The 144,179-nt window shown below is 46.1% G+C and overlaps 1 protein-coding gene across 1 annotated transcript; it reads left to right on the top strand.

The window, feature by feature from the left end:
- Nucleotides 1-38,934: 38,934 nt before the first annotated feature.
- bnc2 (basonuclin 2) lies at nt 38,935-131,936 on the top strand. Its single transcript, XM_041934112.1, is given in 8 exon segments — nt 38,935-38,977; nt 38,980-39,343; nt 39,345-39,732; nt 43,279-43,341; nt 86,609-86,711; nt 88,321-88,556; nt 117,515-119,928; nt 126,866-131,936. Coding segments are annotated over 8 exon segments (4,434 nt in total). The 3' UTR covers nt 127,689-131,936.
- Nucleotides 131,937-144,179: the final 12,243 nt, after the last annotated feature.

Genomic DNA, 144,179 nt, shown 5'->3' with positions numbered 1-144,179 from the left:
ACTGCAAAGTGGAAACTCAGTCGCTGCTTTAAACATTACTTCTCACCACCAGGTCGGTCGAAACTCACTGACGCTTCAGGAAACTAAACAAATGAGGAACAAGACGCCCGCCGTTGTTCAACTTTTCTCCAAAACTGTTGACGAAAGCAACACAAAGAACAACTCGACACCACAGAGGAATAATAAGGTGAACGTCTGGAGCTGCAAACATTTGCTCCTCTCAGCTTCTGTTAGTCAAGTTTCTAACAAATGTTGCTCAAAATTTAACCGACTTCCCCGAAAGGCAGAAGAAAATTCACAATAATGCCATTAAACGACAGCAGAAGGCGTCTGTGCGACAGAATTAATTAAATGATGAACGATAGAGAAACGTGTTGAAAACGCGATGAGAACACTGAATTCACGTTCACGTCGTGTGAAAAAAACACACTCCCAGTTTCCTCATCGCCCCACAAAGACCCGCTGCCTTTCCTCCCTTCAGCTTCATGTTCTGGACGTTATAATTTATTCGTCAGATCGGTTTCTTACATCGTCACTTTCACACCTCAGCCAAGTGGAAAATGTTTGCAGCGTCTCGACTTTTTCCTCAAATTTCCTGCATTTCCACACAGGTCTTTAAGCGCGCTTCTAATCCTGTTGCTCGTATTATCATCGGAGAGAATCCGGTTGGAGGTTGTACGGGATGCTCTCGGAAGCCAGTGGGAGGTGCAGCTATGCAGTGCAGCGGCTTGTTTGGTGGGGAGACACCTGGCCTGAGTGGAGGAGCTCGAAACACTATAAGGCTGCCGCTCCTGACCCCTCTCCCCCTCGCCTCCTCCCCCTGCACTCCTCCCTCCTCTCCGATGGGCTGCTTTGCTGCTGTCCCCCCGTCTGTCCACATTCCATTCACCAGGATACCTCTCCATCCTGTCCCAGAGGAGTGTGTCTGTCTTTGTGTGTGTGTGTGTGTGTGTGTTGAAGGAGGTGGCCTACAGGCCTCGCCTCTGGTCACTTTATTAAAGTGTGTTTTAATTTACTCCTGTGCTCCTGTGAGCCCCTGCATCCTGACACACACACACACACACACACACTGCAGCCCCTCCTGAGACATGGCTTATTAACTCTGCTCCTGTCTATCAGAGAGTCAGTTGGGGGGGGGGGCAATGCTTCCGAACCACATTCCTCAGCGTGCTCTGGTCACGTTGATTTTTTAAATCCATTTAATGCAGCCGCACAGTGAGACACACACACACACACACTGTCGTATCGATGGACAACACACAACTTAAACACACATATATCCTCACAGCGTGATGTGCAGACACATAAACCATAAACCTACAGATGTGCAGATACACAGCCCTCCACGGAGCCTTTGCAGGGGTCAGACCCGGAGCTTAGCCACCAGCAGCGGGGCTACATCTGTTATCCTAACAATTAACATGGTGATAACTGGTTAAACACCACTTAGCAATAATCACTATGTTTGGCAACACAATTACTGCAAAATCAGATTAACTCAGCTTCAGAGATCTCATAAAAAGCATACGGCCACGGAGGATTTTGAAGAAACTAATCAATGTTTTTTTTAACTATTTCGTAATTGAGAAAGTTTCACCATGGCCTGCATACAGGAATCTACAGCACTGTACATCTCTATCTCCCATTTCTTCCATAATTTATGTGCCTCGCAGCCCCCCACCGTACATTATTCCCTGAGTCTCTCCTCCGTCTCAGTATTAAATATGAAGGGAGGGGCTGGGGCCTGTCTCAAAGGAAGGGAGAGGAGTCATGTTGGGCTATCCTAAGGTCCTGGTCTGTGATGCTGGGGCCTCGGGCCCTCAGCCTGGTCTCACAGCAGAGGCTGGGGGGCGCAGCCAGAGGGGATTTTCTGTGTACATTTGCAGCTGTGTGCGTGTGTGCGACACCGTTTCTGTCTGTCAGGGACTCCAGCAGACCTAAGCAGCATGAACTAGAATGTGTGTGGTGCACGGCTTTGCGTGTGTGTGTGTGTGTTTGTGTGTGTGTGTGTGCGTGTGTGCACGTGTTGGCGGCGATGTGCCCGTCCTGTACTGAACCGGTCTGCTTTACGTGTGTCACTCGTGAAAAATGTATTGAGAGTGTGGAAGAGCCAGCTGGGGTACGAAAGGACCGGAGGAGTGGGAGGGAGGGAGTCAGGGAGTAAGGGGCACAGCTGTAGGGGATTAATGCCCAGAGTGGAGGAGCCGGAGCCCAGGAATGTTCCCCAGCGCCCCCTCAAGAGGGAGGTGAAGAGGGAGGGAGTGCAAGGAAAGACAAGGGCACGGGCCTCAGATGTGTCCCGTGCTGCACAATCTTCACGTATGTCTGCTGGAGCTGAGGAGAGGGGCCGTATTTCATCCTTGTCGGTCTTATCCACTGTCTCAATCTACCCCCGCCACCTCCACTGCCGCCCCCCCCCCCCCACCCCACCTACTCCTCCTCAGGCACTTTGGCAGTGATCAGCCCTAGTTCACAAGACCTCTCTCCGTGCCGTCCCTCCCTGCCTGCTTTCTGTGTCACATTCTTTGTCTTGTGAGTGCTGTGATTTATAGACGGACACAGGAAGCAGTGTGTGCGTGTAATTGCATGGTTACGGTCAAGAGCGAGGAGAGGGGCATCTATCAGACATCCCGAGGCTGTCACTAAAATATCGATCAATTTCTTCCACTCATGATCGCTTCGCTGTGTTCGCCCCATCCTACATGGACTGTGCGGACCATATAAAATGACAGAAATTTAAAAGTGTAAGGCTTCAAGTCAGGAAGGCGTTCATTGGAGGCCTGCACTTTGTGCACGTGTTTGGACCTGCCACTCCCACCTGGAGGAGTTTGGGCTGTCGTGGTGTTGTGGTAGAATTTGTTTCCTCCTCCATAGACGTGCCCTCCACCGCCTCTTATTCCCAGCAGTCCCCTCTTTGTTTCTCTGCGGACTCTGGAGCCTTCGCCGCCTGTCACTCCATCCAAACTCCCGGTGTTGACAGTCGTCAGGGCCGACCCGCTCATTTCCCCGTGACGTGTTCAATGGGGCTGCACTGATCCCCGCTGACGACTCTGAAGAGGTGACCGCGGCGTCAGGATGGAGCGCCTGTCGTCGTGACCGTAAACCTGTCCGTCTGTCCGCCTGCTTGTTCACCCGTGCCTCTCTTCCTCCCATTTGGAAACCACTCCACCTGGTTCGGACAATTACCCCACGTCCACTCGTCTCCCCGTCACTGCCTTAACTCCTCTTCCAGCCACTTAAGTCGTGATGGGCTAAAAGGGATGCTTCAGCCACCGCCTGGCCCCAGCACTGTTATTAGATGCTCAGAGTTTTGTTGACAGCCCATAAAAAAAGCTGTACCCTCTCATTGTGTGTCTGTATGTGTAAAAGTGCGCTAAAAACCGTACTCCACCTCAGTGGAATTTACCACAACTGCTGGGTGTCCGTCCATTAATGTCTCTGCATGTGTTTAAGCCCTCTGGATCTGTCCTTTCCGACTTTCTGCTGAAATAATTTGCACAATTGAGAGAGAAGGGGAAGCCTCTCTATCCCGCCCTGTACACCTTGACATGCCACCAAGTACAAGCTCAGACACTCTTCCAAGTCTACAGCAGGGTGGGGTGAGACAGCAGGCCAGCCAGCCATCCAGGAAGGAGCATGGTCTAACAGGGATGCAGGTCTCAACACATCACCTCCCAGTCACTGACGCTAATGCTAACACTCAATCCGCTCTGCCTCCCAAGACCCTGATACACTTCAGATGCAGAACACACATTTAGATTTACACGAGCACATTTACGTCAAAGCATGTTCTTTCCAACGCAAACACATAAACACAAAGTTATGCTTCCTCTCACTGTCATTAGCCATGAGAAGGACTTCAAACGCCAGGTGATATCATAGCAGCCTGGGAACAAACAGCGCAGTTTCCTTAATCTTCACATGACTTCTCAGCACTTAGCCGATGCTTAATTGCCAGGGAAAGTTTTAACATCTGCTTTTATTCAATAGTCTTTATTGGCATGAGTCACCCTCTATGCTACTGCCAGCCGCTTTCTACACCCAGCATCATGTATAAAAAAAAAAACAGAGAGGGGAAAACAAAATTTAAAAAAATTCCTGCACACAGAATGACTGATAAATAAATAAGGTGCAAGCCAGGCTTTCATGGGCACTTAGTCCTTGGAGGAACAGGGTTTCATAATTCCACAGCTATGAAAAAATCTGAGGATAACAAGGGCTAGAATACAGTATTTATGGGTAATCATTAAGGGGAAATGCAATTTGAAGCAAGAGGATGGAACTTTGGGGTTTGCTTGTTGCTCCTGCAGGGGCAGTGCATTGTCTTCTCACGTAATTCTATTTTCTACTTGTCCCCATTTTTTTACAATTACTTTTCGGGGCATTTTGTTTTTATTAAATAGTAGACAGTTGAGAGATTACAGGAAATGAAGAGGAGAGAGACGGGGACATGCAGCAAAGGCTCCTGAAGGGGCTTGAATCAGGGGTTCTTTTGAGAAATGGATTTTTGTCATCTCCATCCTTCGAAAGTCCTGCTATAACGTACTATATTTACCAAGCTACAAGATAAAAATCCTATTCTACTTTCATATTTTGCATAAATTTGATAAAGTGTCCTCAATAACCTTATATAATCCAGCGCCACTATAAGCAATTCCCCAAAATGTCTGAGCTTCAAACTGTGCAGAAGGCAGCAGCCTGCATGGCCTGATAAACTGTTAATGGTCTGAATGGGGATCAGTAATTATTGTCCCCCATGAAGCTGAAGATAAAATTGGTCAGATTCTTTTCTTTAGACACAGCTGATGGTCCTCTGTGGACACTTTTAATGCTTCAGATACAGGACATAGTCACTAAACCACTCGAACCTGTGGTTATCTCGAGTTAGTGACGGTTTTCTCGTGCGTTCCTGCGTGTGTGTGTGTGCGTCCATGAGTGAGTGTTTGTGTGAATGTGTTGCAGCAGTGGTCAAAGCAGAGCCAGGATGTCACCGTGACCTGACTGAGGAAGGGAGGGAACACGGGGAGAGACAGAGAGATTAAGTCAGAGAGGTTTGGGCAAAGAGTTTACGTGGACACAAAAAAATGTGCAAACAGTATAGGCTACGCTTAATGTAGTATATTGCATGTAGATGCTAACAGCGAATGTGCAATCATGGCTTAGTTTGCAACCAGTAAGAGCAATGCATGGCAGTGACAGAGTTTGGAGGGTGGTCAGCTCCAACTCTTACCTACATTGCCTTTCTTCTAGGGCATGGAGCACAGCATTACCTGGCTACATTGTGTGTGACATCGCATGGTTATGTTAAAAAATAAAAAGGTAGTATCTCTCCACTCTTTGTTGGATTTACACTGCAGCAACTCGACATAGCTTCAGCTTGCCAAACACATCCTAGTTCATCTTAAAAGCCTTTTCTCTTGGAGCATTAAAACAGAAAATCCACTGTTTGAGAATATGAATATGTGTGTAAGCTAAGCAGCCAAAGAGTAACATCTTTGTTCATCACTAACACGTAATTCTGCATGACAGCATAAGAACAAGGCGGCCTTTTATTTCCACGTCATCTACATGGATCATGAAACGGTGAGGATGCTAACTTTTTGCCTGGGACATGTAGCCTTATGATGCATGATGATTTGGTCACAAAGAGGATATTTGACACCCTGTTTACATGGGTCAGCTGGGAACATGAAAAAGTCAGCCAGAGAATTATGGAGTTAATTTTAGCTTAATTAGCTAGCTAGCTGTAGCTAATAAAACCTGCCAAGTTGACAGTTTAAGCTTGCAAAGTCAGTGGTCATTGCATAGCCTGCTTCTGTGTATCTGAAATCAAAGACCTGATTCCAAACAAGTCTGGATGCTGCAGAAATGTAAAAAAATGAATGAAATCATCTGCAAACAAACTGTTCACCAACATGTTTCCTGAAGTGTTCCTGAGTCCAGGTATTAATCTCCGTTATCCAATCATGTGCTGACAAAGTGTTGAACCTTGCTCCGTCCTCGCTGTGAACCACTGAGCCTTTCAACCTGTTTACCTGTAGAATGATCCAAACAGGTGTTTTTGGAGCGTTCCACATCTTTCCCAGTCTTTAGTTGCTCCTGTCCCAACTTGTTTGTTGATTAAATTCACAATAAGCATATAGTTCATGAGGTAAAACATTAAAGCTTTTTGGAATTGGGCGTTCGAGTGTAAAACTGAAACAAAACAGCCACTGCTAGATTGGAAATCAGGACAAACTTATCTTTAAGATAACATACACTCAACCTTTATTCCATTAATTGCGGGTGAAATCCTTCTTGCCCAGAAATATCTGATGCATCTGGCGAGCCTGTGATCTGACACCAAGCCAAGGAATTTGTACAGTGAAGAGAAAACAGGGAGAAACTGATAAAAGGGAAATGATCCTCGGGGAAAGGTTAAAACAGACGGGAGGATGGGGTGTCCTGGTGATGGTGTGTTCAGAGTTCTAGAAAAAAGGCACAAAAAGAGTAAAGACGGAGAGAGAAGGAGGTTTAAATAAACTGGAGAAGAGGAAAAAAAGAAAGAATCAGAGGAGTTGGAGGCTTTGGGTGGAGTGTTTTTAGGTGTCTGGCTGTAACAGCATGGGTCTCTCCCCTGACACCTCCACAACTTATCATCCCCGCATTCCTGCACAGGGACACTCCCCTGCCCACTGACACTGTGTGTGTGTGTGTGTGGTTTTCAGTGAAAGGGCACGTTGGCCTCCCTCTCCCAGGACATCTGGCTGCAGAAAGAGGGCTTGTGTGAGACATGTTTATGTACACGTGTGTGTGTGTGTGTGTGTGTGTGTGAAAGAGAGAGGGAGAGCAAAGTGAAAGAGCGGCATCACAGAAAAGCAACAGACAATGTCGGCGAGAACGACGGCCAGGATGAAAGGTGCATTGTGAGCGTGTCACAAACACAGTTTCCCTTCGCCACCTTTGCGGGGCCTGAGGTTGTGGCAGAGAGTACAGAAAACATCTCAGGGATTTCCTGCCATTCAAAACAGCCCCCGAGTCCCCTCTCCACCCCAGCCTCACATTCTGTACACCTCCTTGAAACTCTTCAAGTGAGGGGTGTGGCTGCAGACCCTCGTTAATTCATTGAAGCATCCAGCCTGCGTGTGTGTTTGTGTGTGTGTGTGTGTGAGGGGGGGGCCAGAGGAAGCTCTCTGTGAACTTTACTGATTACAGCTGAAGTGCTGCAGCAGCTCCTGAGACAATGCCATGTTGTGCAATGACAAAGGTGGAACTCCAGCCATCTCTGACCTGCTTTTTTTTGTTTCAAGTCCAAATACTAGCTGGTTACCGTAGAAATAAAACACATCCCACTGACCAAAGAGAAAAAACTTGAGCTAAAGTTTTTAGTTGATTCATTATTTAGATTTAAATTTTACATTTTTTTAAAGAAAGTGAACAGAAACTCGACTGAATGGGAGATTCTGTTGTTAAGAAACATGTCAGAATCCCTCACACGTACTTCAGCTGTGGGCTGAGATGATTTCTCCAGCTGCTGAGCTTTTTGGGTCTTAGTATAAGTATACAGTACGCAGTCCAGCGTACGTTTGTATTGAAATTGAGAGCTGCGCTTTGAATTATAACTTGCATAACTGACATTTTCTGAACAAGCTGTAGCAAGTGAAGGTTTCAGCCTGTAACCGTGCTTTGATTTCACCGGCTGTAAAGGCCGCTGTCGCAGGCAGTTTCACTCAGCTGCAGCCACCGTTAATTCTGTGATCGGCCAAACAACAATAAAGAAATCGTTGCTGATGGGTGGGCGCTTTCTGCGTGCTGTCAGAAAGGGGCGGGCCACTTCTGATTATATCTCAATAGTTACATTTATGAGGCTATTATGTCTCAAGAAATTAGCTCATGCGCTAATGAGTTAAATTGGTTTTTCTATTGAACACAAGCTAAGCTTCCTTAGCAGCTGACTTTTCTCTAACTGAATCAAGGCAGGATCTCAACACCAAGCAAGTGAGGGAAAAGTTTTGATTGAATATGTAGAAAATGATCACAATATTTCTATTAATTGTAATGTATTTCAGAGTAATGACTCAAAAATGGTCAAAAGTTACAGGACGGGCTTCAGAGTGTGGTTGACGTGGGATTGTAATGTGAAAATATGTGTAAAGTTAAGCACCTGGATGGGAGTTAGCAGGGGGTTTTAGTGTGTCTGTGCCCCCGACAGTCTCCTCATTGGCCCTGAGTGTGGATGGCTGTGCTCTTTGAGTCATCGGCTGGCTGCTGTCAACATGTGGCTCGTACAGTCACCAGAGCCGGAGGGCACAAAAGCTCTGATGGAAGCGCTGTTGGCACAACAGAGGGCCGGGGGAGCGGGTGGCTCTGTAAAGTTATCTCTTTGAAAGGAAAGTGTGTGTGTGTGTGTGTGCGGTTGTAGCCATAGGGAGTGTGTGTTGTTTTACGAGCGCTCCTTCCCATCTCACCAGCCTCTAGCTTTGCTTGTAGACTGTGATTAATAGGAGCTTGAGTGGGCCATCAGAGAAATGCAACTTTGCACAACTGTTAAATGTTTGCTGTGCTGTGCAGGGGCGAGTGAGACACCTCCTCCACTGTAATGTGATCAGTTTGAGTAAAACGTCGCACAGCAGCGTGTGACGTAGCTTAAATTCATATATTGACATTGTTTTGTGTACTTTGCACAGGAACATCGGCCACCATGACGTCGCGTGTACTCTCGTGAGCTGTTCACTAGTTTCTGGACGTCGTCTTCTCTTACTCAACTCTGGTCTGTCCTGTGTGTCTCTAAGCATGAATTTGTATTTGCAAATGTGTATATGTCTCTGTGTATATGAGTGTGTGTGTGAGTGTGTGTGTGAGAGTGAGTGTGTGCCAAGCCCTTGTGCCCTCCCCTGTGCCCTCCCCTGTCTCCACGCCTGGATGCTAACCGCTAGTGAAGGCTAGCCAATTATCCCCAATCAAGCTACCCTCTCTGGAACTGGCGCGAGAGGAAGCTCCCACTAGAGCTTATACTAGTCATTATGGGGCACATCCTGACATTAACTTTCTTCTTTTCCTCCTTGACTTCATCTCGCCTTATTCTTTTCTTTCTTTCTCTCTTTCTCGTCCGCGTTTTCCCTCTCACTTTCTCTCCCTCCTGCCCCGAACCGAAGGCCACTGCAGCCACTGCTGAAGCGAAGCAGCAATCAAACACACAAACTAAAAGCACATGGGTGCTAATTCATGCCTTCCTAATAATGCATTAAGGAAATTTGGGGTTGATGAATGGGGGGGGGGGGCAGGCCATGCGTGACGTCATTTGTGAAAGAAGAATGTGTGTTTTCGTGTCAACTGGAGATGCAGCATTGCTTGAAAGACTGTGTGTGTGCGTGTGTGTGTGTGTGTACCTACAGGGAATAGAGCAGGGAGGCAGTGAATTCTGGGAAATGTCACCCCCTCCTCTCTCTCTCTCTCTCACACACACACACACACACACACACTTCTCCTCCCTCTAGAGACTGAGAGACAGATTGGACTGAAATCAACTCAGGTAATTTACCCACACAGAGACAGTGATTACTCCTGTCCCTCTGCCTGTATTTCTACCTTTTTTTTTCTGGTCTCTCAAACTTTCTAAAAGCTTTGCTCCGGGACCTAATTTGCAGTCCTCAGTCCTGCTCGGTCAGAGAGCTCCAGATGTTGGGCGTGAACTGTAGGGTGACATTGCCTCGTCTGCGCTCAGCCAGATCAGGAGGCAGCCGGGGAGAGACCTGGCGAGGTGTGGTGCCTGTAGGTGATCCACTTCATTCTGCTCCCGTCTTGTCGTGACAGGACCGGCATTAAATGGAAGGAGTCAGTGACGGAGCAGTGACAGGCCCAGCCCTCCTCCCTCCCCCTGGGTGTGTGTGTGTGTGTGTGTAAGAGCTTCCGTCTGCATTTTTCTGCCTCTCGCTGGGACCTGACAGCTGACTGGCACTTGAATGGCACTTTCTCCCGCTGCTCATCAAGCGGTGGCCATGTTATGTTAACGACAGCTGTAACTACGCGCAATAAAATGCACTTGCGTTTAATTTCCATATATAGTACTTGTGTGTCGAAGAGCAGGGGGCGTGTGCAGAGCCACACACTTCAGATCAGTTAATCAATCATCATGCTCACGCTCATCATTTAAATTTTCGCGTTTTTGCGCCGATCAGCTGGTGCACGTGCGATCAATGGGAAGGTGAGAGCAGATGTCAGCTGTTGTTTCGGCGTGTGCCGCTCAGGTCTTCAGATTCATTGTGATCACGCATGTTTGAAGACGAGCTTTTCTCTCAGCGCTCGCTCTCCGTCTCCATTTCAAGCCAATTAGGTGCGTCTTTTGGCCGAGATGCGGGGTATAAGTTGAACATCAGCTGCCTTCATCGTTGAAAGGCGCATCTCAAATTAGCGCGCGCCCCCTCCTCCCGCCTAGCCTATCACCATCTCTACCTCCTTTGCTCCTGTGAAGACACAGAGGCCCCCGGGGCCCTGAAATGTCTCCACACGCTGGAAATTGAATCAAACGGCATCAATCAGGACACCCTTTTTTTCCTCCCCCCTTTCACTCCTTCTTCCTCTCCCCTTTTCTTTTTTTTTTTGTCCATGTTTGGCGTCTCTAAGCAGCCTCCCAGCGAACATAAACAGCACCTCGACACTGAAGCACGACTGCATATGAAGTAAAACAGCAGAACTATGAAGGATCCTTCAAGGCTGCTGATGCTTTGAATTAGCGTCTGTTCATCTAAGTCAGATTGCAGGCGGGACTTTTTTTTATTGTAGGTATTCAATCGGCCCAATGTCTTATAAACACCATCCTGCTGACACACACACACACACACACACACACACGCACAGTGATATTATTATCCTCCTCTTCTGTGGCTCTATGCTGTAAAATGAGTTTGCCCCAACTCCATTAAAACCCGCGCCAGCCTCTCCCCTGACGCTGCCGCCCTATTTGCATGTGCTAGTGAGCCACTCCACGGAACAAAGGATCTCCTCTCTTCCTCCTCTCCTCCTTCACTCCGTCCCACCGGAATGCGCGATAAGTGGGCAGATGACATTCACGGAGAAAGACTGCAATAAAGTGACTCTCCCTCCATCTCCTCCTCTCCCCTTTGCTCTTCCTCTATCGCTCCCTCATCTCCGTGCCACCCCATCAGAGGCAGAAAGGGGATATTGCGAATGACACGGGCAAATCAGCAGTAAATGGGCGCTAATTTGATTGACATCTGGGCTGCTGTCACCGAGGCGGGCGAGGACAGGCCCCAGCCAGCAGACAGCGAGCGGCGTTTACCCAGTGCACAAAAAGCCAGCTTTCAACTAAATCACTTCTTGTCCGGTGGGCCCTGCTTCCTCGTCCCTCTCTCCCTTTCCTTCGCTCCTCCTGTACCCCCCCTCCCCACCTCCCGCCACCCACTGCCGACCGGCTTGCCAGATTCTAATTGCGTGTGTCCTTCCTCTCAGTGCAATTTTCCCATTACCGCCACAAGAGCAGCCGCGCAGCTCATCTGAAGCGAGGTTGTCTCCGAAATATGTACCTCCAGGTTAACCCTTCGCGGTTACAGCGGGTTTGTTGTGTTTATGGTTTGAGGTTTAATAAAGATACGGCATCAGGTTCTCACAGAAAAGACACATGAATTTTTCTATTTTGTTTGTTTTTGTGCAATTTGTTCTGTAGTGGTTAAGACTGGCCCGCTATCAGTGAACAAAGTAAATCAGTCGGATGCACAATGAAAGTAAAACTCTTTGTCTTCTCTTTTTTTTCCATGTGCTCCTGCCGCTGCTTCCTCATTCTAAAGGTAAGTTTCCTTCCTCTGGTTTTGTTCTCCCGGCACACACAAAGCGATCGAGCCTCGGAGCTCTCCGCCGTTAGCTCTCCTGGCTAAAAGGCGCCATCGTGCATGTTGACTCACAGGCCAATACGCACATTTCATCTCCAGTCACAATCAAAGCATGTTTAATTCAAAGCATCGAGTCTCTTTTTCTGTCTAATCCTCCTCCTCTCTTTCTCTGTGTTTCTCTCTTTTCCCTCCACTTCTTTATTTATGTCTGTGATGTTGGATTGTGCCAACAGCAATGCCCAGGGCAAACAGCACAGGCACCCATGGCAATGAAATGCTAATAAGTGCTGTGTCATTTCAACACGCGCAATTCACAAGGGTGTTTTCTGTGTGCGCGTGTGTGTGTGCAACGGCATGTGAATGCGAGTTTGAGTGTATGTGCATAAATTAAGTGTCATTGTGTAAGTAAAATAAAACATATAAAGTATAACACATATTTTATTAACTTCCATGACCCTGACACGAATCCACAGATCCCACTTTTTAAACACAGGAGGTTTGTGCAGGTGCGCTGAGCACGACTTCGCTCTGGTGAAGTGACGCTTTCATCAGACACAGTGAGGATGTTTTCTCCTCATCTGTGCCTGTTAGGTTTTTTGGTAACTTTGCATAAGTGAGAAGAGAAACGCAGCAGGAAATGTGTCACTGGAAATACAGCAAGGCATCATCTGCGTTAAATCTGACTGCAATGCAGTGCACTGTCTGGATTTCATCATGCATTCTTTAATACGGTTAATAATACAGTCTTCTGATTGTGGCAAAGCATTGGCTGTTACAGCATCTGTCACTCACAACGGCTTGTTTGTCAGTCTGTTTCTCCCTCTGTTGGTTAAGTCCTCACACAGCCGTCTGAAGGCAGCAGGTGATGTTTCCATCTAATCTGACTGACATACGTTGCTAAAGTCAGATTATGCACACCAGCCCCAAAGATTTAATCAAGCACGAGCAGTTTGATGCAAAACGACCATTCAAACTTCTGCAGAGAAGCTGCACCCCAGCTGATGCACTGCCGTGAACACTGTTTTCTCAGATACATGAAAGACCTAAAGACAATTAAAACTTCTCTCTCAGTTCTACATCAGTGAACTTCCTCCACCCGTTCCCACAAATCCTCCGTCCACATCTTCATCCAATGACACCAGGTTTAGTGGATGGAGGAGGTGAAGCTGCATGCTTCGTTGCCTTCTGTCCAGCATATCTGGCAAAAGTAGCACCTGAAGCATAGTTTTTTTTTTTTTTCACTGCAACAGAGGCACAGTAGACCTGTAGACCTGTAGCTATGATACCTGACTAGCTGTGATAGCATGGAATCACGGCTAATAAAGTTGTCTTATATTTCAGAGACAAAACTAATAAACAAATCCACTTATTTGTGGATCACTGAAAGGATGATTATGGGAATAGTCAGTTTATGTACAGGGTTATTGTTGGATGCAGACAACACCAAAGGCAATTTAATGTCACCTTAATAATCGCTTGGGTAAAACGGGAGCAACCGGGCCCTCTGTGCGTTACACCTGACTGCGTTCAAACCCCCCAAAACCTATGGTGGGTGTATGAAACGCCTCTGATTTATTAACTAAACTAGATAAAATAGTATTTGCTGTCTCTGTTCAGGTGACAGTGGCTTGAAATAAAAAAGGGACTTGTTCAGGCCTTGTGTGTGCAAGGAGAAAAAGAATGGGGGTGGCACTGGGGACTCGTTGCTCCGGGGCCAAAACTGCACTGGATAGAGGAAACAACCACACACAACCACACACACACACACACACAAATACACATCCACACATTCCATTAAAGGAATAAAACCATGTTTTCGCTTTGTAAAAACTCTGCTCAGCATACTGAATACTCTGGATTTTTTTTTTTTTTTTTTTGAGACAGCTGAGGAGATAAATCCAGGATGTGAGCGAGCGAGCGAGGAAACGAGGTTGTCCATTAGTCAGCTGCTGCGATCGTCTAAAGAAGCCACCCTTGGCCCTTAATGGCTTCTCGGCAATAATTGCTACACTACCCCCTCTGTTCCTATTCACTACTACGTGACATGCTTTCGCTGGAGCCACTGCTGTACATGCTGTACACATCCCAGTTACAGTCAAAGCATCTCCGAGGAGCATTGTGCTTTACAGGTATTGCTCGAATAAAGAGGGCCCAGGTAAAGATGGGACTCTGAAATGAAAGGTCTTTGTTGCTGCCTCCGTCTCTTTCCTGCCCTCTGCTGCATTTCTTTAGCTCTCTCCTCAACCTCTCCTTTACTCTCTTGGCTGCGAGCTGTATTAATGTAAAAAGTTAGAGGCTCTCAGCGTGTGAAGGGCCGTGTTTCTCATGACTGCTCTCACTCAGATAACACAGAAGTGCACTAATGGTTTGGATATGCTAAATGTTTTGGGGACTCTTCAGGTTTCTTGATAAAGTTCTGACCCTTTTGCCCGTCGTCGCACAATGAAATAGCCTACTTCTCTGTCAGGTTGTGTCGCTGTGAGGGTCCTTATACTTGTGTGTGTGTGTGTGTGTGTGTGTGATGGAGAAAGACAGGAAGAGAGAACAAGAACGAAAGAGAGAGACAGGGATGAATGGAGAGTCTCACAGGTCCTCCAACTCAGCCCAGGTTAATGGAAACCATTATCACACACAGCCACTCAGTCTGTACAATCAGAGCCTCTCTCTCTGAGGGAGGCACTTTGTCACACACTCACACACTCACACACACACACCCACACACACACAGCATATATTTGTGCCATATTCTTCAGCCTTCCCTACTTGTTTAGCTTCCTAATGTACAAGCTGTTCCTCAGCCTGTGCAGGAGAGGCTAATTGTTTTAGCATGTAGCTGCCACTCTTATTTTGAGCACGAAGGAACACTGGGGGTCATTTTCCTGAGATGAGTCAGAAACAGTTAGCTAGCAGGCCTGACTCAAATCTCCCCGCTTTCTGTTTTGTTCTGTTTTTTTTTTCAGCTTCCTGAACCTGAAAATGCTTTCATATCGAGCAGCAAATGTGGCCCGACAAACAGTTTTCTCTCCCTAAAAAAAGAAAAGGAACAAACGCTGCAGTGACATAGATTTGCCTGCTACGTTCGCTGCGAGGCACAAGGCAGCATCAAACATTTAACGATATGTGAGACCGGCTTAAAAGAGCCTGACAGTTGTTTGCTGTGGAAACATTTTGGACAGTTTTGTTTGTCTATATTCGTGCCACTGAGCAAAGGGTGTAAAACACGGAGCGATTCCTTTGAAAAGGAAACATGCTATCCTCCCACAGCGGTTTGATTGCTGAAGGCACAGAGAGGTGAAATGTAATATCCAATCTGTCTCTGCGTTGGCCATATCTGCATGACGCTGAACGAAGAGTTTTTCACTACATAAAGCCACAGTGAAGCCAGGAGAAAACTTCATAATCACACTTCATCATGCGTTATCTGACAGGAGGGAGGTGACAGGAAATGATACATGACGGATAACATGAAATAATAAAATCCATGGCCACTTTTCAGTTGCATGGTCCACCAGGAAACCCCCCAAAAACCCACTGACACTTACTGTAACTCAGGCTGTGGCTGTGACTGGCTGTGCCCAGAAAGACTCGGTGAATTAAGAGGAAAATTAAATAAATGCATTGTTAATTTATGCTTTTAGCAGCCTTTAATGAACCCCGTTTGCCACAAGCCCCAGACCTTTGTGGGTTAGCTGTCACCATCTTGACAGACTGAGCCCAGCCAAGAGTGACAAGCTGCGATCAAGGCTGGATTAAAGACGCCGGCAAATTGGGCCCCTGCCTAAGGGCCTCAGGACGAACCCTCGGGGCCCTGAAAGGAGAAAAAAACAATGTGTGTGTGCCGGTTTGTGGTAAACTGATTATTGGTAAAATATGGAGATTATGCAGCACAGAAGCATAATATCAGCTGACATGAGGAGGGTCTATTGGTGGGTCCTGCTTTATTAATTGTTTTTATCTTGTCTTAGCTTTGTGTGCCTTGTTTTTAGACATTCATCATAGTTGAGATTCTCTCTAATCAAACTGGCAAACCTGGAGCCAGGTGGCAACCAGCGTGGAGGGGGTTAATGGGGCCCAGGAGCTGATTTTTGCCTTAGGGGCCCCGTAGCAGGATAATCCAGCCACGGCCGTGGGAATGAACAGGAAGACATCACCGCTAAAAATTTGGAAAGATGACATTAACCGAGGCAACGGAGGTCAGCGATGATAAGAGGGAAACAGTGACGATGACGGACGGAAATTTAGCCTTTAATTATTTAGCTTCAATTCGGACAGCAAACCTCAGCTTCAGACCGTTAAACTGATGAAAGGAAACCTGAATGAGAAGCTGCATCAGCGTGTGTGTGTGTGTGTGTGTGTGTGTGTGTGTGTGTGCTGGTGAGTGCATCCTCACTGTCCAGCTCTCTAACTGTAGGCAGCATGTGTGTTTGTGTATGGACACATGCCACTGTCTCTGTGTTGATCCTGTCTTAATCAGAGAGGAGTTGACCCATCACAAAAGCCACAGCGCTGCGTTGTAAACAGACAGCGACGTGCGCACGCACACACACACACACACACGCTCGGCGGCGCTCACCCTGCGTTCCCCTGTAAACTGTTTACAGTGCCTTCTCTCTCTCTTATGCAGACACAAGCCAAAGCGTCAGTGTTGTGTTCAGCTAATCCGTCTGTTTAGGCTTTGTTGGCGGCCTCTCGCTCGGACTGCGCACGACCCGGGGGAGGGAGTGTTTCTGTGCGTTCGCGTGTTTGGTCATGTCATATACATTAAGGACCCACCCCCCCTTTAGCTCCCCACCCCGCGCTAATCTTCATCCGTATCAATCTTGTAGTTTGTTTGGCTTCTGTCTCCCCTCCGTGAATCCCGCCGCCCCCTCCCTCAACCCCATTTGTTTAGCTGAGCTTGTGCTTGTTTTCTTGTCGTTCTCCCCTTGATTGAGGTTGACCCAGCCATCTTCACACACACACACACACACACACACACACGCACAGAGCTGTGTGTATAGACACTGTGTGGTTTTGGCTCGCTTGGTGCAGCAACGGCCCAAGGTAGGAAATGCTGTTTAGATTAAGTGCGTTCTGATGTCCTCTCAAGCCTTGTTCCTGCTGGATCACGACCCATTCGCACCACAAACCTCTCTAACACTACACGCGGAAACACCAGTGGTTTAGGGTTAGGCCCAGGACAGTGGAGGTTTCTGTTTTACTAACCTCTGACCACATCCTCTGTGCGACTCTGTGACTTTGACCGAAGGGAAATGATTACCTTTGGTGGAGGATGCATTATTTTGAGAAAAGATTCTGCGTGTATTTTGTGTCTTTGCCTCTGTTCGCCTGCTGATCCCGTCCAGAAGATGCATTATTTGATCGAATGGCTTTCATTTTTCCTTTTGTCTCCAGTTTGCACAGCGAACAGCTCAAATAAAAGCCCGTCTTAAATATGTGCAGGTTTTGAACCAGATTTTTCATTTGATTTCCTTAGAGGTGCTCACAACTGCCAACGCTGAAGTCCAGCCAACTAGGGCACCTAAATAACAGCTATCAGAAATAAAGAGCTGACATCTGATGCCTGCTCAATGTTTTAATAGTGGAGAAAAGGAAAAAGTTTTGTCCATAAAGTCAGTGTGGTCTCCTTGTTTTCTCTCACCAGGCAGTCCTTAGCTGTGAGTTTTTCCACACAATCATCTCTGCTGGTAAAGGAGGAAAAAAAAAAACACAGATACACACTAATACATTGATTGAATTAATCGACTTTGTGGTTGTTTTAGCCCAAATTTAAAAAAAAAAAAAAAACTGCAAGTTTTCAGCTGGTTGCCATATTTATTCCATCTTTTTTTCATCGAAATAAATCTCTGCAAGCACCAATTTACATGATTATTGAATTTATTTCAAGATAACTTGATTTTTCCAAATAAGACATTAAATCTATTTTCCAACAAGAGCTGACAAGAAACAAGTGTGGAGAGTGGATTTCAGAGATTTTATATTCTGCCTTTTCGTCCCCCGTCTGGGTCAAGACCGTGTCTTTCACTTCCCATAATGCAACAGGCTTTCTATTGACTTAATTTTAAGTCTCAAGCACAAGCCGAAATAACCCCGATGACGTCATGATGGTTATTTTCTCCACCACAGATGACATCATACAAACATTTTCACCAGCTTTGTCTTCGTCTGCATGTGTAAAAGTGGTGGAGGGCTACTTCAAAACTATACAAGAGGAAAAAAACACCTCAATTTATTTATTTTAAATGTTATTAAAGACTAGATTAAAGTCATCGCTGTTCAAACTACATATTCTGAAGAGATGGAGTCATTTAAAATGTAGTTGGACTTGCAGATCAAAGCATTCGTATTCAGAAAATATCTTTTATTTTAGAAAATTCTTGAAACAATTAAATGAAGCCTCATTTTGAAAGGACCCAGCTGGTGTTTGAAGGACGTTTTTATTTATTTAATTTCATCATGTGACAAAAATGATAACGTTTCAAGAACCTTTTGTTCACTGCTTTACAGTTTCTCATTGAGCCAAACAGCATTAACCATACAGGATATTGTTGTGTCAATGTTCACGTTCATCTATATTAGAAAATTATAATAATGTGCATTCACAGACATAAAACAGAAGATTGGAACAGTGTCAAAAATAAATAGATTAAAAATAGAAAGAAACATGTTCAAAATAAAGTAATTAAATACGAATTGACAAAGAAAAAATATTCAGTACCAGTCTGATATTTTCCAAGCTCCTCTCGTAGTTGTGCTGATTAACATTTTTTTTGAAAAAGCAGTTTCATTGACTGCTCTGTTTTATTCTGCCACTGGCTGCAGACTCCTCACTGAACTCACCCTGAGACACATCTGGCCGAGACCTGCACTCTACTGAGTGAACTCGTCTAGTTTTCTCTTTGTTTCGGCAGATTTCTTTACGTGACAGAATATTTTGCTCGTTTCTAAATGAGGATTTTCTGCAGCGAAGTGACGATGCAAACGATGGCAGCAACAGAAACAGGAAAAGAGAAATGAAAAGTTCTTTTGATGGTGCACTGGGTTTTTTTGTGTGTGTGTGAAACATGATGTGATGAGATCAGCAAGAAGCTGCAGAGACGCCCCCCCCCCTCCACTTGTCTCAGTGGTCCCAGCATCATTACAGCACCAGCGCGGTACACTGCCTTATCTGCTGTGGCAACTGATACAGTGACAGCCACTCCTCCAGGAAACACACACACACACACAATGCTCGGTGCCATACTCACAAATCTACAGCAGTTTTCCTCGTGGGTCCCCTTCACCGAGGCTGCAGTCTGCAGCGTGTGTGTGGTGGCAGAGGGATGATGGGAAGCACGCTTATTTTATATATCTGTAATGTTTAATGTTTATGCTCAGATAATGAAATATTATGTGACATCTGAGCTTCCCCAAAGATCCGATAAAGTCAGGAGAGGGCAGTCAAGTCTTTCTGTGTTGTTTTGTAATTTACACACATGCACAGACGCACAGACGCACACACCTGCAAAGCACACACACACACACACACACACACACACACACACACACACACACGTGTTCCACCACTTCATTGGAAATCTTCAACTAACCCCACGTGCCTTTGATTTGTGAGCTCAGTCGATTCAGTCACACAGGCTCACAGTCATTTAAAATTACTGCTCAGGTGGGAACCATGGATGTGTGGCTGAGTGTGTGTGTGTGTGTGTGTGTGAGGCAGACTCAGTGACTTCATTCATTTTAGTGGCTGAAAACACAGCCCACACCTGTTCAACTTGCCATGCTAACGTCCTCGAGTGGTCTTAGTCACATTAACGCTTTGAACCTCAAACACACACACACACACACACACACACACACACACACACACACACACACACACACACACACAGTCCATCTGCTATTTAAACTCCAGTAGAACCCAGTAAAGTTAAGATTCATTTTTATGTAGTTGGCTCTCTGGCGGTCCAGGTTCAAGGCTCTGTGCTGCTTTGTGCTTTTGCACCTGGTAAAGTGGATGTAACTGGTTTAAATGGCGAAACTGATTTCCTCTTTCAATTACTCAGACTCAAAATGTCTCCCCCTCTGCTAACCTGCTCCTCCCGTCTCAGCCGTCCTGCTAAGTTAGCTTGTTGTTTCCGTCTTCTTTCTTTCTCCTTCTTCCGGCCTGTCTCATTCGTTCCCTCTCTCCTCTGTTTGTGTATGAAATGATGTAAGTCGATTTATGATATGTATGGGGAACTGGGAAAAGGGGATTTTTTTCTTTGTTGTTGACATGAGAGGTAGTGCATGACAGTCTAATGTAGCCACAACCACATGTGGTTACATATGCCTAATACTGCATGTTTGCTTTTGGCAGCGGAGCAGAGGATGACTATTGTTGCCCCTTTAGACCCACTCCTATTAATCATGAGTGTGCATGTCTGTGGCTGTGTATGTGTTGCTGGGAAAGAGCGCACGTGAGCCTCTTAATACATCAAATTAGAGCTATGAACTAGAACTATGTACGTACTCAGATATACAGCCTCACAGTGACAGAAGAGGACAGGGAGTAAGAAGACATAGATCTGTAACGCAGCTGCTGCACTGCTTAGGCTGCAAAACATTTCACATTAAATTTGACTTGAATTTGAGTGCATGACGGGTTAATACATGTGGACATGAATGACTCAGCACTACCTTTTAAAAGTCCACTCGTCAGTGCTGGAGTCACTCGTAGCTATAACATTATGAAGCTCTGCGACACACTGTTCTTTATTTTGTGATGATCGTATTAAAATCACTGAACTACTGAAACCATCGTTTGGCTACACACAGAATGATGCTTTTAATTCTGCTTTTAAAACCTGGAGAATATTTTTTATATCCTATTAAGTGACCAATTTTTCACAGCAAATTTATTACTTCACACCTGCTGATGAGGGCCGTTGCCTAGCAACAGCAGATGCAAGCAACAGAAGACGTATAAGCACCGGAAAGACAGATGCTGGAAAGAATATAAGACTTTGATCGCTGAAAGTGCAGCTTCTGTCATCAGTCTGAGTTAATTCGCACCTGTGAGATGCTTTTCATTTTGATCTGCAGCTTGATTTGTATCAGGATTAGAAAACAAGTTTGACAAATGAGTTAATTGACAGCTGATTCTGAGATGTTATCACATTTATCGAAGGCTGTTAACAACAACAGCAACTTTAAATTCAGTTTTGTTTTTATCATCCTGACGGAAAATTAGCTTGACGTCATGAAACACGCAGGACCGAAGAACACAGTGACAGCGAGCAGCAACATAAAGCTGGATACAGAAAACGAATAAGCGTTAACTTGCTGTGTGTTAGGAGCGTTTCGTCCTCTCATGCCGCGACCTGTTGCTGCGCCTCATCGCCTCGTGCGGTCGCTCTGCGGCCCCCGCTTCGCTTCGTGACACATCTCGTGAAAACGTGATCTGCTGGTTAAACAAATGCAGAAGTTTAGCGTGCTTTCATGTGTCATAAATTGCTGTTTTCTTAATTTTTTTGAACGGCGGATTTTTACGGATAAGTGTCTGTTTTTACATTTTGAACTGTGTGTGTGTGTGTGTGTGTGTGTCTGTGTGTGTGTGTGACCATGGATAGGTCCTATATGGAAGCAATTACTGGCAGCGAGGGCCCACAGTGCCTCTCACTCTGGGCCAAACGGAATGTATCTCCCTCCCCCTCTCCCCTTTCTCTTTCTGTCTCTTTCTGTACCTCTCTCTCTCTCTCTCTCTCTCTCTCTCTCTCTCTCTCTCTCTCTGTGGACTAAATTACTTTCGTATGAGACCCCACAAAGGGGCAAGGTGAAACCCCTTTCTATTTTTTTATTGGGAACAAAAACCCCGGACATATTTTAATTCACATCACACATTTCCAATTTGCGCAAGCAAGCCCTGAAAATACCAGCGCTAATTAGGCTAAACCTAATGTGTGTGTGTGTGTGTGTGTGTGTGTATGTGTGTGTGTGTGTGCTTACATGTGTGCATGCTCCATGAAAAGAGAGGCCATCTCCAGTTGCATTACTGTACCCCCTTTGGGTGCCGCGCCGGCTCGTTAGTATGCACAGCCAGAGCCATGTAGGATATGAGTTTTTGGGGGGTCCCTGCATCACGCGGTTTACGTGGAGGCGAGCTGCTACGGCGGCCGCTGTCCTCCACGTCCGCTGTGCGTGCTGTTTATGAAGCTTGCTTTTTCAGGACGTCCTAATTTAGAATTTAATGCTTGAAACACCAGAAGAAATTGAATTAGCGGTAAAGCATCCACTGAAAAAAATAAAAAATAAAAACCACAGATAAACTGGCAGCGAGCAGTGACAGGATTGCAGTTGTCAGGGTTTGGCAAACCGTTGTCATCCCCTCTCTTGTTACAATAAAGAAAAGCTCAATGGAGGAACACTGTCAGCCCTGCCAGCACTCTCTCTTCCTCTGTCTGTGGGAACTGAGAAGTTGGTATTTGCCATGTGTATATCCCTCCAAACTGACTCTAAATGAGATAAATAAGTTCAGACTAAATTGGCAGCTTGCGTCCGAAGTGATTATTCTTCCCTTAATGTCTGCTCATTGGAATGGGGGAAGACTTGGCCTAAACGGGAATACCTCGGGGTGTGGCGAGGCCGCCTTTTCCAACACAAAGAAGTGACGAGTGATGGCAGCCAGAGTTTACTTGTCAAGGTTTTTAAACACACGCACATGCGGCGTTCTCATGTGCTAACCCCGTCCTCTTCAAACAGTTCGTCTCTCACTCCGCACTCCTCCAAACTTGGCCCGTGACGGGGCCTCGCATTCCCTTCCCATGAGTCCTAGCGTGGCTAGTCAGCAGAAGGACCCCAGATTGTGCTGGCTGCATCGCCGCCTGCCTCATTTGGGAGCGTGCCTGGACCCTCCGTCTCAGTAACCTTGGTTTGCCCCCCTCTGTTTGTGAATTCCTGCCGCTCCAACAGGACCGCACTGTCCCCAGCAAAATGCTTTCTGGCAGTGGGCAGCTGGACAGGCCGGTGGGAAAGTGAAGCGAAGGCTCAGATTGTCTTTCAGGCAAATAAATAAGGCATGACTGCAGTGTTTCACCTTAAAGTAATTTATGGAGAAATATTGGGGGGGGAGCTGAGAGCTGGAGTGTGTTTGTTATTTATATCATGCTGCCAGGTCAAGAGTCACAAGGAAAATCTGTCGCACTTCCAGATACACATAATTACCAATAATTAAGAAAAAGACAGCTTATCTTATCAGATAACCGGCACTTATCGCTTTGCTCTGATGTGACCCTGGTTGTGATTGGTGCTTTAGGCCGAGCTGAGGGTCGGGATTGGTGGGCGCTAGCAGAGGTTGCGATAGGTGCTAAGTGTCAGATTTCGTGCTGTGGCGGTGTTTTGTGTCTGCCAACACCCAGACTCTGCAGTGTTTAGCCTTCGCCGCTCGTTCTGCTGTCTAAGGAATTCACCGGCTTGAGTAATTTTTAGTTATGTCTCTCCTTCCCTCTGTTTCTTCATGCTCTTTCTCTCTCTTTCACTCAGTTTTGTTTAAAATCATAGTTATTTGCAGCGCGACGCTGGATAGTTTGTGGTTTTCGGACTGGCTGTATTATTCCAGTATCAGGTATCTCCACCATAATGTTATGAGAGGCTTCCTTGGCTTAAATATCAGATAACTTAAAATGGTATAAACATTAGCATCCTCGCAGTGTTTTTCAAGGTCCCATTTCAACAGAGTTACAGTTTGGAGAGGGACGGCACTGATTTAACTCATCAGACTCTGTTTCAGGACCACATGTGAGAGACGTCGTCTAAAGCAGTGGTCCCCAACCTTTTCTGTACCATGGCCCAGTTTAATGTCTGACAATATTTTCACGGCCCAGTCTAAAGGTGTAGCAGATAAAAACAAAATAAAATGATAAGATCGGCATTAAAAACTGTGGTATTTTCTCTTTAATAATAATAATAATAACAATAATAATGAACGTAAATCCACTTTTTAATCATGTCAAGAGGACCTGGCTGCAGACTGGCACTGTCAGGCACCTCCACTGTCAGTGCGGGAAATCACGTGATACATTTCAAAATAAAATTGCAAAAAAATAAAAAAAAACAAATTATGCGAAAAAACAAAATAATGGAAATTATTTATATATATATTATATTATTTTTTCTTTCTGTGCGGTCCAGTACCAAATGACGCCCACGGGTTGGGGATCAATGGTCTAAAGCTGTGGCTCCAGAGGAAGCTGTCTTAGAAACATCAAGTGTGAAGACGCTACTGACAGTTTGCATTGTGGGTAATGTAGGCGGCAGGTTTTAACGAGGAAGAACAACTATAAAAAATACAAAATAAAATAATAAATAATAAAAAATAAAAAAGACAACATCTCTAATTCTGCCGTGCTGATTCAAAAAATAATATCCATGTGAGTGCGACAGTGTGAGAGTGCAAAGCTAAACGCTGGAGTTCATTCAAAACCTTTTCATTTGCTCGTTTTAACTGTTTATATCTGTTCATTTTAGGGCTGATTAGTCAATTAGTGTATAGCAAGAAAATGAATCATCAGTTTTGGTAATAGATTAATCTTTGAAGTCATTTATCAAAGTAAGAAAAGGTTAACATTTGCCTTTTTTTGCTTTTTGCTCTTGGTTGGGCAAAACAACACATTGAAGGACATTATTTTACTCAGTGATGAGTCAAAATGAAACAAATGAAAACAATCGCTCGTTTATTTCCAACCTGCTGATCTTTCACCGGTTCGTCTGTTCTCCTGCCTGCCTGTCTGCCTGCCTGCCTGCCTGTCTGCCTGCCTGTCTGCCTGCCTGTCTGCCCGCCTGTCTGCCCGCCTGTCTGCCCGCCTGTCTGCCTGCCTGTCTGCCCGCCTGTCTGCCTGCCTGTCTGCCCGCCTGTCTTTCTGTTTGCTTGTCGGTCCACTGTGTCACAGCGCTACTAATGGCCATTGCTGAGCCAGCCACTTTCTAAATGACACCCTCCTCCGCTCGATACGGCCGCCCTGCAGTTACACACCCCCCCCCCCACCAGGTCCTCTGATGCGCGACACAGTCACTCCCCTCCCTCGTGTGAAAGAAAAGCAGTTTCTTGTCAATTTTCCTTCAATATCTCCCACTCAGCGTGCCTCTTGATGAAAGACCCTCGCCTTGTCTGACACACACACACACACACACACACACACACACACACACACACACACTCTCATGCATCACGTATCACCGGCTGAATGACTGACTGACAGTGAACGACTGGAGCATCGTCTCCCCGCTGATAGCAGCGCCCTCACCAACAGGACGATTCGTTCATTCATCATTCATTCCTCTCCCACTTCTCCATCTCTTTCTCCCTCCCCACATCGCATCCCTTTCTCTCCTTTTAATCATCTTTATCTGGTTGTGTGTGTGTGTGTGTGTGTGTGTGTGTGTGTTAGCAGCGGAGGGTGGCGTAGCACGTTTCCTCCATTGTAAGCTGTAATAAAGACATATGGAAGCCAAATTGAGTTTGGCCTTAGTTTGACTACAGCGACCCTGCCAGACTAAATCCTGGATCAAAACACGCTCATGATCGCTCTCGTTCTCGGCGCACACCGGCTCAGCTCTGCAGCCTCTGCACACCCCAGGTGCCACTTGTGTTTAATCTTCTTCAAATGACGTTATTAATTCTCAAAGGAGAAACGTCGTGCCGTCCCTCCTCTGCAGTTCCTTCCTCGGACCACACACCCTCAAAGGCTTGCCCCTCCGAGTTCATTGGTTCCAGCATCCTAAAACATGGTGGTGGCAACATTTTGGCAGCGGCAGCTCATAACCGGATTGCTGTAATTATTCATTGGGAGAGTGATGCCTTCCAGCGGCTGAAGATTGATTAGGTTTGATATGCAACTCAGTGTAATCTGTCTTTGACCGGGGCTCCTGTCCAAATTGGCAGGAATAATAAAAAGAGGAGGAAGTTATTTTTAAAGCGAGTGAGCAAATGAAGACGGAGGTGGGTGGACAAAGGGAAGAGAGGAAGATTGAGGCGTATCCTGTGTCGTGTCTCTCGCGGCGCCCTTCGCCGTACACAAACCATCAATCTGCGAACAACAACAGCGGGGCAAGCGTTTTGTTTACAGCTGAGCAAGGCTCTCGAGCTAAAGACGCCGTTACGACCTTAAAACACGGCACCTCTTATCGTCAGCGTTGTTGTGTATTCAGTTCAAAGTGTTAGTTTTCGAAGCACATTCGGGGTATTTTTTTTTATGCCTTGCTTGTTTTGTCAGCCAGACCAACGCGATCCTCGGTTGTCTCATTTTCCACGACTAAAGTGTGTCTTCGGTTAATCCTCCAGTGTAAGCATGGCAGAACTTAAAAGGCTCTGATTAGGCTGTTGTGTCCCACAGGTTGGCTGGATATAAACTCGTGACACACTCACAGTGCCCATACGTCCCCCGGAGACCTCTCTTTGTGTTAATTAAAGGAGTCTCAACTGCAATTAGCAGGCTTTACAATGAGCGTACCAGCAGATAGACACACACACACACACACTGAAACAGACACATCCAAACTGTGAGCACATTTATGGGCCCACAAACACTCTTCACAGTTGCTTAAGTATCACTATGCCATTAGGCCAACGATTCCAGACTGTCTGCGCCGTCTGCCGATGGTCACTTTAAGTCATTTTAACCGGCTTCAATGAAGGCTGAATGCAGCAACAACAACAACAACAAATCTTGATTTGCTCTTTTGTTAAGACCTAAATTCTTATTTTCTTAAAAAATAGATTTCAAAACTTTCCAAAATTGCCACAAAACCAGAACAGTCTGGATGCAAAAACCAGAAAAAGCATAGAAATTAAACTTAATGAGGGTCAGAGACATAAAAATCTGACAGTGAGTGAGACGGTTTCGCTTGCTGTCAATGCAAATACGCTTTGTTTCGACAGTTTTCCAGGGTTGAGGAAAAGTGCTGCTCCTGGCCAGAAGTCAAAGCATCTCACTCGTTAAAGGATAAGTTCACCCAAATTACAAAATAAAAGAACATTTTTCTGATTTAACCTCTAATGAATATTACCACGTGGAGAGTTTCAGTGATATTCATCCAGTTTTAGATCACTGACAGAACGATGTGCAATACTTTTACTACTGTTTACTATTTGGCTATTTTATTATTTTATTATTTTATTTTATTTTTATTATTGTTATGTATATAATCTTTTTACTGCCTGCTATTTTTATATATTATTATGTATAGTTTGTTCTTTATAGTCTTATTTTCACTTATTTCACTTTGTGTAATGCTGCTGCTGCACTGCAATTTCCCACTTGGGATAAATAAAGTATTTCTATCTATCTATCTATCTATCTATCTATCTATGAAGGCTGGTGGGATTTTGTTTGAGGTCTTCAAAGCATTAAAATAATTTCTTAAAAATTGCACAAATGGTTGCTATGAAAATTGTCACAAAGTGAACTTACGCTCCAAACGATGTGTCTCGTATCCTAATTATTCTAGAAGGGCTATTAATACCTAGAGAACTGTGTCTCCTCCTCACGGCAGCCGCTGTGCCCCCCTCCCTGGTCCATGCGCCTGGTCCTTGGTGACCAAATGGCCCATCAGTCCGTCTCCTTATGTACCAAATTAGACCAGAGCTGTCCCAGTGTGCTCCAGCCTTGTGCACAGGAAATCAAGTCCAGGTGGAACTTAAGTGAACGAAACCCCACTTTGGCACATTCTAGCTGGGGAGATGGTGGCAAGAGCCAGGCCCCCCCTGGAGCTCGTCAGAGGTCGGGAGAAGACAAACACACACAGAAACACACACAGGTGCGGATACATATTTTCTGATGCTCACACAAACTCACAGTGGATCGGTGCTGTCGAGTCTGCGGCAACGGCGCTTAGCCACTCCATCCCCATGTTTACTTATTTATTGGCAGCGATGGCGGCGATGACAGGGCCACTCACTCTCAGAAAGCCTCCCAGGCTCCACGACGTCCCTTCAAGCGATAGCGTAAAAATTTTAAGAGCCCCGGGCCCGGCTTGATGATTTTGACGCGAGTTAGCGTGTAGTCGAGTTGTCGGGTGCATTCAGGGGGCTAACTGTTCTAATGCGTTCACCCGCTCGCCTCGCGAGTGTGTGTGTGTGTGTGTGTCTCAAAGCGAAGCGAAGTGTCACTTAATAATTTAGTCGTTGGTTTCGTCCCCCTCGCCATCCATCCATCCATTCACAGCCCTTTATGTCTCGCCTCTGGGAACGCGTCGGCCATGCCCCCGCCTCCCCGGGAGTGATAGAACGAGCAGAGACAGGTGACAGAATCTGGTGCGGTGCCGCGTGAGGACAAAGTGAGAAAGATTGACTGCGAGAGGAAGAGGGGCAGACAGCAGAGCGAACATAAACGCTCAGAATTAAAGAGGTGATTTACGACGAACTGGAAGATAATGAACAGCAGCCACTTTTTCGAATCTGAGTTTTCACAATGCGGCTTCATTACGCAGAGCCTCACGTCCATTCTGTCATTAAAGCTGTCGCGCATGTCTTCTGCATTAAGGCAATGCAACGCAGACACGCAAACTGGAATATATGCCCATGCCTTCCACACACACACACACACACACACACACAGCTGGGTTTCTGGCGTCTGTGCATGCCAGATGTAGACAGGAGATCTTTCTCTCTCTCATCACTGTTTTCAGACTAATAGGTTCTTGTTCTGCGTGGAAGTGGTTCTAAGGCGAGAGCGGGAACTCAAAGCCCGCACGCCAAACCTGTGGCTACGGTTGTAATAATCAAATAATGTAACTTGGCCACACGCAAGAATGTGTGTTAATACACGAGAGCTTTCAACAGAGTCTCCCAATGCCAGTGGCCTCCTATATACTTTAATACGACTTGATGTTCACTTAACCCCCCCTTCATCGTAATTGAAACCTGATGGTGGAATAATAATCGTTTCTTCATATTTTTTTCTGCATTCGGCATCCACTAAGCTGATTTTTGCTCGGGCTGGAGTTTGGTGGAGGGAGGACATTGTGACACTTACGACCCCTCCACAGGCTCACTGGAGGGGTCCCTTTACTGCACCGACCGTTCGGTTGGAGCAGAAAATACACACAACTTTAAAAAATAAAAAATATTCCTTGTGCAACTTGTTGTTTTACTTCTCTCCTCTTCACTCAGATGAAGGAAGAGCGAGGAAGGATGTGTTTTCTTTCTGATTGAAACTCGTCTTCCTCTGAAGTGAAGCAAACCAAACTGTGTTACTTGTTTGCTAAGTGGTTTCACTACCACAGGATGATTTGTGTGACATTTATTTGGGAGTTTTTTTTGGCCGGGGAGAGTCACAAGTGTTTGTGTGTTTGTCGTGTTGTTAGCGGTTATGTTCCTTGTCATGTGTGCGCCATAAATAAAGGCTCCCCTGGCTAATGCAACCCACATGTTTTTTTGTTCCCACCTCCCTCCCGGCTCAGCATTTGTTTTTCGAGGAGGACTCAGATGGTACGCAGCTCTTTTTGGACCGCCTCGCCACTTTTGTGAGGTCATCGAATTTTTATTTTTTTGTATCAAAAGCAGCCGTGGACTTCCCTGTTACTCACAAAGGCTAACCGGTATAACGTGTGATTCCCATTACTTCACTGCCTCGCCACTTAGCAGACGCACAGCTGGTTACTGATGACCTCTCTCCAAACAGTCAGACCCAGACGCTGCACTGACAAATCCCCGTTTGGTCAGAGAAATAATTAACTTCACATGAAGAATAGATGACTTTAAAGTGACACCTGGGTTTGGAGGAGGACTCAGGAAACTCTGCTGTCCCGCTCTCGTCTTCTTGAGCTCATCATTTAAGTCTGTGACTCCAGTAATTCTTGGCTGTCTGACAGATGATTCTGTCCCCGTTCGTTTTTTCCAGGAAAGCTTTTGACCAGTTTTCGTTCATCGGGAATTCATTTCCTACGTGGCAACGCAACAAGTTACACAAGCCATCACAACCCCCGTCTCCTGGAAATGACAATACAGCCACAGCAAAATACATTTTCTGCTAACATAATGAGGACGCGTTCAGTGAAATGTTCACCGGCAACATGTTTCATTTGTTTTTCTCCAAAATGTCCCGTCATGCAATGTAATGACTATCACATCATTACCGTCTCCATGGCTCCGTTTAGGCGCTCGATTAATGTTGGAGATGTGTCACGTCCTGGTTTGATACAGCAAAAAAGTCTGCAATGACTTGAAGCATGAGACATGATGTATTTATTAACAGTTAATGGAAACCACAAGCTTTCCTAACTTTAACCAAAGTGTTTTCATCGCTTGAACCAAACAGACCGGACTCAGGATGCAGGGACCTGGACCACCTCCCTGCAAGTCGAGTACAGCACATGAATATCACGTTTCATTCACTCCTCTGAACGTAATCCAGGCCAGCTACCAAAACGCATCTGGTAACAGCAATTTAGGAATATGTCATTTTAAGTTTGTCCATCACGAGCTCGTGTAGGTTGAAACAGGCCTGCATAAACACCTGGAGTGATGACTAACTCTAAAAGACACATGGTTAGAGGACTAGCTTAGCAATATTAGGACTACAAACAACCCACAATGCAACACTCTCTGTAGGAGCCATGACAAACAGAATACCTGATGTTGGGAAAACAAAACTGCCAAGTCGTCAGCTACAATACGACCACCACCTTTTCAAACGTCACGTCGTCTGTCACTCTTTCTGTCGCCGTATTTCCTCTCAGTATTCTGTCCCACCACAACAAACAGAAACCCTCAAGCGAACAGTTATGAAGGTCGCCGTAACAACCGCGCTGTCTTTCATGTGGTCTTCGGCGAGCAGGGAAAGTGTGTTCGGCGAGCGTCAAAGGGAGCAGGAAGCCAAACGAGGTAAAGATATATTAGCGAGGTCAAAAGTGAGAGAGGAAGAGCAAAAAGTGCATAATGAGGGACGGGAAGTTTGCAAAGAGAAGGACTTTGTCAAACTCTCACTGCTGGTTTCAGCGGAGATCGGGTTGGTGGTGGTGGTGGTGGGGGGCGCTGTACAATGGGGGCGCTGGCAGGGTTGCCACGGCAGCGTTCCGGATGGGCAGGCGGTCTCCTCTCAGGGGGTGAGGGGGGACGTGGGGCTGTCAGGGAGCCTGGCAGGTAGAGACACGACGCCCTGTGACTGGGGGGGAGCACGGGTCAGTGAGAGAGGACAGGAGCGGTGGGGATGGAGGCAGCGGAGGGGTGAGGTGGAGGCCTGTCTGATGAGGTGAGGAGAGGGAGAGTCGAAGGGGAGGGAGACGCGCGGGAAGTAAATGAGGGAGGATGAGGAGAAGAGCCGGAGATGATTAGAGGAGAATTATCCAAGTGTGAGTGTGGAGGGAAAACGAGGGAGAAAGAGAGCAGGAGGGTGAGCTCACACACCTGTCTGAGAAATGTGATGAAGACACCTCAGTCAACAGGCAGCCTCTTCCTCACCTGCTCCTTCTTCTTCTCCTCTTTTTTCCCCACACACCTCCTGGTTCAAACAGTATGCAACCCTTTCCCTGAGACGCCACAGATCAAGTTAGGACGAGGCAGAGCGGAGGACGAAGAGGCACATAATTGTGCAAAGAGGCTAACGAAGACGCTGCACACAACATTTATTTTTTCTGCCATGTTGCAGATTTTCCACTCAAGTCCGTGTACGATTGGCAAGTAGAGCAATTCAGAGATGCACAAATTCACCTTTCCACCACTTTCTCCACATTGGCCCTGGATGCATTGTGGACGCATCATCATGGATCCACTCAAAGTTGTGGCGATTCCAGATCAGTTTGTGGAGTCCGTGTTGGATCGAGGGCCACATACAGACAGAAAAGGCACAAAGTCCAAAACATCATTGGCGACGTCTTTGTTTGCTTCCTAGTGTAAATGCTGCCAATAGAAGTAAATTACTAAAAGGCACAATGTTGTATTAATTAAAAGACTGACTTCTTACAACAGGCTGCAGAAATATTTTTGGTTTCTTGCAGGCTGTAAATGGAAAAGCTGCTTTCTTTTAGGTAAATCAATTAGTTTATTGACAGAAACCAATTAGCCACAATTTTAATATGTGGATAAATTGTTAAGCATTTTTTAAAGCCAAAATGCCAGAAATTCCCTGTTTCCAGCTTCTAAATGTGAATATTTTACTGGTCTGCTCCTTCTCTTAGTCGGTCGCGTGTGTTTGGGTTTTGGGCTGACAGTTTGAGGACATCAGCTTGAACTCTGAGATCTTTCATCATTTTCTGACATTTATAAATCAAATGATTGCTCCAATAATCGTGAAAATAGTGAGCTGCAGCCATAGGAATGTCTCCAGAAGATGCACCATGACCAGGACAGAGTTTATTTGTATAGTTCATTTTGGGAGAGCCTGTTGTGTTATGTTGTGCTCGGCGTGTGTGTGAGTGTGTGTGTGTGTGTTGGGGTCAAAGCGTGGTGCAGGAAAGTGAGCGAGGCCGACAGTTTGCTGCAGGAAGAACAGCGATCTGGTCTGCTTGGTGCCAGCAGAGTTAGAGGTGCTTATGTGTGCTGGATATGAGTGAGTGTGTGTGTGTGTGTGTGTGTGTGTGTGTGTGTGTGTGTGTGGCTCCACACGTGCACGAGTCGCTTCGTCGGCGCTGATAAAATTGTAGTTTTGTGTCCTGACCTCATGAGTGGAGTCTTCCCTTCTTGGAAAAACGAAACTAACACGTGGAGCACTTGATACGCAACGTGTCATTAGGTCACGGATCGCCAAATAGGCATTAGCAGCTCGCGCCGTCAGCCGTTAACCTTTCACCATTATATGTTACCGCCGACACAGTTAAAAGTCGCGTATAACTCATAAGACTCGAAGACGATGCTCCGCCGGCGTTTCTTTCTCCCCCCCCCCTCTGGTTTTTTCACAAAGGTGCTCTTATTGGTGGAGGCCGGGTTGCGGCGATCAGTGACACAGACAATCATGTGGCTCTTCCTCGTTTCTCTCAGACCTTTCGCTGCCCTCATCTGTGTCTCGCTACGTCTTTCTCCCCGTCTCCGTCCCTCCAGTCATCACAAGTGAGCGGCTGTTCCTGTCGGTGTCATATGATGTCTTGTGGTCCTGTAGCGGTTGCAGAACAGTGACAGTCCTATCCCTGTGCCATCTGATCGACACGCCATTCCTTGTCACATGTGCGCACACGCCGCCTGCCTGAGTGTGTGTGTGAGCGTCCTCGTACGACCATGAATCAGGTCAGCGACGGGAGCAGCCCGCGGCCATGTGCTCCCGCTTATGTGTCCAGTGTACTGTACAAAGGCTGCACTAACTGTTTTGGAAGTGCCACTTCCCAACAGCGTCAAACCGTGAAAATCATTGTTTTGGTCATTTAATTTGAAAAAAATCTCTCTCAATCTGGAAAAAAGTTTGGATTATCAAAGAAGTGAGCGTAAAGAAGTCCTGAAGCTCCCTGAAGTGAACCGGTGTTCTGTCTCTGCGCTCGGCAAACAGACACTCATCAACCTTTTTCCTGCTGGCCGTAACCATTTATTTCTACGGCAGATAATCGCCGTCACTGCGCAAATTATGTTGTTCCACTTTCCCCTCTCTCTGCCCTCTGCTTCCATCCTTCCATTTGCCCTTATTTTAGTGTGTAAAAGGCCAATTTGAGTTTTGCTCAGTTGAGATTTCGTTCCATGAAAAAATAAAAAATAAAAAAAACAGAAAAATAACACTAAAGACAAGCATCTTAATTATGACTCGCTAATTCAGACGCAGGGGTCTTCAAACCTTCTGCTTGGACAGGTTTTCTCACTTTGCATAAAAAATGAAAGGAAGGTACTTTGCCTCTCAAGACTTAACAGTATAGAAAGGGGAATTGGTTCTCTTGAGACCGTTCTAACAACCCAGTGCTGTCGCACCCAATTTCGGGGCTATTTGACCCATTAGACGTCGATGTTTGGGAAACAAACAGGCCGCGCTGAGAGGCTTGAAGGGTGTAATAATGTGGGCTTAGTGATGGAGAGTGCCTTCTAAAACACACTTGTAGCTTGTGGTCAAAGGACAAAAAGTTCAGCAAGAGGTCAAAAATATTTCAAGTCTCACTTTTACTCTGTGCTCTTATTTTACTCTTTTACCTGACATGCTTCATAGGCAAAAAATACCTCTTTAAAACGATTCATCTGTATTTCTAATGATAACTTGTGACTGCTTGGAATCATGTTTGTACTTTACTTAAAGCATATGACTTCCATCCAAACCGGTTACAGAGAAAATGATGTATGACAGATTGATAGATACGTTATTCATCTCCGAAGAGAAATTTGCAGTTCCAGCAGCTCAAAAGGTGGACACACAAGGGCGTGCAAAAAAGAACAAGAACTACTTTCAAGTAATGAACCTTTTCAAGTAGGAGGTAAAAATACAATACGAAATACAAAATAACAATATAAGAAAAAATAGTGAAGTAAAAATAAAGAACTAAGCTATCCAGGATAAATGTCTTAACATCTGGCTATCCAGGATAAACATCTGTAATACCGGATAAACATTCAAGCAGTTAAATATGTGCACAGTAATGCAGTTGTGCAAAATAACAGTGTGCAACAGTCGGTTTGTCCACACTTGGGTCCAGCCTATAGATGTGTGTGTGATAAAGTCCAGCATTTAGATGTGTGTGTGATGGAGTCCAGCATATGGATGTGTGTGTGATAAAGTGCGTGTGTCCATGCTGTGTGGTGTAAGTGTGTAGTGGGTTTGGAGTTGTGTTGATTATTGTTTTTGTCGCCCTCCCCAAGAGGTGTTGAAGAGCCGTACGGCGTGGGGGAGGACATTACTATTTGCCGCCGTACAATCAGAATCAAAATTAAAGGTTTTATAGTCAAACAGCACACAGAGCTAATCGTTTTGTAAAATTCAATTCTAAACCTGCTGCTGTTCTGTCTGTTTACTGTCTAAAAAACTGTCTAAAAAACAATACTATACTTCAAACTAAAAAAAAACTCAGAACAGGAGAAACAAAAATAATAATAAATCCATTGATTGATTTTATATTTACTCAAGGCGATGTGGTGTCAAGGAGAGACACTACATGAGGAAAGAAGACTCAAAATCTCGCAGTTTTTAAAATCACTGAGCCTCCGTTTCCCTGAATGCTTCATAAAAATGTATTTACTTCATTCTTTCACACAGAAATCACTGAAAGTCATTTCATAAGAGCTTCAGATTCTTTCAATAACATCAATTTAAAAGCATTAGAATGACTTTAAAAAACAGGAAACGACCTGTAGCAGGTGCGTGGGATGAGCTGTCGGCATTTTCCAAAGGTGTGTAAGTTTGCGTTGCATCGAGCAGAGGACTGGACGCCTGAGAGCTGGATCATTCTGCATGTCTGCTGTGAATTACGTTCCACAGACAGATTACAGATTTGTAGTTCAACTCAACAAACTGAGTTCTCTTCAGCTGTTAAATAACACGTACTCTGTGTTTTATACGTCACAGCACAACACAAAAGCTCGTATTCTTTCCTCGTTGCCGTGTTGGACTTTATTTTTCCTTTTCGTCTCTTTTGTCTTGTGAATATTTGGTTGGACAGAATCAAATCAACTCAGTTCTAAAAAGCTGTCTCTTTTAAAATCTCGGCATGGACTAATGACGTCGTTCATTAGCGTCTCAGGGATGCTGGATGACGTTTTGGAGGAACCGTTTGTGTACTGTGGACTGTGAAGTGTGGGCTTTGCTGTGTAACCCTTGACGATCCCTCCCCGCCTGCTCGGCTTGTGGGATTGAACCCAGGCCGAGCGTGTGAGTCGCTGGGGAATAAGGATGCTGTGGCAGAGCTTTAACCTCATGCACATGCTCGTATTGATCCATACAAGCCTCAGCGACTGTTGCCACAGAGCCGGCTGCACTCTGTCATACAGCCCCCCCCCCTCACTGGTCGGTGGCAGCTGAGGAGGTCTGCAGCATCACGCAGCAGTATCCAACACACACCCACCAGCCTCTGGGCTTACACGCTGCCACCAACCCTGCCCTCTCCCCCTGCCTCCCCCGACCACCCTCGCTCCCCCATCCTTTTTTCTTCCCCTCTTTCTCTACCTCACTTTTCCTCTAATGAGTTGCAACACTGATAACGAGCCTGATGATCTTCCATTGATTCGGCTATCACTTGCTTGTCTGGTAATTGATCCGTAGCTGAGCCTCTAGTTAATTATATGGGCTTCGACATGGACCCCTGCCCCGGGGGGAATTCTCAAGTCCTGCACAATAATAGTTTTAATAAAGGAGCCTGAGGATCTCCTGCATCCTTTTGTCTTCCCTGTCCTGTTCCCCCAGCATTTCTCATCTCTTCATTTCCTTCTTCCTCCCCGTTTCCCTCCTAAATCTTTCCATCTCTGTGTTTTCACTCCTGTGTCTCCTCTTCGTCCCCTCTGTCATCACGGCCGTTAGCATCTGCAGAGCCGAGGGGGAAGGCAGGGAAAGGGGGATGAAAGTGGGAGAGATGTGGAGGGAGAGTGAGCAATATTGGCAGAGTCCATTCCTCCCTCCCACAAATAACAGCCATTAACTGGCCAGGTCAGAAGCTGAGCCACCAGCTTGACTCGAAACGCTGAGTGCCACTCGACAAACCCACAGACTTGCACATTTACGGCCGAGAGGGAGGGAGGGAGAGAGGAAGAGGAGCGTGAGCTGGGAGGCAAAAAGGAAGCTCGGCCGCTAAATTGTCACTTATTATAATTAGCCCGAGCCTCGCGCATTACCTTTTCGGTAAGTTGTTAAGAGCGCGGCGTGCTGCACGCGGGCAGGCGGCGACACATTACCGCCGGTGGCTTCTGACGAGGCGCAGGCCGCCGTGCAAAAGACGAATGAAGGAAAGAAGAGGAGAGGAAAGGGAGGGCGAAAGTGGGAGAGAAGACGCAGGAGAAAGGAGTGAAGATGTAAATTGAGCTCCAGACAAAAGACACAATTGTACATTTTCAAAGTGGCGAGAGAGACACTGTACACTTCCCTCTCTGCAGCAGGAACGACCGGCGTGATAATCGCAGCAAAGGTTAACGGTATACTGCCATTAGTCCACCGTACAAAAGGCTTTTAACAGACCGGCCGAGCACCTGTCTTCAGCAATTTACCGCCAAATCTGAAGTGACTTTATATATCAGAGGCCATTTAATGTGGCCACGCAGAGAAGTTCTCTCTCTGTCCCTTTCTCTTTTGTTCCTCGCCGGCGGAAAGATCACAGTGACATCTCCCTCTCGCCGCCGCCTGAAGCTCCTGCTCTGTCATTTCTCTAATGACGGTGGGGCGAAAAGACGGGGTGGAGAAGAGGAGATGGGAGATTTAAAGGGAGGAGGAGGAGGAGGAGGAGGTGGGAAGGGGGGGGGGATGTCTTCATTGTTTGAGATGTGTCCTATGCTGTGTCAAAGGAAGCATAGATCTCCTTCCTCTTTTTTTTTTTTTTGGTTTTATCCTCCTGTGTGTCTTTTTCTCCGTGTCTGCCTCCCTTCACTCCTCCATCCCTCATTTTATTCCCTTACCTTTGCTGCTGTGGGGACCAATTTGGCTAAAATGGAACCTCTTTCTCATTTTTTTCTTAATTAAAATCTGAGAGCCTCCGCGGGTGGGGGGGGGGGGTCGTGTGTGTGTGTGTGCCTGCGAGTGTGTGTTCTCATACACATGCTGGTGGCAGATTGCCTGCGTTCCATTAGTCTTTCATTAGAGTGGCTGAAAATCAAACAAAGGCACCAGATTTTTTACAGCTATAACGAGTCTACTGACATTTTTTTTTGTATTTTATTTTATTTTTTTGCTTTTTTGGTTGTTTTGTTTGTTTTATCGCTGCCCTGCGAATCAGAAGTGGAACAACTTTCTGCTGCGATCAAAGGCGCTTCCTGTTCAACACAATCCTGCATCTGAAATGTTTTAAAACAAATACTTGATAACAGTCTGCTTCTCTTCAAGATGATATTTTTTCAAGCTAAAACTGAGCTGTTTTGCTCAGCACTGTGTGTGTGTGTGTGTGTGTGTGTGTGTGTGTGTGTGTAGTGGGATGGTCCCTCAGGAGAACTAAGTTGCTCTGAGACGTGCCGGCCACAAACAGCACAAATGCTAATATGGCAGGGGGACAAACGCTCCCTCCCCTTCTCCTGCTCTGCGCCTCCCTCCCCCTCGCAGAGGAGGGGTGTGTGTGTGTGTGTGTGTGTGAGGAAGCGTGCAGCGCGATGTCATTGAACATCTCAGAGTGAAGCGGCACAGTTGACTCAGTTGAGTCTGCACCGGCCGGACACACACACACACACACACACACTTACTCAGAGAGCCACCGTCTCTCTCTCTCACTCTCGCTCTGGCTCGCTCGCCCCCACTCTCTCTCTCTCACACACACACACACACACAGAGGCTCAGGCGCTCGGCTCAGTTCCTCAGCGGCTGCAGCCGAGTACAGAGGAGTCAGAGAGAGAGAGAGAGAGAGAAGGAAAGAGAGAGGACAGGCGGCACAGACGTCGAGCGAGGGACACAATCACAGAGAGAGAGAGAGGAGAGAGAGAGGAGAGAGAGAGGAGAGAGAGAGGAGCGGGAGGCAGGGAGAGCTGGATAGCTGGTGGCTCACTCCCACACCTCATCTTCACTTTGCTGGGACAGGCACAGAATTGATGGTAAGAGACATTCATGCGTTTTATTGGCTCGACTCTTTACCGTCTTTGGTGATTTTCATGGGACTTTTTTTTGTATTTAGAATTTTTTTTTTTTTTACTTTTTTCCCACATTTTGAACACAGGTTGTGTTTGCTTGACGTTCATGTTTTAGCTGTTTGTTTGCTGTTTTTCATTAGCGGTGTTAATTGTTTTTTTATTCTGTTAAGACTTACTTATTGCATCTGAAAAGAATGTGAATTACAGAGATCACACAGAATTACACACATTAGTATTAAACCTTATGTCTGCATGTGTCCAGTGTTCAGTGTGCTGATGGCAGCTCTCAGGTTGCTCCAACTTTTTCTTTCCTACTTTGTGGAATTTTTATTTTTTGTCAGAGATGCTGTGTATCCGTGTCTGAGTGTGTGCACGCATGCATGGGTCAACATGTGTTTCATTGTGTGTGTTTGCGTTGAGTCCATGTCCAAGTACAAAATGACTGACAGATGGATTAAAGCGAAAACTGAGGCCACGGGCAACATCATGCGCCCCTCCTCGCTAATTCCCATAACCCCCCCTCTTTTGTCTTTTACTCCATTCTTGCTCACCTTCTCATCGGCCCCCTCCTCACCTTCATCCTTCCTCACCTCCAGTGCTCTGCTCATCTTGCCCTGTCCAAGACGAGGCCCCCGAGGAAATTCACTGCAAGCCCTCGTTTCTCTCTCTTCTTGAGATTTAGCTCCACACACACTCCTCCGCCACCAGGGCTGCCAAGAAACCTCACACACATCTACTCCCTCAACTCCCCTCTCACTGTTATCCTCCTGCTCGAGAAGCAGGACCCGCACGAGACGGAAAAAAAAAGCAGCAGGACCCCAAAAGAACCCACCTTCACTGACTTTTTTTTCTCCCTTCTCTCCTCCTTCGCACTCCCACATCCCTCCTGCCCTCCCTCTCTGTCTCTCCCTCTCTCTGTGTAAGTCCACGGAGGCAGAGTTGGATGTGAGAGGCAGTGAGTGCGACACAGTCCCACAAGAGCCCAGCACAGACCCGGAGCCGCCCAGGCCACCTCCAGCTAAGGCTAACGGACCCACAGGCACCGCTGGCGTTTGCACGAGCATCCCCTCCAGTAGCCACAGTAGCAGCACCACCAGCAGCAGCAGCAGCAGCAGCAGAAGTGGTCTGGGTGGCATTAGCATCGTTAGCAGCAGCGCTGAGGGAGCAGGCGAAAGCTCCATGCAGTTCAGCACCAGACCGCCTAGTGCTGAGCAGCCGGGCTTCATGGGGACATGGCAGCAGCAGAGCACTGACAGCAACCTCCTCTACAGAATGTCCCAGCAGGTACGTCAGCTCAGCCTCACACCTTCATCCTCTGCCTCTCAGCCTCTGCTCTCCTTCCCCTCGCTCCACATTTTCAGCCTGCGTTCCAGGACCAAACTTTTATTTTCCCTCTCTTGGTGTTTGTTCACACATTTGCTATTGTGACTCTTACTACCTCTTGGTGTGTGTGTGTGTGTGTGTGTGTGAAAAAGAGAGTGCTTGTATGTGTGTCAGTAAATGTGTGCATGCATTTCGTGGGGTAAGGGGTTGGTTGTGGGCAGTATTTTCTTTGTCATATTTCAAATCAAGATTCCTTACTTGCAACTGCATTTTTGCAACTTTTCCCCACTTCCGTGTGTGTGTCACATTTGATGTTGTTGTGTGTATCTCTTTGTGCTGTTGTTGTACACACCCCACGCCTCACAGTGTTTTCACCCATGCAGCTTCTGTGTGTGTGTTCATTTTAATTTGACTAATTTGATCATTTTATGCTCCATAAAAAAACTAGAAATAGCATATTTTGCGTGTTTGTAAAGCAATACATTTTAGTGCAAAAATTGCAGAGCATCAGATAATTCCTTTATTTCACCATTTGATGGATTATCCCTTGTCCGGGTTCGTTACATACATGCTTAAGTCTCCATAATTGGTCTGTGAGCGGTGTGGAGTTTAAAAGCAAGCAATAGCAGTGTTTTGGTAACCTCAGTGCCGATAAAGACTCGGGAAGGGGCACCCCTCTGGGACCGGCTAATTGACTTCATGTGGCCGAGGCAGGAAGCCCCTTGCGCGGCTACAGAACAGCAGAGGAGCCGTGAATGAACACAGGCTCGCCTGGAGAGTGATGATGATAACGGATAGCCTGCACCGGCTGAGGAAAGTCCACATTTCCTGCCGACATTTCTCGCGTGTTGTCGTGGATGTTGCACTGAATTTCTCTCTTGTTTAGCAGCTTTAAAAAAATATATTTTCAAGTAGCCACCAAGTTAGAAGCAGAGAGTGATTTTTAAGGGCCGGTGGATTCGGTGCTTTCGCCGGGTAAATGTCAGGTAAGGAGTGGGAAGAGGAGTGAGAGACGGCTTTCGTGTGTGTGTTTGTGTGTGTGTTTGTGTGTGTGTGTGCGCGTCCGTTCGCGCGCACGTGTGTGTGGGGGAGACAGTGAGGACAGAGGCTGCAGTTAATCATAGCGGGACCTGCGGCTCTGTACCATGCGCACGCTGTTACGCGCTCAGGCCACAGCGGCTCTTGCGCAACAGCTTCGCGGCGTCTCCGAGTTGTGAACGATGAGAAACTTCTCCTGCCGCCTGGACGGTGTTTCCAGCCGGCAGACTGCGGTGTGCTTCTCAGCCCCACCGTGGAGAACAGACTGATGCGTTGAGACTAACCCCGGTGTAACTTTTGGGAACTTTCCTGTATTTCACTCTAGTCTTTAGTAAAGATTTCATGTTGTGAGCGACATGAATCGCATCCCTGCCCCTCTCAGTCACATCATGCACCAGTAAATATTTTTTACAAGCCCCCTGCCCTTAAATTTTCCTGAAGAAACGATCATACAACCTCTTGATAAGTGAAGTGGAGGAGCCGGGTGCCATGGATTCCGAGAGGAGCGCGCTCATGCTCTCTCCTCCTCTCCCCGGTATGAAGCAGGTGGATGGGCCCCTGCGCTCAGCATCTGCTGGGACCCCACGTTTGCATCCCCAATCCTTTTTACAAATGCGCACCGTTGTTTCAATATAATCAGCTGTGGGACTCGCTGTTATTTATCCTTCCTCGCACCACTTAGAAGACATCTTCCCATGTTTAGTAGGCATGACATAAATTCTCCGAAGGAAGCCTGTTCCTTGACAGACTCGCCTTCTTGGAATCTAACCGATAATGACTTTGTGTTTGCCGAGGCTGGCGCACCCTGGGGTGTTGGAGGAGAGAAATGTTCTGGGCTTGTGTTTCAAAATCTCCCCTCTCTCCCTTAAAGATCAACCGGGCGACACGAGGGATGCGGTATCTTATTTTATCGTTGTTAGGCCAAATTATATTTCCATGTGATCGATAGAGACGCGGAGCAGCTCTGCGCACTGCGTTTAGGACAGATGCGGCTGCGGTGAGGCGCAGGGCATCACCAAGCCAGAGCATTAGGCAATACCTTTGACATCCCCTGTAAACCACACACACGAGGCAGGACTGTAGAATTGAGGGGAAACGCGCTCTTTAACACGGATGCAGGTGTTTTCTTTGCCACAGCTGAAATGATAAAACGATCTCATGTCTGACAGCAGGTGTCTGATCAACTCGGTGCATAAACATCAGTGAGCGATGAAAGTAAAGATTTTAATGATCAAATTAAGAATCTGATGTTGAATCTTTTTTTTCTTCTCTTCGTGGTGTTTTATTGCACAATAAAACCATAAAAATCCAAACGTGCCTCGTTCAGCGTAAAGAAAATTACTGAAAGAAAACAGACGTCAACGTGAGAACGAAGTCACCTCAGAATTGATTGATTTCTCTTTTGATCGACTCCTGCATTCAAGACATTTTCATGTATTTTATATTCGGCTGTAATTATGATTTTTTTTTCCAGAATTAATGAATGAATTAATTTCTATTTTCACTGAGTTGTTTGCAAGACCCTGAAACATTTCCTCCAAAAATATTTGGCTAGAGGTGATGCTGCTACAAATTAGAGAAATACATGAAAAATAAAGGTGAATTAAATGATTTTTCTTATGTTTTATTAAGTTTGTGGCGCTAAGATTGCACACTGATAATGTAATCGTTTTTCATTATTGCGCGTTTCTCTAAACGAACGAAATTAACAACTGAGGCGATTAAAGCACGACTGCAAGCGAATAATTCACACCTTTCATAACAGGCCTGAACAGGCTTTTAATCTGTGAGGAAACTTGTTTTTTTTTTTTTATTCTTCTAAGACACAGCAGCAGATTCACAACCTTCATAATCCACGCAAGTGTCAACAGGAAACAACACGAGCAGCATGCAATTTAAATGAAATCGATGAAATGGATTCGATAAATGCTGCCTGTTTTCTCTGCTTCCTAACGTTCAGAAATCGGTGCACAATTTACAAAACACTGCAAGAGGGAACTTTCGTAATTGTTTTTATGGAGGAAAAAAGTGCAAACATTAATTAGGAGCTGAATTATTTCCCAGGCATTACGGAGTGATAATATTTGGAGCCTTAATTGAGCCGCTGCTGTACATGCGTGGCTATGAATATCGACCCTTGCAAGTTAAAAACCCCGGAGTTAAGTGATACTGCGAGCCTAATTGGTTCATCAGGGATAATTCCTCCACAATGCAGCAGCCTTAGGCCGCGTCCGTTTTGTTTTTTTTTTTAAATATATATATAAATATATATTTTCTCCTCCGCTTCAAGTCGGAGGCATGTGGAGCAGCTCAAGGTTAGAAAAGCTCGTAAAAATGTGCCTTAACCTCCACCTGAGGATCTGATGGTGCCACCCAGGCTTCCAGCAGACCTCGGAGAAAAAAGAAATCAGTGTGTGTCTTCGATCTAAAACCATCTCTAAAACAGCCTCTTCCTTCTCTTCCTGCAAGGGTGCTGTAACGCGGCTTCCTTTGAAGTGCGACAGGTCGACTATGGGCCGAGACCTGGAAGAGGTACAGTGGCACTACAGCTTCTGTCTGCAACACCTCACACGGAGCCTGTGCACACATAGCAGGACTACAAACAGACATCAGGAATACACGCAGAATTTTAGATAATAATATTAATAATAGCAACAATAATTCAGATTTCCTTAAAATGGAAAGTTTTTGGATTCTTTCTGCATTGTGCCACTTCGTATTTTTTCTTCACCCACGAGCCTGCAGCAATTTCTCTTTCCTCATATCAAGCCATTGCAAATTTCAGATCCCCCCAAAAAATCTATCAAAATTAAACTAAAAAGCAGTGAAGGCTTGTAATAAAATCAATATATATTTTGAGCAGTAATGTAATATTTTCCCCTCCACCTTATTACAAAGAAACACCATGATCTTGTGATCAGTTCAGAATGCTGCTTTTAACACAGTGTCAAATTGTTAAACAGCATTGAGGCATTTTGGTGTTTAGCTTATTTAAAAAAAAAAAAAATCCACCCTAAATATCTACTCTAAATTTCTAAAGTCTGGCTTCTGTTCTTCCATTTCCATCTTTCTTCAATATCCTCTTCTGTTTACATGTTTTATGTCATATTTCAATGTTTGGTTAGATCAATTCTGGTTGATTTTCCCAAATTTCCATATATTTCGTTAATGCAGTGCAGCCTATAATATTGTATATGTGTGTGTGTGTGTTGAAGCGTTTGAAAGTGCATGCTGTTCGCTCTCGGGACACCATGACAGACATATTTGTGCTCTGCTTTGTTTTGTCTGACTGAAGAAACGAGGTTGATATTATCCTCCTCAGTGCAGATCACAGAACGCGCTAATCTGCCCATTAACACACTGATACACTTCCAGTGGTGAGTGAGTGTGTGTGTGTGTGTGTGCACGTTGTTTTACACAGTGGGGTACAGGCGTGTTGCATGTTGCATATGTGGTGCATATGCATTGCTTCGTACCATTGAGTGGGACTGGGAGGCGGTGATTTGATGCATATGTGTGGAATTAACCACAGTCAGTGAATGTGTGTGTGCCGTTACACTCGGCTGTTATTATTTCCATGTCTGTCTTTGATGGGTCGTTGCACACAGAGCGTATGGATGCCTATACGTACATGTATCTGGTGTCGAGTGTGTAAGTGCGTGTGCACTCTGACACTGAAGTTTATGCATGCGTATGTGCGTTTGTGTCTGTGCTTTTGTCATTTATTTTTCTGAGTGGGTGGCTAAATTCTGCTGCGCCGGTTGTGTGTGTGCGTGTGTGCGGCTCTGTGGGTGTGTGTCCTCTCCCTGTGAGTGTGTGGGTTTCTGTGTGTTGGCTCTGGCTCCATGTGTGTGTGGGTGCGAGGTGAAGTGTCTCTTGGCTGGCCTTGGCTGGAGAGCTGGAGGAGAGCAGAGGTGAAAGAGGAGATTTGCAGAAAAGACACGCACCACTTCCCCCATTACTACTTTTTCTTTTTCTTCTTCTACTACGTCTCTGTCTCTCGCTGCTTCTTCTTCTCTCACTCGTTTTTTTCCTCCCTCCTCTTATTCCCCACACTTCGACCCCCACTTTTCTCTCTCTTCTTCTCGACTTAGCTTTCCCACCTAAAACTCTACCTCCACCACCAGTCCTCCACATGCTAAATCAGATGTTTTATTCTGCAGCTACTGTTGTTAAGGCCCCTCGAGATTGAACCTGTGCAACAGAGGACCACTTTGGGCATTGCACGTGTTCAATGCATTTGCAGGATTACCACTTCTAATAAGACAGAAGGACATGTGTCAGAAGGAGCATAATGAGGGAATTGATGGGCTGGTGGGTCTTGCACCTGATTGGAGAAGGTGTGAAGCTTCTTCTTCACCAGAGCAGATTCCACCAATAGCACCTGTCTCTGACTGAAGTTGTGGCTGGCTCTTTCACTCTTTAATGCAATTATTGCGATGCTGCCGGCCAGTTCAGAGGGAGCCAGATAACATGAGCGGCGCTGAGAAAGGCCACTGTGGCATTCAGTCGGCGAGCATCTCTCTCGGTCTTTGTGCATATGCAACAATGATGATGTGAGTGTGTCCTGAAGGCAGCGTTATTTCTGCAAGAGCACAGAAATGGGAGAGTGAGATTGAGTGGGAAGGTGGCTGCAGCTCCTTGTATATTTACTGTATGTGTGTGTGTGCACTATTAAGAACCCATCTAGTTTCACGGAGTAGGAGGATGTACAAGGTCCCATTCATGCTGTGGTCCCCACTATATTTACCCAGGCACCAACCAGGGAGATATGACGTCCACAACATTTTCACTGGCTTTCTTTTACCTGTTTTTTTTTTTTGCTTGCATCACCGAGCATGTCCTTTCATTTTTATTGAAATCTGATACATGATGCATTAATATAATTTGCTTCCCCGTTAAGGCGTTTAATAAACATTCTTCCGCTGTATTGACAGTTTAAGTCTACAGTATACGTTTAAGTGGATAAAATCCATATCCGTGATTTAAATTTCATCATTTTTCTTTTGCTTTTGTGGAGGAAATCCATCAGTGTGAATACTCATGCAGCAGACACCTCCATTCTCCTTTCTTTGCCTCACCATCTCTTATTTTATCAGCCTTTGAAAAAAAAATCAAATTTTACTCTCATCCTTAGATTATATGCGTGATCTTGCCCCCTCCCCAAAACAATTCCGCCCTCACACGGCCACGATCATGTGTGTCCCGGGTCATACAGTAACCTCTGCAGCCGCGCAGTAATGCCCTGCAGGACCAGCGTTATGGTTAAGCTCCGACCCCGAGACCCGGGGCAACCGGCGATCAATAAGCATCATGTGAGCATCACTCACGGGTTCCATGTCAGCTGTTTTGCTGCGTTTCCTGAGGAGACAGCCGCCTCAACGCCATAGTGAATGCCCGAATAATGGGGAGGATACAGAACGTAGAGACACCATCATGGAAGTCAAAAGGTTTTCTTTATCATGCGTCTGGCAGGGCGGTGTGCTGTGTGCTGTGTGTGTGTGTGTGTGTGTGTGTTAGGGAATGATAGAAAAGTCTTTTCTACAGGCTTCTGTCCTCTTGCTGTTCTTTATTTACTATTATTATGCGAGTTGCTTTCGACAAAATAATCAATAAATGCGGCGGCAATCTGAATAGGAATGTCAACATGTAACATTTAGGAGATTCATGTGGTGTTTTAGGCTGTTGTTTGTCATAAACGAAGGTAGTGTGGCAGTTAAATACGTGATATGTGACGTCATTAAATACGTAATGAATAATATTACAAATAGGAGAACTACATGTGAAATTGCATGTATTTAAATATTTGTACACATTTTTGTGTTTTTTTTTATTATTGTAGATTCATTGGATGTATTTTAGTTTTTCTCCCCCCCCGCTACTGTTTTTCCCTAATTTCTGTTGGTGGCTGTTTAAACAACTTTTCACTGTTTTTCCTTCTTTTATTTTCTACGTTTCTTTCAAAATAGGGCTGTTAGTTATTTGTCTTTGGGTAGTTTCCTGCAGTGGGGAGAAGTCGCCGGTGTGCAGAGGAAGTGTGTGTTTGAAGGGCCAGTCACTCAGGATGTCACCACCCCGCCACTGGCTAACGAGGGGGACATAAGTGCACACACACACACACACACACACACACACACACTGACACGGCAGGAATGCAGCAGCTGTCACCAAGGTCCAGGCGGTTATGAAAGGGTTGAAATATAATTGTGCGTGTGTGTGTGTGTGGTGGCAGTACCAGGGTCATGGGGGTGTTGAGAGCTGGGAGGGGCCCATGTTGGCTTCACTGACCCAGGGATTGCCACCGGCGGAGAGGATCACCACATGTAACCGACTGGAGCGAAAAGAGCGAGTGAGAGGAATCACAGGGCCTTTGCGGTGGCCTGCAGTATTTTAAGACGTGGCCATATGGCAGAGACATTGTTGTGAGAGGCAGTTCTTTCCCGTTGTGTATCCAGAGGAAGGTGACATTAGGTGTGACCTGCGCTAAGTGACAGGAACTTGGGCATACTTTCACCGCGGCTTCTCCCTTTTCCTGTTATTCCTCAACTCCTGTTATTTTGTTTTCCTTGGAGCCGCGCCAGCGCAACGGGCAAAATCGACAGCCTACTATTTTTACATCCGTCTTGAGGACCCCTGTCTGCCTCGCTCTGCCTGCCAATTTGCCCCATCAGCAGTGGCAGCGAAGAAGAGCTCTCAAGGCACCGAGCCTTTCATTTTTCTGTTGGCGATGTGGCTAATGCTGTCACTGTTATTTGAAAAAGCACTCAGGGTGAATTGCTATTATTATTGTTAAAACCATCATCATCATCAGGCTTATTTATGGTTATAGATAATTATGGTAATTTTGTTCAGGGCTCACAGTTGACTCCATCTCTTTCCCCCTGCTAATCCAGCGTGCTGAGTGTGTGCGTGTTTGTTTGTGTTGTACGTTTTCGATGGGCTGGTAAATTACCGCAGTTGTTGTTGTGCGAAGAAAATGGTTTTCCAGCAGGTAGCGGTGATTTCACATGTGAGGTGAGGAGAACTTGTTACATCTCTTAATGCAGGCGCTGAACTCTGTGGCTCCTGCTCATGTACGTGAGGGAGAGGAGGCGGAGGAGGAGTCACGGGCTTTTCCCCCCTCACTATTTTCTGTTTCTTTTCTTTCTCTCGGTCTTTTTCGCTCCCATGTTTTACTCTCCGTCTATCTCTAGCTCTGTTCTGTCTCCATCTTACAGTGGAGATTTGATTGCTAGAGGCCCAGGGAGGATTTTAGGGAGGTTCTGGAGAAGGGAGGCTAGTGGTACAGGCTGTGGTAGGCTCGTAGCCAACGTACACACACACACGCACACACACACACACACACACACACACACACACACACACACACACAAAGATATTCAGTCCTACAGGCACAGATACCAGCTTTCATACACTCCTATTGTGTATTTTCTCTGTACAGACTGTGTAAACTGCTTCCTAACAATCATTTTAACCCTTGAAAAAGTCTAAACTCATTAGCTACTTTTTCTTGTGAGCAAAGTGTTAAAGCAACATGTGTAAGCATTTGTTTGTGCTCTCTGCTGACTTTGTAAAGATGTTTGCGCTGTTGGATTAATAACGTTTAATGGCCACTGTTAAATGCAGCTGCCTTGGCATCCCACAGCTCGTGTTTTTCTGGCGAGCTGAGACTCTGGGTGGCTTTTGTTTTTGTGGGTGTGTGTTGCGTGCATATATACGCAGTGCAATGAAACAGCACAGTGTGTGTGTGTGGGCTGGACGGGAGAGGCTCGGTGTGTGTTGTCACCGAGCATACCTGCTCATTTGAATGTGACCCCTGCCCATGCTGCTGAACTGGACCTGTCAGCACGCCAGCCGATCACGTATTGAACCGCATTTCATTCCACTTTCTAACAATCTATAATGTCAATTAACTCACAAATGATCTAATTAGCCTACTGTGATACACATCAATTGGTCTGACCCTGTATCCGCGGCAACCAGACAGGGGTGGGAGGTCGCCGTGCGTGACCTCTGGCAGCACACATTGTTGTCCGTCCACCTCTCGTGACATTCATTGTGCGATTGAAGCGACGGGTTCAGTCTTTTAAAACGGGGCAAAGTGAGAACTCTTGTAAAGAAAAAGCTCCGTTTTTCAGCGTGTTGTTGACACACATGCGCGCAGGCACACAAACACACACTCGCACACACACACTCGCACATGTGTACGCTCGCTTTCTCCATGTTGATGTTTTCTCTGTAAGTGGCCTGAGCTGCCTCCTCCATTGTCGGGAAACACACTCAGCGATAAGTGCTTTGTTGGAGCACCGTTCGCTGCATGATGACTGTGACTCTGACTGGCATTTAATATTTCATGGCATTTAATCCATTTGCTATGTTTCCTCCAAATACAAAAAAAAAAAAAAAAAAAAATCTGCAGCTTTTGTTTCCTTTATCCAGGCCATTACTTCACAGCTTGTTGATCAGTTTGGATTTGTAAAAAGAGGCAACGAGGGATTTATCACCTAGATTAACTGCTATTTTTCTGAACGACCATCAAGATGATAAATTTAGCACCTCCTTCGTGACATAAACAGGGCCTCCCGAGGGCAAAGGTCATCCTTTGGGTGACCACATATAACTCATAGCACGAATAATAACAAAATATCACAAGCAAACGGCTGTGAGATTTATCGCCGGAAAAAAGAAAGTGGAATGAGAGCACTTAAAGAGCAGTCAGGTTTACAGGATGCAGCAGCAAAGAGAGATAGCGCATTATGACAAAGAGGAGGAAAAGGATCCGACAGCTTGTGCATCAGTCAGAAGGTGAGGACGAGGCTCTCTTTGAGATCAATTGGTAATAGGCTGAAGTCGCAGAGGCGATTAGAGGCGTCGACTTGCCTGTGTTGTAAATGCTGTCAGATCTGTTAAAGGAAGCCTAATACCTCTCAGGTTGAAAGCTGTAATAACATCAACTGTAACTGGATCTGCGGGGAAGTGCAAGTGAGACTGCGTGTGTGTGCGTGAGTGGAAAAGGAACGGGAGGAAGGCGAAAGTGTTTCATTGTGTGTGTGTGTGCAGCGTCTAGGTGTGTGTGTTTATATGTGTGTATATGGCGTGGTAGAAAGCAGCAGCAGCATGCATAAAGGCGAGAGCCGCGGGGTTGCTCCTGGCATTTTTTTGGCCACCAGATGCCTGTCACTGCTTTAAGAAAAAAAAAAAAAAGGCCAGGGGATGAGGAGGGGGGGGAGGACAAAGAGGGAGGGAGGGGGCGCCGCTGTTCAAATCATGTCACGTAGCGCTAATTCATCCAGCCTCATTAGAGAGAGGGAAGGGACCAGAGGGCCTCTCTCAGGACAGGGCCCCGGCTCACACACACACACACACTGCAACACACACATGCATGCACACATTGTCTCAGTTTTTCTCTTGCACATACTTACACACACATCTTTCTGTCTTCCTCACACACACACACACACGCAGACATACATACACAGATGACACCGGCACATGGCGCAGTGCGGGGGCAGTTTGGGGAATAGAAAATTGCCTTCTCAGGAAGGCCCCGGCCAATTAAGGACCTGACCGTATTGAATGTCAAGTGTTAATTTGGGCTCCCCCTCCTTCCCTCCCTCAAACCCCCCACCCTCACCCTTCAATTTCCCAGCAGTGGTGGGCTGGGGTGGGGTAGGGGGGGGCGTCCCAGAGATGAGCAAATACATGTCAAGCCAAAGTTGATTGCCTGCTCCGTATTATGTGTCGCAGGCAAGTGGCAAATGTGCTCCCTCCTTTTAGCCTTTTGCGCACCCCCCTGAGGGACGCCGCCACGGAAGGAGGAGGAGAGAGGGAGGATTAACTGTACCGCAGTGATAAGAATGGGGGGTTTTACACTGGGGAAGACGGGAAGCGGCGGAGGGGGAGGGGGGGGGGGTGTGACGGGGACAGACAGGGAGAGAAGCAGAAAGAGGGCACAGGGTTTGTTTGATCTCACAGGACTGGGCGGTGACTTTGATAGTCTTTTAATTGCCTTCATTTTCGCAGAGGTGATGTGGCTGGCAGACACGCTCAGGGTAAACACTCTGAAACAGGGAATGAGCAAATTTCCTAAAGTTTAGAGAGTTTTTTTTCTTTTTTTTAAGGCTCTATTAACTTTATGAGAAAGTTTGAATGATGTCAACGTGATGGCTGTGTGTTGGCACGGTCCAGGGGCAGACATGCTTGTTTGTGAGTCGGACTGATGGTAAATGCCCACCTCCTTACCTCCGTGATCTAATAGACATCCACTTAGTCTTAATGGGCAGATTCGCTTTCTCCTCTCGTGATGACTGTTGCACTCTTTAAAGGTGGAATGGCCTGCTTGTCTTTCCTATCAACCCCCCCGCCACCCCGCCCGTCCTTTAGCCTCCGTATCTCATGTTCGCTACCTCTCTCTTTGCATAGACGGGAGTATTTCTAACAAAATAAATATTAATGCATCGCTCGCATTCACACCAAAGCCAATTCTCCCGCCTTAGCCAGCCCTCTGGCTACATCTGTTAGCGAGGGGCCCTTTGTTTTTCATTCATGTCGCTGTATTTTACGGGAGTGTGTGCGCCCGGGTTTACGCGTGTGTGTCCTGTGATAGCGGTGATGTTGTGAAATTGAATAGAGAGGGTGAGTATCGATCATTTCCCCCTGTGTGTTATTAGTGCCTGCTGCTGCTGACAAAGAGAGCATGAGCCACCCGCACAAACACAAACTGACAAACACACACAACACACGCGCAGAGCCATGTTTACTCCACAAATACTGCGCTCTGTTTGCATGTTCTGACAACTGTAACACGCTGCGTCCACGGGAAAGAACGCCTGCATTCCTGCTGCATAATATTTTATGGAAATATCAACATTATTGCCCAGAATCTGTGGTGCAAACCTGTAAAATTACAGCTCCTGTAGCGTTATGACAAACCGGGTTATGTGTCATTGACTTATACGCGTCGAGGGTCTCTTCAAATTGAGGCAATTTTTGCGGCTCACACACACATTTACGGTCTTTATTATTACAATCTGTTTTGTCAATCTGCTGTAAGTGATAACACGTTTCGAGTTCACGAAGGTCACGGTGAAGTGTAATTCAATCACTGATCACTGATATCCAAGCAGCCGTCCGTACAGGCCTCCAGGGCCAGGGGAGCAGGAGGGTGTTAAAGCCCGGCCTAAGCGCTGCATCGCTGGGTGGATAGCGATGTCTGCGGGGCCTCTGGAGCTCCGGTGGTCAGCCAGGGCTGAGAGGTCTGTCAAGCCCTAATTGATCACAGTGACCTGCGGAGCTGAGGGCAAAGGGAAAGGATGCAATAGATAAGGCTAAAGGGAAAAGAAAGACGGGGGGGGGGGAAGAAATTGTGCGACCGGTGGCTTAATCTCACTGGACTGAACATTTTCCCCTCTGGATGATAGATACAGTCGGCCTAGCGCGTGACACAGATGGATAATGCAGGCGTCTGGGGTGATAGAGTTATAAATTAACACATTACAGGAGCGTAATGTGGACTACTGTGGACGACCACACACCAACATCATCAACCCTCCAGGCGCACACACACACACACACACACACACACAGAAAACACGCCTACAGTCTCGGTGATGCGTCTAGCTGAGCTCAGGGTGCGGATTGTACTCCTCAAGTGGCATTGATTTGTTAAAGTGCTGAATTAGCAGGAGAAGTCCAGCTGCTGGCGCTTCTCTGCTTTGTTTCTTTTTTTTTTCCCTGTATTTTACAATTTCGCTCTCTTCGCTTCTCCTTCGCTTTCACTCCACTTCTTCAAACGCCGACTCCTCCTCCCTCACATGAACTTTCTTGTCTCCGCTCGCGGTCATGTGATTGGCTCACGCCACTTCACCCGGCACACCTTTTTCCTCGGTCACCAGTGATCCTTCTAGCAACTCTGCTCGCCTCGGCTGTCCTGGCAAACGCCTGTTTCCACGCCCCCACCACTCCCCCCACCCTCTTCTGTCTCCAGCTGGAAGGTTTCACCTAAAAGAACAGTTGGTTTTTCTCTCCTTCTTCTTGTGGCCCACACAATATTGCCAGCCAAAACTGTTATGTCCCTGACTTTGAGACTGAAAGGGAAGTAGTCTGTGTGTGTGTGTGTGTGTGTGTGTGTGTGTGTGTGTGTGTGTGTGTGTGAGTGGCTGGGGATTGGTATTTAATAGCCAGACATACAGAAGAGCTAATATCCAGAGCAGCAGTAATCTGCACATTGTAAGGCCACACACAGTGACAAGGTCCTGCTCAGCTCGCTGTATTTAAAACTCGCCCAACTCCTACGGTGCAAAGCATCTCCGAGCTAACCGCAGCGAATTCCACTGGTGTAAATGTCATTTAACAACAAATGAGTGCCTCTGGAAACTGAGCGGTGTACAGTAAGGGTCACTGGTCCCTCTGTCTGCTGAGCATGTAGTGGTGTGTTGTACTTGGGCTTACGAGTTGGACGGACTGTCTGCTTTCTGAGTCCCAGTCAAGGCCCCGAGCCAAGAGGTGCAGATTTGTTAGTGTCTGCTCCATTATCACCCATCACTCTCATGGTTTGTTGTATGTGTGTGAGTGCAAGAGGAAGAATGAGAGAGAGAGAGAGAGGGGAGTAAGGAGACTGTCCCCCTCTCTCTTGCTTACTGTGGTCCAGCCCAAACAGTTACCATCTGGTGACCAGTGACTGACCCTTTTCTTGTCTCACACACACACACACATACACACAATGAGTGCCGGACTGCATCCAAGTGATGAGTGAGTGACCGCCCCCCCGCCCCCTCCTCCCCTGCCGAGTGTCCGTCTCTGCCAGACCTCCCAGGTCCCTCCCCTCGCTGCACATGATTGGTCGATGAAAGGTTGATGGGCGACTGGTCTGTCCACGGCTCCAATAAAATGCTCGATAAAGCAGCGATCCCGGCTCTGACGGGGCAAATAGAAAAACACCTCCGAGGAAAAAGCACCCGAACACACATTCAGGACACACGAGTGCACAAACACGCACGTCAGTGTGGCCCAAAATAAGCACATGTCTCCCTGCTAGTTAAACCACATTGCTGTTTTTGCTTTTCTTGTGTTTGCTTGAGTTAGTTACCCCCCCGTCAGAGTGACATATGGCAATTTGTATCATATTAATAGATGTATGTCTATACAGATATATGTGTTTTGTTCTGTTTGGAGTCCACATTAGAGCTAAATCAATTAGTTAAAAGAATATTAACCTGCAACTATTTTGTTAATTGATTGTTTAACGAGTTTTAACTGTATACAGGTGCTGTTATGTGAATTTAATTAAGAAATGGTTTAAATCAACCTTAACGTGCTGTCCACATGACAGACGTCGCACCTTTTAAGTAACAAGCTCTTCTCCCTCATCTTGGGTTGGTTCAGATGCCTCCAGCTTTGTATTTACAATTTCACTCTCTTCTTCTGTGGTGGGCGTAGAGGTTACTGCGTTACTGTCGCTCTAACGTCGTGTGAGAACGTGGTAAGCTGTCCTGCTGCCCAAATGACGTCAGTTCTCGGGGCAGCTGGATTCACGAGATCACGCGAGAATCCAGCGCGGCCTGTCCTGAATACATCGCAGAGACACGAGGTAACTCGGTATATAACGTCGTCCGACCCCACCTTTGGATTTTGGATTTGAGCAGGTTAACTTGGGTTAACATGAAATAGGGAGTATCTTTGATGACAGGAAAGACCAGTCATGTGTTTTTTTGTGTGTGTTGAGGCGCAACAAGAGAAAAGGAGTGTGTGTGTGTGTGTGTGTGTGTGTGTGAGGCGTGAGCAGCGAGGTCAGAGACAGAGAAGAAGTGACACATGCATCACAGAGTTGTGACATGCCGGGGTCACAACAGAGGTCACGCTGGCTGCCCAGAGAACACACACTCCTTTAGCTCGTCTTCTCGGTGTGTGTGCGTCAAAGAGCGACCGTCCCCTCAAAGGAAACGGGAAGCAGAGGCCAGCTCACCCTCCGCCCGTCCTGGCCGGTGTGGCCCGGGGAACAAGGACTGAGTGGAGAGCAGGTCACGGGCTGGGTCTAATGGCAGTGTGGTGTTGTGACGACAGCTCTCCCTGCAGCTTAAAGGGACGGACAAGAGAGAGAGAGAGCGAACGAGGGAGGAAGTGGAGTGGGTCAGGAAAAAAGAGACAGAGCGACGGAGAGAAACGGAGTGAAAGCACAAGTGGAGCATCTCAGCAAGAAAAACACTTAAAGTGAGGGATAGTGAGCAGGGATGGGGGGGGGACTGGAGGAGGGAGGAGGGAGGCGTGCATCCCTCGCCTGAGGCTGATGCATTGTGACAGTCACTTAGAAGGATTTCACTTCCCCTAAACTGTGGCTTGCAGGAAGAAACACCATAAGTTGGGACAATTATGGGCTGAAGGAGATATGACGGGACACATGCAGAGTGAGTCGCTGAGGGAGGAAGGAAGTGAAGCAAGGGGGGGGGGGTGTGAAGCAAAGACCGAGCATGTGTGTGCGTCTCCTCGTATCATCTGCTTGCTTTTGGCAGATTGTTCTGTGTATGTACAGTACGTATGCTGTCCAAATACTGTGTGTGTGTGTGTATGTGTGTGTGTGTGTGCGCGTGCCTGTGGGGGCGAGGGAGGGTTCTTGGTCGGTGCACGCCATGTCAGGGAGGGCCGGCGTCTCGCTCCTCGTGGTACCGTATGTTACCACTCTGCCTCCCTCATTCCTCCGCCTTATGTGTGTAACTTAACCTGGTGATGGAGGGCAGGAGGGAGAGAAAGAAAGGGGGGTGGGGGGGGTGAAGTTGGCTTAAATGCTGCCAAGAAAACAAGCCTTTTTTTTTCTGTCCTTTGCTTGATTCGATTCCTTCCTGTGATTTTTCTTTTTGCATGCTAATAGTCTGGTCTTTCGTGTCACGGCCCTAATAAGTGTCCAGAAAGTTCTTTGAGCTGCAGCGTGTTGTACTACCCCCGTGCTGCGAGCGCTGCCAAGAATGTCACTGTAATTTGAGCGTAAGTGGATTCCAAGAAATACACTTTTCCTGTTTCATTGAGTCGTTTTGCTTTCAGCGCTATTATGTCCTTCGTGCGAGTGAGGTGCTGGTGAAACTGTCTGTTTTTCCTCTGGTTTGTGTCTTTCCACATGCCACCTAAAGCTGCAGTTCACCCACAGTTCTCTTAATTCTGTGTGTTCGTGCCCACAGCGACAAATAAATAACGACAACGACAAAGAGAGCTTTCGTTTTGAAAGCACACCTCCCTCCATGGGCCTGTGCTATCATCTACTGAAACACAAACAGATAGATGTGCCCCCCCCCCCTCTGTCTTCCTCTGTCTTTCCTCTGTCTGTGCTGTCTCTGCTACATGCAGAGCTCATGTGCCACTCAAAGTTCGGCTGGTTTAGATGTTTCTTTATGCATTATTGCTGCCGTTTTAGGTATTTAGGATGCAGTTGCATCTTTGGGTTGTTTCCACTTCGTTAGCAGGAACAAAAGCTGCAGATCCGACTGATTCACAGCTCAAACGCAGGTTTAGATGATTTGATTTCACCACTTGCATCTGTGATCCGTTTGGTTTTGAAGATGCATTTGAAGATAATGATTCTGGAGCCACGAAGTCGCGATGCACGAACTACGCTGGAGTCTCGCGTCCTCGCCCCTCCCTCCTTCTGCTCCGCTCGCTCCTCATCAGCATGGCAGATGCGTTTGCTGAGCTGGCTTATGACGGACTTTCGTTCGGTTTGGTCATCTGAGATTTGGTATTAGCTCCCCCTCTCTTCTTCTTCCTCTTCCTCTCTCTCTCTCTCCTTCCTTCCCTCCCCACCTCTCTCCTGTGGGTATTATTCACATGCACCTTCAGACTGGCTGTGTGAGGGAGTGATGGAGGGATGGATGGAGGGGGGGCAGACTGGGACAGAGGTTGAGGGGTATTAGACCCCTGAACACAGCTGGGAGCACAACTATCAAAGAGATGGTAATGACCGTCTGCTAGCATTAGAGGAGCGGGGATGAAAGAATGGCCGACAAACCCACTGAGACGGGAGTTTGGCTCTGGGTCGAGCCTCAGCACACAACCAGCACTGCCACCTCTGCTGTCCCGTCCACAGGACTAATGAGTCCGACTAAATGTTGACAGATTTCACTTTGCAGACAGTTTAATAATGAAAGGTCCAGAATTAAAGGTTAAGAGGAGTCATAATTAACAAAAACAATGGAGCGTGCCTTCATATTTCATCTTCAATCGTCAGCAGATAGAAAACTGTGATGGCGTCTGGCCTTCAGTGTCAAACTGGACTTCCTGGACTGCATTTCATTTTCCCTCCCATAGAAACACACGGTGCCTCGCCCTTTTTTTTTTTTTAAACACAGGTCTGAAGAGCATCCTTAAGCAAACAGACAGCAGATGATCCCAGAAGTTATGCAAGCAGTTCTGTCTCTGTTTAATCAGGGGAGGGTTGACCTGCCGCGGCTCAAGTCCTGACAGTTATTAGCCTATAGGTAAAAACACTCCTTAGTGCCTATTACCCATACCCACTTGCAGCAGTCATTACCCGTGACAGGGGTCAGGAAAGGTTGTGGGCTGAGCAGTCCATCGTCCGTGGAGTCAATAAAGGACTCGTGTCTGTCCACAGTAACCTTTACGGTGATCTATTTGAGTGGGAGAGCACGTTGAACGTTGGTGCTGTTTGAGAGGGGATTACTCGTCAGCAGATTATGATCCATGTTGTGACTTGCTGAAGCTTCTCCCAAAGCGGTTGAAGCGGAGTGAGATCTCTTCACGGCGTGTCTCCGCTGAAAAAAGTTATTTGTTCGCGAAGGTGCGGCTTGACGCTGCAGACGACACACTTCTCTGGCCTTAAGTCCGTTTTTACCGCCGGTAGCTGCAGCTCTCCACACGGTCCACGCCGGCTTAAATAATTTATCTCCTCCTGCTCTCCCTCGATCTTGAGCTCTCTCTTCATGTCGCTCTCTGTTGCTCCCTCCCTCCTCCCCCCTCGTTCCTCTTAGCACTTGCTTCATTTGTTTGCTTTGAGGAGCTAAATCTTGTTTGCGCGTATTAATAAGTCAAGGCGGATTATCCCCCCCCCCTCCCACCCCTCTACCACAGCCCCTGTGGCGTCCTAGCCCCTCTCTGCTTACACTGTATTTGCGGCCGGGTGGCTCTGTTTGCAGAATGCCCCCCCCACCCTCGCTCCCCTCCAAACCAGAGAGGCCTAGTGTGCTAGGCTAATTAGATTAATTCCGATGCCTGTAATGATTGCTCGCCATCTATTTTTAATGACTGGTGCATATCAAAGAGTAGTAAAGCATGCTACCAGCAAAGCTCGCTCCCAGTCCCCCAGTGAGTCAGGCACTGTTGGGGGGCACTGGCTTAGTGTTAGAGTGTTAGCATATTGCCATTGTGTGTGTGTACGTTTGTGTCACTGCGGGCTAAGAAGGAACATGTGTTCAGCTTGGCCTCTGCCTGGCCTCCAAAACACACACACACACACACACACACACACAAATAAATAAATGAGCATCCCTTCCATGACATGACTTTGTGTTTTTTTGTTTCGTGGTTGTGATATACGTACTTCCAGCTGTTGTTGTTTCCGAGTGCTGCTCATACAGATTTTTTTTTCATTATTTCGTAGGGACTGGAAAATATAATGAAACGACTGAGGTTAGTTTTTGCTGCAAAACAGATGCAGAACTAATTTAAAATCTGCATAAAGTAAACAGTGTTAGTATTACCTTTTTTTTTGCTCTATTACTCCCATCTGATGTTTTATTCTCTTTCAAAACATATCCTGTTTTCCCAGCTCCCTCTCACTTGTAGTAAATCAGAAAGTAAACCTTCTTCGTAGTATGTCATCAAGCATTAGGCCATGGCTTACACCTTTCCAACCCTGAACATGTGTGTTCATCACCCCGCTTTATGCATTTGAGATGTTGCTCATCTTTAATAGATAGATCTACGTCTCTTCCCTTTTTCCTCACCCCTCTGTCTCTTGGCCCTGTAAAAGGGAGTATAAATATTTGAAAGGAGAGCAGTTCAGAAGTGGGGGGAAAAAGGGGACGTTTAGCGTCGCCATTTGGAAACACAAATCTGAAACGAGAGACTGAAGAGTGAAGGAGGAAGGAAAGGAAGGACACGAGGATCCATTCAGAACAATCCCTCCACGTCTCTCTCTCACGATTTTCTTCTGTCTCTCATGCTGAATAAATACGTGCAACTTACAACTCTCTCTCTCACACACAAACACACACACACACACACACACACACACACACACACAGGGTAGATTTCCATAAAATATTAAAGGAGGTGTTTCCTGTAATTATAGCACTGTTTGCCTCTGCCTCAAAGCCTGATCTGTAATTAAACAGGATTGCACACGCATATGCCAAAGTAAAGCACGCACAAACACACCTCCACGCCCCCAGACGCACACACACACACACACACACACTGAGCGAGGTGCAGATTTGTGAGTGGATCGCTGTAATTCATACTCTCTCATAACACATGCTCAAATTTGTATACACACACACTCAATAGACTCATTCATAGAAAAGTGCTCACACACATCAAGGCTTGAACAAACACACACCTTCCACCCCCTCACACACACACACACACAAACACCCATCTTTACCTCATTCCCACAAGGAAAAACAAAATCAGGAGTCTGTAATATGCTATCTTTCCTAGACACCCTATTGTGATGTTATCTCCATAACTATCCATATATTGATCCACCTCCCTCCTTCCTCCTCTTTAATTCTCTCTCCATCTGCCCCGCTCCCTCCCACCCCTCACCCACCCAGCCCTTATCTAATCTGGCTATGCCACTAATGGCAGCCATTCCCAGCCATGAACAAGTGCCATAATGTGCTCTGGTAAGCCGTTATGATGTGAAATGACCCTATTGATTGGCTCGCATCCCCACTGACAAAAAGAAGTGGCGGCAGTCACTTATTACTGTTAATGAGCTGTGGGATGGGCCCTAAGTGGCACGGCACACATGCACACTCGCGCTCACACACACCTGCACGTGCGTACAAATGCAGACTCGCGCACTTTGCATAATTGTGTGGGCATTACTCCTACCTGTCTGTGTCCCGCCACATTTCGGCTCGTTAGCGACGGGAGGCCCCACCGTGTGGGCGAGTGACGAGCTTTTAATGGCTGCCACTTGGCATTGTCACGTCGCGTTTTCGATGACTGTTGCATCTGTTTCTTTCTTTGCGTCTGTTGTTCACACCTGGTGTGTCTGTAATGAACAAAGCAAAAAAAGCCTGCCACTTAGTCTGACGAATGATACAAGCGCTCGCTCTCAGAGTAAAGCTTGTTTTAGCGCCGGAGCCCAGATGTGAGCAGCTTAACAGGAGCTGTAGCAGCGCGAACTGCAACGATGGCCAACGCAAAAATGGGAGGTTTGGTTAGACACCAGTGTGTGGAGGCCACAGGCGTAGATCTGACTTCGACACCGTGCCGTGTAGACAGAGGCAGGCTGCGAATGCCAAGCTGCCATATGAACGAGGGGATTCCTGTTCTTGCTTACAGCATGTGTGTGCGTGAGTGCGCGTACGCGGCCGCCGCGTGTTTTCCGAGCTGGCGTTCCCTCCTGGGGATAATCCATGGGACACATCCAATCAGCCGCAGTGCATGTGCGACACATGTTATTTTATTCAATCTTCTTGTCTTTTCATCTTCCGCCACCACCAGAACGCTTCCTGCTATTTTCTTCCCAGCTCGGGACAAACGAATAACAGATGTGAGAGTTTGGAACGCACCCTCCCCTCCACCTCTCCCCTTCCCCTCCTCCTGTGCTGTGACTGGTCTGTGACAACCTTTGCACTCTCTCCTCTCTCCCTCTTTCCCGCTCTTTCGTTTCCCTGAAGCCTGCCCATCCCTCGTCCGCTATGCGGGGACACGAAGCTGCGCCCGTCCCCCGCCCGCTCCCGCCGGACGACTCCGCGGCTTATTCTGAGACCGTTTGCCTCTTTTGTGTCTCTGTGCGCGACCTGGATCATTTTTGGTGTGCATGTGCAGACGGGCCTCGGTCCTCAGGGTCCCCCCGTCGACTCAGTGAATCAGAGCTTTATTTAATTTACGGGAATGACAAGTCAGTGTGCATTGGAAGAATAACTGTGTCATACAATTGTTTTTGCATTTCACTGAGACACATCATTTATTTCAGTGAAACTCAGAAGGGGAGCAGCGACAGGAAGTGCTGTGGAAAGCAAAGCACTTTGGAGGAGAAGTGGAGAAACCTGGAAATTAAATGTCATTTGTATTTTTTTAAGCGATAGTCCAGAAATAGAAACACTTCAAAATCTGGTTTTATCGCTGAAGTTTTAGCAAATCTTATAGCTTATGGAGGGATTTTCTGCTACGTGGCACATACAGCGCTCAGATGTTCCCATTCAAATCAATCAAAAACTTTAGTAATTAAACTATAATTCAATACATTTGGTTATTTATTAGGTCCTCAAACGAATAAATCAATGGCGTATCAATGTTGCATACTTGAAGAGATTTATTTATGCAAGGCTGCGGCTGGAACAGAGGATATATTGGGGTGTCTGGGAAGAGTCAATATTTTCATATGTAAGCCTGTGAAATTAATGACCTAATATCTGCAATGAGAAAGCTTGTTTTAAAGGCATAATCCTCTCGCTGTTTCTTGGGAAGACAAGAGCAACTGAATCAATGAAGGTTTAGGCTCTGGGAAATTATAACTGCATACACACGCACACGCACACGCATGGACTCGCACACGCAAACACACGTGCTTATATCCAAGACTACACGCACGCACGCACGCACACACAGATTTTCATTCTATCTGGTATGCCGCTGCAAGAGAGACTGTACTTTTATTCCAGCACACAGAGCAGTGACAATAAGTACTATTAAATTGGTATTAATGTTCTTTTATTTAAGGTGATTACGGCTGATTAAATACAATTTTACCTACAGTCTTATTTCTGTGTGGAACAAAAAGCAGTGCATGACATTTGGCAGTTCTTGAAAGTAGCAATCAGTTACTGTATTAAATCCAAGGGCCAAATACGAGGGGAAACTGTACCTGCACTTTACATAGTGAAAACACATGTTGAAGGAGTGATTTGTAATTTTACTGTAATACGCTCCAGTTCACAAACTGTACACTTTGAGAATTCATTCTCAGATTGTGTAGCAGACCCGTACCAAGCTGATCGGTTACAATGCCAGGAGAGACAAAGGCTCTTATGCATTCATAAAAGAGCGGTAGTTTCCTGCACGCACACACACACACACACACATAGGCACACACATAGACACACACGTAGAATTAAAATGCCATTACTTAGCAGGAATGGAGGAGCTCAACAAGAGAGAGGAGACAGGGAAAGGGAGAAAAAGAGAGACCAAAATGGTATTTAATTCTTTCATTATCCAAATGAATGAAAATCACATCAATGCACGAAGACAAGGCCGTGCATCTGTCTCAAAATTAGCTCACGGATTTTGTGAGGAAGCTAATGAAGGCAGGGGCTCAGTGTGGCGATCGCTCGCAGCCGTCGAGAAGGCTTTTGATTCCATTTGGAGGAAAGACCTCTGAGGGCAGCCTGGTCCGGTGCCAGCTGACCTTCTTTATCTGACCTCTGACCCCCGTAGTGCCTCGGGAACTGAGCTGATAGCTGATTTGTTGGCTAGCCCGTAGCCCAGAGGAAGAGTGTGTGCTCTTGGAAATGTTTTCACTGAACTTCTCAGTACTTGGTATAGATATTCATAACAATTACAGTACATGCTGGTCGGATGACTTGTTAACAGAGTTGCAGCCTTGCAGCACACTGACCCTTCACTCACGCGATGTGACTGCCAACATCGTGTCTCTACACCATGTTTTAGTATCCATAGGCGGCCACAGAGGCTGAGGAAAACAGAAAGAACAGGATGGTAGGGGGCATGTAGAGGACAATCATTAGACTGCACAGAAGGAGGGATGAGGAGAGGCTGCTGGGTGTTAGAGGAAGAGAGCAGGAAGCTCAGCGGTCCCCGAGCATCTGGCAACGCGTTGCGGGGAGCCACGGTCCCTGTCATTAATAGTGATGAAATCATTTAAGCCATCAGGACTAAACGAGCCAGTTAAGAGACACTCAACGCTACACTTGTGTCTGGAGACGGAGAGGCATCGCTTGCGTGCGCTGCTGGCATTGACACACAGAGAGGGAAAATAGATGTGTGCGTGTGTGGAGGCTGACAGGGTGTAGAAACTACATTATCTATGTACATTCCTGTGTGGGTTTTTTTCACGCAGAGGGTGGTTCACGCTGCTTTTTGCAGGATAAAAGTTGTGCCACTTTCAAAATAACTTTGAATAGCGTGCTTTGTGTTCTCAGTTTGAGTCGTGCATTATGGAAACTAAATGAAGTGGCTTGTGTCTGCATGTTGGAAAAATATTTTTTAAGTGTGAAATTCAAGTTTTTTTAAATGCAACCTCTAAGTTTCAAGTTTTTTGCCATATGTTGCAGTAACAGAAATTCAGGTGCTACACAAGCGATGGTGCAGAGCGATTAGTTTTAGGCAACATCTGGCCACCATCAATGGCAGCACACAGTAAGCAATGGACAGATACAGACATCGTAAAAGCAGAAGAAGATGAAGAAAAACGTACACGATGAGCAGCGATAATAACTTGAAATCATTAAGAATAACACAAACTCAACAATCGCTAAAGTCCAAATTCAGAACACGCTGTTTACATTTATTCGGTTTATGCCACAACTCTTAAACCTTGTGGTGTTTTTTTGCTAAAAACTGTGTATCTTGGTTAAATGGAGACCCACTGTGTTGACATGAGGACCACAGGGCTGAAAAGCATTATACGCTCACCACTAAATGAGCAGAACAGTAAATGTGGTCCTTTTTATATCAAGTCCCAGCTTCAGCAGCAGCTCTGCTGAAACAGTCTGAACAACAAACAGGTCAATTATCTAGTCCAGGCACTATCTTTACAATAACTCAATGTTCTCTACTGTATGTGCATTATGTCAGACCTTTTTTTTTTTTGTCAGTGAGAGGAACATAAACTGTGTCCGTCTCCGTATGATAAAACTTGGTGGAGTCGAGCGACTGCATTGCTGGTGTGCCACAATTTACAAGAGATGTGCCATCATTAGAGCTGCAGCGACTGAAGAACCAAACCACTGGCTAAATCTGCCATGAAATACTAGACTGCTGCAATAAAATCTGAGCATCTGCACCAAACTGGAAACAGATGAACCCCGTCAAGGATACATTGTGCTTCTCTCCCCTCCTCGTTTCCTACGAGGCTGCGGGTCTTCTCTGGATGAGTGTTGAGAATTGTGATTTTGTGCATAATTACACGTGTACATGTGCGTGCACGGTGCACGGCATATGCCGACTGTGTGTGCGAGAGAGAGTGAAAGCGGACTCTCGTCGGCCTTTGTGTGTATCATGTTATGGCCTACACAAGTACTGAGGCCACAAAGGAAATCCATTGCCAACAACAGCACAGCTACTGGCAAGGAGCCATACCACCCCAGAGGCTTATGGGATAGGGTTTATAACCAGAGATGAAGTGTGGGAGGGTGAAATCTGTAAGGGTCACCCTGTTTTATACTGTATATAGTGTCCAGTTATTCCTCAGAAAACTGTCAAATGCTTTCCTAGAATTCTATACTTCTCACATTTCTCAATAACGACTGTTTTCATCTCACGTATGTGGAGATAAAAAGCAACGCTGGGCCTGTAGGCCGCTGCGCACTCCATGTTCAAATCAGGCTATTAATACCAAGTATTACACTGATGTAGAGCAGAGTAGCAGAGATTTATAGACTACGTCAGGAGTCAGACGAGAACATTATGGCGCTCATTGTGAATTAGGGCACGGGCGCTCTGCCTTGTTTGCTCCTGGGGAGAGGTCGTGATATCCCGTTACTTCCTCAAACCCCTCACTCAGAGGGGACAAGTGTGCTTTTTCCATCTCAGTCCCAGACAACTTATTTCCAGTGTGTTGGCTTTTCGTTATATGATGATATTTGATCGTTGGACGGCCACGCTGGATGGCTGGTTACACTGTACAGATGTACAGTGGTGATTGGTTTATTAGCCTTGTAAACATAATGATGCGGTGTGTTTGCCTCGTTGGAAAAGCGGACTAAAGTAACTGTAAGATTGCTGGGTTGCGCCTCTTTCGCATTCTCCCGGTGGCTTACTTAGATGATGTGTTATGTTTGTGGTAATTCATCTGAGTCGGTGTTAATAGTCGACTTTTTCTAACGGCGTAATGCAGGATTTGAACCCGGAGCCAGAAACCACCGCGCTCGCCACGAAGCAAGCCTCCCTCCCTCTCCTTTGTCTTGTCATCCTCTTCTTCGCCCTCTCTCCAGTGAGCATCAGCGCTGCCTTTTCGTCAGTGCCGTCTATTGACAGAGCAGTACATTCTAGACATATCTGGGGGATTAAGTTGCAAATTTAAGCAATGGGAAAATCAATGGGTTCCTCTTTTAATTCATGAGAAAGGCCGTCACTGTGAAAAAACAGCAGGGAGATGTGGCTGTTTAGATCACATTCATCCAGGGAGCAGCAGAGGAGGAGGAGGAGGAGAGTGAGGACAGCATCCTTTAAATCTCTCCATCAAATGGTGGCAAGGCTGATGGTGGCTTCCCAGAGATAAAACCACCAGAGGAAAAAAATAAACCCTGTTTCCACCTTTATCAGCGCTGCCATTTGTTTGACTGGTTTTCCATAGACTAACTGCTGAATATTTGAAGGTGATAGAACGTCCATTTTTCTTCATCAGAAAGCACTGAGCGAGAGTGTGTTTCTTGTATTTTCAGTCCATGTAGAAACACTAGCAGGGAGAGGCTGCTGCAGAGGGTTTAAGTACTACCTGCACTCGCAGCCAAGACAAACAGATATCTGCCTGCACAGATGTATATTTTCACTCTTGGATTTTTTGTTTTCATCTGCAGGGATTCCAATCGCAGCTCTTTCTGTTGTTTAAACTTTTGCCACCAGAAAGTAAGAGTACAACAAGCTATTTGTGTGAGAGGTGATAGAAGAAAACCTTGCCGCGGCTGCAGAAAAATAAACTGTGTTTTCTCAAACACGAGTCCCTCTAATTCCTGAACGTTGGACGTTTCTGGCGAACGTTCAGTAAAGTCATCACATCGCCGTGTTTTATGACTCCGCTACACGAGTCACGTTCATCCCCAGGTTACACTCTGGTACTGTGTATCCCCTGCTGACTTCAGGGAATTTGATTTTTTTTTAATGAACAGCTCAATATCTAATTCATTAAAGTGGCTGTTTTATTTGATGCATTTTCCTTACTCCAGCTGAACCGCGGGAGCTGGCCGGAGGATGAGGCGAGATGGCCCCGCTGATGGACGTCCAGTCGCACACATAAAGTGCTCCGAGCGCGCGCCTGCATGTGTCCCTCGGAGAGACTCGGGGGCTCCGGTCGATTGTGGCTCCTTCCCCACAGGGGCCGAGAGGGGGACTTTTACTTGGTTTGACTGCTGAAGGACAGGAGCTATAATTGGCCTTGCACACACTCTCTCTTGTCATTAGAGGCAGGCCAAGGGGGGGGCTTAACAATCGGTGTGGGGTGCACATCCAGTGCTTTCTCTTTTCTCCAGGCGTCTATCTGGCAGTGAAGAAGCATAAGGAGGCGTGTTCGGCTTTAGTAGCTGCGTTAAAAATGTCGCCCATGGCTCAGCTTTGTGTGCGTATGTGATGGAGCAACATGCACATTTTCCATTAACACCCGTTCTCACAGTTTATAGGCCCCGGCTCACACTTTCGTCAGGTGCTTTTCAGCCATTGGATGAGAGGGGGTTGGCTCTGTGGATCAGGAGAACTGAAAACACCTGTGGCATGAGAGTCAATTGATGGACGCTTCTGATTTTCTGACGTCCGCCTTGTTATCGGCGCGTGGCTTTCACCTATTCTGCCGAAACAGCTTCCTCCATGCATCTTCACCACCCTGGCAAGCCCACGTACCCGCTCCTCTATGTGGGCCAGCCAAATACCGACGCACTACTCTCACCACCATCTCGTATCTGTATGTTCACGGAACAGTTAATATCCTGTGCTGCTCTGCAGCAATTAGAGCGTTTCTCCTTCAGCAGCCCCTCTGTGCTCCCCTCTGATCAGCTGTGTTATCTCTTCATAGGTCGCACTCTCTGCACACTTATCCCACATCTACGCATGCACAGTAGCAACAGACACAAGAGGCGCAGTTCATCCAGACATATAATAAAAACACGCATGCATAATATAAAAAAACAGGGAATCTGATGTGCTGTAGGTTGCAGGGCCTGAAGAGAAACAAGTATAGAGAGAAGAGGTGTATTAAAGTGAAACAGAGGGCCTTGGTGGAAATATGAAGGGGTCAGAATGAGAGTGGAAGGGGCTCCCTGGCGAGGGCCTGAGGGGGCGGCTGGGGATGTGTCAGGTGCATGAGCCGCGCTCTGCGCCGGGCAGTGTTGTTGTTACACCGAGGGCAGCGCCACAAGTCCGAAAGTATTGATTTCCCGCCTTGTCGAGAGGCAGAGAACTGTCATGTGGAGAGCACTGACCTTGGTGCACACACTAAGACAACTATTCCCGCCGGCCCCCCACGGCACAGAGAGGAGCAGATGCAAGACACAACAGCGGCGAGCAACAAACAACAATGAGCTACCGAGTCTCCTGTGCAGGGCGGGGGGGCTGTGGAGGAGGAAGAGGAAGAAGAGAGAGGAGGTGAGCTTCAGAGGAAGAGAGGAAAGAGGGAGAGAGAGAGCTTTCAAAAAAAAGAAGGAGCAGGAAGCAAGAGAGAGAGAGAGAGAGGGGGGGGGGGGGGGGGGGGGGGCTAACAGTCAAAGCCAGGGCCAGTTCCCCTGAGTTGTCAGTGGGCAGCACAGTGTCTGGTTATCACGCTGTTTGAAATGACAATGGCTTGACTTGTATTTTCCTCCTGAGACCCAACTCAGATCTATAAGCCAGAGGGAGGGAGGGGGGGGCTAGAAGAGCAGAGAAAAGAAAAGGCTGGTCATAAAAGGAGACGATAGAGGAGCGAGAGGGAGGTAGGAAATAGTATGAGAGAAAGCATGACAAAAAGAAAAGTGGGGGGGTGGGGGGGGGGGGGGGGGTGGAGGAGTAAAGGATTGACTCCTTCTGTCTCTGTATCGCTGCTGTAGTTGTAGCCTTTGACATCCAGAGAGAGAGACGGAGAGGAAGGAAGAGAGAGGAGGAGGAGGAGGCAGCAGCAGCTCAAGTGAAATGTTTTTCATGTGGAAGCTCCGTCAGGATTTGACAACAAAAAGGGCCCCCCCTGTCACCTGCAGCTACACGGCGGGGCTCATCCCCAGCCGCGGCGCAGCGCAGCGAGACAGGCGGAGGAAACGCAGCCTACAAAGAGCCCTCCCCGGGTCGGATCAGGGTGACAGACACTTGAGAGACCCGGCTTTAGTCGCACATCTCTCGCCTCAGATCAGGGTGTTTTGCTAACAAGCGCAGCAGCGAGTTTCCCCGCGCCCCCACGCCCGAGCTTATGAATAAAGGCCACTTCTTCATGATGAAGAGTTCTGTGTGGAGTTGTGAGGGAATCTATTCACAAAGTCTCTTTTTTTGGGGGGGATCTCAAAGAAGTGGAGCCCTAATTGAATTAGCTGGCTTATTAGTGTTTGACATTGTAAGCTTGGCTGTAAGTAAGGAAGTGGGGACTTGGGAAGTGGATTTAAAGAGCAGTGTTGGTTTTGGTTCTAATTTTACACTCTCCTGACACACATTATTCCCCTCAGCTGCAGTTAGGCCCAGATATGGTAATGCTAATAATATGTGTGCGCGGGGGTTTAAGTGGCTCTCTCACCTCAATTGCCGAGCCTGTGGAAAGAGCGTGGACGATGCACCTGGTGGCTAAAGCTTCGTCAGAGGCGCAGACTCGTCATTTAAAGCGCAAACACTGAAATGCATGTGAGTAAAAGGATATTTATGCAAGAATAGAGATACTGAGTTGTCGTTTCATTCAAAGATAAGAACAAGCAGCCTCCCTCGTCCTCCGCCCATCTTTGTCTGCTCGCAATCCTCTTATTTCAACATGCCTTCAAGGGGGGTAAAAAAAAATAAAACACACAAAGCACACCTTTGGCCATAACACTGTTTGGTGGCCTTGATGCTGCCTTAATTTGGTCAAATCTAACTGCTAATTACACTCGCTTTCATTATCTCAGTGTGTTGAATCCAAGGGCTTTACCAGCATTATCTTTACTCAACGAAAGAAAGACAGAAGCTTTGATCAAGATAAACCACATATACTCTGCTTTGGTCTGTGCGCACACACACACACACACACACACACACAAATGCATGCACATGCTGCAAAAACTTAATGAATCTGTTTCATCTGTCTTCTTGATTTTCTCTCTGTTGTCGATATTCACCTCCCCGTGCCCTGAGAACACAATTTCTGAAAAGTACAACTTCATGCTTTCAGATAATAACGTTCACTGGCTCTGAATCCGTATGAATCTTTTTTTCTCTCGGTCAGTTGCAGCCCGCTCTCGATGCACCCGGTCAGCAGAGTGTTAAAAACGGCCGGGGCGCCGATTAGCATCTTAATCTTGTGCCCCATGCTGATTGTCAGCTTCCTTTGGGAGCGCAGAAGGAACCTTGCGGCTTTCACCACATCACCACGAGCGCCCTGAGCGTTTAAAAACACAGAAACATAAACACTGGCGTTTATTGCACCTCCCCAAAAATACAGCGGGGCAACTGGCGGCAAACAAATGAATAAACGTAAGCCTCCACAATTAGCCCGTGCTCTCAGCGGATGCATAATGGGTCTCGCTACACAAAACGATTACATGCCACTTGAGATAATGACAGATTGTGCTAAAAGGAGCTGCTTTACCCACTCATTCAGCTCTCTTTGGGGGTATCACGCCATGTGTGTCTGACATGCCAGCGAGGCCTGTGGGCCCCCTCAGCCTCCCCGGGTGCCAGAGGGCGCAATGCCAAGCGAATGCCCTGCCTGACACATGATCAACTTGGGGACAGGTGACCAAAGTGAAGCAGGCATTCCACACGTGCCAGCAAAGAGCCCACACGACACTTTTGCCCCCCCCCCCGTAAATCCAGCAGGAAAAAAGGGGTCAAGGCTCCGACTGGTGTCAACAGGTACGACGAAACGAGGGAGCATCAAGGTTAGATGTTTTGACGATATAATGGCATCTCTTTTTATGTCCGTGCCTGGCTCGGGGGGGGGGGGGGGGGGGGGGGGGGGGGGCTTCATTGTGCTCATTCCAACATCGAATCTGGCGCGTTCTCAGCAGCTATCAAATACAGTGTTGAGTGCAAATGCCAGCGGCCTCCACGCCAGAGGGTGGAGTTTGTAACGCGTGTGGAAATACATCCTGATGGTGAAACCCAGAACAGTGACAGCACCGGGTCCAGATGAAGTTACAGATAATAATCCAGGATGAAGATTATTACAGATCAGGCAGGACACTGTTTCTATAGCAAGAACAAATAGCTACATGAGTCCGGATGGGGAGGTGAACGTGGTATTAGCAGCACATGAACAGGACATCATGCCTGAAACGTCTGATTATAGTGTAACCTGTCATTTTTGTTGTTGTTGATCTCGTCAGAGGCAGCAGACGCTTTAAAATAGAGAGCGAGGAACATGATCATCTCAGCACACAACTGCATTTCTTTTCATATTTTGTTTTTTTTTCCTGTTTTGTATCTATCCCACGTATTCCCCACTGCCCATGACATACTGGAAATGCCTGGTTAAGTGCTGTTCTGACATTAGCTGAGTGTAGTCACAGCATTTGGCCTGGGGACAAATGCTAGAAAGGTCCTATAAATATGGATGCCGCCCACCCCTCCTCTTTCCTCCCGCTCTCCCTCGGCTCCCTGACGGGTTTGCATGTGTCTGTGTGGCACGCCGTTTGCTCTGTCACACCATGTCCCCGCTGTTTGTTTACTCGCGCTGACAGAGATACGCTCGCTTGCCGTCGGTGCTCACCACCTACGCCTGCTAACCGAGTGCCAACGCGCTCGCTAATGCTCCAGCTCCTCCTGTAAATAATGCATCCGCCAGTGCCAGGCAGCTACCATAGCGCCGCGGCCCCAGCTGTCTGAACTATTTCATAGGCTGATGGGTCTGTTAGCCCGCGCGTCACTCTCAGTTTGTGCATGTGCGCGTTAGCGAGTGTCACTGTCACCTGCCGTTACAGCACGAAGCGTCACCAAAGAGAGCTCGGCGCCGCGTTAAACAACCGAGCCAGGCGTCTTCCTGCGTGCCCACCTCTGCCCTCGGCGCTGTGGCGGCCCTGTGGGTGCCCCGTGGCTGCACTGATGCCAGCACGTGTGGAGCTGCAGGGAGGGTCCCCATGGGGAGGAAGTGGGCGATTAGTACAGACCTTGCCCTGGCGTTTTACTCCACTTCAGTACACATCACAGAGGGCCGCCCTCTCACTAACTAGCTAACACATGCTAATTAGTCTGGCGACAGAGCCAGTTCCTCCTTGCTTTGGGAGCATATGTGTAGCTCCAGAGCAAAGCTGGTGGAGAGGACCTGGCCAGGGACTGATGCTGCTTCATTAAGTTTTCTTTAATGCGCTTCAAATAAATGTGGAGCAGTAGCTTAGTGCTTTAGCCTGGAAAATATGAATGATGGAGCCAGAGTTCAGCCTTATCTCGGGTAACTAGCAGCTCACTGCTTCAAACAGGCATCTCACATAATCTGTCGCGCTCTCTGACTTTTCCTACCTTCCAGATTAGTGCGGCGTGCCGTCTGCTCTCCAACCAACTCGCCTTTCCTGCAACGTCTTCATTTTCTGGAAACGAGAACGACCACAGCCTTAATGAAACTTAATGATGATAGTCATAACACAACAATAATCCAGTGGTCTGGAAAACTAATCAATGCGTCTTCTCTCTTCCCCTAATGACCTGTGAAAACAAAGCAATAAAAAGGCGGCGTGTGTTTATTTTGGCCAAAGCAACAGGCTGATAAGAGCGGCGGGCTGATTAGCGGCGAGCAAAGCCAAGACGGACGCAAAGATTAGGACGCCACACAAAGCGAATGTCACCGTAGGAGGTGAAGGTGCGTGCCTGTGCATTTCTGCAACTCTCCTCTCAGTGGAAAGTTTGCTGGCCCATTTACCAAATATTCATTCTACCACAGCAGGCTTGTTATCTACGTGTTAAACAGACGAGGATTTCCTGTTTCATGTCCGTACACTGTGATTTTCCTGAAACTCCGACTGCAGTCAGTGGTGGTAGTTTGTCATCCCAGTAATGCGACGATAAACACATGTTGTTTCCCTTGTCTTGTGTGTGAAGTGGCTGACCGGCGTAGCTCTCGTTTTAGCATGCCTCTTGTCTTCGGGTCTCTGGTTGATTCCTCCCAGACTCTGGCCCTTCACCACAAATCACTGTGGTGTGCTGTGTGCAGCTCTGGGACACAAATGTGCCCCCAAAGTTGTGCAAAAGCACCATTCCTCAGATTTATCTTTTCCCTCCAACCAGGGGCTGAGAGTTGCACAGCATGATGGAAGGTGTTGGTTTGAGTGAGCGCTTTTAATTAGTTAAGTACAAATAGAAGGACGGAAAAGTAATATTTTGCTTTCATGGTGTAGCGGGAATTACAAAAAAGCAAAAAAAAGATCCAGGAAGGAAAATCTAGAGATGATCACATGTGTCGGCACACTCCTCCATCAGCAGCAGGAAGCACATACTACAACACGTTATCTGCATTTCACCACTCGTACAAATAAACACCAGTCAGCACACAATTTACATCAGTGGAAATCATGATCGTACATGTGCTGCACAAACACACAGAGGAAAGACACCTTAACTCTGTCCTCCAGAGTCCAAGCCAAATATAAGCCATGCATACTGTATCAGGACACACAGAGCGTCTGAAATACTCTAAATTAAAATGATTTAACAAGCCCTGTAATAAATGTATTTCTTATTCCCTGGTCAGATCATATGAATTCCTAAACACACAACACATTTCACATGACAACATGGGAGATCTGTGTCAGGTGGATTACATGGAATGATGGGGTTATGTGTCTTTTTTTTCCTGCTTGCCGGAGAGCCTGGTGTCCTGATTAAAAATTTCAGCTCCACTGCCTTTCTAATTAATTAGCGAGGCCACTCAGAGGAGCGCTGTGGACCAATTAGTCTCTAGCAAGCCGATGATGCCTATCGCTACGGCATCACCGTACAGCTGTCGCTCCCCGCTCCGAGGACGGCTGGGGATGGACCCTCAGGTGCTCGCGCAGGTTCAAACAGAAGCGTGCGTGCGTGCCGCTGCAGATGCATGCATGCTCACAGCAGAATAATGATAATGGTAATAATAATAATCGAAAAAGAAGAGATATACAAAATATTAATGTATGGACACACTGGGCACAGGAAGACAGGATCAGAGCTCATCTTTCATAAAACAAAAATCATCATAAGCAACAATATGTCTTTGAAGCTTAATGAAACATGAGTGTTTTTAGGCTGCTTTACATAGAAACATCTCTGATAATGAGCCTAAAGGAATCTGTCATGGGAGTTAATGGAAAAAAGTAATTGATTACAAATTTGTCAATTATCAGGAAATTCATCCATGAATAATTTTCACAATTCCATCATCATTTAGTTAATTTACAAAGTGAAAAATCTAACAATTTCCTCCTTAAAATATGTCGAATCTTTTCGAATCTGTTAATTTCTCAAACATCACTTTCAGTTCCGGGAATCTGACACTATTTCATTTAGAAATTTAAAACTTATTGGAGAAAAATACTAATTCTCTCTACCAGAGGTGAAAAAAAAGTCGGTCATAATTTGAGACAATAACAACACTGCCAGCAGCAAATGTTTTGTGCAAACTAAAGATGGCACCTCTGTTGTAATGCAATGCAGCTGGAAAACATGAATATGCATCTAAAAGAAACAAAGATATCGACGAGAGCAACAGTTCAAGTAAACACTGGGTAAACGCTTGTATATTGTAATGCCGTGAATCTGCTCTTCCTGTCCACCGACGTCCAGCAGCTGACATTTTGAGCTGCACGGCCACCTAAAGACCCTGGAGCTGAACTTCTTTCATCCCCTCCAGAGGAAATAAGATGGACCTGCTTCAGTTTCTCAGGTCTTGATGGTGAATTCATCCTGCGTGCTGACCACAGGGCTGGGTGGGGAGGTTGGAGGGTGGGGGGAGGTGTCTGCATTTCTTCGGAGGGTTGGCAGAGTTTGCTGACTTTGTGAGAACGGACTAGTTATAAGACCGAGGAAGCTCATTTCCACTTCAAGGGGTCGTCTGAAACATGGCATCAGCAGGCCTCTCTGTTCGCTCTCGCTCGCTGTACACTCGCGCATGTGTGTGTGTATGTGTGTGTGTGCGCTAATGCGTGTGCGCACACACACACACCATCCGATCGCCTCACATTCACAGATATTAATAATGTCTCCCCGTTGCCTCCTCTCCCAAAGTCTTATGTTTATTCGTACTTGAAGAAAATGCGCTGATACAGTTTTTCTTCGAGACTGAAAAACAGCCAAAAGCTAACAAAAATGTGGAACTTCAAAGCCCCCTGTGGTGGTGGGCACACATTAATGAACTCATCACACACAACACACACACGTAGCGTCATGCAAATAATTCACTTTCTCTTACAAGTTTAATTATGAAGTGCAGAGTGGATCGGCACGTTTGAGCGTGAAAAGATGTGTGTGTGTGTGTGTTTGAGCAGCACACACACACACACACACACACACAGACACACACACACACACGAGTCCCTTTGCAGGCACAAACAGTCAATACTGTAGTGGCTGATTAGTATGAGAAGAGGGGATGAATATTGGAGAAGGACTCTCAAGAGCCACCCATGAAACATGGAGAGGATGTCAAAGCATTTTGTTCCCATCTCGTTCATTAGATCTCACCCAAGCTAGTGGACGCTCAGAGTGTTTTTAAGTTCATTCACACACACAAACACACACAAACACACACTCGCGCAAAGACAAAAAAAGGCACACGCAGAAAACAACACTGTTGGAAGCAGTTGTAGTTATTAGATCGGCGTGTCTGACATTTTGTCGACATAAGTAATTAATTTAGCCTTTCTATTGGGAAAGTCCAAAGAGCCCAATTAACATGGCTAATATTGCTGCATCGTGTAAAAACATCATTTTTTTTTAATACAGAGGGAATATTCAAATGACTTGCCTTCATTATTCAAATGTATAAGCAAAGTCATCACTGGGGGAAAGAGACAAGATGGGATTCACACTCGCAGGAACAAGAAAATGATAATCAATCTTTTATTTCTGCAAAGCAATCAAATATTCAGCATATGTGCTCTTCCTTTATCCGCTCTCCTTTATTTGTGTCATCTGAAATTTGAGGGCTTCTTACATTTGTCCTCATCTTTCATGAGAAATTCACGCTTATTTTTTTTGTGTGTATTGACTAAGTGCCATGTTGCAGTGATAACCGTTCATTATTTAATGTAGCACATTTGGAAATCTTGGCAGCAATTTTGCATGAGCCTACAAGCAGTTTGGTGCTTAATTGAAATTATACAGTAAGTCGAGGCTTCGGAGGAAGAGGATTTTTGACTTTTACAGTTGGTCCGGTACATATGCTCAGACTGGAATCCGGGCCAAGACTCGCCCAGTTGCCAAATCCCACGGCTTTAAAAGCACCACGCTGCAGAAGTGAAATCAGACAAATAATATTCTTAATTTAGAGAGTGAAAATGTAAAGGTCAAAGACAGCAGTGAGGGACGTTTATGGTTTATTTGAATCTGTTTTTATAGATTGCTGTTGTGGTGCCGTGTTTTCTATTTTCACGGCTCGTTCGTGTGTGTGTGTGTGTGTGTGTGTGTTTTTTTTTGTAGCGAACTCAGGGGCCCCACTACTGCAAGGCCCGGGCTCTTGGCTCTACTCTCCCACTCGTATAGCTATAACAAAGTCAATATTACAAAGAGGTAACACATGTCGAGGTATGCTTCGGGCCTGCCCTGGTGCTGTGATCCTGGATTGGGACACACACATGCACACACACGCACACACACACACACACACAGTGTGTAAAGGAATGCATGCCTTCAATAGCAGGCTGCCGACCTCCATGAAGAAAAACGAATCTGTCCTCTGGTTGAAGCTTTAACTATGACTGTCACGTATGTGAAATTGTTCATGTATGTGCACGTGTGAACTTCCGTGCCTACTGTGTTATGTGCGAGCGCAAAGTACTTGTTGGTGTCTGTGCGTTCACATAAATTTTGAGTGTGTGTGTGTGTGTGTGAGGGCCAGTTTGTTTTGTTTTTCCCTTACTTCAGCACATCTGAGAGAGCTTTTCTGGAACTCCTGAGCCCTGTCCAAACAAAGATGGCCGAATGTGAGGGATGGAGGGGAGGTGGATCAGGGCGTGCGTGCGTGTGTGTCTATGTGTGTGTGTATGTGTGTGTGTGTTTGTGATTTTTCAAGTGAGCTGGGACCAGAAGGGCCTTGCGAAAAAAAAAACCAAGAGGAGGGAGAGAAAACCGAGCCCCTGAGAAAGGCAGCTGGAAACACGGAGACTTGCGGTCTTTCTCTCCATCCCCCAACGTCTCCTCCTCATCCCCCACCTCTCTCACCCCTGGTCCAGCTGCAGTCAGATGTGTCTGCCTGGTCCCCCCCCCCGCCCCACCCCACGCCTCACCCCTGCGCTCCCAAACTCAATGCCACTGCCAAGGAGAGAGAGAGAAAGCGGGAGAGCGAGGGAGAGTGTCGCAGCTGGTAATACTTACTGGCCTTTTTACCGCGGTAAAGGCATGAGATTCATTAGGCCAGGGCCCGCGTGTTTTGTGCTGAGTACCGGCCGTGTTATTGTTAGGATGTGGTAAAATTATAAATATGGAGGGGCGAGGGGGATTCGGGGGGCTGCACGGATCTAAGTGGAAGGGCTGGAGAGGAGGCGAGAGCGAGGTGGCAGGGGGAGGAGGAAGAGGAGAAACATGCCACTCATTAACTCCTCTGCCACAGTCTTGTTTCTCATGATTGGGTGGCAATAAAAAAGTCTGTCACAATTTGTCAAAGTTAATGACTCAGTGGCACACGAGCTCTCAGGGGCTGGAAGACACGCTAACATATGTCGAATTAGTCAATAGCTTTATAATTGCGGGAATAAGGATTCCGGCTTTAGCCAAATGAAGCGGACTTAGAGGGTCCTGAGAGGGAATTTGCAATTTGGTCAGGTCGATTGCAGAATGGCAATCACGAAGGCTCGGCGCTGTTTTCCTCACGCAACTGTGGAGTTTCTTTTTTTTTTTTCCCTCCCTCCCTCCCACCTGTTTGAGCTGCTGTCTTCTTTGTGACCTGTGACTCTGCAACAGCGTCTAGCCTCCACTTCAGCCCCTCTATCTGTGAACTTTGTAAGACAGATAAAGACTAAAACACCCAGATGGACTTTCCTTTGGTCTACCGTCTCCCTCCCGCCTCCCGCTGTCCCACCACACACACACACACACACACACACACAGAGTCATCGACTTCTCCCCCTCACTGTGTGGCTTTGGGAGTGACACACTTGTCATTGCAGTAATGTAGCCATTGGTTGACTCCGTCTCCCTCCCCTCTCTGTCTGTATCTCTGTCTTGTGTCCTATTTTTCTGTCATTTGCCGACTGTAAATACTAATAAAAGGCACAGCTTTTTTCTTGGAGTGTCGTGTCTAAAGAGGGAACTACGAAACTGAATCAGGAGCAGTCTTCTCACTATGCTGGCTAAGGTAAACGATTGCACAAATCTGTACATGACAACAATGCGGGCCACTTTTTCATGATGTGGTGTTTTATAGATGCAACAAATCAGTAAGATGCAAGCAGATGTAGCACTTGCTTGCAAATAATCTGAGCAATTATCCCCAGTTCAGCATAGCTTATACATAGTTTTGTATTTCCACAGCTGTCGGGTGTGCAGGCCCAGGTGTTTACAAGTAAACCACCATGCTGACACACTGTTTGAACAAAACTCTGAGGAAAGAAACAAATATTATTGCCCGGTCGTGTGTCTTGAAAACCAGCCAACCCGTCCACGGTAGTGTTCGGTTTGGTTAAAAAAAACACACATACATAATTTGGAGATTGCTTACACACAATTAGTGCAGGCTTTTTTACATTAAAAATGGTCAAAGAAAATAAAGAGCTATTGGCGAGATTAAATCTAGGAACTCGTCCAAGACTTCTCTGGCTGGGAGCTAGTTTGAGTAGGGGAATTCACCAAGTGTGGGTGTGTGTGTGTGTGTGTGTGTGTGTGCACGCATGTTTGCATGAGAGGGAATGTGGGAGAGTGTGTGGGCGCTCTTATGTGTGGAGGTACAGTCCCACCCTGCAGACTAGCGTGATGACTAAATGTCAATTTGGGGGAGTCTCAGCAGCGCTGGCCTCCTGTCGTCACGCTGCTGTCAAGCCTGCACTGTGTGTGTGTGTGTGTGTGTGTGTCCCGTCGCCCACGCCGACCAGTGATCGCCATGGAGATGTCCCCTCGCAGAGAGGGGTCGGCAATATGTCTGGGCTCTGACTAATACTTTCTGTTTGTGTTAGGGTGTAGATGGGGAGGGAAGCAAAAGAGCAGACGGTGTCGGTCGTCTCTCCCCTTTCTCTATTTCCACCGACCGCGACCCCCCCACCCCACCCTCCACCTCTCCTGCCATTTTTTTCGACCACCTTTCCCTCCCACTCCCCCTCTCCTTGCACTTCTCTCTTCTTTCCACTCCCTCGGTCGCACTGTGTGGTCATGTCACTCCCTCGTCTCCAGGCGAGAGCGCAGCGTGTTGTTGCAGCGCCGGCCGTCACTGTGATATTTGCATTCGGCGGAGGCGATCGGTGAGCCAGCGAGTGCAGGTGTCAAGTCTGACAGGGAGTTGTCCTTATCTGGCGCAGGTCGCTCCCTCTGATAGGCTGAAGGTCAGAGCAGATCTCGTATATATTGACGAAAACATTCTTATTTCCTTTCCTTTCCTCTCGGCGCGATGGCGAGTTACACTGTGACAGAGCAGCACAAAGCCCGACGACCTGCACGCTCGTTCAGCTCATCAACAAACTAACTGACAATCTGAATTCCTGATTAATCTTTTAAGTCATTTATTAAGCAAACATTTGCTGCTTTCAGCTTCTCAGATATGAGGATTTCCTGCTTTGCTTTTTATATCCCTGTGACTTTAATATGTTTCAGTTTTAGACATTCGGGTGGACAAAAAGCTGAATTAAAGATGTCACCTTGGACTTTGTAGACTAACTGATGAATCTATCTGAGTTAAAACCAGACTGACGTATTCCAAAGGAACGTTTCTAATAAAGAGCCCTCAGATCTGTCTGATAAAGACTAAAGATACAGTAAGTGATGGAAGAAGAATATTTACTATAAAGATTCTTCAAAAACAAAGATCTGTTAAATTTAATTTAAAAATATTAAAGACTAATCACCTCAGCGGGACAGTTTGTAGTTGAAAATAAACCTTTAAGTCCTTCGTGGTGAAGCATCACCAACATATTTTGGAAGTTCTGTGCAGTAATTTGTTATTTATCATCTGTACATAACGTTGCGTCACACGGGAGAGAAATGTAGCCTGACATGTTTCGCACAGCACTTTCTCAACCTTCCCACCTCCCCTCATCAGCTTTCCTCTGCCAGCTTGCCTGACTCCCCCCCTCAAACCCACCCCCTCACTTCCTCGCTATCTCACTTCTCTTCCTTTTTTCGCCAGCGTTCCCTGCGCTCTCTCTCTCTTTCTCCCCCTGCATTCCCTCCCTGCCTCCCCGAGCACCCTGCTTTGAACCTGGCCTTGAATCTGTGCACCCAGAGGTCTGTCGCTGGGCAGATGGTTTGATCTCTGGTTGGGGAAATGCTTTGAGGAGAGCTGAGAGGGGCCAGGGGCCTGGACTGGGGTCCTCTGCCTGGACCTGCTGTCTACACAAAAGATGGGAGAAACCGGCACTCCCTTGATGCTCAGGTATTTGAACTGACAGTGAAGTCCAGCGTGGTACAGCTCTCTGCACCGACTGAGAGCATGGCATATGATAGTGAGATCACAAGGTCGGGTTTCTGGTCCAGTATTGTGATATTATACTCCCTCTCCCTCTGTTTCACAATATGAAAGCCAGCTGGGTCCTTTAGCCGTCCACTCCATAAACAACAACACGCACCGCCATTTATCATCCCAGTGAGTCAGAGCGAAAGTTTCCTCATTGATCTGAAATTTCTCGGGGTGGTGTTCATCATGGGAAAATGTACTTTCTGTGACTGTGTCAAACCACACGTCGGAAGCAGGAATGTTGGAAGCAGAAACTCGGCTGAATTGGGTGCTTGTTTGATTCTGGTTCTGGAGTAATAACACGGGTGTTGTGTCTGTGTGTGTGAGGGAGTGCAGAGCGTGAGTCACATCTGACAGCTGACAAACACAGAAAGACAGGCCTGGACCGGGCCTGGACCTGGAGTCAGAGCTGAGAGCGGATGTCATGTGGAATGACAGCAGATGACAGATATCATCACTCACATTTCAGTTGTTTAGATTGTCCAGTTATGAGCTCCAGATTTATGTTCCTGATTATTGATTGTAGTTGTAGCACACAGCAGAAACACACATCTGTGTATATGCAGCATATAGAGATTTTATTTTTGTCCTGTTTTAATCTTGAGCTGCTGGACAGAATAAAGGATCTGATAGGACAGATGGCATGACGAAGACCTGGAAACTGCAGAGACGGCGAGCCGCGCCGAGCTGCGGCTTTATCTCTCAGCAGTTATCTGATAACAGTTCAGCCAGACTTGACATTTTGTACACTACATCTGTCACTTCTGGCCCACTGACTCCTGCAGCCTTGACGCTATGACCCCCCCCCTTTGGGTCAGCAGGACCCAACGTTGCTGCATCGAGACAAAGTTGTGTTTCAGCAACAGCAGGTGAAAGCAGAGAGACGCTGCCAAACATCTGAAACTTGTGTGTCAGATTTTCACAGACACAATAAGCTCACAGATGAATCTTATTGTTCGCCAGCCTCCGTTAAAATGTTTATTTACCTCGTTCACTTCATTTCCAAACTTCATTTTCAAATTCTGGCCGTTTTCAAGTTTAGTCTAAGGAGTTTACAGAACGTTACTTTAAAAAGGGCCACATCTAAACACTGGAATGGCTTCTTGTATACATTTTATCAGATTGGAGATTCACTTTCTGATCAACAATGAATCTCAAAATCTGTCAAGTCACAAACAGCATTAATTAAGGGTGCGTGCAAACAACAGACATGGCTGCTTCCATTTGTTTGACTTAAAGAAAGGAGAGGGAAGAAAGGGAGGAAAGAGAGGGGGTCCCAGGTCTCCATATGAATACATGAAAACACATGCTTCTCTTCTCCTTCTGTAATCCACCGGGGACTCACGCCCCATTTGGTTCCCATTAGCATAGCTCTGGTCGCTCTGCCCCGTGTCAAAGCCCAGATGCACAGCTGCACAAAGGACAGGGACCTCTGGCTCCGTGACTGCCAGCCGCTGGCCTCCAAACCAGAGCTGACATGGAGGACAGGCCTGACACTGTGGGGATTTCAGAGGGGGAGACGCTTTTCTTTCCCGTCGAGTGCAGTTTCCCCCCCGTACGGTATAGCGGTTTCACACTGAAGTCAGTGCACGAGTGATTAATCGTTGTTTAGTTTGTACCACTTTGTAAGGCAAAAAAAAACTCTGTTTCAAGTCACATCCAATGTACAAAATCAAACAAGCAAAAATTAGCCCCGGCATGAGGTATTTGCTCCCCTGTATTTTGTGGCGTGCTGTGTCGGACTACAAAGACTTTCTTTATTCGCCGTGTTTTATTTGTCACCTGTTTCCAATATGGACACTGTGAAGTCCTGATCTATCTGACGCAGCCAGGGCCCGTTTTATGACACGCAAAGCTGCTGTGCCTCTTTTCCTACACACGTTGGCTGCACATTTCTGGCAGGAAATTGACAGCATTTCAGCGGCTAACTCATGGATGAGATAATATCTTGTGGGTGGAAGAGAGGACAAGATGCTCCCAGTGTTTTACAGTGACCCTAAGCAGAGACAAATTTAAATCCGAAGCCGCTGCTGCTGCAAAGATGAGGCGCACACATGCACACATGTGCGCACGTACACACGGGGTTTTCATTTAAAGCTCGGCTTTGCTTAACTCACCAAACAAGAAATGTGGTCTGTGGCTGTGTGTCGAACATGGTAAAGGTTTCAATTAAAGTAGGAGGAACAATACCCACCCAGCATCCAGCAGCTGTCTGGGTTGGCTTTCCATTGTGCGCTGTCAGGGGAGGATACAGAGAGGCTGAAAGGGACTAGTGGTGTTTTAGTGGTGTTTTCAATGGCATATGGTTACAACGTCAACCTTGAAAAATGACAGGGCAGTAATACAGTTGTACAGGATATTAGTTTAGGATCACCCTCAGTTCTATGGTTTCATAGGACTTGTAGTGGCCAAAGCACTGTCTTAGTTGATCTCTACATATGCTGCTTGGTTTGGGGTTGGCCTCATTTGCATGCATCGGCATTGATCCTGAGCCACGCATCCTGTCTTTCCCAGTCTGTTTCAAATCCTTTTGGACCCGGCTGCAAGAGTCCAGGCCGAAGCCATCTTGTTCTGCAGCTCCTCTTTCGTGCATTTCTTCAGTCCATCTGTCCCGCTAACAGTCTTTTAATTGAGAGTCCTCCCCGGTCTGATGCTGGCCATCGCTGACTGTCAGTGTTTATACAATTGGGCTGGGACAGGGACTGTGAGCCAAGCAAAACATCCATGAAACATCAAGCCTCCAGCTAAACAAAACCCAGCAGTGAGACACACACACTTGAGCCAGATAAGGGCTGAAAATGATGCTTTCTGAACGCAGCTAGGTTAAGTTGTTGACCGTGGCGGTAACACGGCAGCTGCGAGAGAGTGTCGGCTGTTGTCTGGGTCTAATTGCTACAGCATTGTGGGATTTTCTTCACTTGCTAACAGCTTTCACTTCCTAGCCGCTCAGTTTTCTAGTGATTTACAAAGTCCCGCACACACTCGCTCACACACACGCACCCCTCTGTCCTGTTCCTCACCGTCGTCCTCTTTAGATGTGAGCCAAAGAGGAAACCCTGGCGAGACGCTAGCACAGTGACTAATGCTGCGTATCTGGCCGGGCCTCAGATAACGCAGCCTCCTCCCCCCGCCTGCTGTGACAAATATGTGCGAGTGTAGCGGTGGGATCCGGGCCCAGGCTTGTCCCTGACCCAGCCCAGGCCAGACGCAGGTTAAACCGCGGCCAAATGCAACCCAGATCCACGCCGGTCACAGAAGCAGGAGAGCTCTGAGTACATGAGAGAATCAGAATAAATCTCACACACAACCGAACTCACATCTGCAACCGTGTTGTGTTTGATGGCCATCGATGACACATCCGTCTTCTGCCGCTCTTGAAAATCAGTTTGTTCTCTTTCATCTTATTGCGTATGATCAACTCGGATGCCGTCATATCACAAACATCTCCCGTGTTACTCCTCTCTTACATGTTCCTCACTGACGGTGGAACAATGCACAAATTAATCCCGAGAAATAACAGGCAGAGTACGTCCCCTCCCTTCCCTTTTCTCCCGTCAGTGCCTCCTCAGTTGAGGGGGCTTGCTGCTTTAATGCTTCTTAATGCTGCTGTCTGCTTAATGGGCCAGATATGAGAGGTGCTGCTAGCCAGCGTAATAAGTCAGTGATTAGAGGGCGCCTTGTCACAGCAGCAGCCTCGCAGACAGTGGCACGCTCTAATTGCCGTATTAGACGCCCCTTAACTATCTTGTCAGCTGTCAGACCCCAGCTCGTAAACAGAAGAGGTGCATTTGATATTTGCAATTGTTTATTTCCGTCTGCTGCTGTTAGCGCTGCGGCGTGGAGAGGTAATTAGGGAAGGGTTGTGTTGAGTGACATCACTGGGCTAAATTTGGGTACTCTGAATGAGAGTCTGCAAAATCTTTATGCAAGTAGAGTTATATAAAGTTAAATCTCCCGTGGCAAAACTTCTGAATTTAAGAAGGGGGACGGACAAAGAGGTGGATAAAAGTGGCCAATGTGCAACATGATTAGGGATTATTTAAGATTATTTTACTGTAAATTCATAACATTTTTTGGGATAAATAGATTGAATGTTTCTGGTCTTTAAAACGACCGTAAGTGAAGTCTTCACAAGGCCAAGTCTTGCATATTTCTAATATTTCTATTCACACATGTGAACCTGTGAAATGTTTGCATTTGTGTTTAGAAAATAACTTAAACAATGACTAAATCATCAAAATTGCATCGATTGATGAATAAATTAACTAATTGTCAGATCTGAACATTGTTGAAGGTTTGGATTTTTATTTTTTTTTTGGAGTTTTCGTTAGTAATAAGTTAATAATAAGACGCATCCTCAACATTAAATTGAGGCCTGCTGATAAGATAGTAGGTTGTTGTGGGAAAGTGCGCGTGAATGTGAAGCGCAGCATTATGAAAGAGCTTTCTGAACACAGATCCAGCGACAGGGCAGCAGGGTGGACTTCCTGACTCTGTCCTGTATCTGAAAGACCACGGCTTTGACCTCAGCCGTGGCCGATGAATGTCCACGAACGGCCGCGTCTGCTGCATTAAGTGTCCTTGAGGGGAACGCTGAACTCGCTTATTGCACGTTGCTCCACATAAGAACACCGGCTCTGAGCGCATAATGTACGTACGCTCCGGCTGACACGCGGCGTATAATCCTCGTACAGGGCGAGGATTGCCGTGCCTGCACCTGGAGAGCTTAAAAATGGTGTAAAGTCAAATAATCTCCGTCTCCTGTCTGATTCGGTGTCAAACAGTGAGGTGACACGGTTGGAAGTGGTGTAATTTTGTGTTTAATCTTGGATTAGCCCGTGCTCACTTTGACATCTCCAGTCACTAATCTGGTTTACAACACCTTAGAGCGAGCAAGGGGGGATTCTGATAGATTTTATGGTCCCTTAGTAGATTATGAGCGAGCTGAGTTTTATATCCTGAATTACAGGATATCGGTCTAATCCACTGACTCGGTTATGTTGTTTGCTGCTGTGCACATTAGTAAAAAGCAGGAATATTCTGACATCACTGATCGTTCATTGACCTCGGCTGAGTGACATAAAACCTCAGCTGAGGCCGATCTGTGCTGCTGATCTTCTATCTGCTGAGCGCTGATTGACTGTGTCACATTGTGAAATATCGGCTGCTGGACTCCAACCTACGATCCTCTGTGTGCATGTCTGCGTCACATTATTGTCACAGCATTGCGTTATGAGAATAACACTGGGACAATGTGAGATAACATTTAGTGGGGACAGTAAAGTCATAAAGTGTCAGGCTGTGATATTTGAGCTCTGGTGCGAGGACGGGCAGTTTCTTTGTCGCTCTCAGACACATGTTCCTCCTCAGATGGTGCCTTCACATTCTGATCTGACACGTTTCCTCAGAACTGGATCTGCTGAGTGATGAATTTAGGATTTCCCTGTTGTTAAAAAAACAAAAAAGAAAAAGGCAGCTACTCACAGCAGTCACCTGCACACTTCACCCAATTTCCTGCCTGAAGCATTCCTGAAATTTTTTGCTCTGTAATTTTAGTGATTACAGATTTTTTTTAACACATAGGGAAAACCTTCAGTCACTCAGCACTGACTCGACACCATATGTGCCAAATGTAAAATACATTATCCTCATCATGTGGATTCGCTGTTTATTATGCTGAGTTATTAACTTGCAGGTTGTTTGTTTTTCACTCCAACATCAGCAGCCAGCAGACTGAGATTACATGCTAATGTTAAAGAAATCCAATATTTCATTAAGTATGTGTTTTAAAAGTCTCTCTCTCTCTCTCTCACACACACACACACACACACACACACACACACACACACACACACACACACACACACACACACACACACACACACACACACACACACACACACACACACACACACCAGTCCTCCTACAGCTGCAGATTCCCTTCAGGCAGTTTGGGTTGCAGAAGTGTTACTATCTTTATTCACCAATTCATCTTGATAATGTAAAAAATGTCTGATAAACAAAGACCTGCCAATGCTTATTAAGATCCATGTTTCTCATTTCTTTTTTCTCCTTCCACTCCTTTTATTCTGTCTTCTTGTTTCTCCGTGTTGGTGGGAAATTTACGGCTCCCAGCTGCTGCGCTCATTTGGATGATGAAGCTGTATTCATTTGCGTGGATTTCTGCGTAAACCATACGTTTTCTCCGTGCTGCGCGGTCTCTTTATTGTGTGAGGAATGTGAAACATCTTACGGGATCAAATGACCGCCTGCAGAACGTGCCTGAGTTTTTGTTAGTTTTTAGCAGGCCTCGGTGAAGGCTTAAGCCTCTGCAGACGGCGCATTGTGTTGTACTGAGTTGCCCTCGTCAAGTCTGGACACTTAACCTCTCCCTACTAAAAGCTTTCCGGGGTCAGACTAAGTGCAGCTCCAGTGTTGAGTAATGGAGCCTCAGTCAAAACAAGTTACATTTCTGTGTTTTCAGGAAGGGAAACCCTTTGTTGCTTCACATGAACTCTGCAAAATGAGCGTATAGAGAGGCAGATTCACATGTGGAATTGGGACATTTGGTGTCAGACAGTTATTCTGTGTGGCTGCAACTGCTGATGTGTTCTGTGTCACACTTTTAAAGTTTCAAATGTTGTGTTCCGGACTGCTTTTTCTCAGCCTTTGCTTTGTAATCTCTCCTCTGGACTCCAGCTGTGACTGACGTGGGTTCGTCTCTGTTTCTGTCCTGTGTCTCTGCAGGCCATTCGCTGCACTCTGGTGAACTGCACATGTGAGTGTTTCCAGCCAGGGAAGATTCACCTACGAACATGTGACCAGTGCAAGCACGGCTGGGTAGCTCACGGTAAGTGAATTCATTGTTAGGGAGGTGGATGCATCTGAATTTGGTGTAAATAAATCTAAACTTAGTTGCTGATCCTTATAAAACGATCTCCTCTTACAGTGGAGGGAAAAGAGGTCCTGACCTACATATCCACGCTCTCTACTGTGTATAGAAGATTAACTCAGACGCCAGCAGCATGAATTCATCTCACATATCTCACTATTTTAATTTGCGTTATTTCTCATTTAGCGCAGATGGTAGCTTCTTCCTATCTGAGGGGGTGAATGTGCTAGAATTTTTTCCTCATTTCTCCTAGCAAAAGCAACTTTGCTGTTTTTGTTTGCTTCTGTATTTTTTGGTTGCTTTCAAAGTCTTGTTTTTGCACCTTAGATCAAAAAAAAAGAAAGAAAAAACGACCACAAGAGATATAGCGAAGCGAGAGACCACACGTTATGAGTTTTCACGTGGGTATAAAAAAAAAAAAGGGAGAGGAGACAAGAAAGTACAAAGAGAAGGCGGAGGGGAAAAAAGAAAAAAGAAAACACCTGTTTGGCTTGCGTCCGCACAAGAGCGGGCCACGGGCCCTTCAGCAGATCGCACAGGACTCCATTGACTATTTTTTAATCTCTCCCTCTGAACTGTCAGGCACCCATCTCTCCTCTCCCCCGCTTTTCATTTCATGTCGGCATTGGCAGGGACTCTGACAAGTAGTTCTTCATTTTTTATTATGTTCGTGTCTGGCTGTGCTGTGTTGTCAGGCAAAGCCCTCGTCAGCAGGAAAAAGCCGTCCCAGGATCAGAGAGAGACCCGAGCAGGTGTCACCCAGACAGGCAGGGAAAGGGGGGGGGGTATGAGGTAAGGGAAGAGAGAGGGATTGAGACGGGGAGGAAGAAAGAGAGAGTGGACCAGGTGTCCCCCAGACAGCCGGAGAGGAGAGAGAGGTGACTGAGGCTGCGATAGAAGCTCCAGGAACAAATCCACCTTTCAGATTTGGGACTTTTTGCCCCGAGTTTTGCCACTCAGGCAGCACGCAGACTGCTCTATCCTACACGCTGCCGATATTACTGAGAGAAGTACCTCCACCTCCTCTACATGAAAAAAAAACTACAATGCCATGTTCTCCTAAAAACATGCGACTGGACATCAATCAAAAATAATACAAAAAAAAAGAGTGACGTTTCTAATGGATGGATGAAAATACAACGTCATCAATACTTATCATGCACTAATTATCATATAATCGTGTTTTAAATTACAAAGCATTTCTAAGTTTTAGGTTGTTATACTAATATTATATTTAAAATCATTGAAAAATGGTGAACTAAGATTTGAGACAGAGCAGGGTGGATGTACAGCAGGTTTCCTTCCAGATGGAGACAGAAGAGGCAAATAAAAACGGAGTTGCAAGGGCAGCGTAAACGTGAAAGAGCAGGAGATTAGATTAAATGGAAATAATGGCAGATAATTACATTAATGTCATTGCTTTTATCTGATTAATATGTTATTATCAGCGAGTGCTGAGTGTGCAGCAGCCTCCTGAGGAAGATTTGAGATGAGAAACCTGATAGTCGTTAACCGCGTGTGTGCATTTTCTATCCTCTCTGCCTCTGTCGCCCGGCCATCCACGCAGCTCTGGACAAGCTCAGCACCCAGCACCTGTACCACCCGACCCAGGTGGAGATCGTTCAGTCCAATGTGGTGTTCGACATCAGCAGCCTGATGCTGTACGGCACCCAGGCCGTTCCCGTCAGGCTCAAGATCCTTCTGGACCGCCTCTTCTCCGTGCTGAAGCAGGAAGAGGTGCTGCACATCCTGCACGGCCTGGGCTGGACCCTCCGAGACTACGTCAGGGGCTACATACTGCAGGTCAGTGACCAAACACATGTAAAGCACCATATGGGCTTAGTGTAAATGTCAAGAGCAGGTATTAACCGTACTTACTCTCTGCTGACACACAAATGCATCCCTACACACGCTTTTATACATGCCTGCAATTTTTGTTGACTTCTGAAAGTGGGTCCACAGCGATCACCGCCTTTACCTTCTCGCCAAGTGTGTCTACAAATTTCTCCAGCATTGCAGTTATTTTCAGAGGTACTGATCAAAAGCAGAATAGTGACAATCTAGGCCACTTCAGTCCCATCGCCCGTCCATTTTCCTCACAATTTCCCTGCTGTTACTTCTACTCCAGTCTGCCCCCTTTTCCTGCCCGTTCAACACCGTGCCCCTCCACTGGAAAAAAGGAAAGGAATAAAAAAAAAAAAAGAAAGTGGAGAAAAATGTCACGCCAGCAAACTATAAAACCACTGTAGTGTGTTTCCTCTCTCCATCCATCCTTCCCCCCCCCCCCCATATAATTGCAGTCAGACACATTTCTCAATCAAAGGTGCAGAGGTTTTGGTGTTGAAACCCAAACCAAAGTGTTCCTGAATGAATTAGTTAAGAGCAAGTGAACATGTGCATGTGGTTAGCTCCGTGTGTGCGTTTGTGTGTGTGTGTGTGTGTGTATACGTGTGTGTGTATGTTGTGTGCACATGTGCTTATCTGTATGCGTATGGGTTAGTGTTCCAAGAGTGTAAGTGGAACAGCATGGTGAGGAGAGGGTGGTTTGTATGTGGAATCAGCTTCTGTGAGCAAAGCGCTCACAGATCCAGTCCCTTTCTCTCGTTCTCTTACAGACACACACACACACACACACACACACACACACACACACACACACACACACACACACACACACACACACACACACACAGAGTTACATGGTAAACACAAGTTCACAATTTAAAGTGAAAGATTTTTGTGTGAAATGTAGTGAAAAAGTAAAAATACTTGCATTTTGAAGTATAAATATTTGTAAATCTGGGAAGTGAAAGAAATATAATATTATTGTCTCCAGCCATTATATTATATTCTTACTTCAGTAATATTAACGTAGTTTGCACGATTCTATCACTGACAGTATTTTCTTAATTGTTCTAACTGAAATAAAATACAAATCAATATCAATTAAAATGCTCTCATGGTTCAGATAAGTAGCAAAAAACACCCATTAAAAGCTCCTGGAACCCAAGATGACATTTTAAATGTCTTGTTTTGGTCCAAACAAGAGTGCAAAACCCCCAAAATATTGATTTTAAAGTAATTATGGAACACAGACAAGCAGCAAATCTTCAGAGGATATCTGAGGATTGGTTGCTTTAATTTTTGACTAATTGATTAATTGATCTAATGTTCCAGCTCAAAAAAAAAAAAAAAAAACCTTCTCACTATTTAATTTGAGTGTTTTCCCTGAGAAACCGGAGCACAGCGCTGCAGCTCTGCGGTGTGAGAACGCCTTGTTTTGAGTAACAGTTGGAGCACTGTGGTTCCCAGAGTCGTTGTAGCCTCTGTGTTTATATCAGCTGGTTCTAATAGTCAGCTGGAGGGAGGACCGTTGCTCAACTGCTCAGCCTCATGTCACGCTACTGGCTAAATCCTCTAGATCTCCACAGAAGGGCTTCAAAGAGGCCGCGGCCGCGGAGAAGCAGCCAGTCACTTAAGGACAGTAAGTAGTCATTGTACGGCCCTATTAGCCCGTAAGTAGCTATGAAATTCAATCATCTTCCCCGAGCCTCCGGGCAACGCTTTGTGTCAGGGGTGTGTTCCCCACCACTATGCCGCGCTAAATGAGAGATAAAATGAGGAGAACAGTATTGCAGATGATAGGTAATAAGTTGTCTTTTTGATATTGATGTCAGGGGACGTTATTTAATGATAAATTACTTTACCGTGATCCTGGCAGTCAGGCTTTCAAACGCTTGCTTTAGGATTTGAATAAAAGTGTTTAGGCCACTGGAGTAATCATGTTAATTCCTATTTTAATGAGATATGCTATAAATCACTATAATTATCCAGCAAATAAATTCCTCTATTTCTGAATTATGTCCTAATGAAGCCTCTCTTCACCGTATATTCCACATGTTCTGTGAGAGCACTGGTTAGCACACACGCGTCCTTTAGAACATATGGCTCTGCTTGTTGTTCTGCCTTCGATTCATCCACCTCTCACTGTTTCTCTGCTAATATGTCAGAATGTGTCATGATAGCATCATTGAGTGAATGTTTGTGTGTGTGTGTTTGCTGGGTGTCAGTGATGCGTCAGAGAAGCTGACAGAGTATACCTGCAGCTCCTCTGATGCCTGACCACTGAATGTATGCAGCGCGGGAGGAAGGAAAACACACACTTATATTCCACCAAACACACACAGGATCCTGCCTTCGCCTACACGTTCCCTCTCTGCTGGTGACGCTAATCTAAAGGAGGCTAAATGGCAGGCCATCATGTTAGAAACAGCAGGTATTCATTGGTCACGATCACGCCTTGTGCCCGCCCCCCCGTGACACCTCTGTGTTGTCGGTGCTGTGATTTAGTGAAGTGAAGGCCGGTGTTTGCAGCACCCGCTGACCTTCCTCCCATCTGAGGCGACCGTCGGCTCATCTGGTGCGACTCTTTCCGATATCTCGCCTGATCACAGTCTCGCACGTTTGGTCAGAAGCATCAGCGTTGTCTCATCGCCACATTAGCGCCAATGAATTCAGACTAACTGTCGTCATCATCGCCACTGTAATCCAGTTCAGACTCTCCTGCAGAATAAACTCATTTTCGGTGCAAATACGCCACTGTAGCCTTTTCAGCCCTAATTCAGAGAGGGAGTTAATTTATGTCAACACCCGTGATAAGCTTTGCCCTCCTCTGTCCTCTCTGCCATTCACTGCATAACAAAGTGAATACATGGTGGAGGTGTGACTAAATATGCGTACGCTCTGCAATTTACCTTTGTAATAGGCTCCTTAAACTGCAGAAATTAATCAATATTATTAAAAGCTCAATGGCTTATCTGGTGGTTGGAATTCTGATTTGTAAAGGAGAGGAATTATACATGACATCAATAACCATTAAAATGAACGATCTCTCTCTCTCGCTCTTCTTTCAGCCTTCTCGAAACAATCTGTAGCCTGACCTTCAGTCCACAAACTGCTCCCTCGCACAGCTTTAACACACTTCTGCACCGGCAGGCCCGCACGGGTCCTGCAGGACGTCCGCAGGCGCATGCATGCAGGTTTATGTGTTAACGTGAACATAACGAGTCTGAGTCACATTTTCAAGAGTTTAAAAGTTATTTAACGACCTTTGCAGTGCCCCTTGCCACCAGCTGGCTCGTGTTCTGTCAGATATTCCATAAGCAGATTATCCTGAAAACTCCCACAGCCCGCTTTACTTTAGAAACCTACTTTGGTTGGATCACTTTTGTTAGCAAAGCGGGATCTTCTGCTCCTTCCTGCTCCTTAAAATGTACTTTTTAGCTTCATTATATGAGTTATATGTAATCTGTACGCATGGTGTGGCGAAAAAGAAGCAGGAAGTAGCGTTTGGATATCGGCACCTTGTCAAATGTGCACACAGTAAAGCAGCCTTAACATTTAAACGACAGGTTTCAAAAGAGTTGTGCAAGTCCGAGAGGTCGCTTTTTGTAGTGTGCAACCTGAAAACATGGAAATCCCTCAAATTAAAGCTATAAGGTTTCCTCCTGATAGTGGTGACCGGGGGTTATGTGTGTATCTATGTCATTTCTCCTCTTTCTCAGAGACTTTAAGTTCAATCCGAAGCAAAACAACACAGACGCGTTTATTCCTCGCCCTTCACCCTGGTAGGACTTCTGCCTTCTCCACTCCTCAGCCCCCCCTCTCCTCTCCCGTGGTTGTTTCCAGACAGACCCACGGCCGATGTGCACCAGATGCCCCCCCCCCCAGCTCCACCCCATCCCAGCAGCCTGTCACTGCTCACTCCTCTGTTCGATACAGACACATGGAATTGCTATGAGTGCTGGCTTCTGTCTCCCTGTCTCAGCCTCTGTCTCCCACACTCCACGCTGTCTATTTTGTCTTCCTCTTTCTTATTCCTCACCGAGTGAAAAATAAGTAGAGCGAGAGAGAGAATGAGTGGAAAGAGAAGGAGAGAGAGAGAGACGCAGCCTTTGCAGCCAACATGTGGGCCGAAGCCCAGGGTTTTCCTGAGCGACATTCTCAGTAATGTTCTGTCCTTGTAGAACATTGGGCTGCCTCCACTTTTATGAGATGTGGTTTTCCTGACTCCACACGGCTTCCAGGAGACCCAGATGGAACCGCTAACAACCCCCACCACCACCACGCAACCACACACACACACACACACACACATACTGTACACACACAAACAGTCTTAACCCTAATTGCGCACACACTCGGAGGAATGCTTATTCAAACTATCAGGCGCACACGCAGCCACAAAATCACACTCCCCCCCCCCCCCCCCCCCCCCCCCCCCCCCCCCCGATGGTCCAACGCAGGCTTTGTTTCAGTGGCAGAGGCCTCAGCGTGAGCTGTGTTTTAGGTTATTAATGCAGTAAAATAATCTCCTTACATTTCTGCCTATTTATCGACTTATTTGGTAAATATGTTGTTTCTCTAATGAGCATGAACGTTGGATGGAGTCTTTTTCCTCCCCCAAGTATTTGAAGGGCTGCAGGAGGGCTGTGCTCTCATTTAAAAAAAAAAAAAACCTGTGACTGTAATGTCGTACATGTGTACTTACACATGTGGAATATGAGATGTAATTACATGGATTAGGGTGCAACAGCGTTTGTGTAAGACAGGAAACCATTTCCAGTCGCAGGTGGGTCCCGAGGCCTTCGCGAAGGCACCACTCAGCTTCTCGACGGTGGTTTAGAAAGGTATTTATTGAGTTAGAGTCACATTTCAAAATTTCTTTCTCTTTTCTTCGCCTTCCCTCCCCCTCGCTGCACCCCCCACCACCCACCTCTCCGTTCTCTGTCTCTCACTCTGTCAACTGTGAAGGGCACCGTATCTCTTGATCCTCGCCTGAGAAACTTCCATTTTAGGTAGTCGGGCTCCGTGCAACAACATTTTTTGGACACAATCCCCTTCTCCAATCTCCTCCATACGGCACACTTGTAACCCCTATTTTCCTCCTGTCCTCCTCTCCACCCTCCATCACCTCCCAGCGCCTCCCCTTCTCTCAGAACCTGTTTTCTGTTATCACTACTTAATGCCTCACCCTGGGAGATGGACGGGGGAGAGAGCATTCTCCTAAGGTGGAAATTCTTACGTTCATATGGTTATGATTTGGTGGGGAGGTCAGGCTCGATTTTTGCTGGAAGGCTCACGGTTGGCTCTGTGCTGGCCGTGCTGGGCTCCAAGCACTTCAAAGAGGGCCGGTGTACTGAATCAAGGTGATTCTCACCCCTCCCCTGCCTAGTGCTCTTAAGGGTGTCTTCTCCGTTCTTATTCTCAATCGCTCACTTCGAAGTTATCTGGAGATAAAAGGATGTGATTTCAGATTAGAGGATCAGCCGGAGAGAGGTAGAGGAGCGTTATCGGCCAGGCGTTAAAACTTAACCAGTTGATAACAATTTCATATTCTTTAGGAAAAACACAGCTTCATCAGCGAGGAATCTGCCACCCGGCCTGCGTGTCAGCACAGTAAACAATCCAAGCATCACGTTACGTTTGCAGGAGTCGTACGCCTCTTCGCCGTCACTTTTCTCGCAGCTTCCACAGCTCACAGCCAGCTCCCAAGTCCTGCCCATGCCAAATCCTCCGTCCCTCGCTTTTCAATCCTGAACCCGAGCCTCAAATGAATTCAAGCTGGAGGAGCGAGGTTACGAGCAGGTTACATTGTATGCAGGAATTTGGGAAATAATTCCCCTTATATTGGATTTGGAAGGTAGTCTGAATTTTACCATAGATTCTGCAAGGCCCCACAAGCTGCTGCAAGTTCAAAACTGAGGAAGGAATAATAGTGATAAATAACGGTATGAAACCAGTTTGTCTCGTCGGTTTTAAATTCTTATAACACATACTATCAAGCGGAGGTTGAGAAGAAAATATCTCCCAAAGAGAGACGCTAAAATTATTATTTTAGGGCTCATCTTTTCGTTGCTCTAAATCTCCGTGTGTTGAACTGTATATACTGTTTTTCTGTGTGTGTATTTCTGTTTCTTTGGCTCCACAGAGGACTGAGGCAGAGTTTGGCTCGCTGAATGTTACTGATCCTTTTTGTCAGATAGCTTTCAAGATGTTTGGGTAACGTCAGGACTGCAGAGAGCAGACAGAAGTGTGTGCCGTGACTGTCGGCGCACGGTCGTAATCTTTGCGTGTCATGCGTCTGCGTAGTTTTTAATGTCATCAGCTCTTTGTATTTTCGGTTGCATCCACGCGCGGCCACGTCCACCATCGTCTTCCACCGCCTCCGCTGTCACCTCTTCACTCCTGTGTCCTCAGCAGAGGATTAAGGAAGTTTGCTCTCTGATCTTAGCTGTTATGAAACACAGCGTTGTGTTCCTTATCTTTATCTTGCTGTTTTAAAGTGAGACCGCTGCTACAGCAACAACATCCAGCACTGAGATGTGCTCCTCTCCTTCTCCTTCAAATGTTTAGTGTCACCTGGCTTTTTACTAACTGCACACACACACACAGTATACAGTGACAGACAGGTATGATTTTTCCTGCTAATATAAACACTGTCATGTTCTATTTAAGGATTAAAAATGTAATTCCTGACTGAATATTATTACATGCAGAGCAGTTCATATTGTGCGGTCTAGGATCATGGACGCTGCATCAAAGAACGTGATAAAGTGCCAATACACACGGCGATTTCTTCTCAAGAGACACTTAAGTAATTGCACCACATTTGGAAATCCCTTTAATGCATCCATTACATGCTCGGTGGCCACATGTATGTTTGAAAATGATATTTTAACTGACGATGAGTGACCCCGTGTTTGGTCAAATTTAAAGATCATGAATATTCCATGCGATAACATATGGAAGTGAGAGGCGCGCGTGTGTGTGTGTGTGTGTGTGTGTGTGCAGGGGGTGTTCTAATAAAATCTGATTGGGGAGTTAACATGCTGTGCAGGGCAAACATGGGAAGTGAAAATGATATGTTTAACATACATGGTCAGGTCTTTGGGCTCCCTTGGGGTCCTCGTAGGGGTTTGATCAAACTGCACTCCACTAGGCTACACACACACACACACACACACACACACACACACACACACACACACACACACAGAAGCTATGAGTGCCACCTTCTCACCCATTTCCCTCTTAAATCCCCATGATAAGGCTGACTTCAAAGCCTCGCAGCCAATCCTACAGCTTTAACCCGAGATGCTGGCTTGATTCACCGGCTGCATCTCTTCCCATGGCCCCCACCACACCCCGTCACACACAGAAAACCGTACTCTTGTTCAGAGTATATCTGAGAAAAGCAGCTAACCCCCGTCCAGCTCACAGTGCCTCCAAATCTAAGCGAAGAAAAGGAGCCACCAGTGCTTTTCTTCCACCGGCATGTCATAATTAGGATAAAAAGGAATATTCTGCCTGTATTAATGGGGTGCCCTCTTCCTCCTCATCCCCTATGAACACCCTGTTCCTCCCTCCTCCTCGCCTGCTCCATGTGATATGCATTACACTGATCAGTGTAATGGGATCTCTGGTTCTCTCACTGCACATTTGCCTTTCTCTTTTTACCCGGTGTCCGTGCCCCGGGAGATTTCCCTCAACAGGTCCTCGCCGCCGCCTCGGTGCTGCTGAGGTTCCCCATGAGATGCTCTCATAGTCAGCCGCGCACCCTAATTGAAACTGGAAATCTGCCAGCCTGCTTATCAGGAATTTTTATTTACCTCTGCCAGACTCTGCCCTCTTTACTTTTCAAAGAGGGCCATGTTATAATTGCCTCCTCAAACAGAATCCCTCTCTTTCTGTCGGCATCCCTCGCTCCATATATCCTTTTTCATAAGTTATAATATCCTGTCTCGCCTGCGCTGGAAGGAGGAAATGGCTTCTGAATTCTGAAGTGGCTTTTCAGGGGCTACGGGGGGATTGCTGCTGCAGAGGGAAATTGAATTTTACTTCAAGGTCAGCGACACTAATGACGGTGTTGGAAGGTGTTGATCTCGTGGAGCACCGGTTTGTCTAGCAGCACCCCGTCGTATCGATCGGCACGGGAGATTCTAGTCCTGCATTGATTGTCGCACCGAATTGTTTGGGAGCGTGGTGGAAATCACTAGTGTGGTATAAGTGGTTATGTGGGGCTGTGGTCACTCTCGGGGTCACGACTTATAGACAGACAAAAAAATAAACGACCGACAAATGTATAAAGACTCAAAAAACAAGCAAATATCAGGTGCAGATAATGAACAGTACCGGTAGATAGAGTACATAAATGTCCTGCGCTGCTCCACCACATTATGACTGATGCTTAATATAGCAGCTGAAGTATGCACACACACACTAAACACCACCTGAGATTTGTGCACACACACACTCACACATAGGATGCCTTCCCAGGCTCAAAAAATACATCCACATACACATACGAGGATTTTAACCAATCGCTTTCATGATTCACTGCTGCTTGTATGCAAGATGGTTAGCTATGGGTAGGTGCCCTGCGGTGTGAGCGAATGTGTGTCACTTCCCCCACAAATGGAAACATTTAGACACTGAAGTGTGTCCTGAGGTGAGAGCTGTAGAAGCTCTCACTCATAAAGTAGCGGGGAGGCAGCTTGTGGAGGAAATGAGCTCGGCAGACTGGTGGAGGGAGAGGAGCGTGACACACACTGAAGGACCTCACACACACACACACAAACACACACACACACACGCTGGTGACTGCTGTGGTTGTGCTTTGCACCGTGTCGACCACCGTCTCGTTTTTCACCAGTGGCTCCAGCTGTGTTTGACTTCCTGTGTTTCTGCGTGATATTGTGGTGTCATTGGCAGAAAGGACACAGCCTGTACTGTACCTCCATGTTGTGTGGCAGTGGTTAAAAGCTTCACTGACCCCGCCGTGAACCAACACCGGTGCTGAGACACCTGTGGAGGTTCGCCACAGAACCAGAAATAATGTGGGATGGTTGCTGAAACATAATGGAGCTTCTCAGTAAATTCCACTTTTTAAGCAATTTCTAAGCACGTCAACACTTTAGCAGCTCACTAGCTTGTTGTAAAACCCCCATCTCTTTCGCTTCTACTCAGTTTTTTTCTCTTCCACCTCTTTCATCCCCCCACCCCCCCTTTCTGATGGGTTGTGCATGAGCGCCTTTATTAAGCAGGATGACCTGTCATGCAGGTGTGAGGATAAGGTGATGACTTCCCCTGCCCCTCCACGCATCCCGCTCTCTTCCTCTGTCTGTGCTCTAAAGAAAGACACTGCCTCTCCTCCACCAATTGGTCTGGCTTCACTTCACCTCAGACAGCAGAGGGGAGGTGGACAGAGGGGCAGAGGGGAGAAGGAGGAGGTGCTGGCAGGGGGAGCAGAGTGAAGCCTCAGACTTCTCCGAGAAGAACCCAGGAACCTTCAAAGTCAGCTGAATTCCGTCGTAGGTCAGCCCGTTTTTAATGGTGATTAGCATTAGCGCGCGCAGCAAGCTTAAAGACATATTTTGTTTGTTTGTTTGTTTTTATCCCCGGCCATGCCAATAAACAATCAGTGCATTAAGTGGCGAGCAAATGGAATCAATTCATCCAGTTTTGCGCAGATGAGTGCAGAAAACGAGGCGTGAAGCAGCCGCTCTCTGTGTTTGGAGTGGCTAATTAGGAGCCCATTACAGGGCATCTCAGCATGGTGCTACCCTGATTGTTTATTAGAATTTCACTAAGGTGAAGGAGAGCGAGAGAGAGAGAGAAAGAAAAGGGGACTAATAGTAGTAATAAATGGATAATAAATGGATACCTAACAGAGACACACACACACACACACACGCAGACTTGGTGAATGCCAGCCCCTGGGCCTCCTACAAAAAGGGCTCTTGTAAAAGTGGGGGGAAAAAAAAAGAAAAATCTTAGCAGCACCGTGCATACGCTTGGCTCCGTCCTCTTAAAGACTGTCTTATTAAATGGGTAAGTGGCTGAGTGCTGGGACCACCAAGTGCGCCGTGCTGTCACTGGCACACTGCTCTCTGTGGGCTGAGTGCTGCAGGCGTAGACAGGATATGATATAGGGTCACCAGAAATGATGGTTTAACACTTGATGATACATCAGTTCCCAGCACTCGCTGCTCAGCCTGCAAGTGGCAAGACTTTTCTAGTCCTGGATTTAGTTGTAGAAGACACAGAGCCGAGTTATAGTCTCCCGCAACTGTACATTGAAAGTGTGCGTGCCGGTTTCTGTGTTTGTTGCAAGGCAACGGCAGTAATCAACAAAGACAACAGGGCCTTCTGCAGAGGGAAGATCAATAGACTGCTACAGGTGACTGACCTCAGTGAGCACACACACATGCATGCTGGATAGCTACACACAAATATACACATTCAGGCGTAGGCACATGCACCAGGAAGTACTTGTGGCATGCTCTCCACCTCACCTCTGCTTTACACTGTATGTGTGTGTCTGCGTGTGTGTACGCTCACACACAACCAAGTATTACTCTCTCATCTTCAGGATCTAAGGCTCAGTGCCAACTGGTGCTTTGGTGCCAGGCACTGCCTTATCACCTCCTCGGCACACAGATGCATGCACACGCACATACTTGCATTCTTACTCACATGTGCACTTTAAACAACCTCGTTGCGAGTGTTTGTGCACAGGCACGCAGTCGTACACGATGATCTACCCTCCACATAAACAGAGATAAGAGCAGGAACGGTCAGCGCAAGGCCCCAAGAGGTACAGAGCTATTACTGGGAGACCACAGTCGCGTGGCTGTGTACATGTGTGTGCAGTCACGTTTGTGTTTGTGCAGGGCAGAGCTCTTGGAAAAGCAGCTCAGAGTTTTGCGTGTCCCCACCGTTTGCCAGCGTTGCAGCACTAACCGCTGCTAACTGCTTAACGGGAGACTGCCGCTGGCAGCGCGAGGTGTTAAACTCCTCGCTGACTTCCTGTCAAAGTCTTTGCCACCAGCCGTCACTGCGTTAAGACTCAAAGGTGATCTGGCAATATAATCACAGCAAGTCACTGAACAATGTGCCAAAGGGCGCTGACAATTTGACAATGACTCTGTCAGCCGCGGTGTCTCACACTAAGCACCGAATCACACCTTTGTCAAGCGGTGCGGCCTGCTTGGGTACGGGGGTGTGCTGTCTCCGTCTTGATCCCTGACAAAAATCCAGCCCACTGAGGTGACACAGTACAAAGCGTTTTCCCACTTTGCCAAGCTGACAGACCTAATTACTGTGGTAAAATTCCCGGGATCAGTCCTAGATCAAGTCTCCTTAGTAGTGTGAGCTGCACACCCAGTGTCCCCCAGGAAAGGAATTCAATTGACTTCCCAGATTCTTCAGTTTGAACACAGAACATTTCTCAAAGCTTTGTGATCACTCACTGAAATTCCTATAGTGTTACCTTCAGGGTTATAGCAATTACAGGGTAGAAATACATACAGCGAGGTGAAAATCTCATGACCCATTTATTAGCTTTAAAAACCTCGAGGCAGCAGTACAAACTGTTGTAAAACTTTGCCAGTGGTGACATCTATGACTCAACTTGCCATTTATTAACGTTTCAAGAGGTTTTTTACAGGTCCACATTCTACAAAAAATCAACCTCTTTTCAACGCAGCATGATTTGAAAGCTAAAAATAGACAGTTTCAGGCGCTTTTCTCTGGCGGAGTGACAGAAGTTCGCCTTCGTGTAGCGGTGGAATGAATTCCTCAGCATTATGACCACATCACTTCCCTCAGCTCTTTGAAATAAATGCAGGACAGAGTCTGTTGTTATCAGAGCGTAGGCCCAGCCACCTTCTCCCTTTATGGGCATGTTTTGCTAATCTTGCTACTGGCCTCTGCTTTTTAAGTCAAAACAGGTGTTGCACTTATAACACAATCTCGTATTAGTGCGAGCACCTCGGCTCATACTCCTCCGAGGGCCGTGTTTTCTTTGCGGATTCCTTTCTTGGCTATGAAGCCTACACCTTGTTTCATATGAGTTAGAGACTTGAGGACGAGAGTCATTAAAGCTATTTTGATACGGGCGTAATTTTAAGATGGACTCGCTCGAGGTCAGATGTACTTGTTACAAGCCCTGCCGATGCTTCAAAAAGCAATGAAGGATTCATGTGCTGGCACTAAACCGCTCCAGATAAAAGTCACGTCCGTTGTGAGTCACAACTCATCATTTCTGTTTTTGCCATCCGCTGCGTGCGTGTTAGCAGGGAGGTGAGTTTTATTGTCTTCCTTAAAATAAAAGCGATATAAAGTAAAAATCAATCTGGCACAAGACCCAGCAAAGGTTTCTGCTTTGGTCCCCTCAGCCACCCTCCTCTCCGCCTTTTTCTTCCATTTTCATGTCTAAGGATAGAGAGATTAAAGGGAGGCCATGTCTCAACCCTGAAGAACTGCCATCACTCAAAGATGAGCAGTGCCAAGCTCTTCTCTCTCTCTCTCTGTCTCTCTCTCCTGCTCGCTTTCTCTGTCTCTCTGTCCGCTGGATACACAACATCCCCTGGTGCTCTTTGGCCCTTCTCTTCATCCTCAACCCACTCTCACACACATCACACCCATGATTTACTGTCAAACACTCCTGTGTGTGTGTGTGTGCATGCGTGTGAGCAAATGTGTGTCCACACATGTGCTCTGTCTGCATGGCAGCGGCCACATCAAATGCACTGCAGCAGCACTCCTCTGAGACATTACCCCATCCATTCTCATTCCCCCGTAGCGATTCCAATACAAAAAAAAAAGTCAACATTTCAAAACCTGAAAAAATTAATAAATAAAAGTAAAGGCAGACTACATCTGGCACAATGTCTGTACTTAAGGTTTCCAAGTATGTGTCTGGGGAGGAGATCTGGTGGGACGGAGCCCGAGTCGGCTTGGAAGCAGTAGAAACGGATGTCACACTGGAAATTTATATGGTGCGGTTCAGGGAGCAACGGCTGTAAATTGACAAGTGATGCTTGTGAGCAGCGTTACCCGTCTGTTTCCCTTACTCTCATCTTCTATCTTTTTCCGCTCATCTTTTCTTCTCTTAGCGTAGCTGTTACTTCTTACATCTGTGCTCGCCCCGAGCGTTATTGTTAACGGGTGAGAGATACAAAAACAGGCCAGAAGACGGAAAGGGGAAAAGGTAGCTGTGTGCAGAGACGTGGGAGAAAATTACTTATGTTCGCTTTGTAACATGAAATAGTGAAAGACAAAAAAAAATGTACTCCATCTGAAGCCAATATCTTTAATCTTTAAGCAATGTTTTGCTTGGATGAATGTGACCCTTAAGTCCTGGTTTGGCAGTGATGGGAGAGTATGAAATGAAGGGGAACTGTACTACAACACACATAAATACAGCATCACCAGAAAAACCTGAAAATGTTGTGTTTTTTTAACCTGTATGCCCTTTTACCAGCATTAACTATAATCCCTTTCATTTCTTCCTGGAAAAATGTTCAGTATAGGCGAGGCTATTAGCTGCAGGGAGTGTGTGAACCTGCCTGCATGTGTGTGTGTATCTGTGCCACAGTTTGATCGGGTCATTCTACTGTATAAATGTCTCTAATGGCAGCACTCTTTTTAATAATGCAGGATCCTCTTTTCTCTGTCCCCCCCTCCCCATCACGTCATGTTTGGAGTGACAGCCACATGAGCCACCACCCCCCCCCCATCCCACTCTGAGCACAGTAGGTCCCCTCGACACAGAGCGAGAGAGGAGCATGTGACCGCGGGGCTGCAATACGAAGCCGAAAGAGATGCACACAAAGACGAGAGACAGTTGGCTACTTGCAGTCATTTAGCATTTGAAGATTTTTGGCAGGAGAGTGTCCACTCGAAAGGATCCGTTGCAGCCGATTGGTTAGTCCTGGATGTGACTTAGGTTCAATTCTAATTTGGTTTTAAATTTTTTACAGGGAGTGACACGACTGTTATCATCAGTCTTGATTTACAAAAGCACATTTCTAAATAGAAGAAGTTCAATTTTCAAGACCTTTACAAAAGAAAGCCTTTGATCTGATAATATGTGTTATAATTATGAAAAAAAGTGTCTCACAAATCAATTATTTTATGGGACGTCCTGGTGGAGCAGTGGTTAACAGGCACTCAACTGCAACCCCCCCCATCTTTGGTGCATCTCATACACCTCTCCCCGTGTTTCCTGCCTTTGTCTCCACTTTTAACTTTCCCAAACAGTTAAAGAAAACACATTTTCTAAAAGTCTGTGGTAAAACATGCTCCTGTGTTGAATAAATACAAATATAACCATGAAAACAATACAGATTGGGCTGTCCTCTAAACGGCACATAACACCCCAGTGCGATGGCTCTCCATGTGCAGAGCATGTGTTGCAGGACCACAGAACTGCAGTCGGCCAGCGATGCCACAATCTGACAAAGAAATTGCAGCTCCGGTGGATCTTTTTAATAATTGAAAACCATTTCAGTCTTTCGATCTGAACGTCAACATCATCACCCTCTAATGTGAATCCCTCCATGAGGATGATTCGTCTGGTGATGCCACTCGCATTGCCTGGGCAATGTTCAGCAACGACATCTGCTAGACTCCTCTCCCACCAGCGCCGCCGTCGCACGCCAATTGAGAACAGACAGATGCCAAGACCACTGTGGCAGCCCCCGTCTTGCTCCCTCTCTCACTCTTTTTTCCTCCCAGTGTACTCGACTCTCTGATATGGGAAACATGCTGTCACATCTGGGCCTTACGGAGAGAAAGAGACGTGAAGGGAGAGATAATACGAGACAAAGATGGGTAGAAGAATCATCAGGGCGCAGAGAGAGGAACGCTCACACAGCTGCACACACACACTAACACACACACACACACGTGATATGTCACAGGCCTGAACATCAATGTGGTGCCGTGAGGATGATGCCCCTTCAGGGTGACAGCGTGATAAGAAGGGTGTATTATACTGTAGCACCAGTGCAGCATGGTGCACCCCTACCTCGCCACCCCTACCTCGCCCCCCCCCCCCCCTCATTAACCCCGGCTCTGATTGCCCCCAGGACTCCCTTGTGCTAATTAGGGGGGGAAATATGTCTACGATGCATGCACCCCTGTACAAACACACACACACACACAGACAGTTTTGCGCAGCTGACAGGAAGGCTTCTGTGACTGCAGGTGTGAGAATGAAAGGCTCGTCTGCTATTGTGTTTCATCTACCTTCTAAATGTGTTGGCAACCGCAGGGTTAACCCCAGCAGGCGATGGTTAGCAGCGCTGTTGATTCCCTTCACAAAGACGCCTTCATCTGCGCAGCGCTCACTTCTCGATTTAGCCGCGTTGAATCCAGAAGTGAGCATTTTGTCTCAACGTGACACAATTAGGGCTGAACGGGATAAAAAAAAAAAAAAAACGGGAACTGATCGTTTCAGTCTTCAATTCAAATTCAAATCAGCTGATGATAAAACATGCAGGGAAAATAATAAATGTAAATCCTCCATATTTTAATGAGGATTGACCTCTTGTGGTGAGATGCTGAGGAGGATGCAGATAAACTGATTGCCAAGCTGAATCGTTTCACACACACACACACACACACACACACACACACACACACACACACACACACACACACACAATGACTGTTCTCAGCTCCTTGGCGAATTAAAGCCTATTGATAGAGAAGCTGTGCGACCTCTTCCTGCACAGACATTGCTAGTAGCACTTTGACATCTCCATTCAGGAGGCTTTTGTGTTCTGAGGAGCAATTTGTGAATAAAGAAAAGGTCCATTTTCTTTTTTCTTTTTTTTTTGTTTTACATGCTGTTAGGGACGAGCACGAGCAGACGCAAACATGCTAAGGGAGTTGTACAGCAAATAGCTATTTGTACCTGGACTGGACCTGGGGAGAGCAGGGGGAGAAGGAAGGAGAGAGGGACGAAGAGAAGGGGGTATAGATGGAGGGAGGCAGTGGGGGGAGATGGAGAGCGAAAGAGAGAGTATTTAAGAGCACTTGAGTGCCAGCATAGATGTAGTCACTTCTCCCAGCGGACAAAACCAGGCCCCTCTGCACCATGGCATGATTTTTCACTTTAGCAGGCACCACTCAGTAGCCCTCCTTCAGCCTCCCTCCTCTTCTCTCAGTCACTGTGTGCTTCAATGATTCCATCATTCCCTTTCATTCACTCTGACTAAGGGGCACAAGTGTGCACACTCACACACACACACACACACACACAATTTGACCCATTTGCCCCCCTGCCACGGGTAGTAAATAATTCCATTGTGAGGGCCATTAGCGAGTATCTCAAGGGTTAAGAGGGGAAACACACAGGCAGTCAGATGGCCGATTAGACAATAAGAAGATGAAATGTCTACTATTGTTTTGTTGCTTGTTGTTTCACAGAGCTCACATTAGACCTGTGTCTAATCCACATGCTTAATGTCCTTTTATTTGCCCTGTTTTTCTCTCAAGAGGCCACATTCTGCAGAGATGAAGACATTTACACACGCATGCACAGACATATACACACGCGTTATTTGTGTTGCTACCTCTCTCACATGTGGCAGCGGGTCACTCTGCCAAAGTCTAATGATCAACAGACCCGGCTCCCATCGCTGTGTAGGATTCAACATCCCTTCAGACTAAAGGAAATGTAAGATGCAATTATGCAAAGTATAGAGAGGGCAGAGCCAAAAGTCTTCGCCTGTCCTCCTGCATTCCAACAGCAGACCCAAACTGTTTGTATTAATGTGCCGGCCTGTGTGTGTGTGTGTGTGCATGGGTTTCTGTATGAGTAGGACCTAAAGCAATGCAGCTTGCCATCTTAGTTGAGGACTGCACCTTACATGGCCACACCGCAGTCTTGCCAGTGACATAGCCTTTTAAGAATTACTGTCACCAAGCCAGGACCTCGCTAAGAAGACTGACTCTGAGCACTGCAATGCATCTTAATTGTGTGTGTAGACGTGTGTCAGTGCATGACTTGTATGTGTGGTGACTTGTGCACAGCCTGCAGTCAGTCCTGCACACATGAACCTGTGGACACACTAACGGCTCCTCTGAGCCTTTAGTTCAGCTACTGTCAGAGGGATCCTTGTATTTTTCCACAGGCATGTCAGAGGATTACACAGTCCCTCTGCTGTTTCACTGACCACCCCCCCCCCCCCCCCCCCCCCACACACACACACACACACACACACACACCCCTACAGTACAGAGCACACAGACACACAGACACACACACACATCAAAGCAGCCCAGCGTTGTGCCTTGCACTGAGCTGGGGGCACACTGGCCCACTCACTCAGCAGGCCGCTGGCACACACCCCACATCTGCCTGCAGGGATTGCCAATGGCAATCATGGCCTCTGTGTGTGCTTGTGTGTGCACGAGTGTGTTTGTTTATTAGAAAAAAACAACATATGCTTTTGGTTGTGTGTGTATGTCTGAAAAAGTGTTAACAACTACTTATGTGACACATTTTGTGGGACCACCAGCAAAAAAAAATGCTCCAATTTCTGTTTTTTATAAGGTCCAAACTGCTTCCATTTCATCTGAAATATCAAAGATATTCCTTCTTTTGAGTCAGCCCAGAGTCTAGCACGAACAACATCAATTTTAATCACAAATCAGCTAGACACCAAGACCACTTCCAATAATTTTTGCTGAGCATTTAGGCAAAACAGAACTACACAAAACACACACTTATTTTTCATATTTTTATGAAGGATGATGCAAGCAGGATACTGATTTGGATTATGTTATTACCCAGCGTTCCCAGTTACTATCAATCAAACTTTTGTTTTCAATACCAGTACACACAGAACTGAATGATTAAAAGTGGTGCGTGTAAATAATTGCTGGGTAGCAATGTACAAGAGTTATAATGCAGCATGAATGATTAAAGCACCTAGGCACACTGGCCGAGGGGAAGATAAGGTGTGTGTGAATTATCCCTGATCAATATATAGAGTTTAGTGGTAACATGGTTCCTAATTACGCCCCCGTTTGACCACACGCTCACCTCTTCTCCCACCTTTTTGTTTTCTTCTCTTTCCAAGCCCTGCTCCCATCCCACTCTTCCTCTGTCAGGCACTTTGGCCAACACACAGGGCAGCTATACGAGTACAATACAAATCAATGGGTTCGCACGTAAACACACGGACACATAGCAGACAAGGTAAGGGCTTCGAGACCTCTAACCCAAACAACTACAGCCCTCCAGGTTGATCAATAGTCAGAAAAATAGCATTAACAGCCCATCGCACTCTTTCCATCGCTTTCATTCTTCGCTAATCATTCGTTCAATGTTATCTCTCTCAGCCCTTCTCCGTTTCTCCTGCGGCAGACAGGAAAGTTTATTTCCCAGAGCTCCATAGAAATCCCAGAAGCCTGTATGCCCCCATCTCACCTCCAGGCCACAGCCAGACACCCTGTTAGAGGCTATTACTATCGTTATCCCCCCCATCCAATACAAGACTCAGACAGAACCTGGACATTAGCTAATCCATACTTATTGCATCTGGGTTCCTCTCACAGGCTTGTAATTCATATGGAGAGACATATTAGCGCGACATATTAGGTTGGCAACAGGTCTACAAGGTGAGATGCTACACTGACACTAAATTGACTTAGCTGGAGCCTCGCGGGATGTTGCAGGGCACTGCTGCTCGCTGACGACTAGGGTCCAGTCTGCCTGTATTGAGTTTCTGTGATGGCTGTTTAGCTCGTAGTGCTACGCGGGGCATGGGGGGAATGGAAGGTGCTCCGGCTCATTGCGTTTACTGACAGGAACCCTGCAGACCACAAGGCTACAGGGATCAATAGCACTGCACTGCACAGCAATGCCAGACCCGGCCAGACCCAAACACGGGAAGATTGCATTACACATGGGCTTAAAGCAGGACAGGCCTACTGTGTTATTAGCACAGCACAAACACATTCAATTTGCACTCAAATCCAGGGAATCACTTAATTTTTCTATGCATTATCACATGGACGTTTGAGATCGATTCTGCACAAGCACTATCGTGCATTCGTGCAAACACAAACATGCAATCTGTCCTCACATCTCATAGACACGCACACACACACACACACCCACACAGGTTATGTTTTTGTCTGGTGATCCTGGACCTGAGCCTCCAGGTGGCCCTGCATCCCTTCTCTGAACAAACAGAACAGCGGTTCACTCCACTTCCCCAGTGTCACCGGGGCCAAGCCCAGACATTGTGTGGCCCGCCGGCCTGCTGACACGGCCACCCAGCCTGCCAGGGACTTGCCGCTGGGTCAGAGTTAACATTTATTAAAGGAAGCTGCATGGAGAGTTAGAGGGAGTTGACAGTCCTCTTGTCACGTCGCACTCCAGAATACAGAAACCCGTGCAGTACACACCCCTCTCTGTTTCCAACAATAAAAGAAACAATGAAGTTGTTAAGCACTGTATGACCCTCCCAGGGCCCACTACTAGAATGACAGCTTTCATATCCCTGCCTAGTGCCACTGGACTTGCAGTTCCTCGCTGTGAATTACAACTTATGGCCCATTTGAAGAAGTTATCTCCTAGTTGGTATAAAATACAGATGGAAGATAAGGGACGGATATTCAAATCTTAAAAAAAAAAAAACAGTATATCGCATTCAACAAGAAAAGCCTATATGTTAAAGTGACTCAAAGTGGGCAGTATGAATGATTGTGAATGGATATTTGTGGGCCGCAAGGGGGAACGCAGAGTTTAGCGGTCCGTGAGGAACAATGAAAATCTAAAAAAGAGAAGTCGAGTGAAATGGATCGAGTGTGTTGAGCACCAGATGTGCCGTGGATGGATCAAACATCTGCTGGCTCTGCAAGGCCTCAACGGTCTTGAATGACCCCCATCATCCAACCTTTCTCGCCATGCGTCCCAGTAAACCTTTTGTTCTTCCCTATCTGCCCCCTCGTATAGATCAAGAGCTGTTTTTTTAACCGTGTTTGAAAAATTACTTTGACTTCATTAAATGCATTCACCTGAGTTATTATACGGCATTTGCTCGCAAACATGTACAGGAATATAAAAAAAACTTACGGTGCAGATTGTAATTTTTTTTCTGTTATTGTTCTCGATCTTGTGTGTTTTGATGGTCTAGAGCTTTTCTTGGTGTATAAGTTACAGTACAAAGAGGCAGCACCAGATGGTAATGGTGTTTATTTTTGCAGTAAGTAATCACCATTCTGGAACTTATGACAGTAGACAGGCCCAGGGACCTGGAACCGTGCCCCGAGAGACCCGAGCACCACTTCCTGTTGTACCCGCATGATCGCAGACACAAGCGTACGCACTCTCGCACACACATCCACGCGCGTGCACACGCAAACACGAACATCCTCTGGGCTGCTGGCGGTGTGAGCCCCTGGGCCACAGGGATAGATGTGTTCTGGCACATAGGTCGGGGTAGTGTAAATTACGCCGCAGCCACACTGGCACCCTCCACCTCCAAGATGAATGAGCCAGCTTACATGCCAGGCAACAATTCCAGTGAGTCTGGACTTTAAAAACAGGGATACTGCACTGTTTGTAATTTGGGACCATTTTACCTGCACTGCACCTTTTCACTGTGATAAAACAACAGTATTCTGAACACACGCCACTGCACACGTCTTTCAGGAATGATCTGGCCTCGGGTGTCACTTACGGGTGTTCACAATAAGACAACACAAAGACACAATTAAAGCCTAAACACAATTTAAAATGTCTCATTCATTCAGCTGATTATTTAGTTACAACCATTGCTGATAAACACACTTTTGACCAAACCATTATATGAACGCACTCCAGTAAAGAAAGATATTACTGGATAACTGCTATCATATTATGTATGGACATTTATTTTTATAACTTTTTTGGAAACTGGAAATTTAAAGTGACTAAAACTGCTGAAACGAATGTACTAATTTGGGGGCTTGGTTGTTTTTTTTAAGATCTATAACACATTTTATTTTGTACCGTGATTAAATTATATATATCTTTGAACCTCAGATTTTATTTTATGTCTTTCTGGGGTGTCGGAAATGTCAGCACACATTTTATATTGTATGAGTAACGGCATGTAACAGAGTAATAAAGGCTGATTTAAAACCCGACATGTTGAATTTGCATGGTAGGCTGCCAAGCCAACAACACCATCAGGACATACTGCACAAAAATGGGAGCACTTGTCAAGCATTCACTGTTACACTCTGAGAAATTTTGAGATAAATGTCTTCTATATTTATATATATAACATAATAAACATTTCTATCATGACACACTGGAATAATGAATGATTTACAACTACAGTCCTGAGCAACACATTTTTACCAATTGGCCAAACAATCTGTATCATAGATTCCTAGTTAACATGACACAGACTCCTTAGGGGAGCCCAGACCCCCTAGTGGCCCTTCCTCTGTATGAGAGTCAGGCCGGCAGTGAAATACTGTCAGGGAGAGGAGCGGGGTGGAGGGAAGGCACCGGAGAGAGAGGCTCGAGTTAATGGTCTTGCATCTTCCTGGCAGCATGTCAATAATGGCTCTGATCACATTAAGTAAAGAGTCCATTAGCTTATTCTCTTTCCTCCTGCATGCTCCACAGCAAACGCGCGGCTGAAAAGCTCCTCTAATGCAGTGTGGCTGCATGTTACAGACACCTCTATCTGTTCCCAGCTAGACCAAAACAAAATGACTCGGGAGGTTTACCTACAATACAATCTATTATCCGTTCACATCAATTTCCTTTTGCGCAGTAACAGGGTGTGTGGACTATTTTGATCGTGTGGAGAGCAACACGAGATTACAGGTAGCACAAAATGACAACTATAGCTAATTTTTGAAATCTGGGTTGCAACAACTTTAAGCACAGTACAGTCAGAAACCACTTGTCAAATACTGGCTTTATGAGCTGGAGCCCTCGTGTAAAGTTTTCATTGGCAATAAATACACGTGTCTGCTTTTATCATGTTTAAGTTTCATTTCTTTTAAGCCTGTTTGCCTACCAAAGACTGCGTTTTGAGACCCAATTCCAGCCTGGGGGTGCAATGTGACAAGAGACGGTATTACAGGAAAGATGACCAGAAATGACAGATACATGAAGACACGGTAGAAACATGGAACTACGCGGCCAAAGAGCAAATTGTGAGCATATGTTAATGCACCTTCTCTGCACCGGCCTCCTGCCAAAATAGTAATCAAGACAAAGGAGATGTGATATAAGAGGGAAAGAAAAGCAGATTGTCAGCTCCACCCCCCCTCATCTCTACCAACACACACACACACACACAAGACAGACAGACCATTTCTCAGCCGCCTCACTGCTCTCCATCGGCCCTGGAGGGGGCACAGCGGCCCCCACATCTGTCTCCCAGGCCCGCGACAGACCTGGCTGCTGCATCCAGACCCAGCAGATCACACGAATCATCCTCAATTAATGTGAACCATCAGGCGTTCCCTCGCTGCTTCTATCACTCCACCCCTCTTCTCTGAGGCATCCCCTCGAGCTCGGTGCTGGGCCCGCTGACTTTTACACACTGTCTACGGCTACGGTTCCTTAGCACAGTTGGGCGAAGCCAGCCAACGTTATTGTGCACGCTTTGTGAAAACTGACAGGGAATCAATAGATCAGTCCAGACCCAGACGCTGCTCATGTGTGAGTGCTGCGAGGCGGTTCTTCAGAGGTTCTGAACTCAGAGAACAGCGCGCCGGGGCCTGAAATGGCTTCCATGTGCCGCCCCATCTGCACCTCTGCTGGGCTGTGGCCAAAGGACTGTCCTTTCCACTTTTTAAAGACGTAGAGGGACAGCTTTAAAACAAAAGGGGTGGTGATGGTGGGGGTGGAGGTCAGGGGGTCGGATGAATCAGAGGTTGGGAGACCTTCTTTTAAAATGACAGGTTTGTTTTCAAAAATAGATAATGAAAAAAGACACGTCAGTGGGAGAAGAAATGGAAAGTGTTTACTAAAGGCCACCTGGAACACGAGATGTGCCAGATTGTGACTCACCCGTCTGTGGTAAAGTCCTCTGTAATAACCCCCCCGACCCCCCTCCCTATCCTCGCAGTCTGCAACTGCACTATAAATCTCACTCCAGTCGATTAGTGTGCCCTTAGCAACAACTAACACACAGTCATGAAATTTTAACCAAAGCCACGAGTTAAATCAGGTTGAGAGGTGAAAGCAGGGTATCTCACGGCCTGCTGGTTGATCAGTGTGTCTGGCCCGGAGAAATAAGCCCTGTGGCCTCTTCACATCTACTCACACCAGAACCAAGCAAGCTGTCCTCTCTGCCAGTATTGAGCATGATGTTGACCAGGGCGACGCCCGTTGCATGGCTGTTAATTGACTGACTGATTAATTGGAATAATTCTAATCAGCAATATGAGACTCCACTGAATCACCTGTAATTCCAAGCCTGCCGTCTTTTAAAGGCTTTTGGCAAGTCCACTCTGTGTGTATGGAGCCACATGTGCTCTTGAACCAGACTTTACTCCATCAGTGCTTGAATTAGCGTACCTCACCATACAGTATTTATTGAAGCTGATATACTGTAACATGACTTTGAGCAGCTGTTTTATTGTACCTCGTTGCTCTCTTAAGTGTAACTGCAAATTGTCACTTATTAAAACCATACCACTCTCAGAAAGGCATCGAGGCTGTCTGCTGACATACAAGGTGGCAGCAGTACAGCATGAGCCTCCCACAGAGACAAAGTTCTGAATACTGTTTGGCTGCCGTTGTTTTTTTTAAATCCGACGTATTGGAAGACAGCTGTGAACCAGGCAACGCGAATAAGCTTCTACACATTTCTGCTTTTTCCTGTACGTATTTGAAAAAGGTGCATTTCACTGAGTGATGGCTTTATTTGTGAGATGCCCGTCCCTGTAATAAGCAACCACAAGGTGACATGATTGTGGCTGATTGGTCCACACGGATGCTGCCGTGTCTGTCTTTGATGTTAGGGTGACATGTTTCCACGGCTGCCTTGTTAATTGTTAATTATATGGTGTCACCTTGTACGTCGGCAGACAGCCCGTGTACAGTAGATTGTCATCATGCTATAACGATACAAGTTAATGTTTGTGCAGTTTGGAAAACATCTAAGGCGGATACACTAAGGTCATGTCAAAAAAGTAAGAAATTCTTTTGATGTGCAGAGCATAAAGGAGGAATTTACCACGATCACAGAGTGCAAATTTCAACCTCTATGATTCTTACAAATGTCCTCCACCCACATCTGGATGTAGCTACTGATTTCCCTGTGGTCCATCACAGGGGAAGAAGGAGAGAGCTGGTTGTTCACACATGACCTCTGACCTGCCACTGGGGAGCCAATGGGGGAGCAGCCTGTGTCTTGGGAGCTGTTGCCCTCTGATGTGATGGCTCCAGGCAGTGGGCTTTGCGTGAACCCATCCCCCATGGCACCCCTCGCCACTAGATCCTCTGCATTATTCATACAGCCTGAGATGGGGTGGGGAGAGAAACAGAATATGGAAAAGGAAGCACCAAGGTTCAAGACCTTCTCAGATCACAAGGAACTTCTGCTTAACCTCCCTTGAAGTGGCGAACACAGGGATAGAGCAGTTTTTTCAAGGAAGTGGATCTGAAAGCAGGACTGGAGATCAATGGCGTTTCCCTCGAGGCTCGCTGGAGATCGCATTCACTGCAAGGTGATTGGTGGATCAATGTGGTTCCCATGGTTCACTTTGCCATTGTGAGAACTGATCCTCCCTATTGCGAGTGATACTGTCTTACTCTCGGTTGAGTTTGTATGTTAATGTCGAACAAGTGCACCGTCATCCTACACAGATTTTACATCGAACGTTGCGCCAATTTATATGTTAACATGAAATGCAAATATCAGAGAAGCTATATGACACAAGCTCTACGAGGGTCAGAGAGCTCCCGTTTGATCTACTGCATACAGGCACAGGTCAACACGATGTATTTATAGTTATTTTTTGGTGTGTGCCTATATGGCATCTCTCTCCACTGCTTTCTAAATACACTCGGTCATTGAATATGATAGGTGATTATTAGTGAAAAGCATATACATGTTAAGCTCTTAATCCCTAATGGACACCTTGCAACCTAACAATGCTGCACACGCCGCCTCTTAATACAGCCCAGCACATAACCTGCTAATTGCATAATTGCCTGATTTGTTTTAACTGACAGTGGTGCCCTGGCCCGTGACAAGGCCATCATTTGCTCATCCTCATTGTCAGCAATTTGCAAGGTGGATACCCCACTACACACCCACTACACCACATCCAGCGCCACAGTATTAGAGACAGCCATGAATTAAGAATGCATTGCAGAGGCAGAGAGATGAATAAATACAGCCGTTGCTAGGTTAATTCTGAGAGACATGGAGGCAGGCAGATAAAATAAACTAACAGCAGCAGGCTGTCCACCAGATAAAGTGGGTACTCCATCGTCTCTCTGCTGTAATTATTGGCTAATAGTCATTAACCTGGCAAACAGAGGTTTAGCTGTATTGTTTAAAGGACTCTGGGATGCATAATGACAGACTAATATGTCATAGCACTGGGGGAGATGGGGGAGGGTTGGATTAATGAGATTTTACTGGAGGGAGTGTACAAGAAGAGGTGGGGCACGCCTGGAAAATATAGGGGAAAGAGGGCCACATTAAGCTAATTGGAAGATGAGTGCCTACTTGTAAAAGTGCTTCTAATGGCATATTTGTTTCTCTCACAGCATCACAAGGCTAATGCAGGGGTGTGGAATTGTGAGACTTACTGTAGTAAGGACTACAGAGGCCTGTGTTTGTGTGTCAGCTCATACTTTACTCATTCTAATACAATACATGCTTTTTTCTCATCTTTGATTGTTTATTAATTAGTTTGGGGGTTATCTCCATTGAACATTAGTGTGTGGAATTCAGCATTCTTACTTTAAAGTGATGCATGGCTAAATGTAGTGTTATAAATGAGCTACTGCAGTTTCAAAACCAGCAATGTATCGAAAGGCCTCCCCCAGCACAGACGCTCGTTGACTGGCCTCCAAAACTCAACTGACCAATGAAGGAGGAGCGCTTGGATAGCCTCCTCTCCGACAGGGTCCAGTGCATAGCAGATCTGCTGACCTGTTCTGACAGCTGGCTGGCCATTCCTAACACTAATGAGTTGCAGTTTGGCTTGTGTCATTGTGTTTTGGCTTTTATTTGGCTTCATGAGTGGGGAAGTGGAGGCACAGGGTAGAACTAGTAGAGGATAAAATAAATGTCGAAACAATGTTTTGAATCCTGGAGCTGGATAACTGCATGTGAGTCAGGAGAACAACTTAGATCAAGTGATCTTAAACCTGCAAAGCTTCTGCAGTTTTAATTAATGATATTACGTATAGTGTGAGACTAACCCTTAGAATTTTATTAATGGAACTGGCATTAAAATGACGTCATTTTTAGGAAGCTTGTGGTTCTTATTTATGTGTTTTCAATTACAATATGACAAGCAAACATCAAAGTAGGGCAGATTGGAAATTGATATTAATCTGTCTTAATCTGTCTTAAACTGGATTAAATGTGTTTTACCAATGATCCCAGAAATGCAAATACTCTCTATTGCTATGTATTACATACGACATATACTACATGTAGAAAACAAAGACATTAATCATTTGAATAAACTATATTAATTGCATTTAGAATTTTTCATGCCTCTCATGAAGTTGTAATTGTGAGCGTCACAAATAAGTCTTTTTTTGTCTTGAGAAAATATTTAAAGACTGATCCACTTCTCAGAACTACAATTTCTTAAGAAATGTGATTGTGGAACTATTTAAAGATTCACTTTCTAATTTGTTTCATTTTTTTGTTTCAATTAAATCAAATGGAAGTACTAATGCCCAGATGGCCGTGCAGTGTGAAATAATAGTGCCCAGGCTAGAATTTAAAGTCATACCTCCGGGCAAAAACTCCAGAGCGCACACAGAATGAAAGTGTAAAATGTTTTTTAATGTATATTTAACAACAAATACCCCAGTGACTATTGATGTTTCGTCTCAGAAGAATCTATTTCTCCAGTATATCTGAGGGCATGATATGAAACCACTCGCGCTTTTATTTTTCTGTTTTTCTGCTCTTCTTCCTCTGTGTCTCTCCCGTACTCTCTCTCTCTCTTTCGCTGTCTCTCTTTAAACATTTATCTTCTGTTTTCTCCTTACAGGCCCTTTGTGCTTTGTGATGTTGGTTTTTACAGCTTTTTACTCGCCAGAGTTGCCATTTATCTTTTATAGATGCCAGCAGCTAGGAGCACATATGAAATGTTACCATTTCACTGTGACTAATTGTCATCGCCTGCGTTACTCCCTTGATGTCACTTGCACCTGGTCCCTCGGGAACCTGTGTGTGAAATGAAGTATTCACACTATGTCTCTCTGTTTCTTCTCTCCTCTATTTCCATCTTGTTCACGCAAACACTCGCACCACACCGTCTTATATAACAACAGCAGTATGAGGAGTACTATATGAGGATAATTTTGTAAAGACTTCTGTCATCAGTGCTATGAAGCGGGAAGCGATGTGGGTTCATACGAGAGGACAAGAGCACAGGGTCAAATGTTCATTGCCTCTTACTCAGCTCAACCACAAAGTCAATTCTCAGGGTTTTGCCAAAATTCTTTCCCTGAATCCATTGCCATCTCTTGATGTTTGACAATATCCACATTTGCAAGGAGTCTAAGCTTTTTATTTTCTATCCATTAATAGCACATCTCCGAAAGACACTAGCCAAGTAAAGTGTTCTATTTGGAATAACGCCCAAGTCCCATCGGAGTAGTTCTGGTCTCTTAGGATGGAAACTTGTTTCTCACCATTTCCAAGCCTCCAAAAATACAGAACTGGAATTGCCAATGGTTATTATAAATTATTAACTGTTAATATTTGTTATTTTACATTTCTGCCCCTTTTCATAGGAAGCCACCGTCAACTAAAAATGCATCTTCAGTGGGCAGTGTCCTAAACAACATGGTTGTTTATTGCAAAGTATCTCACATCAATGTTTAAGGTGATACAGGTTGTGCATCCTTTAAACCGTACTAACGTATTGATGTGATTAATATTTAAGGTACTACTGGGTATGTATCCTTTGGACCTCACTAACACAGACGCATGATAAACATGCAGCCTGTCAAATAAAAGGAACACAAGCTCAATGGCTCTGTCAAGGCACTCAAACACAACCTTAAATAAACATGAGTTTTTCTCTTAGAATGAACAAAGCCATTCCCTGATACACAGAGCAGCAGTCCCATCCTCCCTCGTGCATTTTACTGCCTTAGAGACTGAAAACACACTGAGAAAAATGCCTGCTGACCAACGTGCAATTAGTGGCTTGCATTAATTATTCTATTATTTCTGCTAGTCGTTTTTCTCTGACTCACACAACTTTGTAAATATCCCCAGGTACAGTTTGTGTACAGAGGGAGTCCCAGCAAGAGTTCACATGTTTTACAAAGCTGTTTTTGTCAACTCAGATTAACATCCCAACAATGCTGGAAGTCGCAGAGACCTGCTAATCACCCCACCTCAGTGCGTTTGATTCGTCTGCTTTAGACTTAACTAAACTTGCCAACTCTCATCACCGTGTGATTAATAATCACATTCACAGGGCTGATTTATAGAAAAAATAAATGATTGAAAAATGGATGGCAAAGGGGGAGAGCGGAGGGAGGGACTTTCAACAAAGCTCTATTAGTTACTTGTCGCTCCAGGAGCCTCTGAATTTCATGAGCAGAAAAGCTTGCCCTTACAAACTAACCCTTGCTCTATGTTCTCCTTTGACCACAGTGATTATGCACAATCAATAACGGTTTGTATTTTTGTCTTCTCTCTTATCTCTTCTGGGGCATCTAGGATGCTGCAGGCAAGGTGCTGGACCGCTGGACCATCATGTCCCGAGAAGAGGAAATCATCACCCTGCAGCAGTTCCTGCGCTTTGGTGAGACAAAGTCCATTGTGGAGCTGATGGCCATTCAGGAGAAGGAAGGTCAGGCAGTTACAGTTCCCTCCTCCAAGACAGACTCCGGGATTAGGACATTCATTGAAAGCAACAATAGAACCCGCAGCCCGGGGCTCCTGACACATCTGGAAAATAGTAGCCCATCCAGCATTCACCATTTCGAAAATATCCCCAACAGTTTAGCCTTCCTCCTGCCCTTCCAGTACATCAACCCAGTCTCTGCCCCCATGCTCGGCTTGCCTCCCAATGGCCTGCCTATGGAGCAGTCTGCTCTCCGCCTCCGGGAGCCCAGTCTGCCAAACCAAGGTGAACAGGTGGAGACCAGTGAGTCAGAAGTGTCTCTGTCACCCTTCCGTACAGGCCAGAGCCCCAGCCGTGGAACCCTGGGAGGAATGAGCAACAACATTGAACCCAAGACAGAACCCAACAACAGGGCATCCCCCATCTCACCCACACCTTCCACTCAGCAGGCTCAGCAACAACAGCAACAGCAGACACAGCTCCAGCAGCAACAGCAGCAGGGCCAACAGCAGTCCCAAAATCAACCTCAGCAGCCCAACAGCTTGAGCGACCACCAGGTCCACCACCACTTTGTAAAGGACGAGCCCTCTAAAACCATCACTCATGCTTCCTTTTCCTCCAAAATGCATCGCATGCGCCGCATGGGAGCCACCTCTCGCAAGGGTCGTGTGTGCTGCAACTCTTGTGGCAAAACCTTTTATGACAAAGGCACACTTAAGATACATTATAATGCTGTACACTTGAAGATAAAACACCGTTGCACCATTGAGGGCTGCAATATGGTCTTCAGCTCACTACGCAGCCGCAACCGCCACAGTGCCAATCCAAATCCACGGTTGCATATGCCTATGCTGCGCAATAACCGTGACAAGGACCTCATCCGTGCCAATTCAACCCCCGGTACACCTGTCATCTCAAGCACCAAGAATGGTGGCTTTACACTCACCAGCCCAGGAAGGCCTCCACTGGGCTTCACGACTCCACCAGTAGACCCTATGCTTCAGTCACCCCTGCAAAGCCCATTGGTGTTCCCCACCCTGAAGTCAGTGCAGCCAGTCCAACCAGTTCCCCCATTCTACCGTACACTTCTGTCCCCTGCGGACCTTGTCAGCCCTCCAGTGTCACTGCCCACCAGCCCCATCCTGCCCACAACCACCAACAGCACCACACTGATGGACCAACAACAACAGCTCCTGGCTGCTGCAGCTGTGGCTTCACACAATAATGTTCACATGTCAGAGGCGGGACCCATGTCCCACCGCGTACATACACAGAGTGCCAATCACGACCTCAACACTGGCAGCATAGACCCCACGCCTAAAAAGAAGCCACGTAAATCTAGCATGCCAGTGAAGATTGAAAAGGAAGTAATTGATGTGGCGGATGAATATGACGACAAAGATGATGATGACGATGATAACCTCCACCACAATCACCACCATCACCAGTCATCCCTTCTTCACAATAATATCAAAATGAATGGTAACTGTAACAGCAACAACAATAGCGGCAGTGGTACCGGGAATCACAGTGGCGGTAGTGGGCAGCAATCCCCTTCCCAGGATGAGATGAGCCCTGGCCTAGCTCTGAGAGGCATGATGAGACAGAGTGAAGATGAATGCCGGGAAGGGACTGGTAGTGACAGCAGGGGTGGAAATGATCTTCAAGGCTCTGGTGAACTACGTTGTATGGACAGCTTCACCTCTGAGGAGCAGGACCATGAGAGAGACTTTGAGAATGAGTCTGAAACCTCCGACTCCAAGATGTTCTACCGCGATGAGCTGATAGATGTGGAAGAACAGCAAAAACACATCAGGAGTGGAAGGGGTCTGGACAAGGAACAGGATGATGAGGGTGGTGAGGAAGCCCATTTGAAAAAGGAGATGGAAGGCAAGGGGCATTCCTCGCCCTCCCCTCATCAGCCCCCTATCAAAATCAAGGAGGAACTCAACGATCCTACTTACGACATGTTCTGCATGGGCCAGTATGGCCTCTACAACGGAGGCATGGCCGCCGCCGCCGCCGCCGCAAGTATGGCTGCTCTGCACGAGAGCTTCATCTCCTCGATGGGCTATGGTTCCAGCCCACCCAAATTCCCTTCTTCTCATTCACCAGAGGGTGACCCGTGCTCAAGTCCCGACCCCAAGATCTGCTACGTATGTAAGAAGAGCTTCAAGAGCTCCTATAGCATGAAACTGCACTACAAGAATGTGCACCTCAAAGAGATGCATGTGTGTACTGTGGCTGGCTGCAACGCTGCCTTCCCTTCCCGGAGGAGCCGAGACAGGTTAGTGAACTTGGTACCGTAACCATTTTATTTCAATGTAATTGCGACAGTCGCAGGTAGGTTTGATGGAACTGTTCGATTCAATCTTTAACATCTATTATAATCTGAACTGTGGCACAACATAAACGTACAGAATAGTTTTTTGTGGGGCGATAGCAGTCTTATAAAAGCCATGTTAATTAAAACATAGTTTAATAGATATCAGCATTTTTGTGAGAGATATGCCTTTTCCTTTTCACGTTAAAAAAACAAGATTTAGCTGCAGTACATCATTACTATATGACATTTACCTGGATAGGCTATCACCTAACATCTGTTAGCTAATTCAACACTAAATTCATTCAGGGACATCTGCTCCTTGTCAAGTCAAAGTTCAGAAGAGTATGGTGTCAGGATGAGAAACACACACACACATTCAAACAAGCACCAGGCCATACCCATCAACCCTGCAGCTCAAGTGTGTTGTTTACTTGCCCTCAGTACCTCACCTTGTCACAGGGAGGTGAAGGCGCATATATTAACATAGACAGCGGTTTGTCAAACCACTGCATTTATTAGCGCATTAGGAGGTGAGGTTAGCCATACTCACCTGGGCTTGTTAGCACATATCAGTCCTACACACTCACGCCTCAGAATATATATACTGTAGCAGCAGTGGCAGCAGGTTGATGCCGTAACACATGCCGGAGGTTCATAAGATCACTACTGCCCTGGGCTAGCAAAGGCTCCATACGGGATTACGAACAACTGTTTTTTGCATCATGGAGTACTTTTAAGTGTTGAATCGGCCAGAATCAGTCAAACTAAACAGGCTGAATTTCTCTTTCACAGTCCTCTACATACATTTAGCTAGTAGTAAAATTGACAGCTGTATGTGAAGTTACATATTCGTTTGGTAACTCAGAAAGTCATATTCCCTTGGCAGTCATGTAAACAACAATGGTCACTTGCTCAAGTCACTCAACACAGCAGGGACAAAGTGTAAAATGGTCCTTGACACAAATTGTAAATTTCCTCTCTAAAACAAACAGCATTCAAGTGTAACAAATATCTCACATGCTCAGACTCTCCATCTCTTTAATAGAACTCAGCTGCTCTACATAACAGCCTTACTCCTAAGTTTTCTTTAAGAGGTATATATATATATATATATATGTATATTATTACATTTGTTGTTTCGACTGCATGTTCCTACAGCTGCATATAAATAGAGCAGGTGATTCCGGTTCTCCATCAAAAAGGATGTAGGAGAGGAACAGGGGGAGCAGATCAGGAGACAAGGTAGCATTAGTGAAGGTGCAACACTGCTGCTCACCTGACGCAGCTGTGCCGACAGCAGCAGGATGACAGGAAGTGTTATAATAGCGTGCATTGCCTCGGTGTGGTGTACTGACACCGGTGAGTTTGTTAGTTCCCCTCTTTTGACAAGGCTTCAGGAATAGAGACTGCCTAAGGCATGACCGGCCTGCTGCGTAACGTCAGCACGCACACACACACAAAACACACACACAGGGATGTATACAAATAGATAACACAGAAAACGATTTGTATACAGCTTATCTCTTTGTAATTAGTCTCCCAATGCTGTACAGTTGTTGGGTATAAACAATTAACTGTCTTATCTGAACTTTTAAATAGCATGAAGAGAGCTCCACTGTATATTAATAGGGGAATTTAACATGATAAAAGATTTCAATGCTAGATAGGAATTACACCTAAGAGTGAGGTGCCATTAGTAATCAGCAGATATTGCTCAGAGTTTTATTGGTGCTAAGGTGGATACTGTGAAACAGAGAGTTCAACTCCTACAGCCGCCACGCTTTTTTTGTCAGTTATGTAATTTATTGCCCTCATACTGGTATCTGTTGTCATGACCCCATGATGAATCACGGAAAACGTAATGAGGCGACAACAGTGAGAAGAAAAAGGATCGTTAGAATAGAAGAAGGGGAGCGCATGGTGTGGGGAAGCTGCGTTGTCACAAACATGCAGCCAGGCGTTCGGTGTCACAGCCGGGGGTCAAACGTTAGACCGTACTGCATAGAGAAAAGGCATCAACCTCAACCTGAACTCTTCCTGTGCTCGCTCTGTTCCTGTGTAAGCTTGGACGTGTGCGTGTTTGTATGTGTGACGCTTTGACTCCATGACGAGAAAAACACCAGCATTTAAATGCTATTCAAACACGTCAAGTGGCAGAACATATGTGAGATGGAGATAAGTTTGCAGTGAGGAGGGACAATTGCTGGGGGGGGGTGAGACCTAAGCCCGCTATTGTTTCCATACTTTTTCTGTGGGGGATAAATTCCTGATAACATATGGGACATATTACTCTGCCGCTGGTTCAAACAAGGAACAAAACAACAGAAAGAAGGGCATTGCATAGCGAGAGGAATCCTGGGGCTTTGAGGCGAGTCAATACACGAGCCGGGCTCTCATCAAATCTGTCCCTGGATAATCCTCTAATGACATAATGTATGTTTGAGTGTAATTGCAGCAATAAAATGGGAATATAATTTAGTTGTTTTCATAAGAGCATTTGCTCTGATAAGATTAAGAAACTGCACGTACTTAGATATTTGCACGAAATAATGTTTAGAATGTTTATTACTAGTAAATTAGATAAGCCAAGCTCCATTCCTTCTCCGAATTTGATTCTTCTATATGTTAAATAAGCAGCTCTTTCCTCAGACGTAAAGCATCATCACTTAATGCTTCACACAAGATAATTATCTGTAAAAAAAGAACAAAAACAAAATGTAATGACCCTTAGAATAATAATCACATTGAATTTTAATAAGAGGAAGGTAAACCAGTGGTTATTTGTTGTGTTTTTTACAGCTGAATAATATATGCTAAAGCAGCTTTATAATATGCAGCCCTGCCTGGCTTCCTCTTCTCAGTGCCGACATCCACCGATAGGGAAGTCCAAAGTACCTCTGCATATCTGATTAGTCCACTGACTGAGTGAAAAGCCAAAGGCACGTAAACACACCATCAGACACGAGCATCAAAAGCTCCGGTATCAAAGCGAAGAAGAAGACGGAGGAGAGGTCATTTGATCTACTGAGAAAATCAACCAAGAGCCAATGACATTGTCAGAGCAGGACGCGGCGTGAACGTGCTGCCACGGAAAACAAGTACGACTGCTGTTTACTCAGGTTGGATCTCTGCCCTGCTTACAAGACTTCGCACATCCGCACGCACCAACATTAGTGCACATGAGTACTGCGCATAAACACGCTCGGGAATACAGGAAGGGATAATTTAATGTGCCCTTGAGCAAGCATGTAATGTGTGAGCGTAAAACAGAGACCAACATAAGAGTGTGTGTCTGTGTGGTTTTACAGTGGGATGTTTTCTCCCAGCCTCCCGCTGCACTGAGGTAAATGATTGCATATTTATTGTGGGGAGCGAGCAGCGTCGGCAGAAGTGCTGAAGAAGCTGCATGATTAACTGCTGGAAAGTCGCGCGTACCAGTAATCATCACCATTATTGGCCTCGTTAATCATATTCTTTAAACCGTTGACAAGACTTGCCTTACTTATCTCATTTTTATCAGCCTGCACTGCTTCTCTTTTTTAGCGTTCACTCCAGTATTTTAACCTGCTCCAATGTCGCTACAGCAAGTACAGTAGGTGTCCTCCCGCTTCCACATTCCCATGGTGCAGCAGTGCGCAGCCCGTGGTCCCTGCACGGGCCACTGCAAATGGAGAGAGTGAAGGTTAATTATGCTGGAGAGTCTCTTTCCTCCCCTCTCCTTCCTCTCTCTGTCTTCCTCGCTTTCCCTCGGTCCCCTCACGGCATGTGGTCTCGGCTCCGCTGCTTCACAATCAGCTCTCTGTTTGTCTCTTATAAACAAAGGGCACGCGGCTCACAGAGAGAATATGTTAGCATAAGCCACTCACCCCGGTTCAAAATGTCTGCTGATTAAAACACGGAAATATTACATCCCTTTGGTTCATCGTTGCCAGCTTCCTTGTGATGTATTTTGCAAAGAATAAAAGGAATTATTTTATTCTAAGATAAATAACATTTAGACAGTGTGCCATGGAAGCACGCTGTGCAATAATTCACTGTGCAGAATTCAACTTGTAAAAGAAATGCTGTAACTAACTGTTTTTCATGCGATATTTAACATCCATGCACTCATTTATTTGAGGCTCCTCATATCTTTGTAGCCGTTGCACAGGCTGTAGCAATGCAAAGTAGATACAACAGCGACGAAGAGTGATAAATGCTACCAACACTCTTGTCCTCCCACTTACACCTAAAACCTCATAACACACCCCGAATGACAGGAAAGACAAAGAACCACTCGTGTCAGTTTAATACCACTCAGCCCTCCATCTCATTTACACGTTATGAGTCATTTAGACAACACACACTCACACACACAAAAAACGAGGGCAAGGGCCATCAGACGAACCTAAAGATGATTAACGCCGGTTGGGACAGGCACACTCTCGCTCTGCCTCCTCTGCACAGTCAAAAATGGGCTCTCTGGAGGCCTCCCCCATCTTTTGGGCAAAGATGAGACTGTCAAATTGGTTTGCCAGCCACATTACTGGCCAACAGGGAGGTAGAGATGGAGGAAGGGGTGGGGGTGGGGGGGCGCTAAGGACTTGGGTTTGGGGGAGGAAAGACAGAGCGTACTGAAGTGGAGTGATGGGGGTGGAGGGATGGAGGGGGAAATGGGGCAGAAAGTCTAAATTTGATAAATGAAGGGATAAGTGCATTATGCCCAGTGTGTGTGTGCGTGCGTGCGTACGTGTGTGTGTGTGTGTGTGTGGACTCAGCTGACTTATTTTGATTCTTTAGGGCAGGGAGGCATTGCCAGCACAGGAGTTAAATAATAATGCAAATGATCATGGACTTGGCTCTTTTTCTCCTCTTAACTCTTGAGATTCGATCATTTCCAACTGGTTAGAAATGATACATCATGACCTTACTTTTTTCTTCCCATATTTTATTTTCATATATCTGTAGAATATTTAAAACGACTGCAGTAGTAAATGTGAATTTGATGTTGTTATAATATTCTAACAATGTGGTGTGCATTTTGAGTATTTACAATGGCTACTGTAGCTATAGCACAGACTACTTACTGCATGATATTTAGCATGTTTGACTTTAATATCTAAAACTGAGATAGCCATGGTTAACTTAGAGCTTATTAGCAGTGAGAAGGTGTTGTTATAGAGATGGAGACATGTTGCAAAGGACCTGCCTACCTGAGCATCATCAACAGCATCCTGAACTTCAGGCTTAATTGAGCAAATGTGGCCCCTCTTCACGTCAAAGCCTGTTGGTCGGTGTCCCTGCAGAAATTGTGCCCATTTCCTTATGTATCGATCACTGATAGAGGCACAGAGTTCAGACTGTCTTAAAACACTCTGGTCTCTCACAGCCAAGCGTCCACACATGTATTTGACTAGACAGGGATACAGCGCCACAGACATTGACTCATGACTCCCATATTTTAGCCATAAGCTAACGCCATATGGGTGCAACTGTACTATCAAAGGATAAAAAAGAACAAAGGATTTATATAGTCCTTTTGATCGAAGTCCCACTATATGGAAGTAGTATATTTTCTGTTTTTCACACACACACGCACGCACACACACACACACACACCCAAACAGACTAAAGCATGTACAAACACACACACACACACATACGCAGTGACAGCCACGGCCAATCGATTTGCCACGCTCTCTCTCCCCAATGCTGACGATGCTTGAGTGGACGGGCTCCTGGTTTCCTGGTTCACAGAAAAGGGTCCCTCAAATGAATGTATTTTTACCTCTTGCAGGACAATGTCGGATAGGGAAGTAAATAATTAAAGGAAAGGGACCCTTTTTGACTGCATCAACCCTGCCACTGCTGGTAAGCTCTACTATCCATTGTGACTCCATTTTTGCCCGTCCTGCTAAGGATGACCGTTTTCTTTTCTTTTCTTTTTTTTTTTATTTAATTTACACACATGTGCCCTCCCTGCATGGAAACCCTTCACATTAAAGGCACTGAGTGTTTGCACATTATTCTTATTTGATGTAAGTGCTGACCTGACATGAGAGGAATGGGCCATGTATATGTCGTATCTGACATCGCTTATTAGTTGCTTAAGTTTCCTTTGTGTGTTTTGCAGTTTTGTTGTGACATGTGTGCAGTGGGTCCCCTTGTTCTTAGTCCGACTTGGCAACTGTGAAATTGGAGCGAAAAAGCGTTGAATTAGATTTTTCAAGCCCATTTCATCTTGCATTCTTTAGCATGGCTTTGTATGCTAACTGAAATCCTCACTAATCCTATCCTGGCTTAAGCATGGCACTTGTTACTTGGTTTCTTTCATCAGCTGTAGCACACTGTGTGATACAGTTGGCCTTGTGTTTGGGGAAAAAAATGCCCATCTTAATTAAATCCAGGGCTACATAAAGACATGTTCACTGAGGTGCTCGATTAAGCCACCTCCAATAGGGAACGAATGCGATAATGCTGTCAGGGCCTAGTGCTAATATGCTATCCAGTTCCCCTCGATTATCACATTACCACAGCTCGAATCAATTGATAAACTCCCATTCAATATGGTGGAGTATTTAATTGAGTCAGAGTCTATTGGATTTGAGGGCTGTGCAGACATGCTGACAGCGGTAAACACTGGCAGGATGCTGTCTCTCTGTGCGATCTTAGAGCACTTTTCTGTGGAGAGCTGCAGGGTGAATTTCTGTCTCTGTGTGACTGTCTGTGTACCCCATCTGATAGCAACAAGAACTGCACTTGTAGAGGTTCCTAGATATTGCATATTTGTAGCCTGTTACCATTTAACAGAAGTAAGATAACTTGACAGTATGATAAAATAAATCATTGCAAGTGCAAAGTGTGGCTATTTTGTGTCTGAGAGGTGCAGCGTTCTGAACTTTGACTCTCTCCACATTAGGCACAGCTCCAACATCAACCTGCACCGCAAACTGCTGACCAAAGAGCTGGACGACATTGTCCTGGACCCCCAACTCACGCCACTGCCCAAGGACCTGCGAGCCGAGTTACTGGCCAAGATCTACGCCGGGCACCACATGGGCTTGGACCCTATGGCCGGGATGGGCATCGGAGGCGCCAGCCTCGGGCCCACTGGCCTGAACGACAGTCTCCGTTCCCCCATGAGCATCGAGTATCCCCACCACCCTCTCAACCAAAACCTTAAAAACCACCACACCAACGGCTTCTCCCGGGGCCAGCCAGACGACTACATGGTGCTGGACCTGAGCACCACATCCAGTGTTCAATCCGGCAGCAGTGTCCACTCCTCACACGAGTCAGATGAGGGCAGCGATGAAGGCATCCTACTGGATGACCTGGAGGAGGAGGAGGGAGAAGAGGATGAGGAGGAGGGCAACAGCGAGGGGGAGGACTACTCCCAGCGTGCCGAGGGGCGGGCTGAAGGGGGGCATCGGGATGAGACTGGAGAACTAAGAGGAGTGGGACACGGCGAGGGGTTGGATCCTTCCTCCTCACCATTCCTCCTTTCGTCCACCGGGGGCAGTAACTGTGGCAGCGGTGGGATCCTCTGCAACATCTGCCACAAAATGTACAGCAACAAAGGGACCCTGCGTGTGCACTACAAGACTGTGCACCTGCGCGAGATGCACAAGTGCAAAATCCCTGGTTGCAACATGGTGTTCAGCTCTGTGCGCAGCCGTAACCGACACTCTCAGAACCCCAACCTCCATAAAAACATGCCCTTCTCTACAATAATAGACTAAATAATGACTTGCTACTCTACCCTGCTGTCAGCCTGCCCGCTCCTCCCTTCATTCCTCATCCTTATTCCTCCTCAAATTAGCTTTTAACCCGAGCCCAGGGCCATCAAATACAAGCTCAATGCCTGTATGCCTCCTGCCCGTCCTCTGTAAGTCATTGCAAGACATTTCTATGTCCCTCTATAAAATCCATCGACTCTAAATACAGTTTATTATCGTGACCTTTGACTTTTCCTTCTTTGGAAGAACAGGATGACGCTCTTCAGCATGGAGTTTGCTTTATAACAAAACTCCGGTTGTTTTTGTCGTAAGCCCCTCCATCTTTTCCTTTCAAACGTCTCTCCACTTTGTTTTTCTGTCCGTCTCCAAAGAATCTATTCGAACTCTTATTTGTGACTTTGCCTGCAGAAATGATAGTATTGAGAAAAAAAAGAAAAAAAAAAGAAAATCTTGTTGTATTTGTGTAATGATAGCTTTTAAATGAACCCCTTACAAAAGCATGACAGCTTCATTTGTAAATAATGTCCCAAGAGGCTTTTGGTGTAAAAGAGTTGTGTTGATGGTTGTTTGCTTCTTTTTTCTCTCTCTTTATGGTTTTATGTTACAGCCCAGTACAATACTTCCAGCTATAGGCAAGACAGAGGTAGCATCTTACTAGCTTGACTCATTTATGTTAGCTTCAAAGACACGTTTTAAACTGAGTCCTAGGAAAAAAAAGAGTATCATGTGGCTTGTTTTATCTACTTGTTAGATATTCAGAGGTTGCCGGCATGCTTTTTCAGGCTCCTACACTGATATCATTCTCTGTATTTCTATTGATTTTTTTTTTTCTGTCTGTTATGTTTATGAGCTTTAGTATACCGATTCAGTTTTTGCACTTTGCATCTATACAAGGGGATGTGTAATATTATTATAATGAGGACTTTTGCAATGGTAAGTTTAGGTGTTGTTTGGGGTCGTTGACGGCTACAGTGCCGAGGGAAATGACAGTACCTTCAAAATACTTGTGCCAGTTTCTTTTGCACGTGCTCAGTTTCAAAACACAGTTTGACAACATCCTGAGATCTCCCCCCCGTCGCTAAACAAGGTATTCAGAAAGCGTCTCCAAAGTGTCTCGCGTCAGAACGAGTCCGGGCGTGAATACAAACAGCTGTTTCACAAACACTGAGGCGCTAGATATTGACAAAGTCTCTCTTCCTCTTTTTTGTTTAAGGAGCAATTTTTGTACGGTTGCCTGTTCTGATCACAATAATAACACCAGAGGTTTGGTGGGGTAATCTGTGTAAAGCATGACATTATTGTGACGTTTGTCAAACCAATGTAAGAACTCATCTTACTGAAATATGACTGTCCCCTGGATTTGAAAAAAAAAAAAAAAGATGATAATAGTCCTTCAACTGTGACCAAAACAACAGTGTTTGCTAAAGAAAACCCCTTTCAGTGTGACATTGTACTTAAACCATGCCCCATTGGATTAATATGATGCACTTGAGTCTTAAATCTTTTGCTGTGATATTTTCGGTATCGTTTTCCGTTGCTGAGTGTCGGCTACAAGTGTGCTCTACGAAACGCTTTCGTGGCTGCCGGTTGCAGCCGTTTTTAACATGCCCATGACTGTCTCACGGTACAAACATTTCCAGAAACTGGGCAAAAGTAGCCACGGGAAGGGGTATTTATTGGTGGGTGATGTATCTTCATGGAGATGTTTTTGTCCAGTATGAGAATATTTTTTGTAAAAAGACAAAAAATAGAGATTGTTCCTCAGTTTGACTTCTTTATCGATGTATTAGCAATGCCATGTGTTACTATACAAGGAGATCTTCTCTTCTACTTGACTGGTGCTACACACAGAGGGAAGAATATGCAGTGTTATGTGGTGTGCTGTACAGTATTCACAACACCCTACATCCATAACAGTGTTGAGTTCCATTTGTTTCATCCTTCAGCCGTTTTGCAATAGAGACATGACCTATTCTAGTGGAATACTTCATGTCCTTTTTTTTTAAGACTCCACCTATATGACACATGCAGTTTTCAGTCCTCTCTTCTCAGAGATAAAGAGAGTGAGAAAGAGAGCTGAGGCTGATGGAAAGGTTGCGGAGGTGGAAGGCTGACTAGGGAGGAAAGGATGACAGCAACGATCATTAAAAATGTGCTGCTTCTCCGTTACCTGGAGGCGTCCCTGCCATTCCAGCTCCTTCTGTCTAATAACTCACTTGTCACCTCGTTTCACTGCCAGACGCCGAGGTTGCTGACGAGACTGTGACACTGACAGGAGGAGAAAAAGAAGGAGCGAGGCTGTGTGCTCTGAACAATTCAATTTGACTCATTCAATTTAGCTGAATTCAATTCAGCTCGTCATTTTCTGCGTGTGCTTATTCTTATTCGGGGTCGCTGATAATTCAATTCCTTTCTCTCATTCTGTTTTTTTTTTTCTTTGCAGTCATTTAACAACCGCCTTACCCATTTCTTCAGCCCGCCACTCACTTACCACCTCCACACCCCACAGCGCAGGTCCTACAGGGACACACACTAATAGTGTATGCTTAAGTTCACTGGACGGCCATGGCATAGGAAAAAGGGATGGGTAATTGCCTGTTTATCCCAAGTGAAGGGAAAATTGAGTACAGGAACCCCTGCCTTCTCCCAGGAGTGGGTTTCACTGAGGCGCTTGCTGCCTCGTTCGCTCATTCAATCCCCCCGGCCCTCGCTCTGGCAGAAATAAAAAAGTGCTACTCCAGGAACCCTGCTGACAGCTGTCTCTCTAACACACAACCATAGAGACGCACGCACATGCATGCACACGGAGGAGAGTGGCGCACACTCACATATGCTTCCTAGTTACAGGCCTAGAAGGATGACAAGAACTAGACGACTTGTTAACCTTTGGTGATGAAGGAGACGGGGGCAGAGAAAAACAGAGCGCATTCTCCGCGCAGGAAATGAACCTCTCCATCCTGCATTGATGTCATAGCTGCTGCCACGACATAGAAAGCTAACATTCCATTATGGAGAGCGGTGTGAGCTAGCTCTTATTATCGTTGTTTCATTTAATAAGACCGGCAAACTCACAGACCCCACGTATCAAACGTTATGGTAATATAAATGTGCTCTGTCCAATCGCGTCTCTGCCCTTCTTGAGCTGAAAGTTTTTTTAGACTCAAAAAAATTCTTTATGTCCCGTTTCTCCATTTCTCGAGCAGCAGCTGCAGTGCATGACCTCTCTAGAAGTGTACTGAATATCATAGAAGAGATTCTCTTACAACACCATTCTCCTACCTCCTACGGGCTCCTTCTGAGCCCCGCATGGTGCTGGTCATGGCAGCAGAGCTCAGAGCTGCAAGAGGCTGGAAAGAGAGCTGAGAAAACATGCAAACGACTGTCCAGCACGGCCAGGCAGACAGACGGCGAGAGGGAGCAGGCAGCCACGGTGGAAAGGGATCGGGCTTAGAGAGCGGTCTGGCTGCAGCCTCGCGGCGGTCACTTAACAAGGCAGGGGAGAGAGTGAGGAACACAGGGAGAGGAGGGAGCAAGAGAGCAGCAGGGCCAGGACTCCCCAGGACTCATCGCCAGCTTTCTTCTTGATTGCCTGCTGGAGAGCGATCGAGCCACCCCTCACATTTCCACCCCTCTCCTCTGAGAAATGACCACCAATTTCCCCCCTCTCCTCTGAGAAAGCCCCCAATCCAATCTTTGTCTTTTTTTACTTCTCCAGCCACATCGGCCCTGGTGCATTCTGCAGCCTCGTGCCCGGGCCGCCGATCCGCAGTCACTTAGAGCGCCTCCTCGGCCCACCAGAGTGAATTTTTAATATTTGATTAGACGAGCGTCCGGCATCAATTATTCTGTAATTCTACATCGCACGCAGAGGGTGAAGGGTTGAAGCGTCTGACCTGTTAATCACTGTCCGTTTTGTTCATGTCACACAGCGAGTGAGTGAGTACGATAGGTGCGAGCAGAGAGGATGAGAGGAGACACTGCATGCAAACCCGTCCAGTCGATGTAGCTCGTGGAACAAAGTGGGATTCAAATGTTTGACGGGACATCGTACAAAATATGCAGATAGAAGAAAAATACACATCTACGTGGGTTTGTATAGATGCTTCAGTCTCATGTGTTACGTTCTAAAAGATAATACCCTCATTGATTTGAACTGGAACCTGTGAAATGTCAATTATCCTGAAAAAAAAAAAATACTGTAAATTCATATAATGTTTTCCATTGTGCCAATTATATTTTACAGTCTTAAAATATAAATACGCTTGAAGATCTGGTGAATTTAGATTTTTTTTTTTTTTCACGCGTGTTTTTCTGTATCCAATGCATTTGTGTCTGTGTCTTAAAAAGCCTGTGTTCCGGCACTGGCACTCGACAGCGTTGCATGGCTACATAGTTGCACTGCAAAGGACAACACTTTGGTGTCAGAATGGTGATTTGGGAGCCTCATGAATACTGTATGTTACCTAAACAGGTGTTTCCCATTTGCAGACAGGAGGAAAAAAAATGGTCCTCTTTTTAAAAGACTCTTGTTTCTTTTATTTTCCTTTCTTTTTTTGCCTTTCTTGTATTTGTTTCTGTATCATAACTGTCTATGGTTTTTGCATAAAATGCATAAGGGTTTTGGGATGTAAATGGAATTTTATTCATATTTTGTCCAAATACCTCTTGTAATTTGTATCAGAATTCTTGTACAATTTTTATATTAAAGATTTATCAGTCACTGGCATTTTGTCATCACATTTTCTTCAAATGTGAAGGACTTAATCAATTAAATGTGTTATTTAGAACATTTTATTACAGTAGCTTGAAAACACATCTTTCTCTATTGTGTACAAAAAGAGAAATTACAGAGCCCCATAACAATGTGTCAATCAAGCCATTTTAACAAGACACTGTGATTTCAGCACGTTTTACTGGGCTCTTTAATTACCCTACGATAAAAATCACCAGGGAAAAGGCTATCTTGACCAATTAGTGGACGATTAGATTAATAGTGTTATTAAAAGATGTACTGGCATGAGGAGAAGGTGGTGCTGGTCTTAGCAAATTGGTAGGATGGTCACTGAAGGAGCGAAACGAAGGACATACAGCACCTCTGATCATATGCTGAAATTAAATTAAATGCCCTTCTGAAGATAGATACACACACACACACGCACACACACACACACACACAGTCTTATATCAATGAAATCCTGGTATAAAATGAAAAAGCTTTTTCATCTCTCTGTGAAAGCTCTGAGAACAAGTGAACCTCCAATATTTTCATGTACGAACGCACATAAAAATACGAATATTAACATCGTTCAAAGCAAAAATAGTTTAACGCTGGAACGACAATGTGACACCGAAGACAAAAATTGACAACGACGATGAACAAATGCAGGGTCATTTTGCGAAAGCGACCTGTGCTGACATCATTTGCTGTGACTGGGGGTCAAATTACAAATTGATATGAGCTCCAGCGGGGATGTCATGTTTGCTCTGGTAACCAACAGGAACACAACGCCTCCTTCCTCCCCCCTGTGAAAGTGAAGGACTGACATGGGCCTTACTGACCTTGAATTAGACACCATTCCTCTTTGTCACACACCAGTTCCTTGATCCCCTGTCATTGTTGATAACTGCACAACACACACACACACACACACACACATACATACACACACCAGAATATCTTTCAGAGTAGCACTGGATGGTATTGATTATATGCAGCGTTAGTAAAAGATACCCCCCCTCTTCTCACAGATATGCTCAGCCACCCATCTTATACACACACACACACACACACACACCAGGAGGGCTGTGGACGCTGTCCGCCACTCGGTTGACCTCCCGCTACATAACTGAGCGTGTTTCTGATGGCGGCAGGCCATCGATTGGCCTGACAAACACACTGGCCCTCCGCTGACCTTTGAGAAGCAGAGCTCTTTACTGTCGGAGAATACACAGAGACCAACAGACAGAGAGAGACAGCCGGGGCCAGCTTTGTTGTGTCTCAACTGGAAAGGGTGCTGCCAGCGGTGGAGAGGTTGACAGGGCAAAGATGTCCATCAGTCTGTCTGAGCGTAGAGTCTGCATCCGTCAATGACGTGCTGCTTCTGTGTTTTAAACGCTTTAGTTTAAATGCTGTTTCAGAGTTAAGTTTCCAAAGCAACTAAGCAAATTCGAGTAAATTTGAACAGCGTTTAGTGTGGTGGCATTACAGTAAGAGATCAGAATCTGGTTACTGAAGCATTGCAAACCTGTGCAGACCAGTAGCCCACACATAAAAAAAAACACAATGAATACCTCACACTCACCTTCACATTTACAGGCAAGAGCAATATATAGGCCAAATAAATAGGACGCAGCCCTCTTTTCCAGCCCAAGCAGCAGCGAAGCTCAAGCAACGGAGACACGGCTGCACGTTACAAAGGTTATTTTGGAAAGTCAACGGTGCCTGCGAAGCATTTCAGCTGCAAACATCTACGAGTAGCCTGTACGCCTCCACTTCAACAGATTTGTCTTTGTGGATGGAAGCCAGTCCGATCAGAAAGAAGCGATTCCAGTGCAGAGGGAACGTGCAAATGTCATCCAATATGGTGCAGAAGAACAATCAAGAAGTAAAGTCATAGTGTTCACTATTAAAATGCCATAACCAATCAGCCTGTTTACCTGTGGAATGATCCAAACAGGTGTTTTTGGAGCGTCCACTACTTTCCCAATCTTAAGTTGCTCCTGTCACAGCTTGTTTGAAACATGTAGCATGTTGCAAAAATCATCAAAAACATTAGATATTAGGTCGTTGTACTGTTTTTAATTGCATATTGAGCAGCAAATGATCACATTTTGCACCCCAGTGAGTTTTATTTTTTAATTGGGGTTCTACTATTTCATTAGTAGCAATAGATTTAGTATAATTTTGCAAAATCAGCCGCTGTCATTCTTTTAGCTAGCGATGCTACAGATATGAGCTAATGCTGCTAGCTAACTGAAGGAGACAGACTCGCTCTCCTTTTGAGACGCAAACTGATATTACAATATTTTTTTCTGAGTTACAGTAAAGTGTTTTCAAGTCAAGACACTCAGGACACATCACCGAAAAACAAAGAGTGTGAAGCATAAAAGCATCATAAAAAAATAGTACAATATATAATAATCTTTCAGTCTGCTGGTTAATACCCATTGTCTCTGGGATTTGTCAGGTACGGATGTGAGAAACAAATAAAACCGCTCAAAGAAAGTCATCCACCACCAGGAGCAACTAAAGGCCAGATACACAAACAGAGTTCTACCTTTTCAAGCAACACTTCACTTTTAGAAAAAAATGTTTCAGATCTATAAGCCGTATCAACAGTAGATCAGTCCGCCTGTGAAGGCAGTATGACGTAGTGACCACGGTAACATCAAGCAGACAGTACTGCAGTACTGCAATACTTCTCTGTGTGAATCTCTGAATCTCATGAGGATCACTGTGTGTTTATGTGTGAAGTTCGTAAAAAGAGACACAGACGAATAATTCTGCAGGTCAACCACATATACTCAGATACTGATTTTTATTTCTTCAAACCTGTGACATGTGTCTTCCAAATGCACTCACACACACATTGTCACTGCACTGAAGGCAGAAATCAATTTTCAATGAGGACTAACTGATTGTAATTGCACACTATAATTAGAAGTTAAATTACCAGAATTTAGCGGCAAAGAGCAGGAAGATTTTATATGTCACTGCTTTATTGCCGAGCTGCTTAGTTTAAATCTCCATATTTAGTGTAACAATGAGCTGAGACATTTCTCTCTACTTTTCTGAAGGGTACAATACATAATTACACTAAAAGAGACTGGATGATTGTGAGCTGAAGCACTTATAAATGTTAGTGAATTGCTGAGGAAATGTGGAATTAAAGGGAATAAAATAAATGGTGACTCCTGAATTCTTATAAAAACTCATCTGCGGTAACATAAGCCTTGGCTGGGATGGACCGCGTACACGTATAAGACTTTTTACTGGGCCATATTGATTTGGTTCTACACCAGTGAGGCCTGCAATGCTGGCTAATGCTATTGACGAGCCATCAGTCTTGTCCAGAAGTGTGGAGGCATGCAGCTCTTTTTCCAAGACCAACCAAGGAAGGAGAGAGGAAGAGGAGAAGAGAAAAAGAGGGGAAAAACATCGATGGACAGTGATGGAGAGTGGGGAGGAGGGCGAAGATGCAAGCACAGCAGACAGACTCAGACCCCTGTCCATGGTTTGGGAACACTAAATTAGAAAAAAGACAAAAGGGATGAGAGAGGGAGAAACTGTAAACAGCCGCATCGATCCAACTAGTGTTGGGCAAATCAAACCATTACAGCCGGAGTCTCATGCCCCGGAGTTGAGGGAGATAGTGTGAATATCTATACGCTTCCCTCGTGAAGAGAAAAGTTTGCACCAGCACACGCTGGATCACTTTAAGAATTGTTGGACTTACCAACTCTTTAGTCTGCTTCACCCGCTAAATAACAAGGTGGAAGAGCAGCAGGACAGGAAGAGGTTAACTCAGAGGAGGGTGGAAGGGAGGATGAAAAAAGCCCTCTGGCAACCCAGGGACAGAGGGAACGCTGAACTCATCACAAACCCCTCTCCTGGCGTCCGCCAGCACATAATGACCCCAACAAGACGGGAATCCCTTTTAATTAAAGTGAAGGGAGATCAGTTAAGCAGATGGTTGCCGACAAATATTAGGGGAAATAGAATGTTTAATGGTCTGTGCACTTATCGCAGGCTATTTTCCACACCCAGCCCCAAACTGATAAACAGGACAGAGCCTTGTTAATCAACCTTACAACCTTTAAAGCCCAAGATAAGAGAATAATTCAGGATCTTTGTAAATTAGCTTGAGATGTGGCTAAGACTCTGGCCCCTTGCGTACTCGGGGCCAGACTGTCGAGGAGGGAGAAGAATTTCTATCAGTGTAATAGCCTTGCGCCATGGTGAAGAAGTTTGGGGGGAAAAGTACTTTTTCCAGGGGATAAAGATATTTTTTCCACCATTTTCCTGAGTTTTTATTCCCCTTGTGGTTTGACCCTCTTGCCACCACCCTACTGCGCTCTTATCAGTGACACACGAGAGTCGCCCGCCTCCGTGGAAATAATCTAAACAGAGAGGCGGGGAATCTGCAGCCCGAGCCGGTGGCCTGTGTGAGCAGGTTAACGGGCCCTCACCCCTCTAAGTCAGACACAGGTGGGGGTGGCCTGTGTTTATTTTGCAGATGATGGATTGAAGAGGAAGGGATTATCGACAACAGTAGCAGCCCTGTGAGAACAGTAGCGGCACGATTTCGCTATAAAAAGCTTTGCACGGGAAAAGTTTTTCTTTCGATAACATACTGCAGCTTTTTCAAAATGAATATGACTGAAGGCTTGTGGCATTAATTTGTTATTCTAACTAACTCCGTCAGCGTGCATTAAAGCACCACGGTTTAGTGTTTTGCCCCGCAAGAAAAGGAGAAACAAAAAACATTTCCAGTCAAGTGCTTCCAGTTCCTGAGAAGAAGGAAAAGGGCCCAAAACACTTCAGTGCTGTAAAATCATGCTAGTCCGAAATCCCTGCAACCTTTTTACCTTTTCAAATAAACTTACTGTTTTACACAAATTGATCAAAGATGGTGCAGATGACTCCGCCGTGAGATCACAGAGGGGTAAATAATAATTTTTGGTGCTGCGTTCTTCTGGGAGAGGCGAGTCAGAGCACTGGCACATGACCAGCTATTTTAATAACGATATTTCAGCTTCGCAGTCTTCGTCAAACAACACACAGATGTATTGTTCTGCTCTCATTTTGTGAATTCATGTCAGAGCGCTAACAGGACAAAATCATCCATTTATCAGTGTTCTGCGGACGTCGCTGACCTCGTTTGCGTCGATGTTTGTTTTGTTTGTTTGAGGTCTGTGCCGTGACCACACTGATAGAAACAACAAGACGCAAAATCCTGCAATGAACTCAGACAGCTGACATTCAACTCGTGCTGTCCTCAGTGACTGCAGACTTTCTGCCAATGCAAATTTCCCCTCTAGAATATTTTACCTTTTCTAAAATGAAAAACACATTGGCTGAACTCAGCTCCACCTCCTCCCACCCCCATCTTTTTTTTTTTTTTAAATCACACACAGCAGAACCGTACTTCACTTAACCGGCGTTCAGAGCGTTTGTTGCTTTTCTGAGCTCTGTTGTTTCCTTCCTGGCCTCTTGGAAAAGGGACACCGGATTGAAGGTAATTACATAAAGAAATGCAGACATTTATCAGTGCTTGTGGTTTGGGACCTTAAATGGTCCTGCTGACAATTTTCCCTTACAGTAGGCCACTGTGGAGCTGGCAGGTTCTGTTCAGAGCCCCAAAGCTGGGCTTGAAGGCTCAGAGTGCTGCCATATGTTGGACCTCACTGGTGCCAGCAGCAAATGTGCTGAACAACGCGACTCAAACCATGAACTCCGTGCCTTGGCAGAGGGTGTGTGCACGGGCTACTCGCAGTAGTGAAGAAGTACGCGGTTAACAAAAAAAGATTGCATATTAAAGCAGAAGTGTTTTTGTGTGTCCACAGCTCTGTCTACCGGTCTGTTTGTCTGTCCAGTGTCAGATTGAGAACACATTTCACCCCCCTGTTTCTGCAACACACGCACACACATGCATACTCATATTAGTCTGAATATCCATGGAGAACATCCCAGATTGCAATGGGTCACACCTGGTTATGCTTCTTCCCTGTCTCCCCTCGCGCTCTGCTCCCCGGTTCCCACACCGGCGGCATCTGGAACCTATTGGCGGCAGAGTCACACCGAGCCATAAAGCCCTCAAAGGCTCACAAACGCACTAGGGGTAGAACGTCAAACAATGTTGGCCCAACAGGCTGCCAACAGACACAATGCATCTTGAACCTGAACAAACCCCAGTGCTCATTTTTTATCCTGTCCGTCTCTCCGTGCGTCTCCCTGAACTATTCCTCTCTTTCTCTCTCTCGCAAACACCACCTGGGAATGAGTCGAGGGAGAATTTTACATTTTTACCCCTAAATGGAATTGGTACTGATGCTGAGGGAGCTAAATGCGGCTCGGGCGACCGAGACCGTGGAGAAACAGACACTGACGAGGCCAGAAACTTGCTGTCAAAATAACTTGCAGCAGAAACACAACACTCCAGTGCATTCAGATCTCTGTGTATTTAAACACGCACCGGCTGGATCCATCCAAGCTTTTAATCAAGCGTCCTCTCCAGTCGCCGAGCTCCGGCTGCGGCGTCACCGAAGGGTTAACGGCCGCTCATGCCACCCGACGGATAACGTGATCTGTCCTGGATGGGATCTCGGGAGCGTGAGCGAGACCCATTGTCACACAGCCATCCTTTCAGACATGAGAGGAGCGGGGGTGGGGGGCCATTCTGTCACAGTCTTGTAATGCTCTTATCGATTCTCCATATCTGTTACGGAGGCTGGGAAGCACGTCCCAAATTCGATATGCTTTTAATAGGGGCCAAGTTCTCCAAACAACACAGTCCGATCAAAATGGAAAAATAACTGAAAAGATGACAGCAGCAGGAACAAAGCCTCTGTAATTGAGCAATTAAATAAAACTGAAGTATGTTTCGTGTAGTTTGTCTGGCAGTTCCCTTGCACACTTTATATATTGCCTTCCTTCTCCCATCCATTTCTCCCCTTTTTGATTTCTGTGGCATAAAAAAATGTTGGCCAGTGTTTGAGCACAGAAATCTGCGCTGGAGCTCTTTCAAACCAGCGTTTTATTGTTAACAAATGCTGCCTTTGATACTGGCTACAATAGGTGATACTTCACTGTTTGTTTGTGCTGGAGGTGAAAATGAGTTGCTAACATTTGGAAGGGAACGCTTGTGAAATACAACGCAGCAAGAACACCAAAAAAAAAAAAAAGAAAAGAAAAGAAAAGAAAGAAAATGGCACTCGTTTAATGTCGTGCAGGAGCCGGCAATGTTTTTCCACTCATTAGAGGAACTTTGAAGTGTGTGTCTGAAACTCAAGCTTGGGAAATCTGACAGAGACAAGATTGCGGTGCGCACTTTCTTCTCCAAGAACACCACGATTCAAGGTAACATATCCACATCCTATTAGTTTGTGGTAAACTTACCAATTGGATGCAGACAGACTGTGCTATTAGGCAGTACAGAATTTGATCATGTTGCCCATAGTATAAAATACAGTAGGTCTACATGGTGAGATAAATACAGCTCTGTCAAATTTAATTTCACCTCACGACGATGACCACAACAGCATTATTAAAAGGGAAGAAAAAGGTGGATTTCATGTGAGAAGCAACACAAGTGCTTTGCTGGGCTCAAGTCCTAAGGACTCCAGTGAGGGGTGGTGCAAAGTCTTGCCTCTTCGCTGTCAGACCCCAGGGTGCTGTCTAAATTAACTGGGACGAGTGGATTGTTAGAGGGATGACCCTTTCCCTATTCACCCGGTTCTTCCTGCACACACACACACACACACACTCTGAACGTCAACCGCTAAGCCTCAATAAATCTGATAAGCCACCCTGGTGGCTTCTGTGGCCAATCCGCGCAGAGAACAACATGGTCGGTATCAGGCAGCTACAAAGCCCTCGTCAAGTGGGACTCCAAAGCACTCTGAAGGGCCGCACTCGCACCCCTGAAAGCTGGCCCGTCTCTCAGCTCTCCCTTACCCCACCCCAGCTCCTATCCTCTACCCCCATGCCTGGGTGATGTCATTATTGAAGTCTTTGGCGTGCTATCCGAGGAGTAAGTTACCATTGACAGGTTCAGAGCCCGGCTGGCTCACCCATGAGGATTCATGACTTTGAAGCTATTGGCCTTAAGCTGCAAATTATTCTTTTCAGGCTCTCTCTGCTCTACCTACAGCTTTAATCCACGCCCTCCTTCTCCTCAGTACACTAGAGCTCCACCAGGCAGCACCCTAGCTCGCCTGCACACACACACACACACATCTTACAGACAGAGGTAGAGAGACACAGACACACAGAGGTAGAGAGAGAGCGAAGGCAAACACATGCTCACTCACTTTCCTAGAGATCTGGAAACACATACTTTATTGAATAGCTCATTGCCCCCCTCCTCAGTACAGTAAAGTTAATAACACCAGCAGGGCAGAGCAGTACCAGGCTCCAGCAGCAACGGCAAAGATCCTCTTAGCCCCGGCCCATCCATTCCTCACTCCCTTCATCAGCACTTAGTGGACATCTGTGCAGTGCCAGCCCTCTCCATATGCCACGGCGGTCAGAAGACAAACGACCGTGTCAGTGCAGTGGCACGCCTGTATGTCTGATGCCACACAGGGGTGCGGGGAGGGTGTGGTGAGGGACAGAGACAGGAAGAAAGCCAGGGCTGGTTAGGAATGGGCCGGGTGTGCTCGACTGCCAGCACACAGAGAAAGGGGCAATAAGTTATCTAAACTGTAGACACATGAAATACCAAAACTAAGTAATGGCTTATGTGGTTAATAAGGCCTGTGTGGAAAACAAAGAAAAACACTTTAAAGACTTACAGTCTGCGGGCCTTAGAGGTGGTTTTCCTTGTTATGGCTCATTAACTATGCTTATGCATTGTAGTGCTGCGTGCTGACCACTTTCAAAAGCGCACAATCATTTTCTGGATTCACTCTGTGTCTTCGAGGCAGCCATAGTTTTCCATTCGCTTTGCTCTGGTGTTAAATAAACTTGCCACCTATCCATTTATCTTTAAATATCTGCTCATACTGGAGCCAGTCCCAGCACACACTGGGCAGCCACTGGTTTTCGTTCATTATGCCGTATTGGTGAGATGAACTCGTACAGACTTAGATTAAATAAGTACAACAAGGTAATACAAAGTAAATATCATTATTATTTATTACTAATTGGTATTATATGAAGTCAGTTCACATAACTAATGCAGTTGCACTGGGGTCCCTTTTGAAAACGGCTTGATTTTCAAGTTGGCCTTCAATTCACAGCCTTTGTATTACAGCCCAGCTGAGGCCAGATATTGATATCTGGGATTTACAGAAATCCCTTTGATCCCGTTTTTTAAAGAATTATGGTCAAGATGTATACTGTGTGGTAATATCGCTCGATCTACGGGCTCGGCTGGTGTAGCTCTACTTTGTGATGTTGTTCTGTATAAAACATGTATGTAACGCTCTTCAACACATATCCCTCAAATACCAGGAAGTTGGTCCGTCAATGAACACACGAGCAACAGAGCTTTCCTTCCTCACACCTACGTTACAACACAAAGATAATTTAGCTTTGCCAAAAAATAAAATAAAATAAATATATAAAGGCCACAAATTGTTCACTGGGATTCATTACTTGATTCTCATACTGTATTGTAATGAGTGAAAACCAACCACTGTGCCTGGAAAATAGGAAATCAATGTAGAATCATGAGGTGTGGTACTGTACTATTGACGTGAAACAATGAACCCCGCTGGCACTGGAAATACCGCTGGTACGTTTATTAACGTTAAAATGACCTTGAAACCAAAATTTTATATCATGTTCACAATCACAGTGTGATTTTAGAGAGACGCTTTCCCTTAATGCAACGATGTGGAACTGACAACGCTGGACTGTGTTTGGTGGACTGTGGTAAACAGCACGCACCGGTCAGCATACCCTCACGATAAATCACGATTAAGATTTCATCGTGCAAAACAACGAGCAACATTCTTTCCAGTGCAAAACGAAGGTGATGAGATGGATGTGACTGAGAGGCGACGATAATAACTCAGGAACACATCATGTCAAACTTGTCGTACTTCAAGTGTAACGCTATGACTCACATATCACCCTCGTGCTCATGCTCCGAAAACAAAAATCTGTGTCCAGCCCAGGATGAAGAAAGAGGGATTGGAGGTGGGGGGGATGAGAGATGAGAGAAGGTGTGTGTAGAAAAGTAGGGGAGGAATAGCAGCATTCCCTGGGTAACGGGCTCTGGCGCAGGAACTGAGAGGTGTTTTGGCTTGTGTTGCATTCGGGGAGAGTGCAGCGTCTCCCAGAAGGAGGCTATAAAAAGACAAAGGAGGCAGGAGGCCATGTGGAGAGACTGTTGAAAGGGAGCAAACACCCACTCCATAATCCCACTACTGCCACCATCACCACCACTGGGGAAGAGAAAGAAACGCACACCGAGATTGAGATCACATAAGCGCTGCAGCAAATTGCTGTTACAGTACAAACTCAGTGCGTCGATGTGTGCACATTCTCACACACGCAGTGCTAGCTGAAGCCGATGTTTAAACTTTATTGGTTCTAGAGGCCAACTGGTTTTGCGGCATGTATTAAACACAGCATTGCATCAAATACATAAGAATGACAGCCACAACAAACAACAGGCAGACATCCACCAATGCAAGATGCAGATGGAGAGCTTTAGGCGAGCAGCATTAAACAAATGAAGTCGCTTGTGCACACAGCTGGAAGTGAACAATCATTAGTGCCAGTTACAGATGTGAAAGATGAAAATAGAGATCTGTATCTCAGAGGGAACTGGAAACTACACACAATGGTCTCAAGAGGCAACGAGGCTTGCGCACATACACAAAACGAAACAAGGCCTCAGGCCTTAAGTCACAACTGACAGCTCGATGGACATATGCACAAATATACAAAAAACAAAAAAACCCATATACAGAACACATGGTTTTTCACAGAGGGAGTGTTAAACATGCTCTCTGCCTGCCTATCCCCAAATATCTGAGCCATGAGGTAAAGTTGGCTGTCCTTTGTGAACAACAGGCATAAAATGTAAGTCTGAATTCTTGACGCAATACAAATCAAAATCAAATGACTCCAAAGCCGTTCCCTGCTTTTGTTTTACTCCTGTCCTGGCCACCGTGGCCAACACGGTCAGTCAAAACACGGAGGCCTGATTTGAGTGAAGGGGATGAGACATGAGAAATGGAGAGGAGAAAAAAAAAAAAGGACCCAGGAAAAAAAGAGAGGATGTGCCACATCCAATTCTGAATATTTACGTGTAAAATGTGCTCTGCAGTTCTTTCCCCTAGCAGGTCCATGGGAATGCAATGCTCTGGCCCGCTGCCTGGGTAAATGTGTTCCCTATGTGTGGGCTCTCTATCCCTCTGCGTTGTCTTCACCAGAGAGGGGAGCAACTGGGCAAGGTGCAAGAGAAAGGTGCCTCTGGTTAAAGAGCTTTTTTCCACACTGACACATATGGTCAGGGAGAGAGAAAGAAAGAAAGAGAGAGAGGCAGAGATGGGGTGGGGCGAAACAGAAAAGCCATGGCTCTGTGGTTGAACCTGAGTGTGGGAGGTCCAGAAATTCCCCCCCCCCCCCCCCCCCCCCCCACCACTTCCACCACCACTACTATTAAATACCTTTGGAACATCCCGACTGGCTTTTAAACAGAGCTGCAGAGGGTAACTGGTGGATGTGGGGGAAACTAAGCATGCCCAGAAGGGGGGGATGTTGTGAATCGCTGGGTGTCCATGACCTGGCACTGCTCTAGCCCTCCAGCTCATTGT

Source organism: Chelmon rostratus, chromosome 3 (assembly GCF_017976325.1).
Source record: "Chelmon rostratus isolate fCheRos1 chromosome 3, fCheRos1.pri, whole genome shotgun sequence".
In the NCBI taxonomy this organism is placed as follows: Eukaryota; Metazoa; Chordata; class Actinopteri; order Chaetodontiformes; family Chaetodontidae; genus Chelmon; species Chelmon rostratus.
Note: the sequence above shows the minus strand (reverse complement) of the source record. Positions and strands in the feature narration are given on the sequence as shown.